The sequence below is a fragment of the Peromyscus eremicus genome, chromosome 1 (assembly GCF_949786415.1).
Source record: "Peromyscus eremicus chromosome 1, PerEre_H2_v1, whole genome shotgun sequence".
NCBI classification, from domain to species: domain Eukaryota; kingdom Metazoa; phylum Chordata; class Mammalia; order Rodentia; family Cricetidae; genus Peromyscus; species Peromyscus eremicus.
The window spans coordinates 76649216-76792164 of NC_081416.1; the positions used below are offsets into that span (position 1 = coordinate 76649216).

At 46.1% G+C, this 142949-nt stretch overlaps 2 protein-coding genes across 7 annotated transcripts in view; both read left to right on the forward strand.

Moving 5' to 3' along the window:
- The first annotated feature begins 6782 nt into the window (after window positions 1-6782).
- Xpo6 (exportin 6) lies at window positions 6783-113920 on the forward strand. 2 transcript variants are annotated; one of them, XM_059267208.1, is made up of 24 exons: window positions 6783-7224; window positions 39791-39881; window positions 43037-43149; window positions 43934-44131; window positions 53418-53577; window positions 56564-56641; window positions 59595-60048; window positions 63893-64019; window positions 72557-72666; window positions 82764-82872; window positions 84026-84118; window positions 85616-85685; window positions 89866-90025; window positions 91814-91906; window positions 96688-96832; window positions 98773-98919; window positions 99591-99780; window positions 104792-104947; window positions 105864-105978; window positions 106107-106278; window positions 107528-107689; window positions 110115-110213; window positions 110364-110594; window positions 113237-113920. In XM_059267208.1, exons 1-24 carry the CDS (start codon window positions 7222-7224, stop codon window positions 113336-113338), a joined length of 3378 nt encoding a protein of 1125 aa, XP_059123191.1. In that variant the 5' UTR covers window positions 6783-7221; the 3' UTR covers window positions 113339-113920. The 2 variants fall into 2 exon arrangements, with proteins under 2 accessions (XP_059123191.1, XP_059123189.1); XM_059267206.1 differs by lacking the exon at window positions 6783-7224 and adding an exon at window positions 7421-7439.
- A 21769-nt stretch (window positions 113921-135689) lies between these two features.
- Gsg1l (GSG1 like) overlaps window positions 135690-142949 on the forward strand; it is a 170811-nt gene continuing 163551 nt past the window's right edge. For all 5 annotated transcript variants that reach the window (XM_059251114.1, XM_059251120.1, XM_059251135.1 and 2 more), the window contains exon 1: window positions 135690-136014. In XM_059251114.1, coding sequence (XP_059107097.1) covers window positions 135690-136014 — 325 coding nt within the window. The remainder of the gene's footprint in view (window positions 136015-142949) is intronic.

Here is a 142949-nt window from a genome sequence, read left to right on the forward strand (position 1 = left end):
AAATAAGCTCAAATTTTTATCTATATACAAAAATCCATACCAATGTAAAATATTTAAGACTAGTTGTTGTCTTTTTTGGTTTAAAGTAGATTCAAGAATCTACTCTTTTATCTTATCATTTTTATATCTCCCTTTTTACTTTTCAAAATGAGATCCCTGAATCTGATCTCCTTTGTTCAGCTTTTTTCCCCTGACCATTACCAATAACAACTTGTAACCAACCCCCCTAAACAATGACAAATATCCATAACCCATTGAATGACCAAAAGCTATCCACCCCACCTCTTGGGAATGCGGGCATCATGTTCTCTAGACTACTTCCTGTTGTCTAGGTTGCAATGGCATCTCTAGGGGACCCTGATAAAATTGAAATAATGGTCAAGTCCTGGGAGAGCTAGCTGTATTATTTATTGCCTATCTCTGTGTAATGGGAAAGAGTAGGACTTATCTGAAGTCCTGGCTTATAGTGCATGAGGCTGGACCATCTCAGGTCCTCAAATTGTCCTGAGCAGTTTGTAATCCAAAGCTGATCTTTGGGTGATGTTTGTCAGCTTAGTGGAAATACCACAATCCAGGCAGAATTTTTGTGGGGCCCCATCATCCTTTTGGAGATTTCAAAGGTCACTGTTAGAAATGGTCATGGTTCACTGCAGAAAACTTAAACATTTTAAATTTCATATGCAGCAGATCTCAGAGAGGTTAAAGGACCATAATTTGTTAAGTACATCCAGAGCACAAAAAACTTAATCCCTAGTTACCTGATAAAGACTCAAACCCAAAATCATGTACAGGAAGCTAGATTAAGCCTTTTTTTTAGAATTAGTACTCTATATGATCATTAATTTAAGCAAGTTTAAATACATGTACATATATTAATCTTATAAATTTTGAGATAATATTTAAGATTTATTTATTTATTTATTATGTATACAGTGTTCTGCCTACACACCAGAAGACGGTACCAGATCTCATTACAGATGGTTGTAAGTAACCATGTGGTTGCTGGGAATTGAACTCAGGACCTCTGGAAGAACAGCCAGTGCTCTTAACCTCTGAGCTGTCTCTCCAGCCCGCAATAATAATTATACCTTAAGAAAAGTTTTAAAGAGTCAAAATAGAACCAAAGGATTATAAGATTAGTGGCAATAGAATAGTTCCTTAATTTTGGTTTTCTTCTGTCCCATATCAGGTGGCTCTTCTGACATGAGACAGAGATTTTGGATTTTACTTTAACAAGCATTGGGTTTACAGAAGGAGAGAGCCACACTCCAACTCCAAAGCCAGCTTTAATATTTAATTGAACTGGGACTACAAAAATTAAGGGACTATTCTATTGTCACTAATCTCATAATCCCTTGGATTTATTTTGACTCTTTAAATCTTTTCTTAAGGTATAAATAGTATCTCAAAATTTATAAGATTAATATATGTACATATATTTAAACTTGCTGTTGAGATATAAATGGTCAAATAAAGTACCCACTAACTCTAGATTTAGGCTTCTTCTAGCTTCCTGTATGTGACTTCAGGCTTGAGTCTGAAGCAGGTAATTAGGAATTAAGTCTATGTATCCTGGCTGTACTTAGTAGATTATAGTCCTTTAACCTCTTCGAGATCTGTTGCATATGGCATTTAAAATGTTTAAATTTCTTCAGTGAACCATGAACATTCCCAACAGCAACTTTTGAAGTCTTCAAAAAGATGATGGGGCCCCACAAGGACATCCACCTGTATTGTGGTAATGCCACCAAGCTGACAAATACCATCCAAAGATCAGCTTTGGACTACAACTACTCTGGACAATTTCAAGGCAGTTAGCTAAGATGGTCCAGCCTCACAGATTACTCTAGCTAGGACTTCAGATAAGCCTTGCATTATCCCATCACACTGAGACTGGACAATAGCTCCCTCTACCAGGACTTGACCTTTATCTTAATTTTCTCAGGGTCCCCTGAATATGCCATTGCCCCCAAACAACCAGAAGTAATTTTAAGAACACAACACCCACATTCCCAAGAGGTGGGGTGAATGTTTTTTGGTTGATAGATGAGTTATGGATGTTTAGCATCATTTAAGGGGTTCTATTACAAGTTGTTATTGATCATGGTCAAGGAGGAAACTAAACAATGGAAGTTATATTCAAGAATCTCTTTCTGAAAAAAAAAAGGGAGGGATATAGGAATGATAGAATAAACAGGCAGCTTATTAAATCTACCTTAAACTAAAAAGTACCTATTAATCTCAAATATTTTGCATTGGTATTGATTTTTGTATTTTTATACAAATTTAAGTTTTTTTTGTTAGAACATACTCTATATGTTTCTGTTATGGAATATTTAAGATGTGTTACATTTGTTTATGCTGTGGAATATTTGTTCAGTGATGCTAAGATATGTTGCATTCTTTTATGTTGCATTTATTTAACTCTGTAAAGCTGTGTTACTTTGCCTAAAACACCTGGTTGGTCTAATAAAGAGCTGGATGCCCAATAGCTAGGCAGGAGAGAGAAATAGGCAGGGTTGCCAGGCAGCGAAAATAAATAGGAGGAGAAATCTAGGCTCAAGAGAACAAGAAGAGGGAGGATCGAGAAGAGAAGAAGGAGAGGAGGACGCCACGGGCCAATCACCCAGCCACCCAGCCATACAGCCAGCCAAGGAGAAGGAAGGAAAGAAAGATACATAGAATAAAGAAAGGTAAAATGCTCAGAAGCAAAATGTAGTTAAAGGGAAATGGGATAATTTAAGTTAGAAAAGCTGGCTAGAAACAAGCCAAGCTAAGACCAGGCATTCATAAGTAAGAATTAAGTCTCTGTGTATTTATTTGGGAGCTGGGCGGCAGGTGCCCAAAGAGCAAAGAGTGAAAACAAAACAAAAAACAATTACATGTTTCTACTCTTGTTTAAGATATTTTTGTATGTTGATACAAATTTAAGGTTATTTTGTAATTTGGTCTGATTTGGATTGCTGTGTCGCCAGAGAGGCTTGTCGGGGTGCAAAAACTTTTCACCTAACTTCTGTAGTAGGCCCCAAGAGACCATTTTAAACATCAAATGAGAGTCCTGTAACCCTAAAACTCCATCCCACCAATCTCAAACTAAAGGGTTTAGGAGGGTGCATCATGACAGGGTCTCAATTTGGCCCAAGCTGGCCTCAAATTCATATCAGTCCTTCAGCCTTTCAAATGCCAAGTCTCAAAGGCATGAGCCATCATTCCTACTTCAAAGTTTTTTAACTGTATGAGAAATCATGCCAATTTCTCAAGTAGACCAGTTTCTCTCTCTTTCTCTCTTCTCTTTTACATTTATTTTACAAATAAATAAATGTAAGGGTACAGTAAAGAAACTACCAAAATGGCTGTTTCATTATGGGAAAGTTTTTTTTTTTTTTTTTTTTTTCTGAGACAGGGTTCCTCTGTGTAGCTTTGGAGGCTGTCCTGGATCTCGCTCTGTAGACCAGGCTGGCCTCGAACTCACAGAGATCCCACCTGGCTCTGCCTCCTGAGTGCTGGGATTAAAGGCGTGTGCCACCACCGCCCAGCTGTTTTTTTTTTTGTTTGTTTGTTTGTTTGTTTGTTTTTGTTTTTGTTTTTTTAGAGACAGGGTTTCTCTGTGTAGCTTTGCGACTTTCCTGGAACTCACTTGGTAGCCCAGGCTGGCCTCGAACTCACAGAGATCCGCCTGGCTCTGACTCCCGAGTGCTGGGATTAAAGGCGTGCGCCACCACCGCCCGGCCCAGCTGTTTGTTTTTTAAACAAGGTTTCAAGCCCGGCAGTGGTGGCATATGCCTTTAATCCTAGCACTCAGGAGGCAGAGCCAGGTGGATCTCTGTGAGTTCGAGGCCAGCCTGGTCTACAGAACGAGTTCCAGGACAGGCTCCAAAAAAAAAGGGGGGGGGGAGGAGTTTCTTTGTGTTGCCTTGGCTGTCTTGTAACTAGCTCTGTAGAGCAGGCTGGCCTTGAACTCACAAGGATCTGCCTACCTCTGCCTCCTGAGTGCTGAGATTAATGGTGTGCACCACCATTGCACAGTGTTTTTTATTGTGAATAAGAGAGAAAATATCTAGAGGCAACTGGAAGAATCTAGAGCAGAGAGAAAAAGAAGTAGATTGAACATGGATGGCCAGGGCTATCTTCAAGAGAAGCAAGAGAGTGGGGCAGGGTCATGGGTGGGGGATGGAAAAATCATGTGGGTTATAGGAGGATGAGTAGCTGGGGGTGGGAAGCAGCCCATGATTGGAGCAGGCCTGGGAGTTCTAGGTAGAGGAGGAGGTGAGAAGGGCCAGGATGCTAGTGTGGGGTCTTTGAAGTGAATAACTAACATGTGCTTGTGAATAGGGACTATAGGAGCCTGGAGGCTAGCGTGTGTATATGCTGATAATGTGCCGCAGGTGTAAGTCAGTGGAGAGCCGTAGGTCCTTTCAGCTTGAGGTAAGGGAAATGACTCCTTTTGGGGGACGGGAACCTGTTTCACAAGTCCTGAGGCATGATGCCTTTATTTACCCACCAGAAATCCCGCTATAGTCCAGCTGGGGCTCATTTCTGGATACATGGATTGTCTGAGACCTAATGTGTATGTGTGTGCACATACGTGTGTCTGTGTGCAAGCACATCTTGATGCTAGTATGGTCAAAAGACAATTTGTGGGAATCTATTCTTTCCTTTCACAGTTGGGTTCTGTTTTAGTCATTGTTTTATTGCTGTGAAGAGACACCATGCATTGGAGGATTGCTTACAGTTTCAGAGGGTCAGTCCACTATTATCATAGCAGAAAGCATGGCAGCGTGCGGTGCTGGAACAGTAGCTGTCTTAAGAGTGTCTGTGGCTGTGAAGAGACACAAAGACCATGGCAACTCTTATAAGGAAAACATTTAATCGGGGTGGCTTGCTTATGGTTTTCAGTTCAGTCCATTATCATCACGCAGGGAACACAGCAGTGTGCAGGCAGACATGGTGCTGGCTACATCTTGATCAGAAGGCAAGTGGACTGTCTGTCAAGGTGAAGCTTGAGCAAGAGACCTCAAAGCCAACCCCCACAGCGACATGCTTTCTCCAACAAGGCCATACCTACTTCAACAAAGCCACCTCTCCAAATAGTACCACCCCCTTTGGGATTATGGGGGGCCAATTACATTCAAACTATCACAATAGGTAAGAGCTACATCCTGATCCACAGAGAGACTGAGAGACTGGGTCTGGCATGGGCTTTTGAAACCTTAAGACCCACCCCCAGTGACACACTTCTTCCAACAAGGACACGCCTCCTAATCATTCTTAACCTTCTCAAATAGTGCCACTTTCTGATGACTAAGCATTCAAATAGATGAGCCTCTGGGGGCCGTTCTTGTTTTCTTTTTCTTTTTCTTCTCAAGACAGGGCTTCTCCATGTAGTCTTGGCTCTCCTGGAACTTACTCTGTAGATCCGGTTGGCCTTGACTCACAGAGATCCACCTGCCTCTGCCTCCTGAGTGCCGAGTGCTGGGAATAAATGTGTGTGCTACCACCACCACTATGAGGGCCATTTTATTCAAACCATCACAGGTTCTGAGGTCTGAATTTAGATTGGGTTGTCAGTCATAGTAGCAAGTGCCTTCACAGGTTGAGCTATGTCACTGGTCCCTTGCTCCCATGCCCCTTAAAATACTAATTTACATGTATGTTTGTGTACCTATGTATGTGTATGCCGTGTGTGTGGGTGTAGGTCTCTCTAGAGTCCAGAAGATGGTTGTTGAATCCCTTGGTGTTGGAGTTACAGGTAGTTGTGAACTGACCAGTGTGAGTTCTGGGAATCCAACTGAACTTTTCTGGAAGAGTCGTACATATCAACTGCTGAGCCCCCTCTGCCTTTTGACTCAGGGTCTCATGTAGTCCAGGCTGATTTTGAATTCATTATGTAGCCAAGGATGGATGACTTTGAACTCTGGATTCTGCTGCCTCCATCCTGCTCCCTCCTCACTCCTTCCCGGGGTTATAGGCTAGTTGCCACAGCTGGCTCAGACCAGTTTTGCTTCTTTTAAATCTTCTAGGACTACATTTACTTGAATGATAATGAAATTCCCTCTTCTTGATCTTCACACACACAAAAGTACACTGTTGTTACCCAGTTGTTTTTCTTTGGTTCTGCCCCAACTTTATAAGTACCTTCCCCACAGTCCAGTGATTTGCTCTGCTTTCTCTAGGCCCCTTTTCATCGATCTAAGACCACTTTTGCTACTCTGCTCGTTTGGAACATTTGTTCTGTGTTTTGTTCTATTAAGTATTGCCTGACTCTAGAATTGAGAATGAAGCCAATTAAGACCGGAACATTGTTTCAATTCGTCCTGTGACACTTCCTGGTCTTAGCACCCAGAGCAGTGGACTGAATGAATAAAAGCCCCAGGAGATACACAGTCCAGCGCCGCCGAACTTCTGGTCCGGTGCCAGGGTCCGGAAAGGCGCTCAAAAAAGATTTGCGGAATGAATGAGCGACAGAAACGAAAGGGAAACCACTCCTTTACCAAAATGGCCGCGTGTCCCTTTACCAACGCGGCGGTCCGCGGCCGCTAGGGCGGGGACGAGGTGGGCGGGGCCAGCGAACCGTCAGGTGCGGCCCCGCCCTCCTCTGCCCTCGCTGGATTCCGGATTGGTCCGGTTCCAGCGCCGCAGCAGGCCGCGGGCTGAGGCCGCCTGGTGCTCGCCACTTCCGGCGGCGCTGGGCTGTTGGCTGGGGGTGGCCGCGCGGGGCGAGCGGCGGCTGCGGGCGGCGCGCAGGGATGCGGAGTGGGGCCGCCGCGAGGGCAGAGGTGGAGAGGACTGCGCGGGCCCGCGGGCCTCTCTCCTGAGCCGGCCGCGCAGCCCAGGCCCGGGCAGCCCCCGCCCCTTCAGCCCCGGCCGGGCCCGTCGCCGCCTCGGGCCGCGGAGGCCGGGGAGTCCCTGCCTGGGCCCGCAACCTCCCTCTTGGGGGTCGGGCCCAGGCGGGGGGCCCCCGCACAGCTGCCTCCCTTCCTCATTTCCTGCTTTTGCGTTTGCCTGGGGTGGGCCGAGGTCTAGATGAATAGCTTCGGGGGTCCTCGATGAGGCCGCTGTGCTCCTTTTAAAGGTGCCGGCGGGGCCCGGGTGGGGAACGGGTTGTCTTTGCATGGGCGGGGGACTCCCCGAGCCTGCCGGGACCATGACCTGAACTGTGCGAGCGGGACGCGTGAGATCCAAAGAGCCAGCTCACCTGAGCCACCTCCCCCTCCGGCCAGCATGGTGAGTGGGGTCAGGGACCCGGTTGGAGGGGTGGTAGTGGGGTCTCGGGGCAGCTGAGCTATCGCTTCTTGGGGCGGGGAGAGGCGCGTGCGAGCCTGGCCGGTGACACATGCGTGCAGGGTGTGCAACCGGCTGTACGCTCCCATCCCCCCCCCCCCCCCCGCACCCAATGGATGTCTTGGAGTCTAGGAGGGAGGACCTTGGCAGCGCCGTGGGTACAGCCCCCTGCCTCGCTGGTTGCTGTGCTCCTAGTACAGCAAGTCGTGATTAACAGTATCATTTATTTATGATGGCTTACTGTGTGCCATTTCCTTTGCTAAGTGATTGGCATATGTTTAGTTGTTACACCACTCCCCCGGAAATGGGGAGACTGAGGCAGGGAGCAGTTAATTACTCTGCCCAAGGTCAAGCGACTCCTTTGGGACAGTGGCACGATTTGAACATAAGCAGTCTGTTATTATAGAACTGGGTGGATTTTTGGAGAACATTCCGCCCATCTGTAGGTCTGCATTTGGAGAAACCTAGAGTGGGCCTTGCAGAGGTTGCTGAAACACATGATGGCAGAGTCAGCAGTGGGATCTTTGGACCTCTTGGCCGCTGTTCTTTCTGCTTTATATTCTGGCCCTTTTCCCTGGAAAACTATGCATCCTTTCAGATCCAGCTCAAAAACCTTTGAAGGAGATAGCCCCCCCTCTTCCAGGCCCTTTAGCCCCTCGGTACTGCCTTGGGTTTGTGTACTCACAGTAGCTTGTTGAGCACTTGTCTTTTGCCATTGTAGTGTTTCTGAGCCTTATCTGCCCATCACAGCAGGCAGGGTGAAGTTAGTTGTCTGATTCTTTATCTGCCTCTGTTTGGCATCTAGTCCATGACAGTAGTTGATTGCCCCACCTGGGTTTGAGCATCTCCAGGGATAGCACCCTCCAACTGCCTGGCGAGTTAGTGATGTATTGGGCCATGTAGTCATTGGCACAGTTTTTTAATGCACATATTAGACTAGATTGTCTTGAGGGCTGAGTGGGTAGTGTGTAAGGTCCTGGTTATGGAAAGAGGATCCACTTTGTCCTGGGTTTACAAGCAAGCTGGGTAAACTGTACCATTAAAGCTGAGTGGCATGGTGTAATTTGTACTGTGGGTACTATATATGGTGTATATGTTTATATATGGTGTATACTATAAAAGGTGGCAGATCTGTTGAGCTCTGAGTTCATCTGTACAATGCAGAGATGTTCTTTAAATATGTTCTCTAGCCGGGCGGTGGTGGCACACGCCTTTAATCCCAGCACTGGGGAGGCAGAGGCAGGTGGATCTCTGTGAGTTCAAGGCCAGCCTGAGCTACAGAGTGAGTTTCAGGACATGCTTCAAAGGTACACAGAGAAACCCTGTCTCAAAAACAAAAAACAAACAAACAAAAAATGTTCTATAGAAATAATTTTCACATTCCTTCAATAATTTTATAAAATGTTTGAATTCAACCCCCCTCCCTTAAAGACAGAGTCTTACTATGTAGCTGTGGCTGTCTTGGAACTCACTACATAGACCAGGCTAGAACTCATAGACCAGGCTAGAACTCACAGGGATCCATCTGCCCTTGTCTCCTAGGTGCTGGGATTAAAGATGTGGGCCACTGTACTCAGCTAAAATGTTTGAGGTTTTTTTAAATTTGTTTAATAATTTCATGTGCATTGGTCTAAGGGTGTCAGATCCCCTGGAACTGGAGTTACAGACAGTTGTGAGCTGCCATGTGAGGCTGGGAATTGAACTCAGGTCCTCTGGAAGAACAGCCAGTGCTCCTCACCACTGAGCCATCTCTCCAGCCCCAAATGTTTGAATTTTTAGATTGTGACAAAATACACTTAACCACTTAAACTAATTTACAGTTCACTGGCATTATGTACATTTATATTATGTAGCTGTCATGGTCTACATCTCCAGAAAATTTCCATCTTCCCAAACGGAAACATTGTACCCTGAAATACTAGCCTCTGCTCCCTCCTTTAGTGGCTCTTCTTCCCTGCACTCCCAACCACCATTTCCCGTTCTGTTTCTGTCCTAAAGTATATTCTCTTTTTTATGACTAGCTTATTTCATTTAGTGGAGTGTCTTGAAGGTTCATCAATATTGTAGGGTATGCAGAATTTCCTCCAGTCTGTGTGTGAGCGCACATATTTTACCTGCCCATTCTTCCCTCAGTGGATACCTGATTTGCTTCTGCTACTGTATGAATATGAGTATACAAATCTTTTTAAAATTTATTTTTGTTTAATGTTCATTGGTGTTTTGCCTGCATGTATGTCTGTGTGAGGATGTCAGAAGCCCTGGAACTGGAGTTACAGACAAGTGTGAGCGGCCATGTTGATGTTGGGAATTGAACCCTGGTCCTTTAGAAGAGTAGCCAGTGCTCTTAACCATTGAGCCATCTCTCCAACTCTGAGTGTACTAATCTTTTGGTTAGTTTAAATAGCCTTTATATGCTACACCCTAGACTGACTATCTAACAAAGTTAGATAGACAGTGTCCTGCCCTCAGGGAACTTAGCATGTTGCTGGGACAGAATTTTGTATACAGTAGATCTAGCAAGTCGACCTTGTGCTCAGATTTCTTCATCTAATCGGCAGTTAGTAAGGCATTAAGAGCATGATTACCTTTGAATAAATAATTGTGAAGCTGTTGATTTTTTTTGTATGTAGATCTCAGTTTGTTTGTTTGTTTATTTATTTATTTATTTATTTAGATCTCAGTTTAAACATGTAGGAAGTAGCCACTATGGGTGTGAGACCAGTGGATCTACTGTCATGACCCTAATGGTTCATTTGCAATTGTTCCAGAGGAGGAAGGTCAAGGGATTGGGTGGTGTGGTCTTTGCTAAGTCAAGAAGCCATTGCCTGGTTTGTGTCAGGCAGGACAAGGTCTTTTATTGGGAATCACAGCCCTTTATTTCAGTAATTCCTTTTCTCTTCGTTTATACCAGCTTACAGTGTCACTCTGTGGAGGTTGAAGGGTGGTTGTGTAGCAGGCAGGCCTTTGAATCCACTGTGTTGCCCAGGTTGGCCCTGAACTCCTGTCTCTTGACTGAGCCTTCTGTGGTGATTATAGGTGTGTTCTAGTAGGCCTGGCTACATTTTGACTTTTAAGATTGTTGATCTAAATCTATGTGTTTTAAATGTCTCTTTTAAAATGAGTAAAATGGCATAGCTGGTAAAAATTGCATCTCTGGCCAGGCATGGTAGTGCATACCTGTAATCCTAGTATTTTGGTGGCTCAACAGGAGGATTGTCAAGAGTTTGAGACCATCTTGGACTGAGGAGTGAGTTCCAGGTCGACCTGGGCTCTTTAGGAAAGCCTGCTTCACCACCCCCCCCCCCCCCCCAGATGCCAGCTGATTTTATGTAGTGCTTTTACTCGTCCAGCACTGGTTAACTACACTGACCCTGCCAGGTTGTCACCAGCAGAGGGAAGGCAAACAGATCTCGGGGAGCTGTTAGCAAGGGGTGGAACTTTGCGTGAAGGCCTCTACATTTTGTTGCACACTGTGCCACATCATGGGAGGGTAATTGGGAGTGTCACCCACCCTTGCTTTGTTGCATTCTGAGATTGGCAGTGGTGGGACAGGGAACAACTGAACTAAAAACAAACAAGACTGTCACTGTAGCAGGAGGGATCTTGAGCTGCAGGTTTACTGCCAGGTAAAAAGATTCACGGTTACAGAGCAGAGTTTCTAAACGGCTAGTTGTATTAGCTCCCTGTTGCTAGAGTTTTCCTGCCTGGCTCACAGTCAGGACAAATCTCTCTCACCTGCTAGTCCTTCAGCCACTCAGACCTGACCAAGTAAACACAAAGACTTATATTGGTTACAAACTGTATGGCTGTGGCAGGCTTCTTGCTAACTGTTCCTACAGCTCAAATTAATCCATCTCTATAAATCTATACCTTGCCACATGGCTCGTGGCTTACCGGCATCTTCACACGCTGTTTCTCATCCTGGCAGCTGGCAGTGTCTCTCTGACTCAGCCTTCCACTTCCCAGAATTCTTCTCCTTGTCCCGCCTATACTTCCTGCCTAGCCAATGGCCAATCAGTGATTTATTTACTGACCAATCAGCAACACACTTGACATACAGACCATCCCACAGCAGCTCCCTTTAAAAAAAAATTAACATTTATGCGTGTGGATGTTTTGTCTGCATGTTTATGTGGGTATGTAGTACATGTATGTGTGCCTGGTGCCAGCAGAGGTCAGAAGAGGGCATCAGATCCCCTGGAATGGAGTTACAGACTGCTGTGAGCTGCCATGTGGGTGCTCGGAACTAAACCCAGGTCCTCTTCAAGAGCAGGCACTTAAGTGCTAAGACTGAGTCAGCTCCTTGAGCTCTGTTTTAAATGGCTGCGCCATTTTTGGTTGACTTCTGAAGTTTTATTTATTTATTTTTATTTTCTTTCGGTGCTGAGAGTTGAACTTTAAGCCTTACATATGCTAGGAAAGCACTCTACCTTAATTCTGCAGTTCTTAAGAGATGTAACATGTTAGCGGTTCCTACTAACTTTTTCAGAAAACTAGTTAGTAGGAACCACTACTGCTCCTTATGTATCCCTAGTACTTGCTGTGTCTATGTAGACTAGTGATCTTGAACTTGTAGTGATCCTCCTGTCTCCTGAGTAGAGACGGGCGTGTGTCACCATCTAGCTGGCATTTTTCCCCCTCCAGTGGCTTAAGATGACTTAGTGTGTAAAAGTGCTTGCCCCAAAAGCCTGATGACCCAAGTCCAGTTCCTGGAACCCACAGAGGAAGGGAAGAACCAACTCCTGAATGTTGATCTCCACTTGTGTGCCATGAGAGCATTTTCCCACACTTCTCTCCCCCCCCCCCCCCCCCCCCCCCCCCCCCGCCCCCCACTGGAGTGGGTTTAGGAAGGTTGCTCCGTTGGAAGAGTACTTGCTGCGCAAACACGATGCACTGACCTTATTCCCAGAACCCACTTAAAAAAGCAGTTGTAATCCCAGAGTCGGTGATGCCCAGATGGGCAGATCCTGGGCCTGCTGGCTAGCCAGCCTAGACTTTTTGGCAAGTTCCAGGGTAATGTTTCAAAAGCAAGGTATCCACTGAGGAATGGCACCTGTACTTGATACGTGCACGCCCCAGTTGTATAGATTAAAGCTTATTTTTCTAATGTGGTCCCTGCAATGAAGACAAAATTAGACCTTTGACACATGGTGTGTTGTAATGTACACCCTGCTGTGGGAGGCACCACGTGACAAGACAGAAAACAGGAAAAGTTCAGTAGTGCTCAGAGGTTCTGTATTTGGCCATACCATTGGTGACAGTCTAGAGAGGCAGTTCAATATCAAGAAGTGACTAGCTAGGCTTCCAGTTCTTCCAGCCATGCCTTGACAACCTTCTTTATTTTATAATTTGTATGTGAGTGTAGGTGTGTGCATGTCATGGGGCAGGTGTGGAGGTCACAGGAAACTTTCAGGAGTCCTTCTCTTCTCCCACCTGATTGAGGGAGGGCCTTTCTTGGTTCTGCTGCTGTGTTGTGTGGTCCTCGATCTTCTGGGTGAGTCTCTTCTCTGCCTCCCGTCTCACTATAGGAGTGCTGGGATTATAGATATGTGCCACCATATCTGGCCTTAGACATGGGTTTGGGGGTTTGAATTCGGGTTGTCAGGCTTATGAGATTGACCTCTTTTCCTCCTGAGCTAGCTATCACTTCAGCCCCACCTCTCTCTTCTCTCTCTCTCTCTCTCTCTCTCTCTCTCTCTCTCTCTCTCTCTCTCCCTCCCTCCCTCCCTCCCTCCCTCCCTCCCTCTCTCCTTCTCTTTCTTTTTTTTTTGAGATAGGTCTCATTATGTAGACCAGGTTAGTTCCAAGATCACAGAGCCTTTGGAGTGCTGGGATTAAAAGCCTGCGATACCACTCGGAGAAGTTCTTGACTTTCCGTTTTTTTCTTTTAAGATTTATTTATTTATTTTACATATATGAGTGCTCTATCTGCATGTATGCCTTTATTCAGGAAGAGGGCATCAGATCCCTCTATAGATGGTTGTGAGCCACCACGTGGTTGCTAGGAATTGAACTCAGGACCTGTGGAAGAGCAACACTGAGCTATCTCTCCAGCCCTTCATTTTCCATTTTATAGAATTCACGGCATCGAAAGGTTAGGCATCTTCCCAATGTCACACTGCAACCAAATGGTAGAACTCTGGGATTCAAACCCTTGCTTGCTGGGGGTATAATTCAGAACATTTGCTTTTAACATGTGTGAAGGCCCCAGTGCCAAAAAGAGAAGAAAACAGAAAGTCTGTTCACACCACTACTGTACTTTCAGGGCAGTGTTCTGCTTGCCTTGGAGGGGAGTGAATTTGGTGAGGAGATGAGACACATTCTGATATAACTGGAGATGGTAATAAGAGTGATAGTAAAAGATTGCTTAGGTGTGCCCAAGGAGCAGCTGACGCAGATTAAGGGAACTGGGAGAAGGGAGGCTTCCTAGAGGGCACGTTTGATCTTAAAGCTAGGGAAGGAAAAGGTCCTCCAGGTAAAAGTGCTTGCGTGTGGTTTCAGGATCTCTGTTGCACACAGGAGAGAACAGTAGGTGTCGTGACTGGAGGGAGAGTGACCACGTGGGTGCTCTGACGTCCTGGGCTCTCAGGACATTACCCACCTGCAGCACAGGAACACCAGTTTTGCCTCTTTCACTTTTTGAGATGTCTGAGCTGTCTAAGCTGTTCTCAAACTCCCAGTCCTCCTGCCTTGGCCTCCCAAATGCTGGCATACTTGGTGTTTGTCCCCATGCTCAGCCTGGCTAGAATATGTCATGTTAAGAAAGCATCAGATAGATTAAGTGGCTCATGTGCTGCCTTGTGTGAAGTAGCTGGAAAGAATGATGCATAGGTCCTTTGCAGCTAGTTGGTGGAGAATTTCTAGAACTACCCTAGAGTAACTGGAGATTCCCCTCAAAGGAAAATAGACCATCAGCTGTGCCTAGATTTCATTGGTGAGGGAACCATAGATAATACTGTCTGTAGGATGTGTCAAAGGCTTGCTTTGGACGTGGAATTCAGAGTGGCCTAGAATGTACTATGTAGACCAGGCTAACCTCAATCTGCCTGCCTCCTGAATGCTGGGATTAAAGGTGTGTGCTACCATGCCCCGTGAGAATTGTCATTTAAAATCTCTTCATTAATCAGTGAAGGGAAAAAACTAAACTTACTTAGGAAGCCTTTAACATGGAGACTGGGAACAATTACAAGCTTGAATCACTTGGTGATTTGGATTTGTAGGCGTGGAGGGTTGAAAAAAAGAGTTGACAGATTGGCCATGTGCTGACAAAATACTTGGTCTGGCTGTGTCTGTAAATAGGTGGGAGGCTGTGATGGAGGTGATTGGCACCTGGCAGTACAAGGTTGAGTTGAAGATTTTTAGATAATTGAAGTTAAGGAGAGCATGCTGGCCTAGGCAGAGGTGAAGAGGGATGTGGAACTGCTTCTCTGCTTTTTTTTACTTCTGCTGCTGATGCTGTAGCTCAGAGCTTCAGGTGCATTAGGCAAACACTCTACCATATAGTGGAGCCATGCTCCTTGTCCTGCCTCTGTTTTAATCTTCCTCTCCCCATTTCTTCATAATTCATATTGTATAACCCATTGCAGACTGGCTTTTAAGTTAGTGTTTTATTGTGTCTAAGATTCTTTTTTGTGTGTATAGCCTTGGTTGTCCTAGAACTAGCTCTGTAGACTAGGCTGGCTTTGAACTCAGAGATTCACCTGCCTCTGGCTCCTGAGTGCTGTGATTAAAGGTGTTTGCCGCCGCCGTCGCCGCCGCCACCACCACCACCACCACCACCACCACCACCACCACCGCTGCCGCCACCACCACCCAACATCCAAGATTCTTGTAGCACCATCATTGTACATGTTTATGGGGTACAGTGTGATATTGTGCTCAGTTAGCATATCTGTTACTTCTAATTGCCATTTCTTTGTAATAAGAACATTCAAAATTTTATCTTGTAGTGATCTGAAATGTACAAAAATAAATTGTTAATCAGTAGGCAGACTTTTGGTCTTCACCTACTTTTTAAGACCACCTATAACCTCATTGTGTTGGGTCCAATGTGAATAGCTTAATGGTACATGTCTGTAGTCCCAACACTGAGGACGCTGAAGCAGAAGTATGGTGAGTTTGAGGCCAGCTTGGGCTACATACTATTCTGTCTTAAAAACAAAAAATGAAAACCACAACGTGTTTTTAGTCTTTATGTTTCTCAACTCCTGGTATCTGCTGTCTCCTTTTCTTGAAATTTTTTCGTGGCTCCCTTGGTGTCTTTACTATTGCCTTCTTCATTTTACTAGGAAACATTTTCAGTTTACGTTTTTGTGTGTGGGTATGTGCACATGAGTGCAGGTGCCCGTGGAGGCCAGAGGCATTGGATCCTCCTGGAGTTGGAGTTTTGGAGATTGTGAGCCCCCCAATATGGGTGTTGAGAATTGGGTCTTCTGAAAGAATGGTGAATGCTCTCAACTGCTGAACCATCTCTCCAGCTCTCCTATTATGTTCTTTTCTGCCTATAGCTTCATTGTGACCTGTGAACTGATAGGAACTAAACCTCTTTGGGCATGGATGTGCACCTTAGCATGCTGTGGTCATCAGTATCTAAACCATATCTGTCATCTTTCCCTAAGGGTAGTGTTCTTTCCCCATGGCCTGGTTCTGCTAATGACCTCATTCATCTACTGTACACTCTTTATGTTGAGTCATATTTAACTTCCTCTTCTGCTGGACCTGTGATGATATCGCCGGTATGTTTGTGTCTTAACCCTGGTCTGCTAGTCTTCTGCTTGCGTCAGTCTCTCAGTCTCTGTTTTTTGGTTTGTTTTTGTTTTTTAAGGTAGGAACCTTGTATCCTGGCTGGATTCAAACTGCCTAAATGCTAGGATTACAGGTTCTCACCACCATACCAGGTTTGTGATGGTTAGCATTAAAAACTGACAGCTTGTCACACTCCAAAGTTTTCTGGAAAGAGAGGGATTGTTTAGGCCAGGCTGGCAAGTGGGTGTGTCTGAGGAGTGATTGACTGGCTGTGTTAATTGATGTGGTGGTGCTATTCCCTGGGTTTGAGTCCTACATTGTATTAGAGCAAGTGAACCTAGCACAAGCATTCATGCAATCATTTTCTCTCTTGACTGTGGCTGTGACTAGCTGCTTCGTGCTTCTGTCTTGATTTCTCTGTGGCAGTGGCCTGTAACCTTGAATTGTAAGCCCAATCCCCTAGATTGCTTTTCGCTGGGTATTTTATCTTAGCCACAGAAATGAAATAGGGTAGGCTGCCCCCTGCTTCCAGGCTCTCCTTCCATCAGCCTGCCACAGCTGCCTCAGAGAGCCCATGTATAAGGTGCCACTTGATGTAATTCAGAGCAGGGGGCAGGGTCCCTTGGTTTTGGAGACCAGCTTTTTATCAGGGAGGGTAGTTGGAAGCACATGCCCTCTGGATTGATTCCCACAGGCATTATGACTTTAGACTTCTCAGTGGAAGAAGATGACTTATTAGATGTAAAAGCGATACCTGGAGTATCTTTTAGACTTCCCAAATCATACCTCAGTCTCTTGTCCCAGCCTCCCCCCTGTCAGTCCCAGAACACTTGGTACACTTTGGCCCTCTCTTCCTTCTTACTCAGACTGCCTGCCGCTGATGACGCTTGTCCTTTCATTATGTTTGCAGTGAGACTGTTCAGAGGCTCTCGGGCTCGGTAGTTTAGTATCTTACCTTACCTTTACCTTGGATTATAGGTGGTTTTTTTGGGGGCTTTTCTTATTTCTCAAATATTATTATGGTCCAGGCTTAATAATCTTCTTCCAGAAGAGAAGCTATGAACGGTGCAAATTATTTTCGGGAAAAGAATCTAAGTACACCGAGCTCTTAGTCCATCTACTTTATTCTTCTGGATAAAATCCTATCTGCACAGCTTCAGTTCTGTTCTCATGCCTAGCTCCTTCTCCCTGATTTCTCTCTACATTTATCTGCTGTCCCCTCTAAGTTCTATCTTAATTCTCTCATCTTATTTTCTGCCCCATCTTGGTCTTTCTCATCTCATTCGTCCCCATCTGGCTCTTCCTCATCTTCCATCTTATTCTTCCAGTTCTCCATCTAGTTCTCCAGTCAAAATCCTCTCTCAGTCTCTGAGGTTTACAGTTATATACCCACGCAATAGCAGTGCTCTAGCCAAAGCAAGGTCACCAGGCTTGAATTCTTATAGTCATAAAGGCAGACAAGAGTTTTCCTCAGGCAGTGACCATCAGGCTTTCTTTTACAACCCAAAAGGGGAGTGGTAAGGGAGGAGGTCAACTAAGAGCTAAAATCTGTTAATATATCAGAAAAGGGAATTTATGTGCTCAAATTACATTCCTAGAGGTGGTTAGGTAAATGTTAGGAGTCTTTAGCGTTAGTATAAATACCACTAGGGCTGTATAGAAAGGAGGGTCTGAGCTTAATTTACCTTAATTCAGGAGATTGTTTGGCCTTGGATGCTTGATAGTTATTTCAGGTAAAATACACTGTTATAAGCATACACAGCATACAAGGAAATCATTGCAGGAATTGGCTAATATATATATAAAAGCTAAAATATCACCAAAACTTCTTAGGCCATGGCTTGACCTTCAGAAAAGTCCTTGACCTTTCCAAGTAGTAGCTTTTGTGATAGTAGCTGAATTCCATTACATTTTCCTGCGGCTTGCAGCACTTATTTACCCTTATTAGGTGATAATTAAAAGGCCCTGTATGGCCTTATTGTAAGTGTCAAACAGTTCAGAAGGCTGAAGCTCAGCCTCCTTGCTTACTCACTCCTCTTTGCTCTGCTGTGCCTAGTAAGATTCAGCATATTTGGATACTTGAGTCAGGAGTGGAAATAAACCCAAGAAGGTCAAGGTGCACCTAAGAGATTAGAAATGAATAGTAGTAGTACTTGAGGTATGTGGTAAGACTGAAATAGAGTGTGACTGTAGTTAGTCCCTTGTCTAGAATCTGGGAGCTTTTGCGCTGGGCAAGTGGGCATGTGCAGGAAGTGAGTGTGGGGAGTTAGGACAGTGCTGTGTGGACCATGTGCTAAAGCCAGCAGAGTGAGGGGACTAGAAGGGTGCTAGTCGAAAGGGAAGGAGACTGGGGTTTAGAGGAAGAGAATAGTGTGTTTCTTAGTTACATCTGGTGCTAACCATTGCTTAGGGGCCCAACTACTACAGACTGCTTCCTCATTGAATCTCTCTGTCTTTGTGCTGTATAACTATTATTGTTGCCATTTTGTAATTGAGGAAGATAAGAACATTGGCTCAGGAAGAGTAAGGTTAATAGCTTGTCTAAAATTACATGGTGATTGACAGAGCCAGGTTTCAGTGCTGCTTCCAACCCTCAAAGCCATGTTGTACACAGATTACTAGATTTCTGTAGTACACAGTTACTTAAATGTAGCCTGTTTGACTAAGGGGGAGGGAAGGGAAGGGGAAAAATGTAGCCTGTTGTAGAAAAAACAGTACATCTTGCCAGCTGAACTTAAAACCTGAGAACATTTTCTCCATGGTGAACAGGATGAGATGGTCAGATCTGCCAATCTCTGGCTATCTCATAATGTGACAAGATTGAGGAAGTCTGGGCACTGAGGACACTATGGTGTACATAATGGATCTTCTTCCCAGCTTAGTAGGCTCATTTTTACAGTTCACAGTGAACAAAAGAACCCTGGTGCAGGGCTCTAGCAGAGGTATCCAAGGGGTGTTTTTATGAGTTGAATGAAGCTGGAACAAAAGATCATTGATTGCTTTGTAATTTGGCTAATCATAGCCCTGGGAAGCTTGATGCTCCTTGTCTTAGTTACTTTTATTGCTGTGAAGAGATACCATGACTGAGGCAACTTTTTTTTTTTTTTTTTTTTTTTGAGACAGGGTTTCTCTGTGTAGTTTTGGTGCCTGTCCTGGATCTCACTGTGTAGACCAGGCTGTGATTAAAGGTGTGCGCCATCGCTGCTCGCAACTTTTAAAAGAAAAGCATTTAGTTGGGTTGTATGATTTCAGAGGGTTAGTCCATGGCATGGTGCTGGAACAGTAGCTGAGAGTTTACATCCTGATCCATAGACACTATTCCAGGGAGAAAGTGAGAGACTTTTGAAACCTTCAAGCCCACCCTCAGTAACACGCCTCCGACAAGCCACACCTTCTAAGTCCTTCTCAAACAGTTCCATAACTGCTGACCAAGTATTCAAACATGTGAGCTGTGGGGGCCATTCTCATTCAAACCACGACTTCCCCCTTTTCTTTCTTCAGTTAAGAGTATCAGCTGGATAGATAACCTTAAAAGTGACCACATGCTCATTAAAACAAAAAGTACAAAGAAGCTAGCAAAAAATGGAGTGTGAGTGTGTGTGTGTGTGTGTGTGTGTGTATGTGTGTATGTGTATGTGTGTGTGTTTGTATGTACATTCGTACGTGCACGTGCAGAGGTAAGAACCCAAAATCAGTACTTGTGTTCAAAATGTGGTGGGTGATAATTTTCTTTGCTTGCTTTTTCTTCCTGGGTAGTGGTGCATGTGTGCCCATGCATTTGGTAGGCAGATGAACAGCCTTGGGCACTGTCTCTCAGCCCCCCCCCCCCCCCAACTTACTGGTCCAGAACTCACCTTGGCTAGGTGGCTGCCTTGCTATCACAGATCCACTTGTCTGCTTCCCCAGCACTGCAATTACAAGTGTGTGCCACCATGCCTAGCTGTGTGTGTGTGTGTGTTGGTTCTGAGGACTGAACTTGTGAGTAAGCTATCTTCCCAACCCCCTTTTTGAGACAGAGCCTTCTGTGTGTAGTTCAGGCTAGCTTTCAGATGAGCCTCCTGCCTTTAGTCTCTCAAATGCCATTATCATAAAAGTAAGCTACCATGCCTAGGTATGTTGGTTTGTTTTTTGAGGGATGGGGAGGGCATCATAATAGTTAAAAAAAATAGTTACCACCACTTAGGTTAAAAACAACTCTTTATTTTGAAACAATTCTGTGCTCACAGGAAGTTGCAAAACTGGTACAAAAAATCCTGTGTCTACTTTGCCAGTTGCCCCAGTGGTGTCCAAACCAGGAAATCAACATTTGATGTATTCCAGTTGTTATTGTGTAACCGTGTATGTGTTCGCTCATGTATTCATTGTATGCATATGTATGTACAGAGTCCAGAGGCTGATGCTGGGTGCCTTCCTTAATTGCTCTCCAACCTTACTTTTTGAATTAGCGCCTCTCATTAAACCTAGAGCTTGGGGTTGGGGATTTAGCTCAGTGGTAGAGCACTTGCCTAGCAAGCGCAAGGCCCTGGGTTTGGTCCTCAGCTCCAGAAAATAAAATAAAATTAAAAAAACAAAACAAAACAAAACAAAACAAAAAAACCTAGAGCTCACAGATTAGGCTAGCCTGGCTGGCCAGCAGATCCCAGGGATCTTGTCTCCACCTCCCACTGCTGAAATTATACATGCACATTGCCATGACTAGTGTAATGGTATGAATGAGAATGGCCTCCATTATAGGCTCATATATTTGAATGTTTGGTTCTCAATTGGTAGACTGTTTAAGAAGGATTAGGAGGTATGTCCTTGTTGGAGGAAGTATGTCAGATAGACTATTTCTAGATTTTAGTGCCTTTTTTTTGAAATAGTCTTACTGTATGGCCGTAGCCTAGAATTCACTATGTAGACCAGACTGCCCTCCAAATCACAGAGATGCCTGCCTGCCTTTGCTTTCTGAGTGCCGAGACAGAAGGTGTGGCCTGTCATGCCCAGCTCTCATGGCCTTTTATAAATGGTGTTAGGATTTGTGTTGACTCAGGTTGTCTGGAGCAACACAAATCACTTAGCTGAGCCAGTGAGTGTGCCTAGAGGAGAGTGGTCTCCAAGCTTCATTCACTAGGCTGGGGAAGAATTACTAATTAGTCAGAGAAAGTTGAAGAGATACTTGATATGTCAGTCTAGGCACTGGACCATGTGACATCTGTAATTGTTTGCTAACGTTGGAAGTGAAGTAGAACAAGCACTGTCTGAACGGAGGAGATCCATTCCAGAAGGCTGCAGAGTCGCGTTCATCTGGCCTGCAGCTGTTGATAATGGAAGGAGAGGAGGGATGAGCAGAGCTTTGAGAATTTTAGTTCCTGCCAACTAGGTGGCACACACCTATGATCCCAGTTTGCAGATGAGGCAGGGAGGTCTGAAGTTCAAGGCCAATTAAGTTCAAAGCCAACTTGGCTAAATTGGGCATGGGAGAGTTGTATCAGAGAAGGCTTTCTAAAGGAGGTGGTGTGTAGCTTGGATTTCAGAACAGATATGGAGTCTCTAGGTAGAGAGTGTGGGACATTTGGGGCAGATGGTGTGGCGGGTACATGTGGAATAGGAAGCTAGAGTGTGTGTTTAGGGATGTTCATATGGACGAATAGAAATGTTGAACAGGGTTTCTGCTAGGCAGCACAGATGTTTGAAGGTGTGACCTGGCAAAACCTGTTAATAACTCAGGAACGGAGCCTTAGCCCTCATGATTACTCAGGAAATTGTTCATCTGAGTTCTGCAGTCTGCTTAGGAAAAAGAACTAAGTGATCCGTCAAGTGTTTGCTTATTTTAGTTTTTTTTTTTTTTATTTTTTACAGATAATTTTAGACTTTAGGATAGTTCCTAAAGTCATTGAGGGTGTCTATATGCTTCTCTACAGAGTTACTGAGAACAGAGTCAGAGCCTTGCAGCAAAGACACCCTGAATGTTGATTTGTGACCCTCTTTAACCCAGTTTCTGCGCCAACTTCATCCTGGTACTGATAGGCAATTGAAGCTGGTGCTGCTTATGATCTTATGGGACTCTGCCACCTCTTGATTTTGCTTAGTAGTTACACTGATTGCAAGTTATTTTGAACTCTCAAATATTTAATAGCTATTTTAGAAAACAAGAAATTACTACACCTGACTGAACTTCTGGTAGCAATGTGTTTGCCTCCTTGTCTTGTTTTCTGTTCACTTTCTAAAGATTTATTTATTTTTATTTTATGTGCGTTGGTGTTTTGCCTACATGTATGTCTATGTGAGGGTGCCAGATTCCCTGGAACTGGAGTTATAGTCATGAGCCACCATATGGGTGTTGGGAATTGAACCCAGGCCTCTGGAAGAGCAGCCAGTGCTCTTCATTGCTGAGTCATCTCTCCAGCCCTCTGTTTACTTTCTAAGTGGTTGCTATTGTACTATAAACTCACTTTCCCACTTTACATTATAGGAGAAGTCGTTAAATGTGCCCCAAGTATTTATGATGACTGTGTAGCATTGCATTGCATGGATTCTTAAGCAGTTGGAGTTTTGCCATAATAAACAATGTATGATTAATGTCTTTGCAAAAAGCTTTTTCTGAATTTTAGAAGTTGCTTTAGGACAGATTCCCAGAAAGACTTAGGGTATGGAGAATTTCCCTTTCTCCCTTCCTCATAAACCTTTTATTTTGGGATACTTTTAGGTTTTGTTTTTGTTTTTTTCTTTCAAGACAGGGTTTCTCTATGTAGCTCTGACTGTCCTGGAACTTGCTTTGTAGACCAGGCTGGCCTCAGACTCACAGAAATCCATCTGCCTCCCAAGTGTTAGGATTAAAGGTATGCACCACCACGCCCGGTTTTAATTTTAAGTTTAATATGAGCATTTTTAAGGCACTTCATCATGTTTTCCAGAAGTGCCAGCTCTCATTATTCATGACATTGATAATTTTAAGAAAGAGCTACTAGCAAAGGTTAGTGGCTTCTTAGTGTTCCTCAGTATTGTGCATATGTAGGAAAAGTTATTTCAGGTTAGTGTTTATTTTTCTGTTTATAGGAGGTAGCCCTCCTTTTTTCTTTGTTTGTTTTGGAGATAGATCTCTCTGTATAGTTCAAGCTAGCTTTCACCTCACAGTCCTACCTGGTCTCAAGCACTGGGTTACAGGTGTACACACCATCATGCCTACCATAAAACTTGACATCCTTTGAAGTGTGCCAAATTCAGTGACATAGGACAAGGAATGCAAGCTCACTAGTAGATCACCTGTCTGGCATGCTTGGAGTTCAGTTCTCAATACCACAAACAACAGCAAAACATGACAATGGATACATTTGGAGCTGTAGAGTTTCAGAGTTTTTCCATCACTCCAGAAGAAGTCGTGTATCCACTTAGTTCTCTGTCTGTCTGTCTGTCTGTCTGTCTGTCTTCTCCAAGCCCCTGGCTTTTGTGCCTATAAATATGCTTTCTGTGGCTGTTTTATATAAATGAAATCATACAATATGTGACCACCCAGTTTCTTTCTCTCTTGGGGCCTCACTTGTGTTGCCTAGGCTGGCCTTGAACTCCTGGGGCATCAGCCTCCCAGCACCTAGGACTGTGTAAGTATCTCTTCTAAACCATATAAAAGATGATTTATAAGATTACATTTGAATCCTACCTCTGTATTATAGTTAGGAAATTGGTAATCTGTCTTTGTCGGCAGTCTGGAATTCTGGAGACTTAATTGAGAAGGCTGCCTCAGGCTGTATCACAGGGAAGAAATAGTTTTTTTTTACTGTTTCTAGTAGAGGACCAATGACTATTGGGCCTGAGGTAAGAAGAAATCTGAGACAGGGACAAAGGTAGCAACAGTGTGCTGCTTTTGAGTGAGATGGCAGTACATGTCATGCTGGGGGTAAGTAGGAACCTTCTAGACATTACCCTTGATTTGAAGTGTGATATGGAGAACGGGCAGGTGTTTCCTTCTGTACCATCAAAAATAGCCAACCTGCTGGGCGGTGGTGGCGCATGCCTTTAATCACAGCACTTGGGAGGCAGAGGCAGGCGGATCTCTGAGGCCAGCCCGTCTACAAAGTGAGTTCCAGGACATCTAGGACTGTTACACAGGGAAATACTGCCTCAAAACAAACAAACAAACAAACAAACAAACAAACAAAAATAGCCAACCTAAAAACAAATGAGTAGCCTCTCTTCAGGTGGTTCCACCAGGGATAGTTAGAGGAGGTAACAGTGGAAGGCTTTTTTCTACAATGCATTTTATTATTTGAATATTTTAAAATATTGAATTTTGGACATACTATTACTGTTCAAAAACATTGAATCTACAATAAGAAACAAGAAAGTCATAGAGCAGATAATTCATACACACAAAAAATGAGTAAGTTTGGGCCAATATTTAACATGTAAGACCTTAGAAAATGGGGGAAGAGTGGTCAGGGATGACAAGGGCAAACAGAGGTGGCCCCTGAGCATCTATTTCTCAGTTTGAAATTTTCATGGGGGTCCCTTAGTGGCATGGAAGGGAGTATTGTATTTTAGGTAAATGGTTCTTGTTCTTTAGGTAGGTTCCTCCCCGCCTCCCAAATGGGAACGAGCCATCATAATTTTGCAATACGCCACTAAAATGGAGTGTTTGATACAATGGAGGGTTTTATTTTTTGAGCCAAATAATGACATGTAGTGAATTCATACATTGTGGAGTCAGTGTCGTCGTCGTCTTCTTCTTTTTTTTTTTTCCCCAGACAGGGTTTCTCTGTGTAGCTTTGCGCCTTTCTTGGAACTCGCTCTGTAGACCAGGCTGGCCTCGAACTCACAGAGATCCTCCTGGCTCTGCCTCCCGAGTGCTGGGATTAAAGGCGTGTGCCGCCACCACCGCCTGGCTCAGTGTATTCTTTTTTTAATTAATTAATTATGTATACAGTATGTATGACTGCATGCCAGAAGAGGGCACCAGATCTCATTACGGATGGTTGTGAGCCACCATGTGGTTGCTGGGAATTGAACTAAGGACCTCTGGAAGAGCAGTCAGTGCTCTTAACCTCTGAGCCATCTCTCCAGCCCTCAGTGTCTTCTTTTGATTAATTCATTAATGGTTTTCTCAGAGCCAGATCCCCTGGGAGGTAAAGGTGGAGAAGGGAGGTGTGAATCAGAAAAGCCAAGGACAGTGTTTTTGTGATGTGTGAAGTTGGGATGCATCCCAGGCATTTCCAAAGTGCTGTTCCTTTATGTGCTAGTGAGTCCACTAATGGGCTGGCTTTAGAATGGCTGTAGTCACCAGAAAAACTAGGAGGATTAGAGGTTGGGAATTTAAAGTCCTCAGCCTTGGGGCTGGGGTTGAAGTTGCCAACAGTGGCCAGTGATATAGGCGTGGAGAGTTTCACCATAGCTAACCCAAGTGGCTGTGTCTGGAGGGTAGCACATGAGGGAAGGGCAACTGAGCTTTGAAGCTCTCTTGAATACTTCATTTGGTACATGTCTTCACTTGTACACTTTGTGAGTTCTATATAATATGCTAAGCCCCTGCAAATTTGTACACACCCTGGTAAAATGTGCTCACGCGCTCGCTCTCTCTCTCTCTCTCTCTCTCTCTCTCTCTCTCTCTCTCTCTCACACACACACACACACACACACACACACACACACACACACACACATATGTTTACAAATAAATATAGATGTCCAGTTCCCAAGTATTTGGCTGTATATTTATTCTCCATAAATTGCCTTCATACTTTTGTGAAAAATTAATTTTAGATTTGTATATAGTAACTATTACCAGCCTATAGTGTCCTATGGAAATGAGTCTGTCCCGACTCTGAGGACTACTAAAGATTGTGACTTTTCTTGGGAAAAACAGAGCTGGTAAACACCACCAGTGTTTGCTGAGTTTTGTGAGCCTCTTTTGGAATATTATTCAAGCTGAAGGAAGAGGTTAGGGGAATCTAGATTTACAGTCGGATAGTCAGAAGTACTGAAAACAACAGCCTGGGTCCCAGTGAGTAGTGTAAGAGGTGCTCTACTGAGATAGCCTGGGTCCCAGGGAGTAGTGTAAGAGGTGCTCTACTGAGATAGCCCTGGGTCCCAGGGAGTAGTGTAAGAGGTGCTCTACTGAGATAGCCCTGGGTCCCAGGGAGTAGTGTAAGAGGTGCTCTACTGAGATAGCCTGGGTCCCAGGGAGTAGTGTAAGAGGTGCTCTACTGAGATAGCCCTGGGTCCCAGGGAGTAGTGTAAGAGGTGCTCTACTGAGATAGCCTGGGTCCCAGGGAGTAGTGTAAGAGGTGCTCTACTGAGATAGCCCTGGGTCTGTGTAGTATGATTCGGGGCTTGTGGGGAAGACTGAAGAGATGGCTCAGCAGAGTTTTTAGCCCCTGCAGCCCATGTGGTGGAAAGTGAGAACTCCATAGGTTGTGCTGTGGCTTGTGCCCATCATCCAGTAGATATATAATTTAAAAATTAAAGACAAACAAAAAAGAAATGTCAAGCAGGTTTTGCTCTCAGAATCATGGACATAGTTCTAAACTCTTCTGTGTCAAACGTGCTGTTATTTATGTACTTGCTCTTGAACGCTGGTGGGTAACTGAAAATGACAGTGGAGGGGCTAGAGGTGGCCCTGTGGGGAGGTGAGAACGGTGAACCTCCACATGACCCTGTGAACCGCCAAGTGAGGTGGAGGAAGGAAACACGTATAGTGCCAATGGTACAGGAGAGTGGTGTTCTGTATTACAGAAGTTAAAGCCTTAAAAAAATACTCTAGCCCAGGCTGGCTTAGAACTCATTATGTGTTTCCAGTTTCTCCTCAGACCTGTCTTAGCCTCCCAGTACTGAAGTTATAGGTGTGCACTTTCATGTCAAGTTTAAAAAGTATAGTTTTCAGGGAGATGGCTCAGTAGGTAAGAGTGTTCTGCTAGCATGAGGACTTGAGTTCAAAACCTCAGCACCCACATAGAAGCTGCTCATGGCTTTGCATGTCTGTAACCCTAGCACCAAAGACAAGTGGATCCCAAGAGATCACCTAGCCAGCCTAACTAACCCAGTGAGCTGGTTCAGTGAGACACCATGACCACGGCAACTCTTATAAGAGAAAGCATTTAATTGGGGTGTGCTTACAGTGTTAGAGGTTTAAGTCAATTATCATCATGGCAGGGAGCATGGTGGCATTCATGGCCCTGGAGCAGTAGCTGAGAGCTACATCCTGATCCGAAGCCTGACTGGGTTGGCATGGGCTTTTGAAACCTTGAAGCCTACCTCCAGTGATACACTTCCTCCAACATGGCTACACCTACTAATCCTTCTAATCCTTTGGAAAAGTTCCACTTCCTGGTGACTAAGCATTCATATATATGAGCCTATAGGGGCCATTCTTATTCAAACCAGCACAGACCCTGTCTCAGGGCAATAAAGAAGAGGACACCAAGCGTCCTGTTCTGCTTTGGCCTCTGCACGTGCACATCTGGTTACATTAACTCACATACTCATGTGCGTGCAGCAACTCCAACACATTACACCTCTCTCCCCCTAGTCCTAGTTTATTGTTTTTTGAAACTAAGTCTCTTACTGATTCTGGAACTCATCTTTTTGGCTAGGCTGGCCAGCCAATGAACTGTCTCCAGCCCCCCTCCCCCCCCATCCCCTCCCAAGTTGGACTTGAGTTATAGACATACTGCGCCTACTTTTTACATGGGTGCTGGGAATCCAAACTCAGGTCCCAGTGTATATGCAGCATGCACTTTGCCAACTAAGCCATTTCCCCAGTCCCCTCAAAGTCATAGTTCTTAATGAACAAAAACCAGTCAGCTGGACACATGGATCCCCTGGCTAGAGTTGCTATGCAAATTTGTCCCTTTGTGCTAATGGTGATCTGTGTGATGGCAGGAACTGTCAGAGCGCCCAGCCAGAGACACTTCCTACTGAGTACAGACCTTCTGCTCATGCAGTACCCTCTTTCTTCTTGTGGAATGTGATGGCATCTAGTCCCTCAGCAGCTGCAACTATGGCGTCATTGTCTTGACTTGAAAGCCTTCATAGATGTGATTGAGCATCAATAAAAAATAAATATTAGGATGGTGCTGGATGTAGTCAGAGGAATAAACCGGTGACAACTTTGGGACGTTGTCTTCATAGAAGCAAGTGAAGAGACTGGGGATGGAGTTCAATGGAGGAGCACTTGCCTGGTGTGTGTAAGGCCCCGGGTTCAAACAGATGAAATAAAATGCAATAAGAACGTGCACATGAAGTTCACATAAAAAATCTTCAGTGAGTGTGCTCTTAACCAACACTTGCACACTGAGGTATACCCCTGATTGTCATTCATACCAGAGTGCTCTGGAGGCCAGCAGGATTTCCTCAGAAGTTAACTAAGCTTGAGTCAGTGGACTGGCTTTAGACTGTCTTTGCGTCTTTCGGTGGAAGCACTGGTGCTCACCAGTCTGCTGGCTTGTGTAGACAGCTGCCTTTCTGTGCCCTTTCATTCTTGCTGTGCTCTACATGTGGCCTTTTGTCCCCCATGTGGGAGGAGCATGGAATATATTCTTCTGGGCCTGCTCCACTTTTGCTCAGGAGTGACTTCTCTTGATGTACTGTGGGTCCACTTCTGCCTAGCTTTGTGCTAGACCTCTTACTGCCCTGTGCTCAGCTGTGCCTTGCATCTTGGCTGAGGTTAGAGCCAGCCCTCTTCTCTAGGCTGGGGGTGGGGTAGTAAAACCAGTTCTGAATGAGGAGGAGGCAGGTGGCTCTGCCAGTGAGAACAGTAGACTTTGACCTGCACTTTGGATCTTGAGATACAAAGCCACTGGGTAGATCTTGGAGAAGAAAGGACGTGATTACACTCCCTATTTCACAGCAGTCTCTTAGACCGTTGGGAGAATTTTGTCAAAATCAAGCAGGTGCTATTTTAGTTGTTACTTAAAGTGTGAGGTCTGGTAATAGTCTGGATGAAGGTGTATATGGGTTTTACAAAAGAGACTTCTGTTAGATAGGATAGTTGGTAACAACAATTGAAATTCTTTGCATGGGAACAATGTTGTTGGTAGTTTTTCTTGATTCCAGAGTTGCAGTGTGCTCTTATTGTGGTGATTTACTAATGTCACATTCATTACCTGATTGCATTCAGTGCAATGCCAGCTCATTTGTCTTCAAACACTTGGAGCAGAACACTTGTGGAGGAGCCATCACCGGATAGGCACTCTGGTGTCCTGTTCCATGTCTTGACTAATAACTAGGTATCTGTGGGCAAACAGCTGCCTGGACTTTATTTCCTTTCTGCCAGTGCAAGGTTGGACTTGCTGTTCACTGGGGATATTTTTTCTGTCTTAAGATTCTTAGTTCTGCTTTAGAATTGCTGGATAGCATCTTTGTGTTAATGTGATAGTAAGTGTCATTGGGATTTAATTGATTAGACATGTAGGTACATATACCTGTCTTCTGGGATATGTATCTGGGAAAGAGAAGCAGAGGGGATGATGAAGAGGATGCATATTGGTGATCCCTTGCTTATTTTGGACAGTTTTCTTACAGAATAACTATTTATCATTCTTTTGTCTGCCTAATTGAAGCCCTCTGGGTGGTATATAAAAAATAAAATTTAAAATAACACTTCTTTAATATTCTATAGCACTCCTCCTTTTTGTCTAAAGAAAAACGAAAGGTTTTAACTTTTTAACATAGTAAAACTATATACAATAAAAAGTTATCAAGTAAGAATTACATTTACAATATTCAGTCCATTTGTATTTAGCAAATTCAGAGAAAATACTCCATTATTTATCTTATCTTAGTGATTCCAAAGTTTTATACTTAATTTACTTCCTATCATAATTAAGGAAAACTATAACTCCTAATTTAGTCTTTAACTCCATCAAAGACCTCAGAAGGATGTAATATTACTTAACAACAGAGACATCTGGTTGCCTAGACAGTCACCCAAATTTCCTATGCAGTTTTGGAGCATCCATCTTTGGCCCTACAGGTCTAGAATATCTGACAGACTTTTCAGTGAAGCAGGAAATTTGAAGGACTGTCCTGCCTTGTCTTGGCAAAATTCAACAGTCTTTTTCCCGTGTCCTGCTGTACAGTTTATACAGCATACTGTCAACAGTCAAGCCAAGAGCAGTTTTTTGCCCAAATGGCTAGCTTTGCCACAATGAAAGCAAACTCCATATGGAGTTTCTTCGATGCCCATCATCCTTTTATGAAGTAAATTGATGTAGTCAGGAGCAGATGTGTCTTGTTGTGAAAAACTTTACTTTATTAAACATCTTAAATGCCATATTCTATATGTCTCTGAAATGTTTGAAAAATCATCTGTCTAAAATATACCTGTTTAACTTTGAAAATATGCCTAATGTGACTACAAGTTTGATTATTATAGATTAACTACTAACCTAATTTTTTAATTATACATTGCATTTTTAAATGAGCTGCATAAGCACAGTACCCCCAAAAAGAGTAGAAACATATATACAGTATAACAAAAATAACTTTAAATTTGTATCACTATACCGAAATCCATGCCAATGCAAAATATCTGATATTAATAGTTATCTTTTTTTTTTTTTTTTGTTTTTTGAGACAGGGTTTCTCTGTGTAGCTTTGCGCCTTTCCTGGGACTCACTTGGTAGTCCAGGCTGGCCTCAAACTCACAGAGATCCGCCTGGCTCTGCCTCCCGAGTGCTGGGATTAAAGGCGTGCGCCACCACCGCCCGGCCTAATAGTTATCTTTTTATCCTATATTCCTGTAGTCTCCTAAATGATAACAAACATCCATAACCCACCAAATAACCAACAACCACCACCACCCTTCTTGGGAATGTGATGTCGTGTTCTTCAGACTGCTTCTTGTTGTCTGTGGACAAAGGCATCTTTAGGGGTTTCTGATAAAATTGAGCCAAGTCCTGTGAAGACCAGCTGTAACCTCTCTTGATATGTATCACCTGTCAAGATTCAGGAGGTCTCTCCCATCAAACCTGACCCTTATCAACCCTGAAGGAATCCACAGCCTCTGATTTCCTGTGGAAATAAAAGCAAAACCTCTTCTCCAAAGCAATGCATTTTTTGAATTCCCTTTTAAAGTTAAGGCATTTCTAAAGTATATAGGCTGCTTTATTTTATTGGTCCCTCTTTCAGTCCCATGTCTCTTAGCAGCTGTCATTTGCTTATCAGCAATCAAAAAATTCAAAGACAACATAATACTATATAGGATCCAGACTCCCTGTGTATTTCCCATCATTATGTGGCTTTTTTTCTTTTATATTACTTTTACTCTCTTTAAACTATTTCTTTTTTTCTGTGACTGTCTATATCCTTTCTCTCCTATGCACATTGTAAAACATACTGGAACCTATTTAGAGGTCCCCGTTCCTGTTCCCGTGTTCCATCCTCCCCCCCTACTTTACTGTATATCTCTATCATTTTCTGACCACATGAGCCTTTAAACTGCTAAGTTGTGTGGCTAGGACCTCTGCCTGCTTCTCAGGTCATGAGAGCCAAGCCTAAAGTTCTCAGGCCTAGTTGGAGGTGCATTTGACCAGAAACTGCATCCATTCCCCCAGCTCTGGAATGCCAGTGCCCTGCACAGTCCCAGGCATTTTTTACTTAGGTTTTTTTTGTTTGTTTGTTTTTGTTTTTGTTTTTCGAGACAGGGTTTCTCTGTGTAGCTTTGCGCCTTTCCTGGAACTCACTTGGTAGCCCAGGCTGGCCTCGAACTCACAGAGATCCGCCTGGCTCTGCCTCCCGAGTGCTGGGATTTTTTTTTGTTTCTACTTAGAGTGAAAAAGGGTGTTTTAAGTGCTCTGCTGTATGGCAGAACTTCTTAAATGAGCCGTGTCCATTTGTTTGTTTATTTTTAAGCTTTCTCAGGCCTTGTGGATGTTTGAGCCTCATGTTGGAATGCCAGAATGTAGTTGTTTCTTTCCTTTTTTTTTTTTTTAACTCTTTTGCTCTTTAGGGGCCTGCCACCCAGCTCCCAAATAAATACACGGCGATTTATTCTTACCTATGAATGCCCGCCTTAGCTTGGCTTGTTTCTAGCCATGTTTTCTTAACAATTATCCTGTCTTCTGTTGCCTCTGGGCTTTTACTTTTCTCTATTCTATATACCTCTCTATCTTTCTTACTCCATCAAAGACAAAAGATGTAAAAAGGGAAACAGGGTCCAGCTTATAGTCTTTGTGAGAAATTTAATGAAGGCTGAGCTGTAAATTCTCTCCCACAGCAAGTCAGGATGGAAGTTCCTGTGAGTATTCAAATCCCATGATGGCTTTCTTCCAGGGGAGCTTTGGGAACTAGAGAGCTTTCAGCTCCTTCCCTTCATCCCTGCAGACATCTCTGCCTTCCTCAGGACCCGAGGATAAGATCCTTGCCTCTGGGCACTGAGCTGCTTATATATAACCACTGCTGTAGGATGGTAATCATCAGACTCAAATTTTTATTCTTAGCTCTACTCTCTCTACCCAAAGGCTACTTCTGATTCTTTCAAGTCAGGAACTTTACATCTCAGGAGTATCAAGCTCATTTGCCAAATAAACAACTTAGTTTCCCAGGCTACCCTAGATTTAATGGCTATGTAGTGCTAGATTTAGATGAACTAGGGTTGAGAAGTCTGCCGTTAGGGGCATTTATTTGGCTATGAAGAACAGATTGGATCAGAGTTGGGAAAGTTGGTATCAAGGTGACCACCTAAAAGAAGTTAATTTTACAGGCAGTAAAATAGAGAATGGCAGAAATTGTGGTGAGGGAAGTCATCATAAAGTGAAAAAGTAGTATGAAACAAATCTACAGGCCCAGTGGAGCCGTAGAAAATATGGAAAAGAGTCAAAGAAAATATCAAATTCTGTGACCTTTCTCTTCCTTTCAAGTTTTCTTTGATGAGGTGATTCTGAGCCTTGGCTGGCTTTGTGGTTCCTTAATAAGTGAGTCAGAAGTACAGGTCTCTGAACTGCTCATCCAGAAGCAGAAATAGACAGCAACAGAAATCCAGGCAGGCAGCTTTGTACATGCTGTCAGCTCTGCAGCAGAGAAGATAGGTTTGTCTCAGATGTGTGCATGGCTCTCCTAGAGGATTCTAAGGCAGCTGTAATTTGTCGTTTTATTTTGCCCAAAGATTTTAAGTGTGTGTGCCTTTTTCAGTTGAGGTGAGCCAGGTGACTAAATGAAGCAGCAGTATGTGACATTACTGTTGTAGCTGTTTTGAACACATAGGCAACAGTGTGTGTACCTCACAATCCAAGGGGCTTACACTGAGGTGCAGGTCTCTCTACACGGCAGTGAGTAATTGTGCTGACAGATGAAAGTGCAATTTAAAACTCAAGGTCTAAACTTGAAGATGCAGTTTGAAAGCTCGAAGTACAGTGTGCAGTCTTTATACACACACACACACACACACAAACACACACACACACACACACACACAAAATATATATACATGTACATACGGACAAGTAATAAATAATAGCTGTCACAGTGTGGAACACTCAAGTCAAGAGTAGAATATTCTTGGAGTTCCAAGGAATCCCTCTTCCCCAAAGTAACCACTGTTTTCTGACTAACAGCACAACTTAGTTTTGTTTGTTTAAAATTTTTTAATATAAAATATTACATTATATTTTTAGTCCCAGCACTTGAGAGGCAGAGGCAGGTGGATCTCTGGGTCCAAGGCCAGCCTGGTCTACTAGAGAGTTCCAGGTCAGCCAAGGCCACACAGAGAAACCCTGCCCGGGGTGAGTGGTGGGTGGGCGTATATGTATATGTATATGTATATGTATATGTATATGTATATGTATATGTATATGTGTATGTGTATGTGTATGTGTGTGTGTGTATATATATATACACACACACACATACACACATAAACATAATGAAAGGGTGTGTTTTGACATCTTTCATTTGTTGTGTTTATGAGTTTTTTTTGCTGTTGCTATAAGATTCATTCATGTTGTATTACAATATTCTCTCATATAAACAAACCACAACTCACTCATTCCATTGGTGATAGAAATTTGAGTTCTTTTGATTTTTTTTTTTTATTCTGTGTAATGGCTCTGTGACTATGTATGTGCATTTTATTTGGTATACATGTACAGATTTCTATTGGTTAAATGCAGTCATAAGACGTACAGCTTTCTCAAATGGTGACACCTGTCTATGTTCCTGCAAGCAGTATCTGCATATCTCAGTTGCTTAGCCAACACATGGTACTGTCTGTTTAATTTTTCTGTGTATGGGTGTTTTGCCTGCGTGCATATCTGTGAACCATGTGCATGTCTGGTGCTTGAAAGGACCAGAAGAAGGTGTTGAATCTCCTGAGACTGGCGTTACAGATGGTTGTGAGCTACCATGTGGGAGCTAGAACTGAACAGCCAGTACTCTTAAATGCTGAGACAACTCTCCAGCTCATGGAGTCTTTCTGACTTAGCTATTCTGGTGGTTGTGTAGCAGCCTCTTCCGTTTTAAATTTGTGTTTCTCTGAGGAGGCGAATACTTACTTCAGTCTTTCTTTTATAAGTAACTTTGTCCAAAGGTTCTTGTCTTTGTTAAGTTACTTTATACTCTCTTTATACTCTGATGTGAGTTCTGTCACTTACCATACAAGTGTCTTCTCTCATCCTGCAGCTTCTGTGCCATCTGATGAGTGGTCTTAGGTTTGTCGTTCTCTTTCTTTGTGTTTAGTGCTTTATGTGTCCCCAGTGGTGGAAACTGTATCCTCAGTCATGTAGGCATTTTCCTGTGGAAGCTTTATTGTTTGACTTTTCACATTTTGTGACTTAAATTTAAGAGTTTTTCTGATTCATCTGGGGTGTGTGTGTGTGTGTGTGTGTGTGTGTGTGTGTGTGTCTCAGTGAGTTTATTTACTTATAATACATCTAAAACTTTTTGATTGATTTATTTATTTTAAATACATTTAATTGTGTGTTTATTCATGTGCACATGTATATATACACCAGAGGACATCTTTTGGGAGTCTGTTCTCCTTCCATCACATGGGTTCCAGGGGTTGAACTCAGATTGGCAGGCTTGGTGGCAAGGGCCTTTACCCACTGTCATCATGAGAGCCCCTCACTTAGTTTTAAATTAGTCTTCAAGACCTGAAACAGAAATCTTTTTTTTTTTTTTTTTTTTTTTTTTTTTTTTTTGGTTTTTCGAGACAGGGTTTCTCTGTGTAGTTTTGGTGCCTGGCCTTGAACTCACAGTGATCCACCTGGCTCTGCCTCCCGAGTGCTGGAATTAAAGGCATTCGCCACCACTGCCCGGCCTGAAACAGAAATCTTAGCATAAGATGGGAAGCTAGCAGATTGATCTTCTGAATCCCGAGATATTGACCTTTACCTGCTCCAACTTAGAGTCCTGGGGGCGTTCCTGTATGTTGAAAGGGTAGTGTTACGTGGTGTGTTACTACTTCCTCGCTGCTCTTCTTAGGTCCTTAACCTGAAGTTTCCGGTGGCCTTCTTGCTGAAGCAGTTGGGGGATCTGCAGTGTCCTTTAACCATTTGCAGGTCTGAACATAGCCTGTTTGTCTTCTACTTCTGTTCTGAATGTTTACTCAGGTGAAGCCTGGGACTCCTTTTTTATCCACTGTAAATGAACACAGTTTGATTTTGGAATCTTGTCTGAGAAGCTGAAAGCTTGTGTAGTTTCAGAGGAGGTCTGACTCCTTTTGTTTTGCAGTGTTCCTGTCTGTTTTTATTTGGTACCTAATAAGCCCAAGTAAAAATCAGAGTAGCCATCCTTGCTAAGGAGATAATTCTTAGTGTATCTAGTGCTTGTACATAGGTCACCTTTTTTGAAACTTGCAGTGTCCTATGAAACATCCCAACATTAGTGTTGGAATTATTGAAGTGATCAGAATGTAAACAGCCTGGTATTTGGGCTTGTGTCTGGTGATGGGCTCGGATGGTTCTAGCACTGTCTCCTGGAGCTGTCGAGTGTCCATGGGTCTTTGCAGTTGCTGGAGCTTCTTGGTTTGCACCTTAGCTTCTTGGGTTGGGGTGGAGTGTACTGGGTAGATTGACTGGCAGGAGATTCTTGGGAGAGGCTGTCAGTGATCATTTAATTTAGACACCAGCATGGCAATGTATGATGCTGTGCTTGGGGGCTTTGGAGTGTGTGACCCAGGAGTTTCTTGAGGCCCCACTTCTCTCCTCTTTTCCTTGAACTCTTATCTTCCCTTTTCATGGTCTCCTTTCTGTGTGGTGATGTACTGTGTATCAAAGAAAGCTTGCCTGAGAAGCAGAGGACAGAGCCAGCCACTAGATTAAACACAGAGGCCAGGCAATGGTGGCACACACCTTTAATCCTAGCACTCGGGAGGCAGGGATCCGTCTCTGTGAGTTCAAAGCCACCCTGGACTACATGAGATTGATTCAGTCTAGGAGAGAAACAACCAGAGAGTGGTAGCACACACCTTTAATCCCGGCACTCGAGATCTCATGCCTTTGCTACCAGTATTTTGGAAGCACACATGCCTTTAATCCCAGCACTAAGAAGGAAGTGAAATGACTGGGCAGAGAAAGGTATATAAGGTGTGAGGAAACAGGAACAAGCGCCTTTCAGCTGAGGACTCAGAGGCTTTCAGCTAGAGGATGTGTGGAGACAGGATCTCGCCTTCCATTCGGACTGAGGACCCGGTAGTGGCGAGAAGTGTCTCTAGTAGCTTGTTTCTTTGTCTCTCTGATCTTTCCACATTTACCCAATATCTGGCTCCTAGTTTTTATTGTAAGACCGTTTAGGATTCGTGCAAGATTACTGTCTCCCTCTCTCCCTCTCTCCCCCCTCTCCCCCTCTCTCCCCATCCCCCTCTCCCTACTTATTTTTTGGGCATTGAGTTACTTTAATACTTTCTAATGTCTTTATTTCCCTAAATTTTCCTACAGCCTGTAAATTTTATTTTTTTGCCATGCTGCGTTTTGTCCCCCTCCCCCCCCCCCCCATGCCTTGTGCCATTATTAGCCTGGCTGTCCTGGAACTCTGTGTAGACCGGGCTGGCCTAAAACCCAGAGATTGGCCTCCTCAGCCTCTCAGCCTCCTGAGTACTGGGATTAAACGTGTGCATCACCATGTCTAGTCCTAGCCCTTTTACTTTTTATTTATTTATTTTTTGTTTTTATTATTATTTTATTTTTTGTATTGTTTGGTTTGAGACAATTGCATATTGGCCAGGCTGGATTCAAAGATGTATTTTTTTTTCATTTTTAATTTATGTGTGTGTGTGTGTGTGTGTGTGTGTTTGTATGTATGTATGTATGTATGTATGTACACAGTGTGTAAAGGTGCCTGAGGAGGTCACAGGTGTCAGATCCCCATGTCACTGTAGCTATGGGTAGTTGTGAGTGACCCAGCGGGGTGGGTGGTGGGGGGGGGTGGTGGTGGTGCTGGGAACTTAACGGGTCCTCTGCAAGAGCAGTATGTGCTTTTAACCATTGAGCCCTCTCTCTAGCCCCGAGTCTGGCTTCAAACTTTGTAGCTGAGGATGACTTTGAATTTTCTTCTGCCTTCATCTTCTGTGGGAGGCCAGCTCCCACCTTTTCAAGGGTTCTTATAAGGAGGAGAGAGGTATAAGAAAATATTACATAGAAAGATAGCGAAGAGGAGAAAGACAGAAACACAGGATAGCTTTGGGAGTACCTGGGTGAATACCCAACAGCCTTTTCCATTTAGTCAAAAGGGCTTTTTATAACAACGCCAAGGGGCAGGGCAAAAGACCTTCCCCTTGCTAGATCAAAGGACACTGTCCAGCCAAGTGTAAACCCTTCCAAACACCTGGTAACCACACCTGTGGTCAAATCATCCCCTTATGCAGCCCTGCTGGGTAAAGCAAGCTCAGATTCTTGGACCCTGAGTAAGTTCTCACTAGGAAACCTCTATGGGTCTCTACAGTTTCCCTGACTGCTGGGACGATAGGCATATGCCACTCTGTGTGTGTGTGTGTGTGTGTGTGTGTGTGTGTGTGTGTGTGTGGTGTTGGATATCAAATCTAGGGATTCATGCATGCTAGGCAAGGACTCTACCAATTGAGGTGTGTCCTCAGCCCTTACTTAATTTTGAGATAAGGTCTCACTAGGTTGCCTTGAATTTCTCATCCTCCTGTCTTAACCTCCTGAGTAGCATGAGTGATAAACTTGTACCAAGGCCTGGTGGTAGTTTTAATTTAAATAGAAATACCTCCCTCTCTCAAATGAAATGACATACCAAATTTGATTAATGAAACATACCAAGACAGTGTCTGTATTGTCTCCAAACTACTGGGATCAAAGATCCTCCTGCCTTAGCTTGTCAAGTAGCTGGATGTATACTGTTCACCTGGCATATTGGTAATTTTTATAGACTGTGTTGGCTTGCAAGCTATACAGTTCAGACAACAGCTTCTCTTTGAGTCACAAGTGCTAATACTATTGGGGAGGAATTCATCACTCAGCAGGCCAGTTCATTTGTCATCTCATAGCCTACTGTGCCAGCAGTATGGGAGGCACAGCCCATGCCTGGCACTGTCTGAACATGGCCAGTGTTGGTGGTGTAGATGGTGCTGTACTTGTAAATGGCTTATTAAGGGAGATGGTTGAAGTCCCTCAGTTTCCACAGGAGTAGAGGATTGGCTGGAGGTCTTCAGACCTTTCGCAGTTAAACACAAAACATGTTAAAATGTGAGCCTGTTGTCTTAAAATGCTCTTGGGAGTAAAGGAGGAGATTTGGGGAAGGGAGGCAAGTAGGAAAGGAATTAAGAACTAACTAAAATAACAGGAGTTTTCAGGTAGATAATGCCAATGATGGTTCAGACATGCTCTGCAGATACTCACCTTTTTGCTCACAGGCTGTATGAAGTGGTTTTTGTTACTATTATTACTTAAAACTTCTTATGAGACTGGGTGTGTAATCAGGGTTGGCCTAGAGCTTGTTATCTTCCTGCCTCATCCTCCTGAGTGCGGAGACCACAGGCATGTGCCCCTGACTACAGCTGTTCTGCTGAATGAAAAGAAAGTGGAGTTGGGAGATCCATGTGCAAGAGGGAACCCATCAGTACTCAGGATCGGTCGGTCGGTCGGTCGGTCGGTCGGTCTCTATCTCTGTCTCTCTCTCTGTGTCTCTCTCACCTTTTTAGACACGTTTTCAGCCAGGGTTAGACTAGGCTGGCCTTGAACTGAAGAGATCCACCTGCCTCTGCCTCCCTACTGCTGGGATTAAAGGTGAGTGCCACCATGGCCTGGCTCAAGGGCCTCACCTTTCACCCCGGGCATCTCTACTCAGTCTGTTCTCTGCTAATCGGTGTAGGTTGAACTTGGAGTGCGTGCCAAGCTTTGTTTTCAGCTGCACATTCATCTTTATTGGCTCCTCATGTGAGATTGAAAGCTGACTGTATGTAGGACTTCTGAAGCATCTTCAGAAACCCCAAGATTCCTCTGTATTAAATTAACATCTGGCTAATTAATCAGGCAAGGGGTGCCCAGATTGTGTATGTAGGGTCTCTAAGCCTCCTAGAATCTGTTTGCTCTGCCTATTTAGGCAGGGCCAGGACTGTTAATTTGCTTTCAGCATCTTTCTACAGTTGTATTTTGAATTGTTTTTCTTCTTCTTAACATAAATAATTAAAATTACCTGGCATGCATTTGTAGTAGATAACTAAAACTGGGTTTTAAGCCAGAAGGAAAATCCTCTTGTTTTTCTGGCTTGGATTGTGCATTTGAAGAATGTTGAACCAAGGTGTTTGGGAGGTAAATTACTCTTGTTGTAGATGGTACCTGGAAGGAACTGGGAAGCAGAAGCGATTTATTGATGTTTTCTCAAATTCTTTTGTCAGGCATCTGAAGAAGCCTCCCTCAGGGCACTGGAAAGTCTGATGACAGAATTTTTCCATGATTGTACAACTAATGAAAGAAAACGTGAGATAGGTAAGTGAAATTTGGGGAAGAAGGAATTGATACCCTTGGCTGGTCAAACCTGCATGTGCCCCTTGAGTTCTGGGCTTTGCTCTGGTGCTACTGGTTGGTGGCAGGTGGGGCCTGCAGACCTAATTGCAAGGACATAGTGATTGGTTTTCTTTCCTTTCGGTCAAGTGGAAAGCCTCTGTTTTGTTTCTAATCTTAGCAGTGTTGTTGTAAGAAGCCCACAACACTTAATTTCAAACAAGAACAACTTAGGAAAGTATCTGAATGAACGCCTGAGACAGTGGTCTTTGAATCCCTTACCTGGTCTACCTTTGGAGCCTTCCAGCCTTTTCTTCCTTTTTGTCTTGGTTGCCTTTCCCATTCTGCAGTTTTCGTGAATAAAGGCTCTGCAACAGAGAGAACATGTAGGTGTAATCACTTGCTGTCTCGGGGCCTCAGCGTGTTTGAGAACCCACGTTTGACTTTTTATGTTCATTAATACAGTTATGTTAATCAAACATACTAGAAAGAAATAATTTATTCAAGTGTCATGTCCTGCCTCAGGGACATGACCCACTGTGCTGCTCAAGCAGTCTGTTCCCCTTTGGATCCTCTCTTAACCTTGGATTTGAGTGAAAGGTGCTTTCTTACTACTCTGTACTCTGTAACCATGCTTGTTGCTTACCTTTCCTTAAGGTTTGTCTTTGGCTCAGAACCCTACAGGCCCATTTCTGTCTCCACTGGCTTGACTCATGTTAGCCAGCTAAACCTCCTGGTCCTGTCTGTCATCCAAAGTCCACTTGGGGTGGAGACTCTTACGGGTGGCTAGGACATCTTGCTATAGCCTGTTTTTTGCTAGCCTCCTTGAAGCATCGTGTCATCTGATAGTTGGTACTCGCGATAGCCTGCACCTTTCTTTTCTGAGAGAGTACATTGTAGGGAAGTAGAATAGACAGAGGACCACTGATGGTTGCTGAGTCTGGGCGATGAGCGGCGTTTGCCTAGAAGACCTGCCCTGCTTGCTACTCTGGTTCTCTATACTGATTATCCTCCTGACCCAGTGTGATCACCTTGTTAGTTTATGGTACTAGTACTTTATATTTATAGTGAAAATACTAGATAAAATTTTTACCAAAAAAGGTATATCTTACTCTATGTTAGTCTCTTATAATCTTCCACTCTGATTTCTTCAAACTCTTGTCGCTGGCTTTGATTTTTCTTTAAATTTTTGATTTGCTCATTAAATGTTGCTCACATTTGCATATTCATGGGTTGAAAGTGGAACCTTGTATAGGATATTCATATCTGAATTGAACTTTTATGCAGACTAGGGTTATAGCTTAGTGGAAGAGCACTTTCCTTGCATGGGCCCTATCCTTAGCAACACAGAGAGTCCATAAAACAACACATATTACAGATGTTCAGTTGAAATGCTGGCTAATTGGAACTGTTCTGTACCAGTTGGTCGGTCTTTTGCTGCTCTTTGTACCTGGTCATTGTGGCTTAATCTGAGTGTGTGACTGGAACTATTGTTTGCTTTTTGTTGTTGTTGTTGTTGTCTTCGTAAAAACTACAGGCTTTGCCAGTTGATGTAAGGGAACAGAAGGAAGCCATGTCTTATTAAGGCCCTTCTACCCACCCGCCTGCCAGACAAGTTACAGTGCTCGAGAGGTTAATAGAGTAGGTAGTGGGGATGCATGAGACCAGCTGTTTTTTAACAGTGGAGGAATGGGAGCAGTATATACAGCAGTGGTTGGCTGTGACCAGGCTTAGGGATCAGCTGGCTTGAGCCCAGCATGTCATTTCCAGCTATAACTCACATTATCTGGTTTGCTTGTGTCTGTGTTACATAACAAAAAAAACTTTTGTTTAATTATCAGGACATGCCATCATCTTTCACAGAATTTTTAAGATTTAAGGAAATTATTTTTATTTTATGTCTGTGAGTTTTGCCTGCACATATGTCTGCGTACTATGTGCATGGAGGAAGTTAGAAGTGGGTATGGGATCCCCTGGAACTGGAGTTGTAGAAAGTTATGAGCTGCTATGTGGGTGCTGGGGATTGAACCTAGGTCTTCTCCAAGAGCAGCCAGTGCTGAACCATTTCTGTAGCCCTTGTTCTGTAGAATGGCTAGAGAGGCTGTCTTGTTGCGCTTAGTTAGGGTTGCAAGGCAGGCAGAGAACTGCAGTGTCTTCATGGCGACCTTGCATAGGCCAGGCTTGCTGGCAGGGTCCATGGCTAGTGCATAGATCAAGGTGGTTAACAAGCAATGTGCCTACAGGTGATGGTGGGTAGCTAGACTAATAGGGGTGGGTAGCTTATTAATTGTGACTTTTGGCTTATGCTGTCAGTGGTCTGAGAGGAGAAGAGCCATTTTTCTTTTTTTTTTCTTTTGGTTTTTTGAGACAGGGTTTCTCTGTAGTTTTGGTGCCTGTCCTTGATCTCGCACCGTAGAGCAGGCTAGCCTCGAACTCACAAAGATCTGCCTGGCTCTGCCTCCTGAGTACTGGGATTAAAGGCGAGCACCGCCGCCCGCCGAGAAGAGCCAGTTTTAATTGACTGGATGTACAGTCAGAGCTGCTCTGGTAACTCTTAGGGTTCTTACTTTTGATTTGTACTTATTTATGTATTTTGTGTCATCATCATCATTATTATTTTGTTTCATGCCTGGTGTCTACGGAGGCCAGAGGAAGTTCCAGTCCCTGAACTGGAGTTATAGACAGTTATAAACCACCACATGGCTTTTGGGAATGTTACTTTTTTCTTCCTGATTCTCTAGCCTTCATGTTGCCTGAGTGCAGGCAGTATGGATGTCACTGAAGAATGCTAGAACATTGTGTGTATAGCTTATGCTTGTAGGGACTAGTTGGCATCATTTACATTTTGGATAGACTTGCTGTCCCACATAGAGCTTATCAAGAGCTTGAGCAGTAGGACTCTGCTCTCAAAAGGTATCTTTAGGAAAGTCAGTGGCCTTGAGATGTGAGGGTACATCTGTTGATGGTACCCCCAGAGTCAAGAGTAAGTACTAACTATATAATCCATTCACCTGGGTTTTGTGCTTGTTTGTTGACACCATTTGCATTATATGGAAAGGTAGGAATGTTTTCAAAATGATGGCAGTCTGGTCTTGTATTAATTTCATGTATTTTTATAGTTGTTTTGTTAATTTTTTCAGAGGAGCTTCTTAATAACTTTGCCCAGCAAGTAGGAGCCTGGAGATTCTGCTTGTATTTTCTGTCCAGCACAAGGAATGACTATGTGATGATGTACAGCTTAACGGTTTTTGAGGTAAGATGTTGGGTCATTTCATATTCCTGAAAACCATAGTGAAATTGTATACTATAGCACTAGGCTTCCCCTTTGGCTCCAAAAAGATTGGGCAGGCGGTTGGCTTTCTGGTACTGTTAGGTCATGTTTGGTGACTTACCTTTTTCTTTTATCATTGGAAAGACAAAGATGACTGTTTTGTAAGGAGAGTGGTTGTTCTGCCGTCATCTTCCAACCCCAGACACAGTCATGCTAACTCCTGTCCCAGTTCTGTCTTCTGTGCATGCTCACAGCAGACTCTTTCCCACTGTCCCTGCTGGGACTGTAGAGTAGCATCTTGATTATGTGCTTCAAGCTAGCTTCAGACTCGCCACCTCCTGCCTCATTCTCCCAGGTGATTGGATTACAGGTGTGTGTTGTCTGGCTTGTTCGCTTATATTGGGACATTACATTGTTACTGTCACTATTTGGTGGCCAGTTGGCCAGTAAGACGTGTTGGAGACAATGATGTAACAGCAAGTTTGTACATACAACTTTATGTCTTTAGTTACTCAGTAGATCTTCCTAGAGATAGGATTGTTGTGTCCTAAGATTTCAGTATTTGTATTTCTCTTTTGTTAAATGTCCTAAACTGTTAGAGGAGTGTGTGTGTGTGTGTGTGTGTGTGTGTGTGTGTGTGTGTTGTTGTTGTTGTTGTTGTTGTTGTGTGTGTGTTGTTGTTGTTGTTGTTGTTGTAGTGAACTATAGAATTAAAAACAAGTTGTTTTGTGTACAGCTCATTAAAGGATATGTATTTGTTTTTCAGAATCTGATCAATAAAATGTGGCTTGGGGTCCCATCTCAGGATAAGATGGAAATTCGTAGCTGCTTGCCCAAACTTCTCTTGGCTCACCATAAAACCTTACCTTACTTTATCCGGAACAAACTCTGCAAAGTTATTGTTGATATTGGACGCCAAGATTGGCCCATGTTCTACCATGACTTTTTCACTAACATTTTACAGGTAAGGATCTGCTCTGGGGAACTATCTTATAGATCGTTTGTTTGTAGAAGTGATTATATCCCTTGTCTTGAGTTTGACAGTTAGTCGTTGGGGCTGCAGTAGTAAATGCTGCAGGCTGGATTAGTGCATTAGCTTCCTTTATGCTCTTGTTCCTTTGTGTAGCGGAGGAGAAGGAAGAAGAATACGCCTAGCTGCTTTGTTAGCTTCTGTGATGTTCTGCTCAGCAAACCTTTGAAAGCCTGGCTCCTGATACCCTGGGTGTTGAGGTGAAAGGAGGGTTCCAGTGGTTTCAGAATTGAGTCAGGAAATAATCACAGGCAGTAACTAGCCATTCTTAGGAGAATTATTGTGCTGCTGAGCTGTGTGTTACACAGACTTGCGAGTTGTGAGGTGAGCGGTAAGGTGTGGGCAAGGGGTGAGTCTCACCGTTCTTTCATAGTTCTTTCATTGGAATTGAAGAAAAGTAGTTTTTATTTTTCTCTTACTTTAGTGTTGTGATTTTTGAGGTCTTGCCAAAACTCATGATGCTCCTGTTCTTAACTTCTTGAGTGCTAGAACTGTATAGTGGGCACTGCCAGATGTGGAGGAACATGAGGCATCCTTTGATGTTGGAATCCTGAGTCTTGTTGGAGTCTGGATCGTAGAGGGGCAAGAAGAGAGGACAGGAGACAGGACAACCGCCATTGGGAGGCTCTGGGTCAAGCTGTGGCCTTATTTGTTGGATGAAGGAGCAGTGCTGGGGTGATGGCCAGGAGGTTTTGGCCGGTGACTGATGCAGGGCTTTTAGAAGGGAGGAGCCCAGATCCTAGGTTAGGACTTTCCAGAGCTATAATTTTCTAACATTTTGTCTGCTATCTCTAAAGTCATTTATTTGGATGCTATAGCAGTGCAGACATTGAGCATCTGGATTGCTTCTCAGATTGCTTCTCAAAGTGCCACAAATTTGGTATATTTGGTTTTGTTTCACACAATGATTCATTACCTAGAGATTTATGGCAGTAGGTGCATCTCTTCAGCAACCTATGTATTGAACATCAGCCTGTGCTAGCCATGCATGTGATGGAGCCATAGCAGTGGACAACTGTCACTCTTCCCCCTTGTCCTTGGGCATGGTCCTAGCCTTGGTTGTTACTGTACCATTTACATACTATACTTATACTAGGCTTGGGGTGCAAGGAGACCTTCAGTGCTTTCAGAATTTAGTTGGGAAGGAGGCTTTGAGCCGAGCAGAGGTCTTACCTGGTGAATTGAGGTGTGAACCACTTGGGAGATGGGTTCAGAAGGCTATGACCTGTGGCTAGATGCCTTCCACCACTGGTAGTCCTGAACCTGTGCATACTGTGTTATTTCTGAACACACATACTTAGGAAAGTAAGTTCAGTTTTTAAATTGGGCACAGCATAAATTACTAATAACAAGTAATAATAAAATAAAATAGTAGCCTGTACCACCTGGACACATTAGACTCTTACCTGGATAGATTGGCACATGCTGACATAAGATTTTACTGTGCTACCCAGAATGGCATGCAATTTAAAGCTTATTGCTACTTTTGGGGGGAGGGTGACGACACAGGGTCTCACTATGTAGCCCTGTCTGTCCTGGAACTCACTTTGAAGAGCAGGTTCGCCTTGAACTCAGAGAGATCTTCCTGCTCTACTTCCCTGGTGCTGAGATTAAAGGCATGTGCCACCACTGCCTGTTCTTAATTCTGGACATTTTTGTTTAATATTTTTTATTTCATGGAATTATGAATGACTGAAACTTGAAGGTGAAACTTGTAGTTAAAGGGAGACTTGTAACATGTACTTGCCCGTATGGAAGCATCAGGAAAAATACTAAAGTAAGCAGAGAAAATACTTGGAGGTGAATTCATTTTTGTGTTAGTGGTGGCCTGTGAGAAGGAAGCAGCTAGGGACTGGAGGCAGAGCGCCACAGTTCTGACAGTGGTAGATGAGGGGAGCTGTTTACTTCCTGGTGGGACTAGTTCTGTTGGTAAAGCACAAAACATTCTTTGTCAGCCTTATAAAGGCTCTTGAATTCATTAAAGGGTTCTATTTGTGAAGTGAAAGGGTTGAAGCCTATAATTTTCAGAATCCTTTCTAGTCACATCACTTTCCACTTGCTACCCATGTGAACTAGTCAGTGACACTTCCTACCCATGTAACTAGTCAGTAGTACTTTTTACCCATTTAACTAGTTAGTGGCACTTGCTACTCACGTGAACTAGTTAGTCTGGCCATGGGTGATGGTGCTCAGTTGTTGGCATTTCTAGTAGTCTGTAGTAAAGCAAGTCTGTCTTTAGGGATTGATAAACAAGACCAAACTGGTTCTAGAATAAATTTCTCTGTCAGTGGTCCTTAGGTAATCCACCTAAAGTTTCTTTTGGCTCAGTTCTCTTCTGATATGTTTGCAGTCAGAACTATAATTGTTAGAGTTGGTGGGGAATTTGCAATTTATGTGGTGGTAGCTTATACCCAGAACTAACTCACAGCCCGGCATTGCTCATACCCTTCTAGGCCACTGGAAAAGGAAGTCATAAGTTGAAATTGACCGTAGTCTGGGCCAGCACACCTTTTTGTAAGATGGTTCTTCAGATTTCTGAAGTCTGTTGAGCCAAACCTTTGGACATATTTCGCCTAAAGCCAGATTACTAAGGGACAAGCCGCACTGGAAAGGGGCTACCTCTTCCCTGATAGGATGTGTAGTGAAAACAGTTGAACCTTTCAGGTTCCCTAGAAACCAGAGGTACTTATCTGCTAAGTCAGGTGCAAAAGCTAAGTTAAATAAAACACAGAAGCTAAACTGTGTTTAGAATTTTAATTATATCTTTAATTAATTGCCTTTCTTGATACAAGAGCAACAAAGATGAAAAATTACACATTTTCTCCAGTTCTTTTGAGTAAAGGATTACTGGGAGGAGCGGAGGTAGGGGGTATGTGGGGGGGGGCAATAGTAAAAGACTACCTTAGTGCCTTAGTTTATCTAGTTGATCCTGTGTCACTCTTACTTACTCTTTGAGACAGAATTCACCACAGAACTGTTAGCCTGGAAGTCACGGAGATCTGCCTGCCTCTGCTTCCCGAGTGCTGGCCTCAAAGGAATGTGCCACCTCACCTGGCTCCTTTTCAGTTCTTAGTTATCTGACACATTCTCATGTTTTAACCTTTATTATATTTTAGCTTAAAAAAACAAAAAACAAAATGCTCAAAACCATTAACAGTAAAATTTACTCTGAAATGGTTCCTCACCAAATTATCAGGTACTAGCTGCAGTTGTGTCTTGGAAACAAACCCAGATGTTTAGCAAGTACAAATTAGAAGTAGTTGCGTTCTGCTATAAACCAGCTAGAGTGGCTGACAGGAAAGAAGAGGCTAGAGAAAGCAGCTGCAGCTATAGAGATAGCTGAGCAGTCTACAGGAAGTGCCCTTTCTGTAGAGGGGAAGGGAAGGTCACACACCCATTCTGTGAGCCTCAGGAAGGAAGAAGTTAAAGTCAGTTCAGCTTTGGTTTGTAACCCAAGCTAGGAAGCTTAGAAAGGTGGGACCTTGGCTTAACTCTGACAGAATGAGGCCCAAGATCAACCCTGGCTACAGATCGGGGAGTCAAGGCAAACAGCGAGGTCCAAATTCTTAAGCCCTCAGAGGTGAGAAATCTCAACAGCAATAGAAAGGGAGCTTAGAAAGCAGACAGGGAGCAAGAGCTCCCCTCTAGAGGAGGGTTTAATCCAGCCTCTTCCGTGCTTGATAGGCTGCTTAGAGACGGCTTAAAGGCACCTGGATGATGGGTTAAGGGGAGAGAACAAGAGTGTCCCTTTCTTCTCTCCAGAGCCTGGTGGACCCAACAGGGAAGGCCAATTAGCATTTTCACTCTATATATTAATGTGGGAGGAGGCTAGGACAATAGTTCAGTCATTCTTACAATGATTTTTAAAAGATTTTTTTTATTTGTGCACACACACACACACACACACACACACACACATACACACATACGCCCTCAGAGGCCCAAAAGAGGGCATTGGATCCCTTGGAGCTAGAGTTACAGGGGGGTTGTGAGCCACCAATATGGGTGCTGGCAATCGAACTCAGGTCCTCCGAAAGAGCATTATGCACTCTATTTAAAACTTATTTATTATTTTTACTGGTGTATATATGCATGTACCTGTGTGAGTCTATATGCACTGTGTGCATGCAGATGCCCTTTGATGTTGTTTTATCCTCTGGAACTAGTGTTACAGGCAGTTAGGTGCCACCTGATATGGGTGCTGGGAACTGAACCAGGTCCTCTGCGTGAGCAGTAAATATTCTTAGGCATGGAGCCATTTCTGAGCAGTAAATACTCTTAGGCATGGAGCCATTTCTCCAGACCTGCAATATATACTCTTAATTGCCACCTCTCTAGCCACTCTTAAGATTTTTTTCAGAATGAGTGGCCATTGGTAGGGTCTGCTCTTTGCTCTCTCTCAGCTGCAGCCTCCTTCTCCTCCTCTGAGCTTTTCATTTCTTCTCTGGAAGTGTGTTCATCCTCTACCAGCTTTCTCATTAGGAATTTGTGGGCCATGTGTAGAAGGAGGTAGGCCCAGGAGTTTCACAGCATCTGTCACTCCCGTTGTGATGTTGAAGTAGGAACAGCAAAAAAGGCAAGAGAGAGGGAGTTCCAGTGTTTACACCAGGGTGTGGGGCAGGAGCCAGAAGGGCAAGGGACCAGCCAGGTGGTGATGAGAACAATGCAGAGATGAGGAAGATGGTATTGTGGGTGGTTTCCATGCTATGTATTAAAGCTTGGCTGACTCTAGCGGGTGATCAGAAAACTGTGATAAGATTCACTGCTCAGACAAAATTGACAAACCAGGAGAGGCTAAGAAGAATGATGGCGGCCAGTTGGTGGATGATCTGTTCCTTAAAATTCAGTTGCTTGACATCAGAGGCAGAGAGCAGGGACCAGTAGAAAGGAACTTGAGTCATCAAGTATTTCTGGTACTGGGTGATGCTCTGGATGGGGTGTCCCTTCCAAACTTTGCTCATGCCTTAGAGCCAGGGTTTGTCCACAAGGGCTGTCATGCCAGCAACAAAGGTAACCAGGTAAAAATGCTTCTGAGTCCTTCTTGAGGAGCCTGGGTCAGTCCTGGATGGAGCAGTGGTGGAATCATCATCATACTGGTGGCTTGAGAGCTCTCTTTGCCAAGATGAAAGCCCTACCTCCACCTGCTTAGGCTGCTTCCACTGGTCAGGAAGAAGTGCCCCAAGGTGGTACTGGGTTGCTCACAGCTAAGCTTCTTCACCATTTAGGAGGGCAACTGATGGTGCAGCCATATACAGCTCAAAGAGGTATCAAATGATGAGAAAGAGCAAGGCGGGTTAGTGTGATATAGAGTCCTGAATCTCAGTCTTCTGGATCGGTACAGGTTAAATTCACATGCAGTGTAACCATTTCCGTCAGATGTAATCGTAAGATTTGGTTTAGCTCCCACCTTCCTTCTTCCTCCTACAGCTAGGGAGCCAACCAGGGCTGAGTCCAAGCACAGCCAGGGAGAGAAAGCAAGAATGATTGCTTTCTGCTTTACTTGTGTTTCTTTGAGACAGGCTCTGACTGTGGCCCTGGTTGGCCTGGAATTCTTTATGCAGACTAGACTGCCCTTAAACCAGTGGTTCTCAACCTTGCTAACATTGCGACCTTTTAATAGTTTTTCATGTTGTGGTGACCCCCAACCATAAAATTATTTTTATTGTTACTTCATAACTGTAATTTTGCTACTGTTATGAATCGAAATGTAAATATTGGTGCTTTCTGATGGCCTTGGGTCATGACCCACAGGTTGAGAACCACTGTCTTAAACTCACAGAAGTCTGCTTATGTGCCTCCTGAGTGCTGGGATCCAAGGCACGAGCCTCTGTGCCCAGCAAAGTAACTTTGTCTTTATTATGCTTCAGGTCCTGTGTGTTTAGTCTCTAGCACTACAAAAAAAAAAAAGTTTTCCTTCTACCTACCTATCTACCTACCTACCTACCTACCATCCATCCATCTCCTCCCTCAGGATGGAACCTAGGATCATGCAATGCTAAATGAACCCTTTATCATTGAACTGGGTTGAGGTTTTTTTTTGTTTGTTTTGTTTTTTGTTTTTTTGTGACAAGGTCTTGCTATGTAGTCCAGGCTGCCCTCAAATTCATGATCTTACTGCTACCTCTACTTGCCGAGTGCTAATATTACAAGCTGTGCCACCATGCCTAGTGATGGCTTTCTTTTTTCACTTGACTTCTTACCTGACCTTTCTTCCTCTGAATAAAGAGAGCAAGGAGATTTCAGATGGATTTTTTCCATGTTGTAGGGTGTCCCGCATCTGTGAGGAGCACAGAGGCATTTCATGAGAAAGGGAAGTGAACATGTGGGCTGGAGAAAGAGGCATGGCAGTCAAGATGCTTACATTACAGAAGAGTAAGGTTCATTCAGTTCCCAGTATCATCAAGTGGCTCACAGTCTCAGGGGAGATGATGGACTCTGCAGGCACTTAGACACTTGTGGTGAATATAAATTCACATAGGTGTACACACACACACACACACACACACACACACACACACACACACACACAAATCTTGAAGGTAAATCTTGCCAAGTAGAGTATTTGGCAGAATATTCTCAAAACTGAAAGGTTAAGTGCTTAGGAGCTGGAGAGCGCTGGCCAGTGGATAAGAGTACTTGTTGCTCTTACAGAGGACCCAGTGTCCATTGATGGCTCACAACCAACTGTAAACTCCAGTTCCAGAGGCTTTGATTCCTTGTTCTGATCTGAGAGGTGGTACTCGGACATAGTCACAGGCAAAACACTAATACACACAAAATTTAACCCCCTCCCTTTAAAAACAGTAAGTTCTTAGTTGAAAATAGAGATAAAAGGGGGGAAGGAGAAAGGAAGGGAAAGTCTCAGAATAGGGTTGAGAACCCAGAAATCTCCACACAGGCTTAAAGAGAGTCTTTTCTACTTTATTATAGCCAAACATTACACTGAGGCAGACATTATTTGAGTGTGTTAGAAATAGTTGAATTTTGTACAAAATAGAGAAAATGTGGAAGTAGGAAGTTTTAGCATTCAGGAGAGCTGGTTTTTATAGGGAGCACCTCCCTCCTTCCTTCCTTCTCCTTTTTTCTCCTTCCTCCTCTTCTCTGATTGGCTCTTGGGTAGCCTCCTAAACTCCTGCCTCTGCCTCTAGATTGCTGGGATTATAGGCAACTGCTGGCTTTCTTGAGCTGCTTCTGAGCATAGTGGGATTGCCCTTGGATTCCCATTACTGAGTTTAATAAAGTATTTGTGTGTGTGAGGGAGGGGAGATAGAATGAGAGCAAAGATGTGTGGGCACACACTCAGTGTTCATGCTCTGTAAAGTTAGGTCAACTTTCAGGAATGGGTCTCTCTCTCCGTAGTGGATTTTAAACTTCAGCTAGATCATCAGTCTTGTGCAGCAAGTGCTCCCTCCCCACCCCCCTCAGAGCCATCTTGTTATTTCCCAGCTTTTTTTCTTACTCTTTTGGGATGGATGGATGGTTCTGTAGTCTGTGATGGGAAGAGTTACTTTCCAGGGAAAGGGTGGTGTGCCTTGGGTTGGTTAAAATGAAGAGTATTTGGTTTGTCTTAATGCAATTCCTAAGTGTCCTCTTTTCTAAAGCTTAGAAACTTTGTGTATCGTAAGTAAAACAGCCAGGGAAGAGCTGAATTGAAAGTGATACATGCTTGAAGAAAAGGGTGAGGTACTTTGGAAATTGTTTGCTATTTAATTGTGACAAGTAGTGTAGGTCTTTGTAAAGGTAACCGCTCACTTGTAGGATACTCTTGAATTCTGTGAAAACAAGTAGGATGCTCTAAGTAGCATCAGGCTGTTGAAAGTGTATCTCATCTCCTGCTGGAAGACAGTATCACAGGGGATAGGAATAGTTACTAAATTTATTACATGGGTATTTGAGAAACTCTTACTGTAGCCAAGCATACCTGTATTCCCAGCATCTGAGAGGCTGAAGCAGGAGGATGACCACAAGTTCTAGGACAGCCTGGGCTTGTCTAGAGAGACCTGTCCCCAAAACTCAATGACTATGATAGTTGTTTAATGTCATGGATGTGTGTTGCTTTGCTACATGTTTCTTTTCTTTTCCTTTTTAATTAAAACCTTTGAGACCACTATGTAGTCCAGGCTGCCCTTAAACTCTTTTTAAAAAACTATATTTATCTTTTCTGGCAAGGGGATGGAGGATAACATGTATGTGAAGGTCAGAGGAAACCTTAAATGAGTCAGTTCTCTGTTTCCACCAGGTGGGTTCCAGGGATCAAACTTAGGTAGCACCTTTGCCTGCAGAGTCACCTTGCTGTCTCTTGCCTTAAACCCTTGATTTGTTTGCCTTCGTCTCCTATGACTGCTGGGATTTCAAGTGTGTGATGCCACACCTAGCCTTACCTCATGGTTAATTTTAAACTTTCTTGAAACATGCTAAGGTCAGAAATGTAAGATTTAGAACTATAAAGTTCATTTAACTTGAATATTGAAAAGATACCACAAATTGATCTATGCCATCATTATCACAGGTATGAAAATATTTGTATCCCTAACATGCATATCATCATGGTGTCCTTGACAGTGAGATACTAGAAAAAGTGCATTGTTGGATGACTATCATAGAGCACACTTGCACACAACTGCATGGTAGACAGAGCCTGATCTATACCTAGGCTGTATGGTGTAGCCTGTTGTTCCTTGGCTACAGACTTGTACCACATATTACCGCACTGAATACTATAGGCAGTTGTGACACTGTGTTAAGCTTTTATATGTCTTAACTGTATCTAAATGTGGAGAAACCACAGCAAACCTACCAGATGGTAGGAATTTTTCAGGTCTAGTATAATCTTAAAAGACCACCAGGGTAGATGTGGTCTGTCCATGACAGAATTGTCTGTCATTCAGTATGAGTATCTCTGTATCTCTTGGTTATTATGCAAATAACTAAACCTTGGTTGGGAATTTGAACTTGTGTAAAGATTGTCCTGTGGATATAGGAGAGGATTGCTTCCAGCTGCTTTTTAAGTTCCTGCTGGTAGAATTTGGCCCTAATATGAGAATAAAATTTGAATCGTTAGTAAAGCAAAGCTTCATGAATGATCCTCTAAACTATTTGTCAGAAGTGTTGCTTGAGGTAGTCTGTCCATATGAAGTTCAGCACCTCACAGTTGAATTTTACTAATCCTCCTTGTAGCTCATTAGTTCTATGTTGCTTAGAATTTGCTTTTTCTTGTCAGTTGATCCAGTCCCCTGTGACAACCCCCCTTGGGCTGATCATGTTGAAGACAACTTCAGAAGAGCTAGCTTGTCCCCGTGAGGACCTCAGTGTGGCTCGGAAGGAGGAGTTGCGGAAGCTGCTGCTGGACCAGGTGCAGACAGTGCTTGGGCTCTTGACAGGTGAGTGAGTGCCTTGGTGGTGAGTGGAGATGGGTTGGCTGCTGGTGTGCAGAGCCGAGGCCTTTTAGGTATTGTTGACTGAGTGTGAGTGTGGGAAGAACTTAGTGCTGGTTTCCTAGCCTCAGGTCCACAGACTGGTGCATGGTAAGAACTCACAGGAGATTTGTAACTTAATTTTTTATAGTCTTTTCTTAATTGGTCCTCACTATGTGATTAATGAGGTAAGGGTATATATATATGCATGCCAGGTCGTAGGAATGTGATTCACATGCTGATAGTGTAATTTAAGTAGGTAGGTAGCAAGCTCTTTATTTTAAGTAATTTGAATTTAAGATTGGGAGAGGTAGGAGTAGCAAGATAAAAAAAATTTCCTCTGTAGAGAAGTGAGACAAGTTGTGGTGTTGGCCCTTGTGCCCTAGGTTGTAGTTTTATGTGGCATTTCATCCAAGCTGTCTGATCAGAGTCTCATGGCAATGTGTGAGGGGAAAGAGAGAGGCAGGAAGGTGGCAAGAACATCCCTGGAGACTGATGCCTTGCTGGTGGAGCTTACATAACAAGGTTTGTAGACTGCTGGCCACTAGGCCCTTGAGGTGCCCAGAAGTCGCTGCTGCTTGAATCTGTAATGGGAAGGTGCTATTTCATCTTGTCTTTTCTATTTGGATATCCAAGATTTGTTTTCCTCCTTCTGTATGTTTGTTTTAGTGGTTGGCATCTGGTGGGTACTTTAAAATAGACTGAAAGAATGATGAATGATGGTGAACTTGGGTGCACTTGCTTCCCCAGCCCCATCCTTCCCTGGATCCCAGATGGAAACTCAAACCTCAGAATGTATTCATTCAAAACAAACTTACTGTTATCAACTGGGTATTAAGTTTATAGTCGGGACTATGTCTTATGCACCTGCCCTGCATTCTATGCCTAAACCATCCGAGAACAGATCTCAGTCAGACATGTGCACCCGTTCACTTTAAACTGTGCCAGTTCAGAGGCTTAAGGGCTTTTGAAAGCCTCGCAGCCATTGCCCTTATTCCAGAACATTTTTTGTTACCTCAGAAAGCAACCCTGAGTCCACAAAAGGTCACTGTTCTCTCCTCCAGTCCCTGGCAATCACTCATCTACCTTTTGTCCATAGGGATTTGTCTGTTTTGAGCCTTTCGTAAAGTGTTATAGTCATATCATATCATATCATATCATATCATATCATATCATATCATATCATATCATATCATATCATATGACCTTTTATGTGTGGCTTTCTTCACTTAACAGGTTCTCTAGGTTTATCCGTGCTATAACAATAAATATTTGGAGGGGGGCAGTTTTTTTGTTTGTTTGCTTTTAGATAGGATCTCACTATGTAGCTCTGTCTGGCATAGAATTCACTGTATAGACCAGGCTAGCTTCAAACTCAAAGAGATCTATCCACCTTTGTCTCCCAAGTGCTGGGATTAAAGGCATGAGCCATCATACCTGGCCTTTGGGAGTATTTTTATGAGCTTCTGTGGTGATGTTGTGTGCCAGGCTCTGTCAGAATACACAAAGGATCAAAACAAGTCTGTCTTCTGGGAATTTGCACCCTAGTGGAAGAGGCAAGTAAACAGTTAAAAAGTGATGTTTTAAGAGTTGATCAATGTATTGTGTGGAGGTAAAACCAAGGATTAGGAAGACTACCTGAGACATAGGACAGCTGAGTGGAAATGGGAGGAACAGACAGGTAGCAGTCAGTGGAAAGGGAAGGCTGAGATTTAGAGGAGGAGGAGGAGAGCAGAGTGGAGGTGAGGAGGGAGGATGGTGTGTATTGAAGACATAGCAGATAGATGGACCAGTATTGGGAAGACTGGATCAGGGGAGGCTGGGAAGGGAGTGTATAAAGGCCAGGTACCAAGTCTTGTGGGCTGTCCTGCTTACCTGGTAAGGAATGTATGGGGATCATTGGTAGAATTGTAGGGTAAAGAGCTGAGTTTTAGGGTATGCAAGTGGTATGACCCAGGAAGTATTTGGTTGTACTGATCTGTGATTGGATTCCTTACCTGCTTTCTGAATGCCTCCCATATAACAGTAGAGCTCATGTGTAGAGTCAAAAGGAGTTTTGGGCTGGGAGACATTTGGTTGAAGCAAGCCACAACACAGTTTCCCTAGCATAGAGAGTGAAATAGGAGAAGAATGTCAGAGGATAAGAATGGGAACTAGAGGAAAGATAAAAGATGTAAATGATGGATGGGCAGAAGGTAGCTGTAATGAACCAGAGGAAAGCTGAGAAAGAATGACACCACATGCCAGAGAAGGGCTTGGGTAGTGTTCTAGAACCCTGGGATGTCCAGGGAGGATTAGTAACCCTTAGTAGATGTAGCAATCATGTAGCTTTGACAAAGAACAAGGTTGGAGGAAACAGTAGGGAGAAGCCACACAGCAAGATCCAGACGAAGCAGTGGAAATCCTGCACTTAGGACAGAAGTCTGCAAAATACAGCTGGGGACATGACTTCGTAGTTAAAGCACTTGCTGTACAAGCAAGAGCACTAGAGTTCCCATCTCCAGAACCCACACAAGTGCTGTGGAGGTGTGGTGCCCCTCCTGTAATTTCAGCCTCAGCATCCAGAGCAAGCTGGCTAGTGTACTAGGAAAGAGGCCCTCCCTTGAAAGAATAAGGTGGAAGAGCAATTGAGGAAGATTGTCAGCATCAACCCTGGGCCTTCACATGCACATGTGAACACGCACACTGTATCCATACATGTGTGAAAAGAGATAGGTAGAAGTGGAAGAGAGGAGCCATGGCTCTTAGCTGCAGGTAGATACAGAAGGAAGGATATGCGAATACTGATACTGGATCAGGGATAACAGGAGGTTTTTGTTTTGTGTTTTCAGGTAGATACAGAAGGAAGGGATATGCGAATACTGATACTGGATCAGGGATAACAGGAGGTTTTTGTTTTGTGTTTTATATGTTGGACTTATTATCTCTCAAATTGGTTCTCTTTTCTTGGTAGGTATCTTGGAAACTGTCTGGGACAAACACAGTGTTACTGCTGCCACCCCACCACCATCCCCGACCTCAGGAGAAAGTGGTATGGTCTGCTGCCCACTATGGTATACCTGGCTAAATGAATTAGGTTCTCACCTGGGAATAGCAATAGCTAATCTACCTAGGGTACAGATGTTTGTTCTTCTTAATTTGTCTTGGCCTTTCTGCCCATGTTTTCTGAGGAGCTGCCTTTGTACTGTTTTCTCCTGAGTACTTGGACTTTCTGATACAATACTTTGAACAGCACATTTTGCTTCTTTTTTTGTCTGTTATGAAGACAGCACCTTTGATCTTGTGCCATCCATCTCTGTTCTGCCAATTTATTATTAAAACTTTTTACACTTATTTTTGTTGTGCACACTGCACATAGAGGACAACTTTCAAAAGATGGGGATCAAACTCAGCTTGTCAGGCTTGGCACAAGCACCTGCTGAGCATTTTGACCTGCCCCTGCCAGTTCATAATTGCTGTCCTTTCTGCTTTGGGGCAGCTTTGTTGTTTTCAGGTTCCCTGGCTGTTTTGTTTGTACTGAGTTTGTTATAAGCTAGGGGCTTGAGAGGTCTGCTTTGTTCTACAGAGCTGCAACCTGTTGACTGGGGCAAAAGTCATGTTGCCAGGGCAAACTGGGGACAGGACCAGTGTGCAGCACTTAGTGCTGAATTTACATTGTTCATGTAAAGAATTGAGGATGTGAGAGTAAGTCAATGAAGTCTTTAAACACTGTGTAAGTGCTTCTGCTTATACCAGATGGCCAGAGAAGCTTTCCAGGTAGAGCACAGCCTGGAGCTAGTACACACCTTCCTCTCCTGTAAAAGCTGATATGATTATGAGAAATAGTCTTATATTTCCCCACACTGTTGAGGAAGTGGGCTGTTGAAATCAACCCTCTAAGCCCCAGGCTGTTCATGCAACATTGATATGGACTTAGGATTCTTGCAGAAGTCCTGTTGAACTGAAAACCACCCCATGGATTTGGGTTGAGGGCTGCTCACAGAACACTACTTGTTCAATCTGCTTATTGTACTCAGATTGAAAAACATCCATTATTTTTCACACTGCTTAGAAATGGAATTCTAGAGCATATTTCAAGCCTGCAATAATGTGTGAACTTTGTGCTTATTGACAAAGCTGTCTTCACGTATGTATTTCTGGTGGCTCAGCAGGTATACATTTTACAGTATTTGAATGATTAAACAATTTTGCAGATGTAAAGAGAACTGAGGTTTTGTAGCAATACTTGAATTTAAACGTTTAAGCCATCAGTCCAGTAATGAACTTGTGCAGTCTATAGCACTGAGACACCTTGGTGTGTGTGTGTGTGTGTGTGTGTGTGTGTGTGTGTGTGTGTGTGTGTGTGTGTATGGTCTTGTCCACTGGTGCATGGGTACCATACTGCACATGTGGAGGTCAGAGGACAAAGTTTTCAAGAGTCGATTTTTACTTCCATCTTGCTCAAGACAGGGTCTCTTGTTTCTGTGTCTGTGCTGTGTATTCCAGTCCAGCTGGCCCCTGAGCTTCTGGGTGTTTTCTCCGATCTCTGACTCTGTTCTTGCCATATGAGTGCTGGAATTAGAGCTGTGTACACTGCCTCTGGCTTTCTCTGTGGGCTCTGAGGGTTACATGAGGTGGTTACAGTTCCATGGCCAGTGCTTTTGCTCACTAAACTATTGCCCTAACCACCACCACCACCACCACCACCTTCCCATCTTCTTCTTTTTTGTAAATGGTTACTTATTCTCTCTGTCTCTGTCTTTGTGTCTCTGTATGTCTCTCTCTGTCTCATTAGCCAGAGGACAGTTTTGTTGGTTCTGTCCTTCCACCGTGTGGATTGAACTTAGATTGTCAGACTTGGCAGAAAGGACAGTTAACTTTCTAAGCCATTGCATGCCCACTTCATTTTGTGTGTGTTTATTTTTTTCTTTAATCCCCTTTCAAACCTATTCTCCCATCCCCTCTTTCCTATAACAGACAGAAATGTATATAATGTATGGCTTTTTGTGAAAAGTGATTGATACCGATGTATTTCACTGTGTAAATAAGGTGGTAGCATTGTGTTCTGATGCTGACCTTTCATTCAACACTCGTCTTTTTGCTTTCTCTCCTGCGTGTGACCTGTGCCTTTAGACACAGGCCTCTGCTTGCTTGCTGCATGGGGCATATGTCCTCAGTGTCTTGCTGGTCTGACTTCACCGAGGAGCCTAGATTGCCTCCAGCTGCCCCTATACAAGAGCCTCTATCTGTCTGCCATAGATCTGTGTGAGGGTTGCTTTGGAATATGCTAGAAGAGAACAGTCATTTGATAGAAGGAGTGGTAACAGGATTCCGGAATGCAGTTTCTGTGGCAGAGCTATGTGAACGTTCTTGTTGCTTCTCTTGCTCTGTATGATATTTGCCAACAGTCCTGTTTTGCCATTGTTAGGTTGCATTTCTAATGACTGAGCCTGACATATCTTCATAGGCCAGTTGACCTTTTGCATTTGTTTAGAAAATCATTTCTTCATAACCACCACCTGTTTGTATATCTGGATGTTACTAGTGGTGGGCAACAGTTCTTTTTCACATTTGAATTTTTAGCGTTAGTTATTGTGGCTATCTTCTTAGAGTCCGCTATCTTCCTGGTTATAATCCTTTTCATCAGTGAAAAACTATTATTTGGTAATGTGTTGCTAAACTCAGCAGTATTTTTTGTCAAGGTTTGTGTTTTGATTGTTTCAATAAATCTTTCCTTTGACCGTGGTCAGATTCTAGTGTTTTGTTGTTTTTCTTATGAAGCTTTGTCTTTGGTTTAAGTCTGTAACTCACTTGGACAATTTTTTTAAAATATATATTTTACATTTGGTGTTCAGTATTATCTGTAATTGGTATTGAATATAAGCATATTGATTTTAGGTTTTGCTTTTATAGTGACTAAATTGTTTTGAGGAAAGGAGAATTCTTTGCAGTGTTTTCAAGAGGTTTGGTACTGGGTATTGTAAAAGCATGTTTTGAATTTCCAGGTGATTTACTGAGTAACCTGTTGCAGAGTCCTAGTTCAGCCAAACTGCTGCCCCAGCCCATCCCCGTGCTGGATGTGGAGAGTGAGTATGTCTGTTCCCTGGCCTTGGAATGCCTGGCCCACCTCTTCAGTTGGATTCCTCTGTCTGCCAGCATCACCCCATCCCTCCTCACCACTATCTTCCACTTTGCTCGATTTGGCTGTGATACCCGGGCCAGAAAGATGGCATCAGTGAATGGCAGCAGCCAGAACTGTGTTTTGGGTCAGGAGCGTGGCCGACTTGGGGTCTTGGCCATGTCCTGCATCAATGAACTCATGTCCAAGAACTGTGTGCCTATGGAATTTGAGGAATACTTATTACGAATGTTCCAGCAAACCTTCTACCTCCTGCAAAAAATCACCAAGGATAACAATGCCCACACGGTGAAGAGCAGGCTAGAGGAGCTCGATGAGAGGTAATGAGAACAGGCGGGAGTCGTGCCCCGAGAAGGGCCTGGCTGCTTGTCACACCATGTCATATGGTGTCTGTAACCCCCTTTGGTTTCAGAATATGGGGCTACTGATAAAGATAGAAAGGTAGGTGTTCCAGAATGTTCAGGCTGAACTAGAGGGCTTGGGTGGTTAAGGGAAATGAATTGAGCGTGAAAAGTGCTGGTGTATTGTGTAGGCCTGTTGTCTCTTTCCCCCATCCATCCACCTCCTGTCCTCCTGTCCATGTCCATGCTCTGTCCCTCTTCCTCACTGTCTGCCTACAGGTCTCATGTGTGCAGGAAGTGAGAGTTCGGCTCCTTCATAGTCGAGAACAGAAGCAGGCTGCAGAGGTACAGGGTTATATCACCCTTCTCACTTGGTACTGCTTGTTGGTTTTCACTGGTGGACTTTTCCTGAGTGCACATCTTGCAGAGTATAGGAACGCTGTTAGTATTGTGAGTGTCACATAAATGATAGCTGTTGATCCAAGATAGGAGACATGTTCAGGTAGGTATGGTTCAGTGGCACATACTTGCATTGCTTGGCTACTGCCCTCTTGACCTACAATTCCCCAGGCCTATTTTTCTTGAGTACAAATAAGATGACCTCAGTGAAGAAGGCTGAGTCCCCTCCACCCCAGTAGTGCTAGGGTGGGGCCTAGGACCTTGTGCCTGCCAGACAAGTCATCCTGCCACTGGCCACAGCCTCAGCTCAGCATCTTACTTCTTTGCTAAACATGGACTACTACTGCTATATAAAGGTAAAGGGCAACTGGCAGCATGTAGTCCTAATAATCAAGTGGGCTGTTGAAGCTTCAAAGCAGATGCAGTATATTACATTAGTAAATAGTTATTAGAGACTTCCTTGTGTAAAGGCTGTTAACATTTTAGTCGTTTCCAACGTAATTGTTAGTAAGTGATAACAGAGTTTAAACTCTTTGCTTTGTTTAGAGGAAGTGTGGTAGGCTATAAAGTCAGCTGCCCCAAGTCAGGATAGTTCTTCTAAAGTGGGGAGCTTTAAGTTTGTCTGGTTAAAAATTGAATGAAGGTTAGTTTGGTTTGGTTCATTGTAAATAAACTTTGTGTGACATTTGCCTTTTATAGTCACAAAGTACTCATAATCCAACAGGATCTTTTCTTAATAAAGTTTTTTTTTTTGTTACATTTATTTATTTTGTGGTTGGGTGGGGGCACATGCTCTGTTATGTGTAGAGGTCAGAACTGCTGGAATTGGTTTTCTTTCCTACCGTGTGAGTCCCTGGGATCAAACTTGGATCTTCAGGTTTGGCAGTAGGTGCCTTTACCTGAGCCATCTCTCTGCCTCCAGTAGCATTTGCCCCTCATTACTTAGTAGTGCCTTCCTATAGGAATTTAAATGCCTCACAATTCACACAGTTTCATATCCTTTCTAGCATTGATAAAGAAAGGCCACCTTGTCTTCATATGTTAATAAAAGTGTATATAACTGCCTATATCAACTGTGTTGTTTTGACTTGTCCTGGATCCGAAGTGAAAGCTGAGAGGTGCCTGGAAGCAGAAAGGTGACAGAAGCGTGTGTGCTTGCTGCCTAGCTCCTGACCCTGACTAATTATAAACCATGTAGTGCGTGTCAGTTGTTTAGGGGCTGCTTACCCAGGTCCTTGGCTTCTCTTCCCTCACTCCTTTTCTAACTTTGACTGTTCGTTAGCTTCTGGACCAGGCAGACGGGCAAGGGAAGATGAGGTGCAGGCACACCTCTAGGGTCAGCTGTGCGACAAGCCTTGTTCTCGTTTGGGTCCCCTCCTTCCTCGTTGGACAGGCTCTCAGTACTCTGGTTGCCTGGACTTTGCTGTGTAGCTCAGCCTGGCATTGAACTTGTGGCACCCCTCTCCCAGCTTTGCTGGGTTTCTAGGGTAACAGCATGAGTCCCCATACCTAGCTTGCATTTTTCAGTTTGGGTTGAATATTAAAATAGACTTGAGACTTCTTTTATGGGTAACAAGTGTATCTTCCTTAAGGCTACTACCTCTGAAGATCCATGTATAACCATGGAGCAGTACATATGCTGAGTAAGAAATGAGGACTTGCTGTCCCCAAGGAGTCCCTGGAGATGGCAGAAAGAAGGTGCTTTGTACTTTGCTTTCTCAGAACAACCAGTTTTAATCCTGGGCCTGTGGCTCATGTTTGTAACCCCCAACACTGGGGAGGAAGAGGAAGGAGAGTCAGGCATGAGGATCACCGAAAAGTTGAGGCCAGCCTGGTCTACATAGTAAGTTCCAGGACACCTAGAGCTGCATAGCAGGACCCTGTCTCCAAAAAACAAAACAAAACAAAAACAACCCCAATGGATTAATTTTAATGTCTTACTGTATTAGTCAACCATCTAGAGGCCAGGCAGGTGTGTAGCTAGAGTTTTCCTGCCTTGCCCACAGTCAGGACAAATCTTTGTCACCCGCCAGTCCCACATGCGCTCAGACCCAACCAAGTAAACACAGAGACTTATATTGCTTACAAACTGTATGGCCGTGGCAGGCTTCTTGCTAACTGTTCTTATATCTTAAATTAATCCATTTCCATAAATCTATACCTTGCCACGTGGCTTACCGGCATCTTCACATGCTGCTTGTCCTGGTGGAGGCTGGCAGTGTCTCTCTGACTCAGCCTTCCACTTCCCAGCTTTATTCTCCTTGTCCCGCCTATACTTCCTGCCTGGCCACTGGCCAATCAGTGATTTATTTATTGACCAATCAGCAACACACTTGACATACAGACCATCCCACAGCACAGGCATTGGCCTCACTGAGGGAGCAGGTCTCAGGAACAGCAGAAGACACTGGAGTTTGAGCCAGTGTGGTTCTTCTGAAGGGTGCTTGTCTTTTTCCTTTTTATGATTTCATGTAGTTTTGTTTCTGGCAGTTAATGATTTCAGTGTTGTTTTAGACATTACTTAATATTCAGCCAAAGCCTAGTATGTCTAGCTACTTTTGTTAGTCTCTGAAATGGGATTTAGGAAGGTATGTCCATCTTGATTTCTATTCACTTTCTGGTATTGAGGGGCTTAAAATGCCGGTTTCTAAAATGTGAAAGTGATAATGTACTGTGTGTTTAAGAACAGAAACCTCTTACCCTTGTAACTAACTGACTCACTCTGCTGTGAAGTGGCTTGGGGATTATGGGCCAACTACTACACAGTGCACAGAAAGGGTGCACTGAGAGTGAGTGGTAGCGCCCTCTACTGGGAGCTGGCTGAATGACCTTGGTGGGTCACTACCTTCTGGAGCCTCATCTATAGAGGCTTGTCTAGCTCCTACAGTCTTCCTCCCTTATATTTGAAAGTCGATTTTAGAGTGGAGTAGATGTGCAGTCCTTCATTAGTGCTGGCTGTCAGGGGGGAGGACAGAAATTGGACTGTGACCTAGACGTTGTCCCCTCTGGATAGACTTCGTCTCTGTCTCTGCCTAGTGCATTTCAACTTAATATCAGCCCTAGCCAAGACCTGCCTTTCTAAATTTGCCAGACGTGAAGACACCGTCACCTCCCCAGCACCTGTTAGCAGCAGCCTTTTTCCTTTAGTTGGGTGCTAACACCAGTGCGTTGGCACACAGGTGAACTTGAGTTTGTAGCAGCAGGGCGGACAGAGTCTGAGGAGGAAAGCTGCTTTTCTGCTGTGTTTCGGGTGATAGTGGAATGAAGGGTTGCCTGTGTCATGGGTAACTAGTGCAGGCCTTTGTGTTTTAACTGGAAATGTGTGCTTGTAGAGTTCTGAACTGAGAGCGCTTGATTAAATTTTCTTCTAAGAAACTGGCGGCTAGGTTTCTTATGTCATCTTTTGTCTTCTTGTCTCGTGCAGCTACATTGAGAAGTTTACCGACTTTCTGCGGCTCTTTGTGAGTGTTCACCTGAGAAGAATCGAGTCCTACTCTCAGTTCCCTATGGTAGAGTTCCTGACCCTTCTGTTCAAGTACACATTTCATCAGGTAAAGCACCCAAACTGGCCTTCCTTTCCTTCTTAAGAACCACCTCCCCCACCCAAACATTTAGAGTAGTCTTTACTACAGGAAGATGAATGTGTTCAGTCTTTCTAAGAACCCAGTGTTGTAGCTCTTGCTGTGTTTGCATAGAATCTCCATTATAGAGAAAGAGACTGAGGCACGGAGAACAAGGTGCTCAGGGACATACAGTCTGTGTGGAGCCAGGATTGGAGTCTACAGTCCCGTCTTTACCGCTGCTATGCTAGACGAGTGGGGTAGAGGAACAGCCTGAGGTTAGGGCTTTAAGAAATATGACTTCCCTTTTTTTTTGAGATTATAATATAATTACATCATTTCCTCCTTCCTTTTCTTTCCTCTAAACCCTCCTCTGTACCTTTCCTTGTTCTCTTTCAAATTCTAGATACCCCTCCCCCCATTAATTGTTGTGGTTGTGGTTGTGGGGTGCGTGCGTGCGTGCATGTGTTCCTAAATACAAAAAGGGCTTTCTTTCTGTTGCACAGCTGCTATTAAAGCTCTCCAGAAGACTACACAGCAAAGCACTCATTGGTTAAGTTTGGGTGATATCCAATTTTGTCCCCATTTAACAGAGGTTCTTTGAGTTCCTTTTGGATTTTAGGAGCTAGATGCATAACTACATAGCCCAGAATGACCTTGTATCTTTGGTAATCCTCCTGCCTCAGGCCCCTGAGGACTGTCTTTACTGAATTTGTATCCCAGTTACCTACTGCTATGTAAACACACACAGGGTTCTAAAAGGCTTTGTTAAGGTATGGTTTTACATCCATGGAATCTCCTCACTGTAATTGAAGAGTTCAGTGAATTGAGTATTGTGTGGCCATCACTGCAGTCTCCTTTTGCCTGTTATAACATTTATAAACTCTCCTTTTGCCTGTTTGTGTGTTTTTACAATAGACATGGCATATGTCTTAGTTACTGTTCTATAGCTGTGAGGAGACACCATGACCAAGACAATTTTTAAAAAAGGTTGATCCATGATGTCAGGGGCAGGTGGGTAGGCATGGTGCTGGAGTAGCTGAGAGCTCGTATATGATTCACAAGTTGTAGGCAGAGAGAGAGAGAGAGAGAGAGAGAGAGAGAGAGAGAGAGAGGGAGAGAGAGAGAGAGAGAAAGGTGGGCCTGGTGTGGGCTTTGAAACCTTGAAGCCCACCTTCAGTGACATACCTTCTCCAACAAGGCCACACCTTCTAATTCTTCCTAAACAGTCCACCAACTAGGAAACAAACATTCAAATATCTAAGCCTATGGGGCCATTCTCATTTAAAGCTCCACAGCACACATACAAAAAAGCACATTAAGCATACATGTACAAGTTGATGAGTTGTTCCCAAATGGATACAGCTGCTGGAGCTGCTGCCCACGTTAAGAAGTGGTATGTACTAGCATCCAGAAGTCCTGCACGTGTTCTTCCGCCCTTCTCCTATATTAGCCCAGGCTTGCTCTCAGCACTGCAGGCTAATTTTGCCTTGTTCCAGAGTTTCTCTAAAGGAAAGCAGATAATGTCCATTTATTTGGTCTGGCTTTTTTGCTTGACATTGTGCTTGAGGTGTGTATGTTGTGTGCAGTGGTTTGTTCCTATTCATTGTATTCTAGTAAATGAAAATCCATCTTGCTGATTTGGCTCTTTCTGGTTTTGGGGAACCAAGAATCATGAATCAAACAGTCTTTTCTGTTTTGTTTTGTTAGTAGATAGGGTCTCATGTAGCTTTTGGCTGGCCTTAAACTTGCTATGGATCTAAGGATGACCTTGAGCTCTTGACCTTCTGCCCCCACCTTCCAAGTGCTGGTATTACAGTTGTGTACTACCATCTCATCTCCATCTTTCTTTTTTTTTTTTGAGACAGGGTTTCTCTGTATAGCTTTGTGCCTGTCCTGGAACTCACTTGGTAGCCCAGGCTGGCCTCAAACTTACAGAGATCTGCCTGGCTCTGCCTCCCGAGTGCTGGGATTAAAGGCGTGTGCCACCACTGCCCGGCCCTTTTCTTTCTTTCTTTCTTTCTTTCTTTCTTTCTTTCTTTCTTTCTTTCTTTCTTTCTTTCTTTCTTTCTTTCTTTTTTTTTTTTTTTAATAAGATTTTTCTACATAGCTCAGAATGGCCTTGAATTTGTGGTAATCTTCCTGCCTCACCCTCTCTGGGACTATGATTATAGTTAAGTAATCAGCCTACCTGGCATATTCTTGAACATACTTTTTATTGTAATCGGGTAGCTGTTTCTGTTAGTATATCCCTGGGAATGAAGGCATCTGATATGAAAAGTTGACTTTTAAAAAAATTAGCTTTCCAGTTTAATGGGGCTAAAAGATGGAAGGGTCTAGGCTGGAGTGCTGTATATGTATGAAAAGCAAATGTTTGATCTGATAAAAGCCTTTCCCAGGGAGAGTCAGGGTGTGTAAAGACTGGAATACCTAGAGGCAGCAGTGAGGTGACCCATTGCTGGGAGCAGACAATGGATCAGGAGGCCATAGAGGAGGGCCCAAGCTGAAGATTAGTCGGGGTGGAGGGGCCAGTGCATGCAGAGCAAGAAGGAAAACATGCTGAGTGCACCAGACCCGATGGGAAGAGCACAGAAAAGCTGATGAGGAGATCGGAGGAGAAGAGCAGCTGCATGGTGGGAAAGTTTGGAGGCCCTTGAAAGAAGGGTGGATCAGGTGTCAGTCAGAGACTGTAGGGTGAGTGGAGCAGAAAGAAGGGATAAAGAGCCAGTGCTGAGGTTGGAAAATAAGGCTTATATGGGAAAAAGGAACAGGAACGTCTTAAACTCACTTGGACCCAGTTCTGTGTGTAAGCTGTGGTGACTTCTGTTCAGTCTGTACCCTGACACAACCCTGATATTGGTGGAAGTATTAAGGCAACTCCACATAGTTGAAAGGGAGGTTTATTTTTTGGGGTAACTTACAAGTAAAGGGATAGGTTACAGGGTCTGGGAGAGGTGAAGTGCGGTCCAGCGGTGTTCTCTGGAGAACTCTGCTCGGTCTACCTCCAGGGTCCAGGATCCAGGAACCAAGTGAGCCAGTACATCCGGATCTCAGATCTTAAGGGCTCCTGTCTTGGCCCCGCCTCGAAGGTGTGACAGTTACCAGAAGCCTTAAATGGGGGTAGTACTTCCAGGTCAAAGCTGGAACAGCTACCCACTACAACAACCCTTTTTTATTTCTTTCAATTTCCCCACCTCAGAAGATGGACTACAGTGGGGATAATTCAGGGCCATCCCCAGTGTGTATCTTTTAGTAGACTTGTATGTGTTTTCCACTGAACTGAAGGTGATAGTTCCATATATTTATACGTCCTTTACAATTGGGAAAAGAGTCAGAAAAGTGGTCAAGAAGCAAGCAAGCCTCCTCCCTCCCTTACCTGTCCTCTAGCTTGCTTCGTTCTCCAGGCCTCCCATATGAGAACCTTCCTTCTAGATGCAAGCTGACCCACTGTGGGAGAGTGAGCTTGAGGTATGGGCTGTGCTGAACACCAAGCTGAGGGATCGGAGTTGGCAAATGCTCTGGGCTGGCTTACTGCAGGAGAAGTAGAGCAGAACATTAACTTTTCGTGAGAGACGTGAACAAATGTCTATTCACCCCAGATGGAGCACCAGAAACAGACCAAATTATGATTCCACCAAAGTCAGTTTGGTGAACCTATGGATTTACTGAGCTTGATTACAGTTTTATGGGCAGTAGGTTATTTACAGGAGCATGAGTAACCCCTCAGACAACTACATCACTGTAAACTCCCACCCCATCATGGATAGTGACCACACGGAAGCTGCATCATAGGGTTCCCTTTCAGTTAGCATTTTACTTCCTGTATACTCTAGCATGTTCTGAGATCATTTACAGCTGTGTAGGGGTGGGGCGTGGGAGGGGGAGTAAAGGCTAGACTCCCAGGTAAGGGTCCTGTGACCTTTTTTTCCTCTAGCTGCTTGGAAATGTCCATAGCTCCATTGCTATAGACCTGGCTGTCACTATATTGTCCTGCTCATTAGTAGCCATGGCTACTGTTCTAGTTAGCTTTCTGCTGCTGTGATAAACACCGTGACTACAGCGTGGAGAGGAAAGGAGACATAGGAAAGAATAGGTTATAGATTCATTGAAGGAAGCCAAGGTGGGAACTCAAGACAGGAGTCTGAAGCAGAAACTACAGAGAAACACTGCTATTGCCTTTCTCAGCTACCTTTCTTACCTAGCCCAGCCTTACCTGCTGCCTAGGGGTGGCATTGCTCACCGAGACCTGTCTTCCTGCATCAATCAGTAATTAAGAAAATGCCTCGAAGGCATAGCCACAGGCCAGCTGATCTGAGCAAGTCTTCATTTGAGGTTCCCCTTTTCCCAGGTGACTAGGTTTGTGTCAGGTTGACTGCTGAAGCTAACTGACAACTTCTGGCTGTGCTGGCCAGTTTTTTTTTTTTTTTTTTTTTTTTTTTTTTTTTTTTTTTTTTTTTTTTTTTTTTTAAATCAATTTGACACAGTCTCCATAAGATCAGTCTGTAGTATGCCAGCCTGTGGGGTATTTTCTTGGGTTGGTGATTGATATGGTAGGACCTAGCCTATTGTGGGTAGTCTTACCTGCTTAGGTGGTCTTGGGTGTATAAGAAAATGAACTGAGCTAGCCAGGAGGAGCAAGCCAGTAAGCAACCTTCCTCCATGGCCTTTGCTACAGTCAGTTCCTGCCCTGACTTCCCTCAATGATGGAGGAGGGTAATCTAAGAACTATAAGCTGAAATATACCTTTTCCTCTCCAAGTTGCTTTGGTCATAGTGTTTTATTATAGCAATAGAAACCTAACTATGGCACAGGCCAAATTAATCTCTACTCCAAGATAGTATCATGGTGTCAGAAGGAGGAGAATACCATACAGCCATGATGTGCTCAAGATGGCATCATGGTGTCAGAAGGAGGAGAGTACCATACAGCACACGATGTATTTGAGATGGCATCATGGTGTCAGAAGGAGGAGAATACCGTACAGCACACGATGTACTTGAGATGAGGGCAGAGTGTGGTTGGGGATTTAAGAAAACCAATGAAGGACCTCAGGGGTCCAGTTCTGGGCTAGCAGTGTGCTCTTATTCCATCACAGCCTCCTATTTGTGAAGGGCGAAGGTTTCTCACTTAGACTCTGGCAAGGAGTACACTCAGTAGCTTTGTCTTTTCTCAGAGTCATGGTCGTTCTGGTACTATACAACATTTTGAAGGAGCAGTCAGAATCTTGTGTTTTCTTTCTTCGGGTACTTCTCCTCTTCTCTCCCTTCCTGCGTCCCTCTTTGACTGGGCTCTGCCGCAGTCCTGTGGCTGCTTCTTCCCAGACACTCGCCTCCTCTGTGACTCTCCTTGGCTGCTGTACCTCTTGGGGTAACTGTGAGCCCGAGATTTCTGCCTTCTAGCCCTCCTCTCTCTGTCTTCTCACCAGGTCCCTCGTGGCCTTGCTTGTTTCCTTTTACTCTTTCCCCACAGCAATGTCCGGAGTGCCACAGTGCAGGGAAAGGGCTCTGGACTGGAAGTTCTTATTCTGTCCCTTGGTTGTCCTGTCATCTCGGGCAGGCAACTTCACTTTTGAGCCGTGGTTTTCTAAACTAGAAAATGTGAGAAACAAAATGTTCACTTTCCAAGGTTGCTATAAAGATCAGTGACAGTGAAGAATCACCACTCTAAACCACTAGGAAGGCACGACTGGTGTCATCAGTTGTAGCACCCTGTGAGTGATTAGTTCTCCTTAGAAACAGAAAAGTAGATCTGAATACAGTTACTTTAAATAAATGGATCAGGAAGGGTTATGAAAAGTGGAGTGATTCCAAAAGTCAGGTCAGTCTGTCTGTCCTCTTTGTTTCCATGGCTGATGTCAAAGGCCAGTACAGGCAGCATATGGGCAATGCACAGACCTCTTAGAGTAGGTTTATCAGGTGCAGGAGTGATGAGTGGTGTTTCCAGCTGTGCTGGGGTAGAAGCCCTCTTGTTTCTAGCCCTAGCTGTGTTTCTGCACATTCATGAGTATAGTATGTATATAGGTGCAATGCCATAAATTGGCCTTTTTTGTTTGTTTTTGTTTGTAGTAGCTTTTAAAAAAACATTTCCATGTACATCTGATCAGTCATTCTTTTGAGGGGACCGGTGGGAATTCTCCAATTATAAAAGGCAGAGAGATGACTGACTTGAGGAAGCTCAGCAAGCCATGCTGTGACAAGACTGCAGGTCTACAGGCAGCCTCAATGGCCAGTCTGCCAACTCTCTGTTACTTCCCTGTAGTCTGATAGTTGGTTTACCTCGTGGTTCTCTGGGATGGTTTTATGGCAGACAATCCAGGGTGGTGTTAGGGTTTTAATGGGTGTCCCTTTAGCTTTCTTTTAGTTGTGAGGTTGGATGGATTCTGCATGATTTTTATTGTCCTGTTTCTTTGTGGTCCTGGGACTGGAACCCAGAGTCATAAATAGGTTGGATACATGCTCTGCTGAGCTACACCCCTAATTTTTTAATATGTTACTTTTGTTTTTTAAAGACAAGACCTCACTGTGAGTCCCTACTGACCTTGAACTCTTGGTAATTCTCCTGCCTCAGACTCAAATACTGGGATTCCAGGAAAGAGCAAACTTACCCTGAGGCTTACTGGATTTTTTAATTATAATTTTCCTGCCTGAGATTTTAGTTTGGTTACCTCCTTCCTGTGTCCTTCTTTATTATTCATTAGTTATTCCTTGAAAACATGTCATTGGAAACTGGATTTCCTTGTGAATCAGAAATAGAAGGAAACTTATCTTAGTTAGTGTTCTGTTGGTGTGATAAACACATGACCAAAAGCACTGTGGGGGAGAGGGTTTATTTGGCTTACCTGTCCCCATCACAGTCCATCACTGAGGGAAGTCGGGCCAGAAACTCAGCAGGGGCAGAAGCAGGAACCATAGAGGAAAGCTGCTTACTGGAGGTAGCACTGCCCATAGTGACCTGGGCTCTTCTACATCAGTCATTAAGAAAATGCCCCACAAGATATGCTCACAAACCCCGTCTGCTGGAGGCATTTTCTTAGTTGAGTTTCTCTCTTCCCAGTGTGTGTCAAGTTGACAAAAATTAACTTAATCTGATAGAAAAACTAATGTATTCTTTCCTTTAAAAAAATTAAAAATTTATTCATATATTTATTGTGTGTGTGTATATAATGTTAGTGTTTATGTGACTGTGTGCAGTCACATGGTACAACATGCATGTGAAGACAGGACAACTTTTGAAAATTGGTTCTCTTTCCATCGTGGGATCTGAGGATGAAACTCAGGTCTGGGTGCACAGCCATCACTTTTACTTTGAGCCAGCTCCAGCTCTGTTTTTTCTTTTCTTTCTTTTTTGGGTTCCAAGGATGGAACCCAGGGTCTTACACATGCTAGAATAGGCATGAATGTCATCCCTAACCCTTTCTTTTTCTTTTGTTTTGTGATGTGTTTTCTTTCTTGAGAAAGGATCGTGTATCTCAGGCTGTCCTTGAACTTGCTATGTATTGGAGGCTGACCTTGAGTTCCTTCCTGGCTCTAGGATTATAGGAGTGTGTCATCATGCCTGATTTAGGGTGTGCTAGGATCAAATCCAGGGACTTGTATATGGAGGGAAAGTATCTTGCACTATACCCCACTCCAGTCCAAGTCCTGTTTTCATTTTCCGTTTTGTTACAGGGTCTGTCTGGTTAAGTTGCCTTGGCTGACCTCAAACTTACTTTTTGGCCCAGTAAGGTTTGAACTTGAGATCCTTCTTCCTTAGCCTTCTGATCAGCTGGGATTAGAGTGACTGTAGAAGGAAAAACTACCGAACTTCCTTCTCACAAATATGGTGCATGGTGAGGTGGTCAGCTAGCAGAATCGAAGGAAAGAAAACCATGGCTCCTAGATTTTGCATGAATAGACTCTCAAGGTTTTTAAGAAGTTTGCCAAGGACGACTGGCCAGGTACCAAGAAACTTGCTGTTTCTGTCAGCTCCTGGTTTGAGATTGTTATTGGCCTGTTTGATACCTGAGTTTTGCAAATGCCATACTACCCTGGAGTGATACCTAACAGCTCCTTTTCAGTCTTCTATGTAGAAAGACCTGCCATTGTTGTTTTCCTTATAGTCAGATGTGTGGACTGTTACCTTTGAAGGTACTCTGGCTTCCATTTGCTTTTGTGAGTTTGTAGTAGAGAAGACACAGCTGTGTCCTGCTTCTGTTGATGACCTTGAACATCTCCTCTAGAGTGCAAGCTTCTTTCTCAAAAGTCGATGCATAGTAGGCAGTGTGTGGGAGCCTCTCCACACAGGCTCAGATGGGGTTCCTTGGCACATTCTGTAATCCCTGAGCAGTTCTCTCACATGGTGTCCCATGGTGCCCTTGTCTGGTGAGATTTAATAGGGTCCACTGGTCAAGACTGACTCAACCTCCTTAGTGGAGGTCATGAAGAAGGGACTGTATGTAGGCCTTTGGTTTTGCGGTTCTGGTGTATGTGTTTCTAAGCACAACAGTTGCATTAAGTAATTTCATTGTCTGGATTTCTTTTGTATCATAGCCTACTCATGAAGGTTACTTCTCTTGTTTGGATATCTGGACACTGTTTTTGGACTATCTGACAAGTAAAATTAAAAGTCGTCTGGGAGACAAGGAAGCAGTTCTCAACAGGTAAACTCCAAAACCCTGCTAAACAGAGGTAGCCACTGTTGCCGCTTATTCTTATGCCCTGAGGGACAGCCATGCTGCTGTGCCTCCTCAGGAGACTGAGGCAAGGAGGCTGCCCAGGCAGTAATGCCGCCTGAGCATTTTCTTTTTTAAAAAGTAACATTCATTGAAAATTTTTTAGGTATGATAATGCTTTTGTGGTTGTTCTTTAAGGCCCTAGTTTTAGAGATACAACAAGTATTTATTGGATGAAGTGATATTACACCTGGGATTTCCTTAAAACAACCCACTGGAAGTATAGAGTGCTTGGAACATAGGATGCAGGGCTGACCTCACAGCTGATAAGTGACGTGAAGGAGTTCAAGGTTCATTATGTCCTTAAACTTTGAGATGTATCAAAGTTTCTTCTCTCTTTCTCTCTCTCTCTCTCTCTCTCTCTCTCTCTCTCTCTCTCTCTCTCTCTCTCTCGTTTTGCAAAACAGGGTTTCTCTGTGTAGCCCTAACTGTCCTGGAACTTACTCTGTAGACCAGGCTGGCCTTGAACTCAGAGATCTGCCTGCCTCTGCCTCCCAAATGCTGAGGTTAAAGGTGTGCACCACTGCATGGTGTGTCAAAGTTTCTTAAATTAGTAAGTTGTCCTGAAACAAATAGCTAGGAAAAGAGCTGGCCCTGACAGAGCACACTGGTAGTCCTAGCACTTAAGGAGGCTGAGGCAGAAGGGGCACTAGTTAGAAATCCTCTACGTCAGAGATAAGTACCTGATAACAACTTTCTCCTTACCAGGACAAAATACCCGACTGTAGAAGGAAAGACGTGGTGGTTTGAATGTGAAATGGCCTCCATAGGCTCATATATTTGAATGTTTGGTTCCCAATTGGTGGACTGTTTAAGAAGGATTAGGGGGTGTGGCCCTGTTAGAGAAGGTGTGTCACTGGTGGTGAGTTTTGAGGTTTCAGAAGCCCATGTTAGGCCCAATGATCACGTGAGCTCTCAGACTCTGCTCCAACACTGTGCCTATCTGTCTGCTGGATATTCCTGCCACGATGGTCATGAACTATAAAACCCCACTTTAATAATGCTTTCTTTTAAAAGTTGGCTTGGTCATCGTGTCTCCTCATAGCAGTAGAACAGTATCAAAAACAAAAGGTTTATTCTGACTCAATGTGTGAAGAAAAAGGCCATCCTGGTGTGTGTGTGTGTGTGTGTGTGTGTGTGTGTGTGTGTGTGTGTGTGTGTGTGTAGGGGTGAAGGGGGTGGGCACATGCTTGCTCACGGGTCAGGGCAGTTAACTAGTCACTTTATATCCAGAGACAGGAAGCAGAGAGAGATTGAGAGATAGAGATAGAGATAGAGATAGAGATAGAGATAGAGAGAGAGAGAGAGAGAGAGAGAGCGAGAGCGAGAGCGAGCGCTAGTGCTCATCTCTTTTTCTTTATTCATTCTGGAACTCTGTCTATGGCAATTAGGGTGGGTCTTCCCACCTCTATTAGCCCAGTTGAGAAACTCCTTCACAGTCATGTACAGAGGTTTGTCTCTTAGGTGAGTCTAGATCCTGTCAAGGTGACAGCATTAAAACCACAGTCACTTAACAACAACAACTCTTCCTCCTCCTCCTCCTTTGGTTTTTTGAGACAGGTCTCACTATACATCTCTGACTGGCCTTAACTTATAGAGATCTGCCTGCTCTTGCCTCCCAGTCCTGGGAGTTATGGTATGTGCCACCATGCCCACCCTTTATTATGGTTTTTTCATTTGTTTGTTTGCTTTGAGACAGGGTCTCACTATGTAGCCCTGGCTGTCCTGAAACTCACTATGTAGAACAGGCTGGCCTTGAACTCACAGAGGTCTGCCTGCCTTTGCTTCCTGAGTGCTGGGATTAAAGGTCTCCTCTACGACTGCCAACTCTTAATTATAGTTTTTAAATAAAGAAAATGGAAAGTGTTTTTCTTGCTTTATAGACAGAAAGAAAGCATTTTTCTGTCCAGTGTAATGCTTATGCCATGGGCCAGAGAAAGGAAGAGGGAAGCTCGTGAGTTCAGCATGCTATCCAATAGTGACAGGATCCACCCACAGCAAAGGTTAAATGGCAGCTTTTCTTAACAGTATAAGCCATAGTGTTTTATATATTCTCCTGTGCGCTGTGTTCTACCACATGGAACAGGTAGGCCCAAAGACGACAACTTCTCTTTGTTCTCCATGGTAAAAGTAGACTCTTGTGCCAACCTGGTTCTTCATGTTAGTGTATTCACTAGTCCATGACAGGCACTTGCAGACGGGCATCAGCTCCACTGAAGCAGGTGCTCTACTGCTTACTTGGGAGAGGCTGCAGGCGGTGTCTGGTTTGGCTTTAGCTTCTGTGTGGGCACAGTACAGATGAGAGCAGTCTCTGTGGGTCACCAGGACATGGTCTCTGGAGCAGCCCTGGCTCTGAAAGCTCATCCTGTAGTTTGTAATTGGTTGTGTTTAGGGAAATTCGCTTTGGCAGATTTTATTTCTTTGTTGATGGTGACAGTTTTTGAGTTGTTAAGAAGTAACATATAGAGTGTGTGATATACGTAAGTGGTTAGGAAACGGTGCTAGTGTAGCTGTGCGGGTCAGCTGTCACTGCAGTAAAACACCTGATTAAAAACTGCTGGATGGAGGAAAGGTTTACACTGACTGGTGATTCAGAGGTTTCCGCCTATGGTCTGTAGCTAGAGTTTTCCTGCCTGGCCCACAGTCAGGACAAATCTCTCTCACCTGCCAGTCCCACAGCCGCTCAGACCCAACCAAGTAAACACAGAGACTTATATTGCTTACAAACTGTATGGCCGTGGCAGGCTTCTTGCTAACTGTTCTTATATCTTAAATTAATCCATTTCTATAAATCTATACCTTACCACGTGGCTTGTGGCTTACCGGCATCTTCACATGCTGCTTGTCATGGCAGCGGCTGGCAGTGTCTCCTCCCTCATTCCTGTTCTCTCAATTCTCCTCTCTGTTAGTCCTGCCTATACTTCCTGCCTGGCCACTGGCCGATCAGTGTTTTATTTATTGACCAGTCAGAGCACATACAGACCATCCCACAGCAATGGTCACTCGGTTCTTTTGTTTCTGGGCCATGGTGAGGCAGAGTATAGTGGTGGGAAGTATGGGTAGAGCAAGGCTGATCAGATCAGAGTGGCCAGGGAAGGGGTGGGCCAAGAAATGGTTGAGGGAAGAAGAGGCCAGTGACAAGCTGTACTCTTCCAGGTCATGCCCCAAACCATCACCTCTCAAGACCCCACCCCTGAACAGTATATCATCCATGTATGGGTCAGGGCAGAATATTTCAAACCATAATAGTGGTAGAGGTAATGAACACCCTTTCCCAGAGTTTCCTAGAGAATGCTACATGGAAGGAGGTGGGATCTTTTTTTCTGGGTAGAGAGATTGTACTAGATCTCTAGAACTCTTTTCACTGCTAAGGTTTTGTGGATTTTTAAATTTTAACGGAATACTGACACTGGAAGTTTAAACATTTGTTCTTTTGTTTGCAAACATCTCACCTTCAATGCAGTTATGGGTGGAGGGCGTGTCCATGCAGTAGAGACCTTATTACACAGTAGTAGGTCTGGTGAGGTTACTGACTTTGACAATTGTGTTTTTGAATGAGATTCTTCAAAGAAAAGCCATTTTATCAGAATGTCTTTCTTACAGGCCAAACAGGCAAGTCCTGGTTCTGGGCTTACACCCCACTCTCCTCTGTTTAGTGGTGGATACTCTTTTATATCTTGCAGTTCAGTTGAGGATGACCTGGAAAAGTGATTAGTGTGAAAATGCTCTTTAAAGCCCAGTGGAAACAGGAGGTGTGGAGAATGTGACTCTGAGGAGATTGCTAGCATTAGAACTATAGGCTGTTGGGACACTGCTATAGAGAGTTTAATTGCCTCCTCTTCTGCTTCAAGGATTCCTTTTGGTCAGGTGCTAGGCCATCACATTTCTTCCTACACAAGGGATGTCTTGCAGGAGGGTTAGGATATTGGAAGTCATGCTTCTAAAACAGAGACACATAATGGTCACAGTGATGATGATGAAAAGGAATAATGTAAATGCTGCTGCCACTTGGCTGTGACCACAGACAGCTAAAGGCCTTTTATCCACCTTCCTGCGTGGCAGCCTGCCATCTGGTAACACATGCTTAGAAATTCTGCAGGCTCTTTTAAATGCATTGATAGTTTTATTTTTCCTAAATGAAACTTTATTTTTCATGACTTATTTTTTTAAAGATCTATTTTTATTTATGTGTGTGTTTAGTATGTGCATGTGTGTGTGGGTGCGCCAGAAGATGTCAGATTTCCTGGGACTGGACTTACATGCAGTTGTGAGCCACCTGGGAGCTGGACTCACTCACTCTGCAAGAGCAGTGAGTGCTCTTAACAGCCGAGCCTTTTCTTCACTTGACTTACATATTTTTTGACATTTATTTTGTATTTTGTGTGTGTGTGTGTGTGTGTGTGTGTGTGTGTGTGTGTGTGTGTGTGTGTGTATGCGTATAAGAGAGAGAGAGAGAGAGAGAGAGAGCGAGCAGTACACCATGTGTGTGCAGTTACCCATAGCAGCTAGAAAAGGGTGTCAGCTCCCCAAACCGGAGTTACAAGGAGTTTTAAACCACTGCCTGTGGGGCTAGGAACAAACTCAGCTGCTCTAGAAGAGCAGAACCATTCCTAACTTCTGAGCCATCTCCCCAGCCTCGTGATTTGTTTTTTAATATGTCTATATACATGCACAAAGCAGAAAAATGAAATCCTCAAAGCTGGTCTGATTTATGTTAAATAGAAACTACCCCAGGACCTGTTTTTCTTGCATCATACTCTAGTGGTTGAGGGAGTGAACTAGAAAGAATAGCACCAACATATTTGTACAATTGGGGTGTACAAAGAAAGAACATTGAACTTTGGCTTATGTCATCCCTTTTATTATACATCTCTACAAGTATGTTGAGTGTAAAGCTTTTAAGTTAAGGACTTGAAGGTTTGGAAGTCACTGTTCTGTCTAGTATATCAGAGATGAGCTGTTTACTGAAGAACATTGGCACTACTAATTACCATACTTACTTTAACTGTGAGCATGCAAATGTGATCAAATGTTTGTCATCTGATAACACAGGCATGCTTTTGGAATTACATTTGTGGCTTAAGCCGGAACTTCAAAATTGACTGACCTATGGGAAGTAGTCAGAAATTGTTTTCTTGGTGTCTCAAATGGGAAACGTAGGTGTGGTTAAGTCACAAAGGCCGCACTCATTTCCTGTCCCTTGTGGTTTTAGAGTTTTGCATCATTTGTTACAACCAAGTGGCACTGCAGGTTACAGACTTGGAAGCACAAATGTACTCAGATTTATTTGTAGCTCTAGGAGCTTGAACACTGGAGCATGGTGGAAAATGCATATTCCTTGCTCAATGAGAATGTTCAATGAGAGCTGGTGGGACTTCAGGACATGGGCCCAGTGTGAAGATAAATGTCTGCATCATGCTCTGCCTAGCAGAATTGTGGATGGAGTTGATTGTCCTGCTCATCAGTTAGGATCGTAGCACAGAGAGCCTGGATCTCAGGGTCTATTTGCACCTTTGTGCTGAGTGTGGTTGTATCTTCACACTGTGGAGGAGGCCTGCTGAGCCAGCATGTGGGGCCTTGGCTGGCAGTTGGTGCCCCTGAGAAAGTGCTCGCTGCCAGTTCTCCCGTGTCTCTTGGGGCTCATCCAGGGGCCAGGCCCTTGTGTAGAAACAGGTTTTACAGGAAGAGGAAGAAGTCAGTGTGTGAAGCAACCTAAGTTATTGTATCATGTCCTGTGAACCCCTTTGTCACAAGAATCCTGGCAAATGCTGGCTACAGAGCAGCACAGGAATTTGAGTGTCATTACATTAGACTGTAAAAGAATGTGGATTGTTCTGCTTACTGAGGAAGTGTTGCTGTCGTACATGACATTGTATGCAGTTAATAAAAAGATAGAGATCAGAGTTTCAGTAGCTATTTAGCCCCTACAAGGAGATATTTATGCCCAGACTGCACCATCTGGAATTTTCTATTAGTTGTTTATTTTCTGTGCTTATATTCTCATTTTGCTTATTTGTATTTATTGGGCACCTACTTTCTAGCTGCTTTAATTTGGCTAGTTTTATCTAACTGAGTTTGTGTCTAGTAGGGTTTTTTCTTCGTTTATACACATACATGTTCTTTTAAAGGTTTTTATTTTGTGTGTATTAGTGTTGGCCTGTTTGTATGTGCACCACATACATGTCTGGTGTCCAAGGAGGCCAGAAGAGCATCATATCCTCTGGAACTGAAGTTACAGACAGTTGTTAGTTACCATATGGATGTTGGTAACTGAACCTAGGTCCTATACAAGAGCAGCAAGGCCTCTTAACTGCTGAGCCATCTCCCCAGCCCAATATATGTACATTTAATGTTATAAACTCCCCCCTAAGCACTATTTCAGCTTTATCAGAGTTTAATATATACACCATACCACTTAATTTAAATGATTGTCGAATTTTGCTTTAAATCTCTTTGTTTAATCTCCAGATATTTGGAGATTTTCTATATATCCTTGTTAGTGTTTTCCAGTTCAATTTTGTTATCTGGATATAGTTGTATGATTTTCAGTTCTTTTAAATTTCTTAAGGGGATGAAGAGATGACTTGGCAGTTAAGTGTACTGACTGCTCTTTCGGAGGACCTGAGTTTGATTCCCAGCACTCATGGTGGCTCACAACTATCTGTAACTTTGGTTCTGGGGGATCTGAATGCTTTGGCCTCCTCAGGTATCAGTTATGCACCTGGTAGACTGTTCTTAGGAGGACAGCAGTGCTGCTGGGTTAAGATCTTAGCTCACCCTTTCCTGCTCCTTTATAGACTGTCCTCACACACAGTTACCTTGTCTTCCTCGTGGGAAAGGCAGCAGGAGGGAGTCTACAGACACCACATGTAGAGCTAAGGCAGTGAGAATGAGAAGTGGAGAGGCTGGGCCGAAACTGCTTTCCTAGAAACCCTACTGCCTTAGGGTTTCTCTTGCTGATAAAACACGAGGACCAAAACCTTGGAGGAAAAGGTTTATTTCAGCTTACAGTTCCTCATCGCAGCCCATTACTGAGGGAAGTCAGGGCAGGAGCTGATGCACACATGGAGAAATGCTGCTTACTGCCTTGCTCTTACGACTTGCTTAGCCTGCTTTCTTAAACACCCCATGACCACCCGTAGTGAGCTGGACTCTTCTACATCGGTCACTAATTAAGAAAATGCTCATAGGCTTTCCTTACAGGCCCATCTGGTAGGGACGTTTTCTAAGTTAAGATTCTCTCTCCCCAATGACTCTAGCCTGTCAAGTTGACATAAAAATGAGCTAGTACACCTGAGTCAGCAATTTCCTTTACTGTCTTTGTGTCTACTGGAAAATGTAATGTTTTAGCTGTCCTCAGTGCCAGTGTTCACTTACTTGGGGCTGGGATGGTGGTGGTAAATTGGTATAGAGCAGCTGGGGGGGTTTCTGTGCTATCCACACACACCTCTCATGCCAGCCACACACTTTGGGAGGTCGGTTACTTGTGTGTTTTTAGCACAGTTCCTGATGGGGTTTATTTAGCAGTGGCAAAATCTATCTATGCCCTAGTCTGAAAGGGATATTCTTTCTGTGAGAGTATTTTAATCTGACATAGCAATTTATAACAAAATGCCTACAACTTTATCGATTATGTCACAGCAAATGGGAGGTAAAGAGCCCCAGGTCTGGGTATTGATTATCTACCTAGGACATCCACTCAAACGTGATATATTTTTTTTTTTTTTTAACCACACATGTCAATTTTATTAGTAATTTCCCCAGCTAGTATTCTTTCCTGTGCCATACTCAATTGCTATTCTATTCTAGGCCTGGTGTTTACTATATTGTTAAATCACTTGAAAACAATGGTTCAGTCTTGTGGAGAAGGGGCAATGTCTGCCTATAGGTAGGAAATGAGCTGTTGTACCCACATAACTGAAATGTGATAGCCCAGGAGGATTGTTAGAAGTCTGTAGACTGTCTCTGCAGAGACTTACTTGTCTTGTGGCTGGCAATGCTTAGACTGTGATAGCCCAGGAGGATTGTTAGAGGTCTATAGACTGTCTCTACAGAGATTTCATCTTGTGGCTGGCAATGCTTAGACTAGATGGACTACAGTTGACCTTGGTTTAATTCTTTCAAGTTTGGCTCTCTTGGATTGGGTAGCAAACTGGTTAGGGTACTACCAGGAAAACAGAAACCACAAGTATTTTAACCTAGACTCCAGTGTAGACAGTTGGTTAAATAGGTGTTAGAAGGGTAGGAAACAGTGAGGGAGGCAGCACAGTTGATAACTACAGGAAGCAGCTCCATCACTAAGCCAGGGTCAGGGGAAGGAGGTCAGTAGGTTAAGTAAGTTTCATGTAGCTGGTTAAGGCTCAGGTCTTTAAAGAGTAGGCCACACCTCTTATCCCAGGAGCTCTGAGGAGGCCCAGGAAGCTGGCATTCAAGCATTCCTTCAGGAGCTCTTGACCCTCTGAGTATGCGTATGAGATAGGTGCTGGGAATGTAGAATGAAATTGGAAGGGGTGAGTAATGAAGTTGGGGTAGGGGCATGGGATAGCTGTTGCTGGTCAGCATTGTCAGAGAGCAAGCCCACGGGAAGGCTGAAGCCCTTCCCCCTTCTTTCTACCTTGCAGTCTTCCTCTAGCATCTCAGTGGTACAGCCTAGGAGGCTCAGGAGACTTGGGCTTTATGGAGCCTCCACCTGCTCACATGCTGGCAAGTAGGAACTGAGTCTTAACTGGTCCTAGAAGCTTTTCAGGAAAGGATTCATTTAGGCGCATAATCTTTTCTTGAAAATAATCATTTTTTTCTCCCCACATGATACCAAGTATTGTATAATAACTTGGTATCTTCTGTGCTCGGTTATTATTGTGGAAAGTAGCCAGATGTGGGGCTTAAGGTATTTCTTTAATAAATTACCTTTAGATACAAACCAGAGGGTCAGGATTTCCCCTTTAGTTTCTAAGTGGTCTTTTTAAAATTTATTTATTTATTATGTATACAGTGCTCTGTCTGCACATATCCCTGCAGGCCAGAAGAGGGCACCAGATCTCATTACAGATGGTTGTGAGCCACCATGTGGTTGCTTGGGAATTGAACTCAGGACCTTTGGAAGAACAAGCAGTGCTCTTAACCTCTGAGCCATCTCTCCAGCCCCTCTAAGTGGTCTTAAAGTGAATTGAAGGTTGAGTTTTGGGTTTGACTTAAAGCCACTAGTAGTCTGACATCTGTAGAGAGAACATGAGGCTTGAGTTAGGGAGTCTTGACTTCACAATAGCCTGCTTGTTGATCTTGAGCAATTTAGTTGTAGTTTTCTCACACTTTACTTCTCGTAGCTATTAAAAGTGTTAATCTGGAGGTGGTGGCGCACACCTTTAATCCCAGCACTCAGATGCAGAGGCAGGTGGATCTCTTGAGTTCAAGGCCAGCCTGGCCTTCAGGACTATTCAGGGAAACCCTGTCTAGATAAACAACGAAAGGGTGTTATTTGTTGATGTTTACATACAGTGCGTCTAGTCCCCAAGGAATGATAAAAACCTGAAACATATGTAGTGAAATAAAAGATAAGGGACTTAAAATGCTGCTCTAGAGGATATATATTTGACAGAAAAAAAATGACAGAAATCAGACTTACTTTATTGATAATTACATTAGCTATAATGGATTAGACTTTGTTGTTAAAAAGCAGAGATGGGCAGAATGGATTTGAAAATCCATGATCCAATTACCAAGAAACTCACTTTAGATTCAAGTGAGATAGGTTGGAAGTCAAAGAATGGAAATTGATATTCCATGCAAGCAATAACCACAAGAACTAGTAACCACCTTAACTATAGAAGAGAGTGCATCACAAAGAAGTGTGATGTGGATAGTACAGTACCTCTTCTCTCATATACACCTGTGCCAACTCAGAAACAAAGCACCAGGCTTTAAGTGTGTTCAAGGTGAGTACTGCTCCTACAGTCCAGGAGGCCTGGTCCAAAGCTGAAGCTGAAAGTATGCTTTCACTTGCTGTTGACTCTTTCTCTCCTCCCTAGGTACGAAGATGCCCTGGTCCTCTTGCTCACAGAGGTGTTGAATCGAATCCAGTTCAGATACAACCAGGCCCAGCTGGAGGAGCTGGATGATGAAACTCTGGATGATGATGTAAGAGACATTTCTCTCCTGCTGGTTTCTGAAAAACTGTTTTACAGGCATTTTACCTCTATGGACTAGAAATATAGAGAGACCAGGTGTGCATGAGAATTGCTTTCATGAGTCCTGTACTCTGGACTCTCTATCTACCTAGCTGGATGCCGGTAGGAATAGTTCAAGGACTGTTTAAATGAGAAGGCTGGAATGATAGTCTGTTAGGCATATGCTAGAAGCTGTTAGTTTTAAACTGAACCTTGTGATTATATTGCTGCTAGTCTGCACAACATTAATAAGAAAAATATTCTTATGGGCACAACTCTAGCGTTCCTTTCCTCCTAACTATCAACCACTTGAAAAATTTCTAATGTTAATATCATTCTCAAAATTAGAGTGACTGGTGGCATGATCATGACCTTGAGAGTAGATTTTTTAAATAAGAAAGAAGACACTTTACTTAGAACCAGATGACTTAGATTTGAGTCCCTGCAACTTTGGGTGCAGAGGAGATGTAGTTTTGAGTTTTTCTGAGCCTCGATTCCCTCATCTCCACAATAGAAATGGCCTATTTTGCTGACTTGTGGTGACAGTTACATGAGGCAACACAATATGCAAGGATGAGTTGTGCTACTGACTGAGTGAGGCGGGTTTCCTCACCTATGGTTCTTTTAAGAACCTCTAGCACAACTTGTTAAAATGCATCCTGATTTTGGAGGTTTGACATGGGACCAGAGTTTTGTGTTGCAGACTGGTCCCTGGAGACACTGATGCTGCCTATGAGTCACGCCTTGTATGGTGCTAATTGAGTCAGGTGTGTGTAAAGAAATGACTGCTCCCTATCAATGGGATAATAGAGAAACCACTCAGACTTATCACATATGACTCTGAGCTCTACACTCCTATGATCCCAGGAGGAAAAGTGAATTGTTCTATGTGAATTATTTGCTTTCTGAAGAAGTAACTTGTTAGGAAATGAAATTATATTAAAAAAAGAAAATAACTAACTGGGCCTTTTTCAAAGTTCCACATTTCTAGTTCCACCATTTTCTATTTTCTCTAAATTTAACATCTGAGAATAGACTTAAGGCTAACAGGAGGCTGGTGATAAAGAGGACAGGGATCTATCTGCCTGTCCTGGAGAGCTGATACCTTTGTTTTTTCCCCACAGCAGCAGACAGAGTGGCAGCGGTACTTACGCCAGAGCTTGGAGGTGGTGGCCAAAGTGATGGAACTCCTTCCCACACACGCCTTCTCAACTCTGGTAACTCACATTTGAAGGGGACGTCTAACTGGTTCCTGACCCGTAGAACATGGCTTTTGTACTTACCTGTCTGTCCATCTTTGTCTTCTCCCGTGCTCTGTATCTATACGTGTGTGTGTGTGTGTGTGTGTGTGTGTGTGTGTGTGTGTGTGTGTATTTTCATATGCATATGTTTGTGTGTTTTCTGTCTGTCTGTTACCTATATGTTTGTAGAGGTTAGCCTCACGTGATATTCCTCACACACCATCTACTTTGTTTTTTTTAAGACAGAATCTCTTAGTGGCCTGTAACTCACCAAATAAGCTATGTTGGCAGCCCGCCACAGAGATCCTCTTTTTCTCTGCCTCCCCAGTGGGGAGTATAAGAGCTGTGCCACGATACCCAGCCTTATTTGTGTATTTTTTAATGTGGGTTCCAGGGATTGAACTCAGGTCCTCTTGTGTGTGGTGAAGCAGTCTACCAGCTGAGCTAACGCTCTAGCCTTTGTTTGTTTATTTCTAGACTAATTACCATAAACCAACTTCCACCTGTACTGTTAACATTTTCATGAACTATTTTATGCCCACTTCTGGAAGCACTGTTTCTTCTTAGATGCAGTATGAATTTTAGAAGTATCTTAATGCTTTTATTAGTGTCTTGGAGGCAGCCAGGCCAACAGAAATGTTACTGGCAGAAATTACATTGATAGACTAGCCTGTGTCATTCCTACTGTGCGCAGACTACTCCGTCTCTCTGCCGGCACTTACGTGCTGGGTTCCATCTCCTTAAAGGCAAGCTAAGTTACTGGGGTCTGCTTCAGCACATAGCTGCAAGCCACTACTTGGCATTCTCTCACAGGAAGTGGCAGTTTACTCTGCTACCTGCCTTTCTTAGGCAAGTTTAAGTCTTTTTTTTTTTTTTTTTGAGGCAGGGTTTTCCTGTGTAGCCCTGGCTGTCCTAGAACTCGCTCTGTAGACCAAGCTAGCCTTGAACTCACAGAGATCCACCTGCTTTATATTAAGTCTTATCTTAATGGTGAATATAACAACCTAGGAAAGAAAGGTAGCACTATGAAGTCCTGTTTGCTAAATGAGCAAGGGAAACTGATGCCCTCATCATTGCGTCTGCCTTTTCTCTTTGTCATGCACATTAATAAGACATACTTGATATTTCTTTCAAGATCAGGGATCTTCTCAGACTTGATGGACAACCTAGCTCTTGAAGTTACAGGTCTTGTAGGGTGATGTCCTTGTAGGACTGTAGTAGTCATGCCCCAGAATCCTTTGCTATGGCTTTTAAAGCAGTCAACTTGACCTTGATTTCTTTGTTGTTCTGGTACTAATAGGTTTGATCTGTAGGACTTGGGAGGGTACTGAAAGGGATCTGTGCTTAGTGCCTATAAAGGGAAGTTTGTGATCCTGTCCTTCTCCTCATAGGTACTTAATGCTTTAATGTTAAAAATAGTATCAAAACTTGCATTTATGATTTTTGTTTTAAACTTTGTCTCTTTGTTTTCAGTTCCCAGTTCTTCAGGACAATTTAGAAGTTTATTTGGGATTACAGCAATTTGTAGTTACTTCGGGGTCAGGTAAATTGGTCTTTACTTTCAAATTTAGTTTAGCATTAAAAAAGTTGGACTAATAGTTAATTACTGTCACCTCTGCTGTAATAATGTGATTTGCCTTGTACAGCTTCTCTTCACATCTCTTCAACTTCTAAATTGAAGTTTTTAGACCTTCCTGCTTTACAAAGAAGCTGTGGGGGAAGTAATCAGGGCTAAGACTAAAGTCCTGGAGGGTTTCCTTATATTCCTTCAGACAGCAAGTGCGCTGGAAGGAAAATGGCTGTGGGCTTTCACTAGGGTAGCAGCTCCATTCATTCTGGAGCTCCCCTGTGAGAGGTCTGCAGAAGGCTCTGCCCACAGCTGGATGCAAAGACTTCGCGTCCCTGGCCAGAGGGGCGTGATAATAATGACAGCCTCTCTGTGAGCACTCATTGCATGCCAGGTACCATGTTGTCTACTGTGTCATTCCATTTTCTTCTCCATACTTTGAGATAGAAGTATTGTTACTAGTTATTGTTATTTTACAGAAGAGGATAATGCTCTTCGGAGTCGTTGATTGACCCAGGGCCGCATAGTCGGTTTGTAATAATAGCAAGATGGAATAATGGGGAGTGATGGAAAGATGCCCTAAACTGGCATTCATTTTTCCCAGATGAAAACACCAATAACCTTAAGTTCGTGCATCACTCCACCCTTCCCCTACCCTGCCTCGTTTATCCCACTGTGTGCTGCTCTTCAGCATTTTCCTACATGCTGACCTAGCCTGCAGCCTCTTGTCTGGTCTGGCACTGAGCTACCCAGAAAGCAGCTTCCTCCTGGGTGAACTGGCCATTCATGATGGGGCCTCTTTGTGAGGCTGCCCTGGCCACCCGGGACAGTTTGTTTCTATGACTATTATTACTCATTCATTGGTCCCCAGGAGGGTGATAGGACTTGGCATGCCTCAAGTACAGGCTCTGGCTCTGTAGCCTGGCTGAGAACATCTTATATAAACTTTGAAAAGCCACTTTGCAAAATGAACATGCATGTTTGCACTAATGAAGATCATTTGATACAAAATGCTAGATGGTTCCAGAATTGGTGGTCTCTCTTTGAAGGCCATTGCAATTAGAATTGTACTCTAGGCCCTAAGAATGTTTTTAAAAAGAGCGTATCCTAGCCGGGCGGTGGTGGCGCACGCCTTTAATCCCAGCACTTGGGAGGCAGAGCCAGGTGGATCTCTGTGAGTTCGAGGCCAGCCTGGTCTACAAAGCGAGTTCCAGGAAAGGCGCAAAGCTACACAGAGAAACCCTGTCTCGAAAAACCAAAAAAAAAAAAAAAAAAAAGAGCGTATCCTGCCCTCCTCCATTGACTCATAAGGTTGATTCAGTGTTGTAGTTGACTTGTGTTGGGGTTGGTGGTTTATCACTTTGTAGCCCTGGTAGGCCACACACGTGCTGTGTAGACCAAGCTACCCCAGAACTCACTGAGTGCTGGGTTTAAGGCATGACTCCACCAAGCCTGGCTGTGATTGATGGTTGTCTCTTGGGAAATGTCTGCATGGGTTTCTAATCCTTTTCTGAGATTGCTGATACCCAGCTTCCTAATGTGGAAGGGCAGTCTTAGGTCTCCCTGCCCTCGCTGAAGTCCACTTCATGCCAGTTTCACAGAGCACTTGGCTCTTCTAGGTCATTATCTCATTCTCAGTGCTTACTTTCTGGTGAAACCTCTCAGGCCAAATAAACTCATTTTCTTGCCCATTGTGAAGCATTCCTCCATGCCCTGGTAGCTTGGAAGCCAAGTTTCCAGTGCAAAGGTTCTTTGAAAAGATGAAAATGTTGAATAGTTTGTTCCCTGGTTCCCATGGGTGTTTGCTCCCTCAAGTGACCTCCCTGCTATGTTGTCAGTCTTCTTGGTGGGCTGTGGTGAGGAGCCGGGTACAGTTCCCCTTCATTTGACTTTTTCTGACACTTGAGTGTATTGTGATTGGTAGCTGTGCAGCTCGGGGCGCTGCCCCCCCCCCCCCCCCCCCCTCAGTACACACTCACACCAGGCACTGTTTTGTTAGCATATTTGCTACTGCTGAACTTCCTGCTGATGCTGCTTTGGTAAAAAGCAAGGCAGAGCACATCCGTGTCAGCTGCTGTGTGCCTCACGCCCCTGACAGGTCAGCTTTGCCCTCACTGTTAGCATCTCCTGGGTGTGCACGGAGACCCCGCCTTGGCTGTTCTCCTCAGACCTGTTCTGTATTTGCTTCTGCTGTTCCTCATTGAGATTTTCCCTTAGCTCTGAGTAACCCATCAACTTTCAGTTAGTCACGCAAGCTTTCTTACCGAAGAGATTGTTGCATTTACAGGATATAAAGCTTTAAATTTGTGTTATTTGGTACGTGAAGGTTGTTTTTTGATTTATGTATTCTCTCAGAGTAGAATACCTTAATTGCTCCTATTTATACCTCACCCTTTCACCTCTTGGGCAAGGAAGCTACTTTTTAGACTGCTTCATGGTAGCTTGGTTTAGTGAGGAAAGAGTACTTTAAAAGCTTGTCTAATCCTGTATGTAGTAGCATTTCCGTTGAAAGGTTCTACCTCGCAGACATTCTGTGTTCTTTGCTACTGCGTGTGGCTCCTATGAGAGATCTGGAGTCAGTAATGCGGTAGGCTTTCAGTTGGTTGTGAAGTGACAGGGACGAAGATTGCCGATGACCAAGCCTTGGCCAAATAGGGGAAAGCATGGGTCACTGTACACAGCAGTCCTTCCCCTGTGTGCTGTGTATGCTTCTGTGGTGGGGAGGCAGATTTCCTGGTGGAGTGGGACAGGGCTGGAGGTACTTCCTGCGTCTTTGTTCGCCTTGCAGAGGGCTCAGGAAAGGATCATCTGCAGTTTTGACTGCCACGGATGGAACATGTGTTGAATGGAATTAGACAGAATTAGTTTTATTCAGTCCGAAATGGTCAAATGTCAGCAATTTCATTTTATTCAAACCCACAGTATGAAATATACAGCCTGTCTGGGCTGTTTTCTATTCAAAGTGTCATGCATATGGCTACACAGATGCAGGCATGCTTGACGGGATTCATATTGCACCATCATGCATCACATGATGGTGTTGACAAGGATCCCCAGGGAACAGGGAATGATGGTATTCTCAGGTGACCTGAGTTTAGGAAAAAGGTGCAAACACGCAGCAGACGACCACTTATTCTGACTGGTGGCCATGTTAGCTGTTGGTTTCAAGTCAGTAAGGAGACAACAGATGGCAGGAGAGCAAGCACCAGGGGAGGAGGTTAGGGGATAGGTGGTGAAGGCCTGGAGTGGCTCTGGGAGGACACAGATTTGAAAAGTGCTAAGGGAGTGTGGGATTGCAGGTGCCCTAGCCTAGGCCTTAACCATGACTTCCTACTTGATATCGCCCATGTTTGATAAACACGTTGTCAGACTCTGGTCTTTCTCCAGACTGAGAGTCCTGACTGCCTTCTGGTTCTGTGGGTGTCTGTCAGGAGACTGGTCCACAAGACAAGGCCTGACCAATTGAGGGTATTTTGTCATTCATCTTAGCGTCATACTTGTTAGGTTTGGATATATGTTGAAAAGTAAGAAAGTTTCAGGCCTTAGAAAACTTTAACTCGTTGTGATCCATAATAATCACAGAATTTAACCATGCCCTGTAGGTTGTAGGGTTTTAATGTACTCTGTCCAATAGTGAGTCAGGTGATAGTAGCTCCCCCATTTTTAAGGTTGAAGAGACAAGCTTGGAAGGGTTGATGGTATAGTGAGAAAGTCGTGGGGACTGTCTACTGTACCTGAATCCTGTGCCCGTTTTTCCCTGTTGTGTTGGCCTAAAACCTGGGATGGAATGCAGAGCTCACAGAGAACACTAGCTCTGCCCTGGACATAGGACCATGGTGGGCATGTTATGTACTGGACTCACCCATTTGCATGTCCTTGTGTGTAAGTTGGTAATGTCATAACGGTACCAGTATCAGAAGGAATGAGGACGGGGATATACCAGGCTGTCTGTCATCATTGCCCTGGGTCCCTGGAGCAACATAGATCAAGTTGTAGGTGGAGGCTGTCCCGAGATGTGCTCTTCTGTACTGGGAAGCACCTAAAGGTTTTTATTGTTGGAGCATTATTAGGTTACCCTGTTTGGCTTGTTTGGAATGGTTGTTTATTACACTAAAGCTTGTTCTTCTCTGGAAAACTAAGAGATGTTGTGTTCCAGGACACAGGCTGAACATCACAGCGGAGAATGACTGCCGGCGCTTGCACTGCTCACTGAGAGACTTGAGCTCCCTGCTGCAGGCTGTGGGCCGTTTAGCCGAGTACTTCACTGGGGATGTGTTTGCTGCAAGGTTCAACGACGCTCTCACAGTCGTGGAGAGGTAGGCTGGCTGTGCCATGCAGCCCCTCCTTCAGAGTTCAGCTCTCCTTTTCAGGGTAGGATGGCATGCACCGTTGTGTGTCCTCTTGTCTTTTATACCACGTATAGGTTAATATGGAGCAGATTGCCATTTGATGTACTGAGCTTTAAGGCCCCCATCTGTAAAACAGTGGGAAAGGTTTCTTGTAGTTTACTGGGAGATTTGAATAAGGTACTTAATGTGGTAAATAAAACAGAACAAACAGTAAACACAAGCCAAGCTGTTAGTCATTGGCAACCTTCTATGTAGCTGTAAAAATGGTATTGGACTCAGAAAAATCCAGGCACAATCAAGCTCCGTGTCTTTTCTGATGGGATAAAGGAACATCAAGAAAGCCCTACTGGGACTGAGTAAGAGGGACCTGAGTTTGATCCTCAGAACCAACATTTAAAAACAAAAATAAAACAGAAAAAGCCCAGGCACAGTGACACACACACTTCTAATCCCAGCTCTGGGGAGACAGAGACAGGCAGACTCCTGGGGTCTGTTGGCTGGCCAGCCTCTCCTATGCAGTAGATTCTAGCGAGAGGCTTGCTCTCCACCAAAACAATAGAAGAAGACAGGAAGGAAGAAAGATAAAGGTAGAAGGTGCCTGAGGAATAACAACCAAGGTTGTTGTCCTCCACACTGATATATGATCCACATACATGAACTTACACATGTGCACATACATATTCATGCATGAAAAAGAGAGGGGCAGGGGAGCAGACTCCACTAGACAGCAGCATCCCTTTTCGTGTAGGCCGCAGATGTTAGAGGTATAGGCTGTTGATGGTTTGGGTCCCTGGAGAGAAATGCAGCTGTTTGCTGGGAAACATCTCATTCAGCTGCCCAATCCTCCCCCTAAACATCTTGGACACTGAAGGTGGGTCAGGTGGACGTGTTGGGTTCACAGCTGAGTAGGTGTATGTGAAGCCTGATGCTTTATAGTTCGTGTGCTGGTCTCATCACTGGTAACATACAAGGAACCAACCCTAAGAACTGAGTTACTTGCATACCAAATTTCTTATTTGTTTTGTTTGGGAGAGTGTCCCACTGTGTAGACTGGATGGCCTAGAACTCACTCTGTAGACCAGGCTGGCCTCTAATTCATAGAGATCCACCTGCCTCTGCCTCCTGAGTGCTGGGAATTAAAGGCGTGAACCACGACACCTAGCTTATACCGAATTAAAAAGAAATTTACATCTTGGCTTAAAACGAAAGATAACTAAGGGTTTTAACTCCCTTAACAACAAAGTTAAAATTAATAATCGTGGTAGTATGTAGTAATAAGAAAATTTTACAAGTAGTTTTTCACTCTTTGTTTCAACCTTTCCTCTGTTGTGTGTGCACATGTGAGTATGCCTGTGTGTGTGTGTGTGTGTGTGTGTGTGTGTGTGTGTGTGTGTGTGTGTGTGTGTAGGTTAAAGGACAACTTAGAGGAGTCAGTTCTCGCCTACTGTGTTCCCCTAGATAAAACTCTGGTGACCAGGCCTGGTGGCAAGTGCCTTTTACCTTTAGCCATCTCACCAGCCATTGTTTTTAGACTTTCTGACATATAAGTGGTGATGCTTTAATAAATGTTCTTGTAATTAATCCTTAATGCACAGCTCTGGCTATTTTCTTGGAAAGAACTGGAGATCAGATTTTATTTGTGTGTTTGTTTGTTTATTATCTGAAACCTTGGGGTTTTCTTTGGCAACTTGTCCATTTTGTTTGTTTTGGGCTCTCAAGCTTCATGTCCTTTCTCACCTACTCTTTTGTCAACAGGTTGGTCAAAGTTACTCTGTATGGATCTCAGATAAAACTGTACAACATTGAAACAGCTGTGCCATCAGTGTTGAAACCTGACCTCATTGATGTGTAAGTAGAGTGTGGTGACTGCCTTCTCAAGAAACGTTGACCCTACCTGCAGATGAACTGACTGTAGCGAACAGCAGTGGCTGCCACAGATAGAGGGACACTCTTGAACTCTGACCCTAGAAAGACAGATCAGTAGATGTATGTCTGGGGTGAATATAATTGGTTAAACTAAAGAGACCAAGGATGAAGCTCTGTGGGGTAGGCATTGCAAGAGGCAACAGTGTGGCCGTGAAGTTAGGAACTAGTGAGCACCATGGTGAAGAGGAGACTGAAAGGTACACAGGGATTCACAGAAGCTCCTGAACTGTGTGTCTCTCACCCTGCAGGCAGGTTGTTCACTGATAGAGTTGGTGGATTAAGACAAAAACCAACCATCTCATACAAGATGCTTTTATCGTGGGGGCAGGGTGCTCTTCCCCAGAAACTGAATATCCTCTAATTAACCTCAGTTCTGATGTTGGTTGTAGCATCATGTTGAGGGCTCAGTCCCCAGGAGTGTCCCTTCTGCATCTCCTTTCCAGTGCCAACTGTTGCCCCCAGCTGTGCTTCTTGTGCTTCTGACTGATGGTTGGAAGTTGGGATGCCCACATTTCCTCCGAAAGTTTGATTAGTTTGCTGTAGTGGGTCTCCGAACTTGGCAGGACACATCTAGGTGTGTTATAAGAGATGAGTGCTGGATGAGATGAGCAGAGCAAGGTATTCGAGGGGTTCAGAGCCTCCCTGTCTTTTCTGGGCAGTCCCCTCCAGAAACCTGCATGTGTTCTGTGATTCAGAGGTTCCCCAGCTCACCTGGTCCCCTCAGGGTTAGTATGAAGGCATGAGTGATTGGTTATATCATCGGGGAAATCTTTAGTCCCTTTACCTTCCCCAGAGGCTGGGGTGTGGCAGAGACCCCAACCCACCAAGCATATGGCTGGGTCCCCTGGCAATCTAGGGACTTTCCAGAAATTGTCTTGCTTAACATATGCTTAGTTGTGTTGGAAAGGGTTGTTAAAAGTATCCAAAGACTTTGACTGTTCTGAAGATACCGGAGGAACTGAGGGCAAAAGACCAAATGTTTTCAAACAAAAGTTGTCCTTATTGGGGGGACATTGTAAGGACTGTGGGAGCTCTGTAAGCCAGCAGCTAGTCCAAACCAAAATAGATGTTCTAAAGCAAGTGGAGCACAGAAGGGCTTTCAAACATCTTCCTCCAGATTTTAAGTTTGGTAGGATGGCACAGGGCCCAGATGTCTGTCTATTAAATAAGAATGTCAGGTTACTTTGACGCTTGACTCAAGACACTCAGATAAAGTATGACATTGGGGGAAGTGCATGAGAGAATGACCTGGAAGGGATGGAATTTGGGGACTGTAAATAAGACCTTATCTCTGTTGCACTGCCCAAGAGGCTTGCTGTGGACTAAAGCAGAGGCTGGTAAATCCTGACCCATGGCACACATACATACACACACCTCTTCCACCTGTAAAGTAGTGGTAAGAAGACCAAGCTGCAACAGTTGAGAGACCTTTTTCCCTACCCTAGATTAGGTAACAGTTAATGCAATAGAACAAGCGTTCAGGCGTAAGCAGAAGAGTCTGACTTACACATAGAAACTTAAAAGAAGGTGTAGAGTGGGCCGGGGCAAAGCCAATAGAAACGTAGTGCTTAGCACCCAGTTACTTGAGAGTACCTTTTGTGTAAAGAATAAGGCAGAGGAAACTCATGCTTTTTCAAACTTCCCTCTGGGGAACTTGGCTATCAACTCTGGTTTTGCATTTTACAGACAGATAAACTTCTTTGTTTCAGCTTGGAGATAGAAAGTCTTTTAGCTGAGTCTGTTGGGGCCTAGGGCAGGAGTTGAGTACAGACCAGTGCCCACCTGCAGTTTCAGCATGTTTCATTGGAATACAATAGCCATACCCATTCATTTACATAGTATTTATGCCACTTTCCACACCACAGCCACAGCTGACTAGGAGTGTGTGGGTGCAAGGCCTAAAATACACTTTGTTTTTTAATAGAAAATGTGCAGCCGGGTGGCAGTGGTGCACGCCTTTAATCCCAGCTTTTGGGAGATAGAGGCAGGTGGATCTCTGTGAGTTTGAAGCCAGCCTGATCTACAGAGCTGAGTTTCAGGACAGCCCCAGTTACAGAGAAACCCTGTCTCAAGAAAAACAAAACCAAAAAGAGCTGTTCTCTTCAGCTGCAAATTAAATCAATGGGGGGAAGAGAGTTATTTACTAGGATTTTCTATTTAAAACATGTTACTTTCTTCTTTGAGAACTAGAGAAAGCTGTGCACCAGCTCCCAAGCAAGATGCCAGTTGGCCCACTATCAGGATACCTTGCACAGGGTGTTTGTAGGCTTGAGAGCCACCCCCCTTCTGCCTCCAGGAGCTCTGAGGGGTGTGTGTGTGTGTGTGTGTGTGTGTGTGTGTGTGTGTGTGTGTATGTGTGTGTGTGTGTGTGTGCGCGCACTATGATAATTGGCATGCTCAGACTCTAATCACTGACCTTGCTCACTCGCTGTTCTTCTTAGTTTTGGTACCTAGACCTTCTGTAAAAGATGGACTGCTCAGTAGATTCTGAGTATGAAAAATAAACTAGCTGCCTATTAAGAATTTCTAGTTTTTCCTACTTTGTGCTACTTAGTTCCTTTCTTTCTTAACAACTATTTGAAAAGTTACAGATTTTGAAAAATCTGTAGATATGGTTTAAAAGGGGAAAGGAAAAAAACCCACAGAATAAAATACTCTAATTAGCCTGGAGTCATGAATTGGTTTGGCCATCTTTGCCTTTGTTTTTTAGGATTTCTTTCTGTGTCTTTGTACACTTAGGTACTTTTTGTTGTTGTCGTTGAGTGAGTTGAAAATAAACTTTAGATAGCATGTTACTTCACCTGTAAATCCTTTTAGGTATCTGTCTCCTAAGGAACAAGGCCATTCTCTAGAACTGTATTACCTTTGTCAGCACTTACAAAGTTATAAGCTAATATTTAGTGTACACACACACACACACACACACACACACACACACACACACACACACCCCGCAATGCACTAAAGGTTTAATCATGATTCAACTTCAAATCTGTCTCCCATAATCTAGAATAGCCCCTAGTTAAATAAGAAAGGAAGAGACAGACAGACATTTTGGAGCCCCAGACCTTGAGTTTACTGTTTAAAGAATATCCTACAGACCAGAGTTGGCAAATTTTTCTTCACTGTTTAAGCTTTTATTACGTGTTTGCACCAAGGTAGCTGCATCCTGTGATGTCTTTCCTCTTGTGTCATGTCAGTAGGCACGTGGGGCATTGTTGATGCTGTTTGAATGTGAAGTGATGTCTGTCTACACCCTCGCTATGTCCACAGGCAGGTTCTAGAAGCTGTGGCACTTAATGCTGCTCCTCACACTTATGCCTTGCTGTCTAACAATGTAATTTCTCCACTAAAAGGAACCAGAACTCCTTTGAGAAAATGTATTGTTTTGGGACAGGATGATGCTGGGGAGTGTTGTAGAATCAGTAAATAAGGAAGTGGTTCCTGAATGTGTCTGGAATATGCAAGAACACACAGGAGCTGGCTTGAAGGGAGTGTTCCTAGTTAGACTTGATCAGCAATTAAAAATGACAGTGATTATACTATTTGGAGTAAAAATAATCCATTTGGCCATACTTTTTTTTTTTTTTTTTTTTAAAGAATCATCTGTTTAACAGTGACCAAGAAAGGGTCTTAATGGTGCCCACACCATGGGGAACTATGAATGTAGGTCATATCAGAATATCCACTCAGGTTGCTTAGTGGTGACTGCAGAAAAGGAGAAGTTGTATATAGCTGTGTGGTCAGTGTTTTGAACTAAACTGCTGCCTTGCCTCTGTTGTTTATCATCTTACTGAGTTGTGAGCTTTTAGGATTTTCTATGTTCTGACTGACCTGGAACTAGCTATACAGACCATGCTGTCCTTGAACTCAGAAATAAGCCTGCTGCTTCCTTCAAGAGCTAGGATTAAAGATATGCATCACTGTGCCGGACATGTTTTGGGGTTTTTGTTTGGTCGCTTTTAGTTGTGTTTTTAAACAGGGTTTCACTTTGTGATTCAGGCTGATTTGGAACCTAGAGTGTTTATTCTCACCCCAGCCTTGAGTGCAGGGGTCACAACTAAAAGTGTATTTTGCTAATGTGTGATCCAGTGCAGCCTTTGCAGAAGTCCAGGCAGAACACTCTGAACACTCCAGGCAGATGGATTCTGTGAGGGAGACTTTCTGGAATCTTCTGTCAGAGCTGTATCATACCCATTACTCACCTAGACTGTAGTCTGCAGCTAAGACTGTAAAGTTTTTACTATTTTTTTGTTTTTGCTTTTGCTTTTTTTTTTTTCAAGACAGGGTTTCTCTGTGTAGTTTTGCTGCCTGTCCTGGATCTTGTTCTGTAGACCAGGCTGGCCTCAAACTCACAAAGATCTGCCTGACTCTGCCTCCCGAGTGCTGGGATTAAAGGTGTGCGCCACCACCACCCAGTTAATTTTTACTATTTTTTAAGTTAGCATGTCTCCTTTTACGTTTGTCATCTTCTTAAATAAACTTGAGTGTCACAGAAAGATTAAGATCCGGTAGGTATTTAGGAACTGCCCTGTGTATTCTCAACAGTGGTGATCATATACAGGTGGTTGATTTCTACACTGTCACCATGTCCTGGAATGTCCTGCACAGTGGATGGGGTGCTTGTCTTCTTCCCTACGGAAACAACTTCATGCCACTGTGTTCACGTGGCCCTCAGATCACTGATTCTTTCCTTTCTGCAGGCATGCCCAGTCACTTGCAGCTCTCCAGGCCTACTCCCATTGGTTGGCACAGTATTGCAGTGAAGCCCATCGACAGAACACACAGCAGTTTGTGACACTCATCTCTACCACCATGGATGCGATCACACCTCTCATCAGCACCAAGGTCTTGAGACAGAAAATACTGTACCTGTTTGTCCTTTCCTTAGTCCTGTTTACCATAAAACCAAAACAATGTCCAGACTTTGGGTGATAACATCTGTATTTCATGTTCCTTAAAAATTTTGTTCTATTACATTTATTTATTTGTGTGTGCACAGGCGTGCACAAATGCCACAGCATGCCTGTGGAGATCAGAGAACACTTGATAGAAACTGGTTCTCTTTTTCCACTCTGCTAGGCCCTGGTTTGTGGTGGCAAGGACCTGTCCCCCTGAGCCACCTTGCCAGCCCTTTATGTCCCTTTTCAGTTGCAGTCTACACATGTTCAGGTGTGACTTGGGTTTTGCTTACGGTGAAAGTACCTGCTCCGTTTTGTTAACTAAAAAGTTTTGTTGTTGTTTGATTTCATTCCTTGAAACAACATTGTTCTCTGGATGAACGTGGTCAGGACTGGTGGCAATCCTTCTAGACATGCTTCTGTGTTTTTACAGAGAGTTTGTAGATAGCTAGAGGTACTGCTGTTTATTCCTAGCAGAGAGCAACTTGAGTTTTCATACTGCCCAGTGCTGTTTGCTTATGAGGATGGGTTTTAACTTTCTCATGGACAGAAGGATGCTCCCTTTATGTCTACTCTTCTACAAATGCTAGACGGCCTATAGTGGGGTTCCAGAAGAGAACTTGATAAGGAAAGGTTATAGCTATATAAGATGGACAGAGTCTAGTAAGTCCTTGCCCAAGAAGACTGTTAACTTGCATGAGGTACATTCAGCTTTCAGGTGTTCTTACTGTCTTTGCACATCCAGGCATTCTGTTCTAATGGAGCTATGTTGACTTCCGTAAACCTGCTGTGTGTAATGATAAATTTCTAAAAAGTTTTGATGCTCATAAGGAGTATGTTCCATAATTGACCTAGCTCTTGCTCCACTTTTAGGTTGATTACTTTGCAGGTAAAATTGTGCTGGGAATTTAGCTCAATTAGTAGAGTGCTTGCCCCATGTGAATGGAGCCCTGGGTTCAGGCCCTAGCACTGCTTGAAAATGTGTGGTGGTGGTGGTACATGCCTTTAATCCCAGCATTCAGGAATAGAAGTAGGATCAGAAGTTCAAGGTCATCTTGGCTATATAAGCAAGTTCAAAGCCAGTCTGGGCTACATGAGACCCTGTCTTTAATAAATACTTCTGAAATACATAGATTCAAGAATATGTTTATCCTGTTATGTAATTTCCTTAGAATAAGTAGAGATTATGGTGTTACAGTTTAGAAATATTTTGTGATTCTAGGAAATTACCATGATACCTCCTTCCTAAATTATTCTGCAGACCTTGACTCTTGGTGTGGTGTTTCACCATCCTACTCATTTTTGGCCCTTACTCGGAAGCTTTCTTAGGTGCAGGCATGGCTCATCTGTAGAGTGTGCTTAACACAGTCAAGGCTGAGGCCAGTTTCTAACCACTCCTTTCCAATAGCTTTTCTTTTATGGATTTGAAGCTGCCAGTGATTTGAACCAAGTTTTTTAGGCATGATGAGGTGAAAGAAATAGGAGAGACTAGGAGATTGATAAGATAAAATGCGGGAAGGAAGGGCTGAGTGAGACCTTGGCTTCTTGGGGAGCCAGAGCAGGGAATTGAAGAATACTATGTTTGAAGGGAAGACTTGGACAGCATGCCAGTAAGGACGCCGTGTGGTTTAATGGATGTGTATGAGTTGAGGAGTGACTGGGAAGAAGGAACAAGAAGTGATGGTGATGCAGGGCAGGAGCTATAGATGTGGGATAGAAGACGATAGTCTTGTTGGGAGTCATCAGGGGAAACGTGGCAGACTCCCTCAGTGAATGGTACAGTTTGGCAGTCATTAGCTGCTGCTGCTGCCTCAGGAAAGTTTCTCCAATACCAGTCTCCACAGAAGATACAGTAAGGCAACAACATGTCACATGTCTCTGTTCTAGGTCCAAGACAAGCTGCTGCTGTCTGCATGCCACCTACTGGTCTCAGTAGCCACCACTGTGCGGCCGGTTTTTCTCATCAGCATCCCTGCGGTGCAGAAGGTGTTCAACAGCATCATCGATGCCTCTGCCCAGCGCCTGGCAGACAAGGTAGGACGTTCTCCCTGGGGAATCCCGGAGCTCTGTGGCTGAGACCCGGGGAAGCTGAGGCAAAAGAGGCTGCTTCTGCTTTTACATTCAAGTTGAAAGCCACGGGTAGCACTGACACAACTGACTCACTGTCCCCTACTCACAGCCAGAATCCTGATTGAGATGGGAAAGCTCTTCCCCGTCCATGCACAGAGCCATCATTTGCCTCCAGTGAGATTTCTCTCTCTGTGAGGCTTCGGATGCCAGATGGAGCAGGGTGAATACTAGCTATGCTCATTGAGGCTGACCCTGTATCTTGAGACCCAGACTTGGGGATACCTCTGTGTTTCTTTTTCCTGCCTGGGTGCCTTAAAGTTAGAGGATGGCCAGGCTATAAGAAAGACACCTAGGGGCTGGAAAGATGGCTCAGAGGTTAAGAGCATTGACTGCTCTTTCAGAGGTCCTGAGTTCAATTCCCAGCAACCACATGGTGGCTCACAACCATCTGTAATGAGATCTGGTGCCCTCTTCTGGACTGCTATCATACATGCTGTATACATAATAAATAAATAAATCTTAAAAAAAAAAAAAAAAAGAAAGAAAGACACCTAGGACCTGAGGCAGAGTCGATCTTGACTACCAGCTTTTGCTTGCCCTTTGACCTCTGATGAATGCCTTTGGGTTCCTTCCAGGCACAGGTTTTGGTTTGCCGTGCACTCTCTAACACCTTGCTCCTTCCATGGCCAAATCTTCCTGAGAGTGAGCAGCAGTGGCCCCTGCGCTCCATCAACCATGCCAGCCTCATCTCTGCACTCTCTCGGGACTACCACAGCCTGAAGCCCAGTGCTGCCGCCCCCCAGAGCAAAGTACCGCTGGATGACAGTAAGTAGCTCCTCAGGTGACTTTGTTTGCTTATAGTGCCATGACTACTCTGTAGGAAAACTATCTGTGCATCTGTGGACATATTTCCTCCTGTTAGCTTACTGTTGGACACCTCAAGAAGACATCTGTGGACGACACTGCCAGTGGTGCTGTCCATCCACAAGCCTGAGACTGACTGAACCCATTTCAGATACCTGTGTGTCTGAACAGAGCAGGTCCCCTCTTGTCAGGAGAGTGTGCTTCAGAACTGTCTGCTGAGTAGCTTTAAGCTTTTCCAAATAGAAACATTTCAGAGGGTTTGGAAGAACATGTGTCTTCACAAGTAATACTGAGGTGTGATTATTTACATCAACGAGGAAAAAAATGAAACAATTCTAGTTCATGTAAAAAGGATCTAATTTTCTTTGAAAATAACAAATATCAAAATATTTTAAAAATAAAATACATTTACAGTAAGAATAATGAAACATGGGCTGGGCGTTGATGGCGCATGCCTTTAATCTCAGCGCTCTGGAGGCAGAGGCAGGCATATCTCTGTGAGTTCGAGGCCAGCCTGGGCTAGAGAGTGAGTTCCAGGAAAGGTGCAAAGCTATACAGAGAAACACTATTAGATGGTGTTGCTTATAGAATGATGTCAGCAGGGATGCTTTGTGAAATATTGCAAATGGTACTAAAGAGTATTCTTTTTGTTAGTTTGCTTGAGATAGGTCTTATTGTTTACCCCAGGCTGACTTGGAATTCAGATAGTCCATGCTGAGCTAGAACTTAGGATCTTCTGGCTCTGCCTCCCGAGCGAGCACTGTTAATACAGATGTGCTTCACAGTAACCTGCTTTAACCACCATTTTTCTTTCTTTTTTTGAGACTGCTTTTCTAGATCTCACCACATAGACTAGGTTAGCTGACCAGTGAGCACCAAGTGCTGGCCTGTCTCGAGACCTCATCACTGGGGCATGTGTGTGCCTCCATGCTCAGCTTTTAACTGTGGGTTCTGGGGATAGAACTCAGGGTCTCATGCTTATGTAGCAATGGCACATACCCCCTGCTCTCTAAGTGCTCTCTTTAAAAGAATTGTGGCTTTTTCCTTTAAACCATTTTGTGTGTGTGATGTGTGAGTGTGGTGTGTGTGCTCAAGTGTACACTTGTAGAGACAGGAGGCATTGAGCGCCCTCTGTTACTATGTCTTGCTCCTTTAAGTCAAGGTCTGAACCGGAGCTCACATGTTTTCAGACAGACTAGAGGCCAGTAAGCCCCAGTGGTCCCGTCCCTGACCCTTCAGTGCAGGGTCACCGCTGCGTGTGCACCCATGCCCAGCAAGTTATGTAGCTGTGGGGATCCAAGCTCTCGTACTCACTGGGCCATCTTTCCAGCCCCCCAAAGATTGTTTTTATAACTTGAATATTAACATACTCTATATTAAAAATTGAAATAGAACAACTTAAAGAAGAAAAAGGGAACTCCTACGTCTCAGCTGTGTCCGTGTCACGGAAAACAGTTGTTTTAGCTTTATGCTTGTATCCATGTTTTTACTGTGTAGAATTCTTAAGTGACACAACACACATAGATGGAGTAGCTGGTGTCTTGGGAATGTGCTGTATATGAGGCTCTTGCCTTAGTTTTATATCTGGTATCAAACCTGCCTTTTCCAGTGTCAGTTTCTGAAGTCTGGTGCTTGTTTTATCCTGAAGCATTACTCAGAAAGAAAGTAGTTTTTAAATTCTCATTTTAGCTTCATGATGGAGAGGACATCTGTTAACCCGACTTTATCTGATGTAGTGGCTTGCCAAAGGAAGAAGTTAAGCCTTGGTCCTGCTGAATGTTGAGCACACATCATGCTCAGGACTGGAAGGACTGAAGGCCACAGACTGGTGAATTTCACTCCAGTGTGAGCTCTCAGTAGGAGGGCAGGTGGGGAGGGTTGGCACACGTTCCTGGCCAGAACAAGCTGTATGGCCAGGACTTAACCTCAGAGCAGATAAGGGGGTGTGAGGCTGTTAGCTGGTATGGTTTCTGGCATAAGCACTGGCCTTAAAACCTGGTGTATGTGGTTTCTTTGGCTTCCTCTTCTCTGGAGCCTTCAAGCATATTCCGTTGCCTTCATTCTTAAAGTGAGATTAATGTTTAGAAAAGGGTTCCCTTTCCTTGCTCAACTTTATATTTTGAAAACTTTAAATTTTCAGAGTAGTTGAAATAAGAATCATGCTCTGAGTTTGCAGTCAGCTTGGTCTACATAGTGAGTTGCAGGTCAATCCGGGCTCCATAGCGAGACCCTATATAAAGAACCAAAGCCCAACAAGAACCCAGGAGTAAGAACTGTGTATAGTATTAGACACTCCAGGGAAGGAAAGAGAAGAGCAGTTGCGTACCTCTCTCCTTGCTTCACAGTTGCTCGCTTTGACACATGGTGTTTTCTTCCTCCAATGTACTTCTAATAAAAACCCAGATGTTTATACATATACATAGTTATTTAGACATTTTATAGATACATATAAAACAGGGTGTTGACATTGTCTTAGAACCAAAGACTGTTTCCACTGGCCAGCAGTGGGACAAAACATGCAACATTTTTGCCACATTAACAAGTTTTCCCAGTGTTACCAAAATGTCTGGTTTTTCTAAAAGCTCAGGTGCACTGTATTCGGCTGTTGTTTCTCTTTACCCACTTCAGTTCAGAAATGCACCTGCCTTTGTCACTCAGGACCTTGGCATTTCTTAAGAGTCAAGACTTGGGTTTTTGATAGACTTTTCCTTAATTTTGTTGTACCTGATTATCCCCACCAAATTAGATAGAGTGGTGTGTGCTTCTTATCACATCACTTCTCTTTGTCATGTGATTTTCAGGCAGTGTCTGGGAAAGCTGCGTCCACCGAGGCCCCTGAGAAGGTGGTGCAGTTAGAAGTCTGAATGGCTGGAGCTAGGGCCCTGCACCACTTTTTCTCATTGTCTCTTGCTTTTTGAAAATAAATTCTTTAATGGTTTGGGGTTGTCGTATTTATTATTACTATTATATTATTTGAAGTAGAGACTCTGTATGACTCAGACTGTCCTGGAACTCTTGATAGTCCTGCCTCTGCCTCCAATGTGCTGAGTATACAGACATGTCCCATCTGCCTGGCTTTCATGGTTTATAATGTACTATTTGTGGGAAGGCCACAGTCATACACTTACAGGGCTTTCAGTTTCTTCTATATTTTGGTATATAAACGTTGATCCTTTTTAAAATTTCCTTGACAGGCCAGTTTCTTGTCTCTTGACTCCCCAATACCCTGTCCTTCATTTCTGGTACCTTGTCTGTCTTAGTTAGGTTTTTATTGCTGTGAAGAGACACCATGACCATGGCAACTCTTATAAAGGAAACATTTAATTGTGGTGGTTCGCTTCCATTTCAGAGGTTCAGTCCATCATGATGGGGAACATGGTGGCATGCAAGCAGGCGTGGTGCTGGAGAGATAGCTGAGAGGTCTACATCTTGCAGGCAATAGGAAGTTGACTGACTGTCACACTGAGTGAAGCGTAAGAAAAAGACCTCAAAGCCCACCCCCACAGTGACACACTTCTAACAGAAGGTGTGGCTCAGAATAAAGGTGTGTCATCCAGCCTCCTCCAACAAAACCACACTTCCTCCAACAAGGTCACACATAATGAGCTTACGGGGGCCAAATATACATGTAAACTACCACACTGTCTTCCAACTGTGGTACCTCCTTCGTGGGTTCCTAGCCCTATCAAAATCCCTGAGTTTGCAGTAGTTTGTGGTGACTTCTTATCAGTAGTGTGAGTGTCTTTCGATTGTTTTCTTACATCACTGTCTCCAGTCTTCAGTGATCAGCCTGTTGTGAGTCATTGGCTTCCATTCTCAGTCCCACGAGGGGGTATTTCTGGCCATGTTTCAGATGAGGAAAGCAGAGCTCAGCAGCTAGTTAAACCAGAGGAACAGAACCAACTCCACACACTTCCTAAGCATGTCTTCTATCTCCCATACCCTCCTCTGACTGAAGCTTTAACACCACCCTTCCCACCCACCCCTAGCAGCCAGTGGGCTTTGTGAGGCCCAGAACAGCCCAGAGTATACTAGTTTGATGGTGGCTCTCCAAGTCTCAGTCTGGACCAGTCTATGGAGTTCATCAAGGTTGAGCCTGCTAGGCCTGGGCTGAGTCAGTCTCCATTCATGCAAGAGAACGGTGACAGCTTTCTCTTCTTAGACTTTGTATGCCAGGTGCCCTGCCAAAACCTTGCCTCAGACCCTCACAACAACCCCACAAAGATGGGTCTTTGGGGCCTGACTAGAATCCTACCCAGGGTATAAGCTGGCTACTGACCTTCTCTCTGCTGCAGTCAGGCAGGCCTCTCACTTTGAATGTTGGCTGGTTATTGCCACCAGTTTCCCTGTGCTGTGAAGAATCACAGTGTGAACTCATATGTCAGTATATTGTTAGAGTTAAATATATTGCCAGTAATATGCAATGATCATCCATATTATCAGACTACAGACCATTTGTCCCACCAGTCATCTCATCAGTGTTTATTTGGACAATAATCTTTTGTGGAGGGAGTGGGCATGGGTCTCTTGGAGCTTAGGCTGGCTTCAGACTTCTACTCCTGCCTCCTGAGTGCTGGAATTATAGGTAAGTGCCAGCATACCCAGTTTTTACGTGATGCTGAGTGTTGAACTCAGGGCCTTGTGCATGTTAGGTAAGAACTTTATCAATTGAGCTATACTCCCAGCCTATTTGATTTGTTGCTAATGGGTAAAGCTGGAAAAGGCATAAGCCCAAGTGTTCAGACAGGCAGACAACTGGAGTCTTGGAGGTAAAAAAGGAAGACGAGAGACATGGTGCTTATGGGGTCATATAATGAAATAGGGGTAATCTCTACTGGTTAGCAAGACTTCCTTCTGTGTGAATGTCTTCCTGGTGTTCCCTCTGCAAGGTTCTTCCATCCCTTGTGTATGTTCTTTCTAATTGTGCTGTGTCTCAGACAACACGTAACTGCAGCTTCATCTTGACTTGCAGCCAAAGTGATTATTCACCAGACACTTAGTGTCTTGGAAGACATTGTGGAGAATATCTCTGGGGAATCCACCAAGTCTCGACAGATCTGTTACCAGTCACTGCAGGAATCTGTTCAGGTCTCCCTGGCCCTCTTTCCAGCTTTTATCCATCAATCAGGTAAGAATTGGCTCAGGGGCCTGCCTCATGGATGGATGGTGTTCACAAGGGCCAGAATACCCACTTACAGCTGTAGAACATGCCAGGTCAGAGCAAGCCCCTGGCCTTTGCTCAGTGAAGGGAAGCATATAGACAAAGGCAAAGGTGTGCTGTCATTGGAGAGTCTGGAAAGGTGAGCAGAGCTGATGTGGTTTTCTTCAGCTGTTGTCAGTGTCACTATCACTGACCAATACTGCTCTGTCACTCTGAGTGTACCTGTCTGGCTCTGCTGAGAGCATTTACAGTGGACTTGTCAGTGTTAGACAGCATGGGCTTTGTAGCTTAGATGCAATGACAGCATCTTGTAAACACATTAGTGTGGTAAGAACCAAAATGTCCCATGCAAGACGAGATCTGGATATGATGAGATCTAGATATGAAACCACACTAACCAGAATCAATAAATTCATTTAGTAGCCCAGGGCAGTGTGACCTGAGTGCTACATCATTATCTACTTTTAGCCACTTAACCTTGACCTACTACAGGGATGATTGGTCTTAGAGAGAAATGCCAAGGCATTCAGGTGTTGACCCAGTTGGATAATTTCTTGGACGTGAGCACAAAGTGGTTCATCTTCAGTGAGAGTGCTGACCATGCTGGATGCAGAGCAATACGCTGGGCTTCAAGATGAGACAACTCCATTTCCTGCTGTGAGCAATCAAGCAGCCATCCCTAGGAGCTGAGCTGTGTTCTCAGCAGGCTCTTAATCATTTTCCACTTTCTGTCATTGGCTCTGATGGTATTGGGGACATTTCTTCAGTGGGGCGCATTAGAGAGAGATGCAGTGCAGAGTGTATGGAAAATTGATGAGGCCACGGCTGCGTTGGTCCCTGTGCGCACGCATGGTGTTGACCATTGGCTTTGTCCTTCGTTCAGATGTGACTGATGAGATGCTGAGCTTCTTCCTCACCTTGTTTCGAGGCCTTAGAGTACAGATGGGTGTGCCTTTCACAGAGCAGATCATACAGACTTTCCTCAACATGTTTACCAGGTAACCATACACCTGCTGCCCAGGCCTTTCAGATCCCAGGAGCAAGCCTGGCTGCAAAATGCATTGCTTGTCCTCTGGTTCCAGAAGAATCAGTTGTTGAGTTATCTGTGGCTTTCTCTTGCCTGCAGAGAACAGTTGGCTGAGAGCATCCTCCATGAAGGCAGCACTGGCTGCCGGGTGGTGGAAAAGTTCCTGAAGATCCTGCAGGTGGTGGTGCAGGAGCCTGGCCAGGTGTTCAAGCCCTTCCTCCCCAGCATTATTGCGCTGTGCATGGAGCAGGTGTACCCCATCATTGCTGAGGTAGGTGGGGCCAGGGAGGTCTCTGTGCTGCCTCCTTACCAGGAGGGAGGGAGGGAGGGAAAGCACCTTGTGTTTAGATCTCATTTGTGAGTTCTTTCAGTACTCTTACAAGTAATTTTTGAGGTCCCTCCTCCCTCCAAGAAAAGAACACATTGTGCATACACATACATTAAAAAAAAAAGAATACTTAATAAAAAGAATAAATGTCTCTGGATACTTAGGACTTTTAAATGCTCGTAACTCACAGCTGGAGAGATGGCTCACCATTAGTGCACACTGCTCTTCCAGAGGACCTTTCTTTCTCTCCCTCTCCTGTAAATAGTCTTTTGCTAAAAGCAAGTTCTTGGTGACAACTCAGGTAGAACTTTTCGTGGTCTGGGGAAGTGACAGACACTAACTACATAGCAAGAACCAAAGGAAATACAGATGCCGCTTGAATGTTACTGCAATGGTTAGGGAAATAGGAGCTGATCTTGTAGCTGTCCCCACAACCAAAGTCTAGGGCACTGGGTCCTAAACAGACATGGCTGTATAGCTGACAGTCAGAATTCTACGGCAGTGTTGGCAATAATGTGGCTTGTGTGCTCACTGGTCACTTGGACATTTGGGTTTGAGTTAGGAAATCATGCTTCAATGAGTGACCCCTACTCTCTCAGAATCCTGATGCTGGCTACAGGAAAAGGAGCCGCACCCAGGCAGCAATTAGTGCAGCCTGTTGCCTCCACGGGGAGGCCTTTAGATTTCTCGGATTCCTAAGTGCTCTTCAGACTTGCCTCTCTTGGGTAGCAGTGCTGCTTTTAGGGCATCTTGCTTTTGTTAGTCTCTCAGGTTGCTTAAAGCTAGCATGCTAGCCATGCTATCCGTTTCCATCCTGGGAGAGGGGTCAACCCAACCTGGAAGATTAAAAACAATCCAACTGGCTAGTTCCTGAATAGAAAAGTCACATTTTCATTGTCTTTGCCCTTGTGTCCCTTCTTCCTAGTGTTTAAAGCTGAGTGATTCATTAGAAAGAGCCTCCTGGCACTCACCTGAATGTTGTCTCATGTGTCTCTTGAAGCACTCCTGGGTGAACTGCCCCCTCCAAGGACTCAGGGCCTTCTGCATGGGAAGTGGCAGAAGTGTGGGTAGAACGTTGAATACTAGCTAGCTACTATCTGGTGCCTCTTAGACTTCTGTGGTGGCCTACACTGGCCAAGAGGCCCCCAAGCTGCATGAAAGGAAGTGTAGTGCCATGTGGCTGTCTCTACAGCGCCCGTCACCTGACGTGAAGGCTGAGCTGTTTGAGCTCCTCTTTCGAACGCTCCATCACAACTGGCGGTACTTCTTCAAGTCTACTGTCCTGGCTAGCGTGCAGAGGGGCATTGCTGAGGAGCAGATGGAGAATGAACCCCAGTTCAGTGCCATCATGCAGGTAAGGTGGAGGGCTTGCCTGTGAAGCTGCAATGGGTCCTAAGAGCAAGTGGGCCTTGTTCTGGGTGCTGCCTGCATCCTTGGCCCATGTCCCTTGGGTTTTTCTCAAGTATGTGGCCCACTTCTTCCATCGTGGCCCTGCAGCAAGTGTGAGGCTGACACTGAACTCTGCCCCTGTTAGTTTCTTGGGGCTTCAATATCTTCATCTGTAAAGTGGGGTCAGTACTGCTAGTTTCGCAAACTAACTGTGTGATAAACAAGACAGTGTACACCAAGGACGCAACACCAGTGGTTATGTGCTCCATGTCCATTCCCTTCATTTAAGAGCAGTGTAAGCAGGAATCTGTTGGGCGTGGTGACATGTGTAGTTCCAGCCCTTGGAACACTTGAAGGCTGAGCCAGGGTGACAAGCTCTACCTGGTTCTTGCTTACAGGATACTTGGTGAGCCAGGAGTCTCTGGAGAGCCCAGCAGTCTGCATTTGGAAAGGGCACTCTGGCTCCAACCATGCTGCCCTGTCAGGGCTTCGGCTTAATGTATTCTAGTGTTTGCTCCCCTAAGCTTTGTGTATGTAGACTTCTTTGACTGAGGACTGGTCTCTCACTTGGAGCTTATAAAAGTTACTTTGAAAGAGTCTCATAGTTTGGCAGTTTCTTATAATGTTATATATAGCTGAGCATATGATCTAGCAGTTGACAGCATGTGTTCGCACCACCTGTACACAGATGCTTGTGTCTGTTTTCATGATTGCTCTAGACCCAAAACAGTCCAAATATTCACTAGCTGTGAATGGGTAAACCCAGTGGCAAAGAAGTAAAGACATACTACTACAGTGGAGATGAACTTACACTCTGCTAGGTGAAAGAAGCCAGAAGAAAGGCTCTGCCCAGCCCCTGACCCGTCCGTCAGAGGGATGGAGAATCAGCAGTGGTTGCCAACACAGGAAGAGGATTGAATAAAGCTAGTGTGAGGAGACATTGCAGGCCAAAGGAAATGTCTTACACCTTAATGGTGATGGTGCTCTGTTGATTCAAGTCCTACAGTGCCAGAGAGTTTCACTCCAGCTTCAGAGAGCTTGATGTTTAGGAGTAGATCCCACTGCTGCAGCAGTGATGACAAGATTCCTTGCACAGCCGTGCAGCCCTGGGATGGAGTAGCCACTTCCTGTAGCCTGCCAGCCTCCCTTATCCCTGTGATCCCTTGGTACCGGAGTGGGGAGTTTTGTGTCGGGGATGTGCTTCAGTTTGCTCCTCAACTAGTAGAGCTCTCCCTCCTAGACATCCTGAGGCAGTTTACAGATGTGCTGGTGCTCAGCCCCAACGTGTGCAGTGATTGAGAGAGAACCTCTGAGGACTTGTGGGCGCTAAGGAGCACGAGATTCCCTGTAGAGGATTGCTTGGGCGGGCGGGCGGGCGGGCAGGAAGGCAGGCAGGCAGGCAGGAAGGCAGGAAGGCAGGAAGGCAGGCAGGCAGGCAGGCAGGCAGGAAGGCAGGCAGGAAGGCAGGAAGGCAGGAAGGCAGGAAGGCAGGAAGGCAGGCAGGCAGGCAGGCAGGAAGGCAGGAAGGCAGGAAGGCAGGAAGGCAGGCAGGCAGGAAGGCAGGCAGGCAGGAAGGCAGGAAGGCAGGAAGGCAGGAAGGCAGGCAGGCAGGCAGGCAGGCAGGCAGGCAGGAAGGCAGGCAGGCAGGCAGGAAGGCAGGAAGGCAGGCAGGCAGGAAGGCAGGCAGGCAGGCAGGAAGGCAGGAAGGCAGGAAGGCAGGCAGGCAGGAAGGCAGGCAGGCAGGCAGGCAGGCAGGCAGGCAGGCAGGAAGGCAGGCAGGCAGGAAGGCAGGAAGGCAGGCAGGCAGGAAGGCAGGCAGGCAGGAAGGCAGGCAGGCAGGCAGGCAGGCAGGCAGGCAGGCAGGCTGTGCTGTCTGCTCAGTTGCTCAAGGATTTGACTAGTGTGGGTGTCTTGCTTCAAAGATGTGCTCTTGAAGAGATTCTAGAGCAGTGGTTCTCAATCTTCCTAACACTGTGACTCTCTAATACAGTCCTTATATTGTGGTGACCCCCCAACCATAAAATTATTTTCATTGCTACTTCATAACTGTAATTTTGCTACTGTTATGAATTGTAATGTAGATATCTAATATGCAATCCTGTGGGGGTCAAGACCCCCACACAGGTTGAGAACCACTGTTGTAGCATTTTCTTTTAGAAGGTATAAATGAGACCAGACTAAGAATTGAGGCCCATGAGAAGGCACAGGTGCCAAGACACCAGGGTTACGTTGCAGAGGTCTGCCCTACTGGGCAGAGCTGAGACTGCTGCCTCCCCTAGCCATCCAGTGAGGAGCTGCGTAGTGTTGGTTCTGACATAGATAGAGGCCCTGGAGGATTGGGTTTCAGGGAACGTAAATGCTGTTTATTAAATAGTAGTCTTACTCCCCAGGCTTTTGGACAGTCCTTTCTTCAGCCTGACATCCACCTGTTCAAACAAAATCTCTTCTACTTGGAGACTCTGAACACCAAGCAGAAATTATACCACAAAGTAAGTGCCCTTCTCTCCTGGAAGTATTCCTCCTCATCTGAGAGTTCTGGGCCGAGTCTGCCTGGGGAGTATTTGGGGAACACACTAAGCCTAGGGTAACCCCAGTCTCAGTGAGCCTCCTGGCCCATGCTCCTGCTCCTCTGCTTGCAGAAGATCTTCCGGACCACTATGCTGTTCCAGTTTGTGAATGTGCTGCTCCAGGTCCTGGTTCATAAGTCTCATGACCTTCTACAAGAGGAGATTGGCATTGCTATTTACAACATGGCTTCTGTCGACTTTGATGGCTTCTTTGCAGCCTTCCTTCCAGAGTTCCTGACCAGCTGTGATGGTGTGGATGCCAATCAGAAAAATGTGCTGGGACGAAATTTCAAGATGGATCGGGTGAGGAGAAAAGGCCAAGCTATAAGCGAACACATGTGTGGGTTCTTGAGCCTGTTGTCTGATTAGTGAGGGGCCCATCTAGGTCTTGGCATGGTTGTACCCTCTGGTAGGTTATCATCAATACCTGGGTAACTTGATGCTGGGGTTGGGTGTAGAGGGCACACTCTTTCTCTGGGACTTGGCTCCTGTAACTCACATGTTCATTGTCTCAGCCACAGAAGTCACAGGACCCAGCAGGCAACACATTATCTTAACTTTTTTGTCCACATCTCCCACCCCCTCAACACACATCTCTGCCTCCTATGGGGCTTGCACTCTTGGTGGTCTAGAAGACACCATACTGTCCCTCTGCCCTGACTTTCAGGCAGGCTAAAAAGATTGGTACAGCTTTGGGCCCCCAGAGATGGCCCTGTTGCTTGGCTGCCCTGGACTCTTCCTGTCTCTCTTCACAACCCAGCACTGGTGCAGCTCAGACTCCTCAAAGGACCCTCATAATGTTCACCCTCTGTGCTACTGAGACCCCTAGGGGAAGTCACTTGGGGGTGATGTGGCAGCTGGGGTGCTGATGACTCTGGAGCCATTGCTGCTCTAGGCTGTCAAGCTCTGTATCGCCCCCTTTCTGCATCATGTGGCCATAGCCCTCCCTGATCTTTGCGTGGTAGACCATCTTTGGAACTTTGCAGAATAAAGTTCTTTGCAGCCATACATACCGGGCTCAGGTTTCTGGCCATTCTGCCCCCTCTTTTTTTTTTTTTTTTTTTTTTTTTTTTTTTTGGTTTTTTTCGAGACAGGGTTTCTCTGTGTAGTTTTGCGCCTTTCCTGGAACTCACTTGGTAGTCCAGGCTGGCCTCGAACTCACAGAGATCCACCTGGCTCTGCCTCCCGAGTGCTGGGATTAAAGGCGTGCGCCACCACCGCCCGGCATCTGCCCCCTCTTTTGTCATGTACCCTAGGGAAGCTTTCTTGGACTCACAGCTTTGCTTTTTTGTATCTTAGAATTGTCCTTTTTGGGGGGATCTGTCTTTTTTTCTCTTTCAGCCACTTGAGTAGTTTTTCCTTAGTTTTCTCTTGACCAACTCCTAATATCTCATGGTTGCTTTGCAGTGGCATCAGTATTAGTTAATGCAGTGGGTTCCAAATCTAGTTGCTCAGTAGACTCCTGGCATGCATATGGAAAAGGGATAGTTGGCTCCACTGAGGGAGTTTCTTTGGTGTTTAGGAGCTGCTGATTGAAAAGATGCCACTTGGTCGGTTTTTGGCTTGGTTTGGTTTGGGTATTCTGAGATGAGGTCACTGTGTAGCCTTTGCTGGACTTGATTTGTGATCCCCCTTCCTCTGCCTCTTCCATGCAAGTGCCATCCAACCCTTCCCTCTCTGCACAGGGTCTTTCTTTGGTCTGAAACTTACTATATAGACCAGGCTGGCCTCAAACTCATAGAGATCCTCCTGCCTCTGCCTCCTGAGTGCTGGAGTTAAAGGTGAACACTATCAGGCCCTGTGCCCTGTGCTGTTCTTCAGGATGAAATGAGTCACACTTTCCATGTTGTCATCTGCTCAGTCACCTGCTGCCAGGCACAGTCCCTGCTTCCACGAAACCTTTTGTTGAAGACAGGCTGCATAGTGTGTTTTGTTTTGTTTTGTTGAGCATGCTGTTCCTGGCACTTCCTGCTCTTCCATTCACCTTCTGAAGAGCAACTTAACTATTAGCTTCATTTTGTAGAAGATGGCCTAGACTTAGTAGTTACTGAACTTGGAAGTAGTAGAGATGTGGAACAGGATCTTAGCTGAGTGTGTGGTTGAGAGTAGGCAGCATGATTGATCTAAGAGCTCTTTTAGAAAGCTCAGCAGAGGCACTGACCAAGCCAGCTCAGGCAAGACAGGCGGGGTCTTTGGTGATGGGGACAGGTGTGAGCTGAGTTCCATCACGGAAGAAAGTGAGAGAGGTAGAACTATCAGCTACCTGATGTGACTGAGTTTTATGGGGATCGCCTTGGTAGCTAAGGCAGGGTGCCAGTACTATCTGTGACAGCATTGTGTCTATTGTTGACACTCTTCACATTGGGACCTGCACAGCAGACCCCCAGTTACACCACACTAAGCAATGTGGGAAGCAGTGAACATGATAATGCTCAGGGTTCAAGCTGTGAGGGACTCCCGATTTCAGCATCTGGGTGCCTTCCCAATTGCTGTTGCTCCCAGCAGGACAGCTCTGGGGCCAGGCAGTGTGTGTTCTTCAGCTCAGATGTCATTTAACTTGTAGGGACTAGTGGAACTCATGCAGGAAGGACTCTGTGATGTGGGTCATCAAGACTGGCCTAGGGGAATGAGAGGGCAGAGGAGCAGCCAGGCTGGTGCTGTGGCTCTTCCCTCCCTCCCTCCCTGTCTAACTTGCAGGACCCTGCATTGCAGGCTGTGGTACAGGTCTGAGTTGCTTACAGCAGAGCCTGGCCTGTGGAGCCCTGAAGAAGGATTTTTGCATGTGCCCTCCACCTTGCCTGGGACTTGGAATCTTATTAAATGTTTGCATAGAACCAAAAGCACAGGTGTGGGGACAGCTGATGAGTTTGGTGGGTGGGTAGCCTAGACTATTAGGGTCGGGTGGACCTTCAAGAGCCAGGCCTCAGCTTTGCCCTGCCTTTCAGGACCTGCCCTCGTTCACCCAGAATGTGCACAGGCTGGTAAATGACCTACGTTACTACCGACTCTGCAACGACAGCCTACCCCCTGGCACTGTGAAGCTCTAGGAGTGCCTGCTTGCCTTCCTGGCTGCTCACTGCCCCAGGGACGTGCCTGCTGCCACCGCCACCAACACCACCTGCACCTGTGCCACGGAAGTCTGTGACAAGCCTTGGCCACTCTCTGGATGGTCATGCCCTGAGCAAGTGGCCTGCCTTTGCCCTCTCCTGCTGCCACCAACACAGCAGGCCTTGGGGTCCATTTGACACTGGTAGAGTTTCCAGGCATTTGGAGCAAACAGAGGGTCATGTGGCCGGATGCCAGGAAGGCACCCAGAGGTCCCACAGCATGGTCCATGCAGATCATGTGTCTGTCTATCAGTCCCGAGTCCGAATCGCCAAGGACCGCTTACAACAGTGCCACCTTCTCACCATTCCACTTCCCCACCCTCCTGGCCGGCCAGCCCAGGAGAAATTCGACAGCAGAACTATTTCTGTCGAGCCTCCTGCCCTCCGATTGCCTTGAAGTCTCTGTTCTTTGTCAGAGATTCGTGAAGACTCGCATTTTTTTTGTTCTTGTTTTCTCATCATTCCATTGTGATACTAAGAAGCTTAATGGATAAATAAAATGCTTAAGTTGTTGGTATAGAAGTATTAGTTATGGAGCATCTTTCCACCTGAGCTCCTTAAGGCCAGTATCCAGTTGGTCACCATGGAACCAACAGTGGACCTCTGTGTGGTGCTGAGGCCCATGTTGTCTTGGGAGAACAGTGAGAGGGGGCCCAACTGCTATGGACTTCGGGATAACATCTTCCTCAAACTACCCAAAGAAGCATGCACAAGGCTTGGGGAGCTGTTCTCCATGACAGTGACCCTGTGGTAGAGGCAGGCATGCATCCTGAGCCTGTCTTGCTGCCAAACCCATAACCCTTTCTTCCGGCCCTGCACCTCCAGGTGGTAAGCCCAAGCTCTGGCTCCTTCCTTCCAGAGAGTCGATCCCCTCTGGAGATACCCAGTCAGAGTTATCCCTCAGGGAACAGGCTTCACCTGAGGTGCTGAGAGGGCAAGGTCTGTATGGGTCAGTGTAGAAAGAGACAGCTGTGAGCCCTGGTGGGAGGAGACTAGTTTCTGGTGTGTCTGGGAGTTTGGGACCTTGCCCTGACATCCGTATGTGGAAACCCCTGGTCCTAAGATCAAAAAAATTTCCGTTCCTCTGGCATGAGTCAGTGGCTGGATCAGCTTAAAATACACAGCTGCCCGGGAAGATTTACTTATGAGTGTAAGGTCAGAGTTCCTGAGAAATTGGGGCAGTGGTGATTTTATAAACTGTGCTATTTTATGAATTGCTTTTTATACACTAATGTAGTATGATCATTCTTCATCAAAATTCTACAAAACATGCTTGTCACAGTAGGTGGTGCTTTATCACAGGGATTGCCATTGCTACAATTTTTTTTATAAAAATACTGAGTGTGTATGATGTGTGTGCGTGCATATGTACCATGGTGCATATGTGGAGAGAGATCAGGACAGCTCTGGGGGGTCCTTCTTCTCTCCTGTCATCCGTGGGGTCCTTCTCTCCTGTCATCTGGGGGGTCCTTCTCTCCTGTCATCCGTGGGGTCCTTCCTTCTCTCCTGTCATCTGTGGGGTCCTTTCTTCTCTCCTGTCATCTGGGGGGTCCTTCCTTCTCTCCTGACATCTGGGGGGGTCCTTCCTTCTCTCCTGTCATCTGGGGGGGTCCTTCTCTCCTGTCATCCGTGGGGTCCTTCTCTCCTGACATCTGGGGGGGTCCTTTCTTCTCTCCTGACATCTGGGGGGTCCTTCCTTCTCTCCTGTCATCCGTGGGGTCCTTCTTCTCTCCTGTCATCTGTGGGGTCCTTCTTCTCTCCTGTCATCCGTGGGGTCCTTCTTCTCTCCTGTCATCCGTGGGGTCCTTTCTTCTCTCCTGTCATCCGTGGGGTCCTTTCTTCTCTCCTGTCATCCGTGGGGTCCTTCTCTCCTGTCATCTGGGGGATCTTGGGGTTGGCGCTCAGGTCATCAGTCTTGCAGCCTTTACCTGCTCAGCCACCTTCACGGGCCGTCTGAAGTTTTTATTTCTGGTGGCCCCACTGTCTCTGTAACATACACCACGGTGCTTGTGCTGGTTCTTGATGGTTGTCAACTTGATTATAAAGGGAGAAGTGCCCAGGAAATTTTTAAAACACACTGGATTGTCTTAGAGGATGACCCTCTCAGTATAGTGGTACCAGGCCCTAGGCTGGGTCCCCTGATGTGGTTAGAGGAAGGAGGAGGAGACAGTTAGTTCAACCATTCTCCTCTTTCGGCTTCCTGTCACTATGAGGTGAGCAGCTCTGCTGTGCATACCTGAAGCCATACTATTCTGCCTCACACAGGCCCAGAGCCCCAAAGGAAGCAGGCCAGGAGCAGGAAACTTTGAGGCCCCGAGGTCTTTTTTGGTTGTTTTTCTTGGTTGTTTTCCAGAACTCTGTGAAGTGTACCTGGTGTGTTTCCTTCAGTTAAGTTCTGACAGAATTACTGGGACAAACCCTTTGAGGCTCACAGTTGCTATGGCAGGACCAGCTTCCTGTTGGAAGGATAGAAGGTAGACTTTAGAGTTGTGGGTGTCTACATAGAAGGCTCCTGGGCCTCTGCAAACCGGACATGTGGGTCTTGGCGACTCGGAACTCCTCCTGAGATCCTCTATCCAGCTGAACACTTCTTCTGGTGTCATCTGTGTCATGCATGTCTGTGAGGCAGCTGACATGTATAGGACTCTGTGATGTGGGTCATCCAAGACTGGCCTAGGGGAAGGAGAGGGCAGAGGAGCAGCCAGGCTGGTGCTGTGACATGTATAGGACTCTGTGATGTGGGTCATCAAAGACTGGCCTAGGGGAAGGAGAGGGCAGAGGAGCAGCCAGGCTGGTGCTGTGACTCTTCCCTCCCTCCCTCCCTGTCTAACCTGCAGGACCCTGCATTGCAGGCTGTGGTACAGGTCTGAGTTGCTTACAGCAGAGCCTGGCCTGTGGAGCCCTGAAGAAGGATTTTTGCATGTACCCTCCACCTTGCCTGGGACTTGGAATCTTATTAAATGTTTGCATAGAACCAAAAGCACAGGTGTGGGGACAGCTGATGAGTTTGGTGGGTGGGTAGCCTAGACTATTAGGGTCGGGTGGACCTTCAAGAGCCAGGCCTCAGCTTTGCCCTGCCTTTCAGGACCTGTGTGTAGGGACAGGAGCAGAAGCATCTAGTTGGCTCTTGGGACTTTCACAGAACTCTGATAGATGACTACTAGTTTATTGATGCTTTTCAAAGGCTTCTGTGAGCCAGGTGCTAGGCTGCATGAGAAGGCTCTAGAGGTCAGTGAGGTATAAGCAATATTGCCCAGGAACTCACAGACCAATGAGGAGACAGCTAACAGATTGCTCAAGGATTGTAATAGTGGTGGGAAGGGATGAGGATGGAGCAGATGTATTAAGGACCAGGGCATGACTCATCACAGATATGATCTAAGTGGGTCCACAGAGTGGAACGGACGGACCTCAGAGAGGTTGGAGAGGCAGAGGGGTGACAGCATCTTTAGGCTGAAAAGCAGGATAAAGCTGGGTGAAGATAATATGGTGAGCCAAGAAGCTTTGGTGGGGTCATGAATGAGTCTTGTTATCCCCTATCCCAATTAGGGAGTGATTAAAAAAAAGACATTCTCAGTAGTAATTCTAGGACAGTGTTGGAAGACACAAGGACATGTCTGTCTGGTCATGGGAGACGAAATCCTAGCTGGCCCCGTGTCATCCAAAATAGACAGTGAGTCCCTTTTTGCTGCTAGAGCGTCGGGGCAGACAGAGGTGGGCTGTGCAGTGTACTGTGCATTCAGCATGTTGGTGAGTGTGCTCTGGCCACTGGGTCTCATCTGACAGTGTCAGTGCTGCTCTGCCCTCTCTGAACCCTCCTTGGTGCTCTTCACTCCTCTCTGTCCCCCAGCACTGTGTCCTCTGGGTCATTGGTGGTATTCTCACTAAGAGGAGATGGCGTGGGGGGTGGCCCGTGTTCCAAGCCCTCTGCATGGTGCTTGGCCTGGAGCTAGGGCCTCAAACTGTTGAGTGGGCGAAGACTCACCTAAATAGAGCCTTCCCCACAGGAAGCAGCAGAGGGGCCTTCTGACTAATCCTCAGCAGCCGCCTCACCGTTCCCAGCTCCTCAGGGAGGGCGCTCAAGTGCGGCTCTTCACTGAAGGAGCTCCTGCTCAAGGGCTCTTCCTGTCTTCCTGCCTCTCAGCGCTTAGAACTGCCTTTAAAAGGCTTGTTAATTAATTGGCTGGGCCCCTTGGAATTGGGGAGGGTCTGTTGATGGGCCTAGGAAAGCTAGCTCCAGAATCAGGTGTGGGCCCCCATGGGAGGGTGGTTCAAGTGGAGTGGGAGCTATAAAGTCAGTGATTTCAATGATATGGGCAGACGTTTTGGAAATGGGTAGATTTTTTTTTAAAAAATAAGCCTTGTTTCTTTTTCTCCTGTCTTCAGTATGGAAATACGTGTTTGCAGATGAAGGGGGACAGAGGTGAGTCACAGGTCTTTGGCTTTGATCTGGAACTCGGTGATCTTCCTGCCTCAGCCTCCCCCGAGTCCTGGGGTTACAGTTGTATGCCACCATGCCTGCTCCCAGTGGCCCTTGACACAAATACACACATCACCAAGCCTTCTATTCTGGTCTCAAAGGAAAAGGAAAGAAATGAATCTTCTTACTACCCTCCCACAGGTGTTCTTCCAGCTGGAGGACAGCCACTGGGGGTCCAGTCTCTGACCCCATTGTCGTCTACAGCTCTCCTGTCCTCTGGCAGAGACCAGAGCTGGATACTGTTGTCATCCTTGGAGCTTGGAGTGGTATAGCTCCCATGTTGTAAGGCTGCCAGCCCACACCGTCTCCCCTGCTTGAATCGTGTGCACACACTATGATGGGGTTGATTTCTGAACTCTGAGAGTGAGTCATGGTGACCTTGCTCCCATCTTCTGAAGGACAGAAGTGATTCAACATGTGTTCAGCATCTGTCTCCCATAGGCTTCTGTTATGGATTCCCCAAAGGCTCCACACCCTTACCCAGGGGTCTGCCTTTTGGAGATGCTTGCCTCCTGGGAGCCCCTGCCTACAGAGCAGAGTGCTTACAGAGGAGGAAACAGAAGCTTAGGAAGGGGAGTGATGTGCCCAAGGCCACACAGGCAGTCACTAGCTAAGCTTGAGTCATTCTGGACCCTCATTCTGAGTGCTATGCCAGCACGCACTGGCCTGTTTTCTCAGCCTCCCAGTTAAGGGCCTGAGATGTTCATCTGCTCTCGCCTGTTATTCACAGATGTCAACCTTGATTGAGGAAGCTGGGCTGTGCTGGGATGGGACTACACGCCCTGCCCTTTCCTTGTCCGGCTGGAGTGCCACTGGCTGATGCTTATGCAGGGCTCCCCTGCTAACACTGCAGGAGTTCCAGGGCTGGGCCTGGCTGAAGGAAAAATAGGAAGCAGGGAGCCCCTTTGGGCTCCAGTTTGGCCATATCCCCTCAAGTCATGGAGCCAGTGTGCACAAGGTGCCCCTGGCTTCCTAGTGCACGGCAGGGCTTCCAGTTAGCTGCTGCTGCTTTCTTTGCTGACTCAGAGAGTGATTTGTAACTGACCCAGGCAGACTTGTAAGGAGAGGACTTGGCACAGTATGGGGTCCCTAGGCCTCTTCTGCAGTTGAGTTGAACTTCCCTTTTGAAGTTAGCTGTGGGCATCCGACCTTGCATTTCCTCTCTCAACCAATGACATGGGTCGTAAAGTCAGCACTCACTCGCTACCCTCCATTTCCGGAGACTCTGGCCAGTACTAGATCAAGAACTAGGTATGGGCAGGGACAACAAATGACCCCTGGCCTCAGGAAGGAGTGATCACAGTAAGTATTCTACCATTGAGCCACATCCCCAACGCAAGCCTGGTAAGTAAGATATGGTGGGCAGCCACATATGTGGCATGTGCTCACTAATGGTCACATGAAGATGTCTGGGTTCCCCCAAAAGTCCACAGCTAGAGCACTGTTCGAGTAAGGTGGGTCCCAGCACAAGGAGCAGGCTTCCTGGGACCATATCTTGTCTTCTCTCTCCAAGTTCCGGGCCCCTCTCTCTGGAGATACTGAGGCACTTGGAAGCTTGGGGACACACACTGGTCTGGTTATAAGTCAGCCTCCAGCAGATGTGAGTTCAAGTGTAGACTCAGTTGTTTTCCAGGCCCTCAGCTCTAGGAAATGGTGCCAGTGCCCCAATCCATCTCAAAGCCATTCCAAGTAGGAATGATAGCCAGGATATTCCAAATGATGCTCCATCCAGCTGTGGCCACTGTGTAAGCACAATCCCAGTCTTGGTGACCTCAGGCAAGTCACTTAGGCCCAGTTATCACATGTAAATTGGAATCAGGACAGTTCCTCTGAATGAGGTGGGAAGTGTATTCACTGGCTGCCATCATTGCTCAGTAAATTGGTCCTGTAAACCACAGCTGGTTTTGCTATAAGCTCAGGGTGTATAACTCACAGCCAGGGCTCTAGCTCTGGTCACCCTGCATCAGTCAAGGTGACCACGGGATTCAGGAGACTTGATCTTTTTTGTTGTTGTCCTAATGTGGTGGTAGTGGTGGTTTGCTTTCTCCAGTTAGGGTCGATATATCCTAAAGTATCTTCAAACTTCAAGGACGACCTTGAATTTAGTGATCCTCCAGTGTCCACCTCCCAAGTGCTGGGATTACAGGTATGTACCAGCATGCCTGGTCTGTTCAGTGCTGAGGATGGAATCCAGCACTTAGTGTGAGGCAAGCTCTTTACTAGCCCCAGCTGATTGTTGGCCTGAGTGAGGTGGCTGCCCCCAAGGCAGGTGTTAAGAGAAGCCTGCTCCAGGCTGGACCCATAGGCTTATCTCTTGCCCACCAGACTTGGCACTTGGGAGAAGATGCTTTCCTGTTCTGAAAAAGTAGCTCAGGTATGCATGTCCTCACAGCCAGTGCAGCTGTCCTGATGGCTAGGCTTCAAAGGAGCCATGGTCACCATGGCTGTGGGGTGAGTGGATGTGGCAACTGGCCTTAGTGGCACAGGGCCAGGCGGGAGGCAAGGAAACAGCATTGAGTGCCTACTAGTGGCTGCACTAGGGCGTAAACTGGAAGCAGCCTCATGGAGTTGAGGTGCAGATCAGTGGGTGAGTATGTGCTTGGCCCTGGGTTTGACCTCCAGCATCACAGAGACAATAACATAAAGCACAGTTATGGACTTGCAGTTCCCACCTGGGGAGGTCTACAGGACTGCCATTCATCTTCCCGTCATGCCATCCTTCACAGGAGACTGGACAAGAGTATGTGGCTGTTGATAGTGCAGCACATTGGTGCCCAGAGCTGGCTGATTCGCAAGCGCGCGCGCACGCGCGCGCACACACACACACACACACACACACACACACACACACACACACACACACCATCTCCATGCTGTGAGAAATGGCTTGAAATGGAGATGCAGTATGCATGTCACCAGCCTCTGAGGACACTGCCTGGGCTGATCTCAGGACAAGACATCAGGAGGTTGGTCCTTTAGCCTTGCAAACAAGATGTTGAGTTCCCCTTCCATGGCAGCTACCTTTCCATCATATGTGATGTGAACAGCTCAAGGCCCAGTCCTTCATCACTTGGTTCATTGTGACTTGAAAATGTGATGGCAACAGGAATATCTCTTTGACCTCTACCAACTGGAAGCAAGAGAGGAAGTGGCAGGGCCATGTCCACCCAGGGACCTCCCCTGGTGTCTTGCTTCCTCCAGCTCTGCTCAACCTTCTACGTTTTCAGAAATATGATAGTGCTATGTGAGGACCAAGTACTCCAATTATGAGCATGTCGGAGGGCATGTAATAGGGCCCTTTGAATTGGTCCTTGTGTATACGACTTCAGAAGAAGGACTGGAGAGATGGCTTAGCAGTTATGAACACTGGCTACTCTTCCAGAGGACCCAGGTTTGATTCCTAGCACCTATGTGGTGGCTCACAACTGTCTGTAACTGTAGTTCAGGGCATCTGACTCCCTCTTCTGGCCTCCACAAGCACTAGGCACACATATGATATAGACAGATATGCAGGCAAAACACCCATACATGTCAAGAATAAAAGGACTTCAGAAGAGATGCAACAGCTCCCTAACCAGTGGGAGCTAGAGTGCAGCTACCCCGTCCTCTCCTGCTCCCCTAAGAGCCCCCCCCCCACTGTCCCCTTGATGTAGGGCCTTTCCTGGCCACCAGTGGGCCACCTCTATGCTCATCTTTTGGGTCTCAGCTCAGGGGTATGCAGACAGCTCCTGTACTTGAGCCTGCACAGCTTTGAGTGAAGAGGTAACAGATATGTGTACAGAAGAGCTGGGACCAGGTGGGCCCTGTGCTCAGATAGAAGAGACTGTGGCGTTAACAAATCTTGGTAGGGATTCTCTGTACTGGGGCAGTCTTGAGTTGCGGAATCCCGGAGGAGGAAAGTGCCTATGAAGAATCTGTTGTGGGTACTTTTCTGCACACAGTCGGTGTTCCATACTTGCATCAGGGGAAGGCCTTCCCATTCCCATGGGTTTGAGGCACTGGGATCCTAGACATGATGTGTTCTTGTGTTGCTACACACATGCCCTCAGGGCTTCGCCTGCTCGCCACCCCACTGCCTTCTTTCTCCATCTCTCTCTGCCTGCCTTCCCAGCGCTTGTCAGCTCCTCCTTATTCTCAGGGGAGAGTGTGTTCGTAGGCATTTGTTGAAGTGAGCCCAGAGATAATCAACTTAAAAGAGGACAGGTTTATTTTGGCTCACAGTTTCAGTTTTCAAAGCCTGGTCACTCAGCCCCATTGCCTTCATTTGTGGCAGCATAGACTCTTGTAGCAGAAGCATGCGATGGCAGTTGTTTTACCTCATGTTGGCTGGGAAGCACAAAATAGGAAGAGGCTGAGGTCCCAATGTCCCCTCCAGGACATTTGCCTAATGACCTGATTTCCTCTGCTAGATACCACTCTCCCCTGGTTCCACAGGCTAGGGACCAAGTCTTAATGCCTTTGGAAAACACTTAATATCCAAAAGGAACTCTTCTAGATAGGAAAATCCTGTAGAGTTGAATTGAATGCTAGCTCCCTCCCCCAAATAGGTCTTCCCAGAACCGGTGTTGGATATTGTCTAAGAGGAATCTGGAGATGAGGTCATCCTGGATCATGCAGTTTGCCTCCAATCCAATGACAAGTGTCCAGGGCTGGGGCTGTAGCTCGGTTGGTAGAGCACTTGCATGGCTTGCACGAAGACCTGGAATGAACCATTAGCAAACCCAACTCGAGAATTCAAAGACTCCCAGGCTGAGCCCTTATGGGAAGCAGAGGTTTCAGCTGAGGTCAGGGCTGAGTAGTCACCGGGGGGGCCAATCCCAGGTCTTCAGTGCTGGTTAGTGTGTGTGCCAGAGCAATAGAGGGGGTATTAGTGCAGTAGGTAATAGTGGCTGTGGCCACTTCCTGCAGGAACTGGATATGTGAAATTGTAGGCTCAATGGGAATACATCCTGAGCTAAGGAGCTGTGGTGTAAGGGGACTCAGGAGCACAGTGGGCTGAATTTACATGGAGGGTGGTGGTGGTAAACTCCAAGAACATGGGACTTGGTCAGGATTAGAAGTGAGCAGAGTCTATCTGGAGTAAGACAGTAGGGTGTGGTGGGGACTGTGGTGCAGACAAAAACCAATCACAGCATTCATTCACCAGCTGTCTCACGTGGCCCCGTCTGCTCCGACCCAGCCCCACCAGGCCATGTGGTAGACCTGGCTGGACTGTCAGCAGTTGTGGTCTGAAGTCACAGGGGCAGGAAGGTGGCAAATCTGGAGGGACACACAGCTAGATGGGACCTTCTTCTTGGCTGATAACCAGCTGGATGGGGACACTCCTGTATTTGACACAAACACTATCACAGGGACTGGGCTGAGCAGGCAGAACAGCTCTGTAAATCTCATTGCCTTTCCTGTTAGAGTTTAGCCAGCCCTCTGCTGAGGGATTTGCTCTTAATGAATCTGCCTTGTTTTTCTGGTGCGGACAAACCCTTTGCCTTCATAAAACTTTCATGACTCAATTTAGCATTGGGGGAATGGAATTTCAACCCCCAGGCCCTGGTGCAGAAATTGCCTCTAGTCCCAAGAACTCACCCTGGCTCTGACAGTCATCCCCAGCACAGGGACTCCCCTGGTGGTCTGCAGGGAATTGGCAGGAGCCTTGCTCTTCAACGCCCCTGGCTCTGCCTTACTGAAGTAAGGTGAGGGCTTCCCTGGAGAATGGAGGCACCTGTGCATCAGCCAGCAACACCTACCTGCCTGAGTACCGCTGGTCCTGGAGACCCGCTAAGCCACCAGAGGACTAAAGCCCATGGTTGAGCGCAGGTGAGAGGAGGGGAAAGACCCCAGCCCACCTGTAGACTCATGACAAATAATTTTTGCAAAGTTTCTTACTCGGCTCTCATAATAGGCCTCTTCTCTCAGCATTGGCCATGACATTGAGGGGCAACTGATCCCATACACAGTTCAGGAGCGGTGTCCTCATTACTTTCTTTTCTGTTGCTGTGAGGAGACACCAGGACCAGGCAACATGTAAAAGAAAGCATTGACTAGGGGGTTTGCTTACGGTTTCAGAGGGTGAGTCTGGGCCTGCAAGGAGGCGTGGTGCTGGAGCAGTAGATGGGAGCTTAGATCCTGGTCCACAGGCCCAGAGAGTGAGACTGGGCCTGGCAAGGGCTACAGGCCTACCTCCAGTGACCCACCTCCAACGAGGCCACACCTCCTAGTTCTTCCTAAGGGGCCCACTAACTGGGATCCAAACATTCAAATATATGAACCTATGAGGGCCATTCTCATTCAAACCACCACATGTAAGATTTTTACCAGTGGGGGGCAGTCAGCTTTGGGAACCATTTTCTAGGACTTCTGAGAAAGAGAAATTTACCAACCATCTGGGAGGTGTGGGAGGAGAATGTGATGTCCGGAATGGAGGCAGCTGTCTTAGCACACCAAGACCTCTTCGTAGAAACAGAGGACGAAAGGATAGAAACCAACATTGAAGAAAGCAAGCTGGAGGGCTGGGGAGTGTCCAGTCCTTGATACATGTGAGCTTCTAGATCAACAGTGTCGAGAAACTGCCACTGAGCTGGCTAAAGCCAGCACTAAATGGCACTCCTCCTCCAAGGTGGGGCACAACTACACACAGGGGCGCATTTAGGTTTTGGGTTTTGTGCCTGGACCTCTAGACAGAGTCCACGAGAGTATCACTTCTGGGGAAAACCAGGTAAATTAGTTACCCAACAGGTGTAGATTTTATACATGAATTTTGGGATATCTGTCCATCAGTTGGGACAGGTCTGTAGTGTGTCATTTATTTCCACTGTCCAGGGTGGCCTCTGTTCTGAGACACCTCATGGTTCCTGCTTCCTGTGGTTACAACCCAGAACCACACAGTGTTCAGGGCCAGCCCATGTGGGCAGGGCTGCCATAGATGTAGGAAATAAGTCAGTGGAGGAAAAGGAAAACACCCAGTTCAGCCTGAGAACAGTGAGAGCAGACTTTTAATGGTCTGAGAGGTTGATGTCCTCAGACCCTGTGGCTCGGTGTCCAGGGTACAGGAGAACACACCTGGCAAAGTCTGAGAATCACGTTTTTTCTAGTCAAGAATAGGGAGGTGGGAGGGCCTGGTTTCATCAGGTCCAGAACCTGCAGGGCAGGAGGTAAGTAAGGCTGCTGGGTTTTCAGACCTCCCAGCCTCAGGGCATGTGGTGGGGTAAGCTGTTTTCTGGAACTCCATGGGTGGCAGGTTTCTGGAAGCCTTGGACTTGTTTTATGGCTCTGGTTTTAGAGTCGGGGGTCCTTTGGAAATGAGTGTGTGACATTTGGGGCTGGTACAGGCAGACCCTTCACCCTGCTTGCTCTAAGATGACAAGGCGACAAGTCTGTGAGTTGCCTCATGTGGATCTGGAAACCGAACTCGGGTCCTCTGCAAGAGCTGGACACTCTCAGCAGCTGAGCCATATCTCCACCCTTGGACTAATTCCCCAGGGAGTGGAGCAGAAATCCCAGGTGGTTATAATGCCAGCTGCTCCCTCCTCTGGGTCTCTCTCACTCCAGCTTATCCCCTGCACACCTACTCACTCTTCTTCCTTACATGGCCCTCACCAGAAGCCAAGTAGATGCCAGCTCCTCCAGAGCTTTGAACCAAAATAAACCTTTTTGTTGGTTTGTTTGGTTTGGTTTTGGTTTTTCAAGACAGGGTTTCTCTGTGTAGCTTTGGAGCCTCTCCTGGAACTCACCCTGTAGACCAGACTGGCCTCTAACTCAGAGACCCGCCTGCCTCTGCCTCCCAAGTGCTGGGATTAAAGGCGTGTGCCATCATCTCCTGGTCAAAATAAACCTCTTTACTTTATAAATTATCTGCCTCTGGTGTTGGTTACAGCAAGAGAACATAGACAAATACAGGTATGTTGGGTCTCTGCTGGGGAGAGGCCTCCTCTTCACCTCCTCCTGTTTTCCTGGCCCCTGCTCTGCTGATTCCTGAAGCCACTGGAGAAGGACATGCCAAGCCTGGGTAGTGGCGAGGGAGCTCAGGGCTGGACACTGAGGGAAATAACCAGGACACAGGTGCCCCATAACCAGGACACGGGTGCCTCCATCAGCCTTTGTGCCCAAAACACCCTGTGACGTGGCCTCCAGTCCCCTGAAGCCACACTCTTTTCTTCTGTCAACCCTGGGGGGTCATTAGCCAGTTCTCCCTGACTGGCTGGGTAAGCCCTCACAGCTCATCAGGGCTTCCTAGGGTTAGCAGACAGCCCAGTGTCCCCAAGTAGCATTTATACCTCATCTGACTGTCCAAGCATGGCCCACAGCCAAGGAAGTGGACCTGGTCACCACAGATGTAGAAAGTAAGTTCGATGGCAAAAACCACAGTGCCACATTGGCTAAGAGCTGAGGCAGTGACACTGTCTGCCGAGAGTATAAAACTTACCCTGAGGCTTGGTCCCTGGGGGGGGGGGGGGAAGATGGGGCGTGGCCATGGGACCAGGTAGAAACTGCTCGTGAATGGAAGGGTGCTTCCCTCGTGGGAGTGGGTGAGCTGGCCCACTTTTCTCTCTATTGCTCACTTATTTTTTCTTTGACAAGCTTTCCTACAGCCCGGTCCAGGCTGGCTTAAACTTACTTTGTAGGTGAGGCTAACCTTGAACTTCTGATCCACTTGCCTCTCCCTCAGCAGTTCTCAACCTGTGGGTCACAACCCCTTTGGCAAACCTTTATCTCCAAAAATATTTACACTACGATTCATAACAGCAGCAACATGACAGTTATGAAGTAGCAATGAAATAACTCTATGGTTGGGGGGAGTCACCACAACACGAGGAACTGTGTTAAAGGGCTGCAGCATCAGGAAGGTTGCGAGCCGCTGGCTTACCTCCTTCGTGATGGGGTTACAGGCATGGCCCCCGACTCCTGGTTTCATGCAGTGCTGAGGACTGAAGCCAGGACCTCGTGCAGACTAGGCGAGGAGGCGACTGACTGAGCCTCAACCCCAGGCAGTTCCTGCCTGCTCTCACGCTCTAGTTTTGCAGCCACATGTGCTATGGGATGCTGTCTGCACAGACAAGGCCAGTGGCAGGTGGGACTGGGTAGTGGTTTAAAAGAAAAAAGGGAGTGGCCTTGTGGGAGTAGGTGTGGTCTTGTTGGAGGAAGTGTGTCACTGTGGAGACAGGCTTTGCGGTCTCATACATGCTCAAGCCACATCCAGTGAGACAGACCACTTCCTGTTGCCTGTGAGTCAGGATGTCGGAAGTCTCAGCACCTCCTCCAGCACCATGCCTGCCTGCATGCCACCACACTCCCAGCCACCCTGCTCCCTGAGATAACGATAATGGACTGAACCTCTAAAACTGCAAGCCGCCGCCTCAATGAAATGTTTTCCTTCTAAGAGTTGCCATGGTCATGGTGTCTCTTCACAGCAACAGAAACCCCAAGACAGGCCGCTCCACCCAGCACTCCATGGCCCTCAGAGCTCTTTTCATTATAAATCCCCCAGTGTCGGGGTTTCTGCTACAGCAATAGAAAACAGACTGTGACACTGTCCTTGCCTCCTTTGATGTCATCCCTCTCAACCCTCCAGGGAAGCAGCAGGACCAGGGCAAACAAAAAGGACACAAAAGCCATAAAATAGCTATTATGATTCTCCAAAGCCATGAGAACAGGCTCTTCTTTCTCTCAGGACCAAGGTCCCTATGTCCCCAGACACACTGTCATGTAGTTAGGGAAGGCCTTATGAAGACATACCACCCAGCTGTCATTCAAACCAGAACATTCCTCAGTCTTAGTACAACCACGTTGATTGGCAGCCCAGGCCCACCTGCCTTCTGTTCCAACCCCGCCCAGCCCCTACCTGAGTCAGCCTGCCCTCCAGGGTACTGGTCTGCAAGTTGAGTTTTTTCTTCGCTAATTCTATGGTTCTGGGGATCAAACCCGGTGTCTCACACATGCTGGAAAAGTGCTCTTCACACAGCCACAGCCACAGCTCTGGGCTTTTTTCTTGGTAATGTCCTTAACCCAGGAGGAGGTGGTGTCCCTTACCTGGCTTGGTGTCCTGCTCCTCCTGTCGAAGTTGAGCAGGAAGGTTGATTCTTATTCCCGTGGGTGCTGCCATCACAGGAGGACCCCAAGGCAGTTGTCTGCTCTCAGCTGTCCCCTCTTCAATGTGTGGGTGCAGGTGCATAAAACTGATCAATGAGAAAATCACACTGTTTGTCCTGGAGATCTGAAGGACCGAAGAGCCACTCCTGGCTAATAGTGAGGGAATCATCACGCTTTGTCCCTCCTCCAGGAGGCGCCCACCCTCACCTTCTGGGGTTAGACACAACTAAATCAGCTAGCCTGTGCGGTGAGCTTTGCACAAGAGTTCTCCATCTTTCTGTCAAGCCAGCTTCTCAGAGTCCTCTTCCTTGCCTCAGCCTTGTCCCTTGATGTGACTGGCCTGTTCTGCATTGAGCAGCCGATGTGGGTCCCCTCAACACTGTCCCTATGTGTCAGGACTTCTCTTGTTTTAATGAAGCCCTCTTCTAAATTCATGGCTCTTCTTTTCTGATCAAAAAGTCCCAATACTCAGAATGAGGTTGACTGCTCCTACAGCTCCTGGGGAGGTTCCAGAAGGATATGTGATGGTTAATACTGTTTGTCAACCTGACAGGATCTAGGACAACCTAGGAGATAAACTTCTGAGCATGTCCACAAGGGAGTTTCTAGATGGGGTTAACCAAGGTGGAAAGACGTCCCCACCCCCTGCCAAGCTGTAGGAAGTACCCTATGGACTGGGATTCCAGACTGAATAAAAAAGAGCTAGCTGTGTGTGGACAAGAACAAGCTGGCTGTGCCTGCCACCCATCATCCCTGTAGGTACAGTGTGACCAGCTGCCTCATGTTCCTGCCACCATCACGGGACTTCACCACAGCGATTAGTGTAAAACCCTTAGTTGTTTTTGCCATGACAACCAGAAAAGCAATTAATGCCGATCGCTACCACATCAAGGCTTCCTAGGCTACTGAGATAGGAGTGGCACAGCATCCAGGGCTGAAGCCTGATTCTGCGGTTGACCTTGAACTCCCTTCTCACTGTCTTCTCTATGAAATGGAAATACGGAAGCCACTGCCCTACAGAATTGTTAGGATTCACATAGTTGAAGGCAAGAACCGACGCTCGATCAAAAGTGGTCCTCTGAACTCTGTAGGCACACTGTGGCACATGCACACACATGGTAAATAAATGTAGTAATAACAGTGCATATCCAGTTGAAGTGCTGTTAGTACCAAGTCCAGAATGATTACTTGAAAGTCAAGAAGTCACTGGGAGGAAATGAACATTTAAAATCTGTTGCTGCGGTTTTGCGAATTTTTTGCTTTCGAATATGCTTTCTAGAGTGTTCACAGCATGTAACATGTAGATGCTACTCCCATGTTGTTGATCTTCCTGACTTGATGAACTCCCGGTCCCAAGCCCTAGGAGTTTTTAGTTTTGGAAATGGATGGGTGCTGAGGGGACTTGACTCAGTTTGGATCAGCAAGGCTGGCAGTTCTGCTCTTGACCCCTAGGAGGCAGCAGAGGGAAGCAAACAAGCACCTTGGGGGAAAAATGCCTGGAAACCAGCTCAGGAAGAAAGGGCTGTCCTAGAGGCAGAGCAAACGTCTTTCACACCAGTGGCCCTGGGTGTCCCTTCTAATGACTAGGGTTAAGACAAAAACAAAACAAAACAAAACAAACAAACAAACAAACCAGCTAGAAGGACTGAGGAAATGGGGAGCTGAGCCAGCCACCCCAAAGCTTATTTTAAGAGGTGATGTTTTTAGCTTGAATGCTTATCTCATCTGAAGACGCAGAGGTCAGCTATGGAAGGCCAGAGGAACCTCAGGTGGTCCTGGACTCTGACCCTTGCTCTGCTTCTTGAGCCTCAGTCTCCCAGTTGAGACCGGAGCGTGCTAGGGACTTGAGAATTTCATAAAACTGCAAGTGCAGTCTTTGGGCTGATGTGCCTGACACACAGTTGGTGCCGAGTCAATGTTTGTCACAGAGTGGACCCTTCCGCTCCTGCCCCTGATGTCCAAGCCGACGCCAGTCTGCCGGGTGCTCGGCTTGCTGAGCGCCCTTGCTGCTGCTGTTTGGAGTGTGTGCACTGTGGGCTCCAGACTCTTCTCTAAGCGTGGCTGAGTTCCGAGTTCGAGGTTCCCTCTCCTCACACAGAGCTGGCTTCAATACTTGGCATGAACCAGAATGTGAGCCTCCTGTCACATCTCCCAGAAGTGTCACCTGCATCCACTCACCCTGCCTTCTGTCAGGGCAGGAAACAGCCACAGGCATGTCATGCTTCTGCTCCAGAGCCGTTGCTGGAGTAAAGCATCCGCCCTGTCCAGGCCCTGAGATAGTAGCTCTCCCAACGCCAGCCATATCCTTGGGTGTGCTCCATGCTTCCTTCTGTCAAAGGCTTTGTGCAGATGGTGGATGGAACCACCGAGAAGCCTCAGTTTCCCCATTTGTAAGACAGACAACATGAACCCCTTGAGAGTTGAGACTGATGGTATGGGGAGGCAATGAAGAAGAGTGCACACTGTCCTCTTTCCCATGCCTATTACAGATGAGAAACTGAGGCAGGCAGGGAGGGAGGGGGTCCAGGAAGTGGTCCAGATGTACAGCCCAGATGTGATGGAGGCAGGATTGCCATCCAGAGTTGTTTGCCTGCAGTGGGAACATCTGTTGCCTTGTCCCAGGTTTACTGTCCCTCGCCAGCGAGGCCCCACACGCCCTCTTGTCTATCCTCTCTTCTGACCTACCTCTGTCACATCTGGAACAATGGGATTCTTAGCCATCGCCTTGTTTATTACTGTCCTCCCCTGGAACTGAAGCCCTATAAAGGCGCAGCCCCAGGATGTCTTTTTATTGTCTTTGCTATTGTGTTTTATATTTTGAGACAGCGTCTCACTGTGTAGCCCAGAGTGATCTTGAACTAATGACCAACCTGACTTACTCCCCCGGGTACCAGGATGCCAGGCATGTGCCACTAGGCCTAGCTTCCGTCCTGTCTTGTTCATGGATACCCTAGTATAGTGCAAGGACTGAGAGAAACTTCCAGAAGAGGCAGAAGGGCTCTCTGTGGGGGTGTTAGAGAGCAAACTGAGGGGCTGCTGGTGGAGCACTGACCTTGAGTGTGTAGGCCTGGATTTTATACTGGGCACCACGAACAACACCACAACAAAGCAGGAGTTTCCGCCCATCACTGTCTAATGAGGCCAGTTCCTTTCTCTCTGGAGACTCTACCCTCTGGGAGGGAAGGCTTTAACTGCACAGAGCTCCAGGCTCCTCCCTCCTCTAGAAACCCTGCCCACATGGCATGGCCAGCCTTACGACTTGAGCAGGGGATGGAGTGGGCTTCGTCTTAGACACTATGAGATTGTCTAAAAACCTCCCCAGTAATTGGCAACTGCCTAATCACTTGCTATAATTAGGAGAGCCTGGAGGCTCAGAGGCTCTGTTCTGAAGACTCAGGAATCAGGAATCAGGAAGACATAGGGCTGGCAGCAGCTGAACTCCAAGGAAGAATGGAAATCCAAGTCCCCTGGGAACACGTCCCTTCAAAGCATGTTCATAGTTCCTGAAAAGTACCACTTTCATTATTAACAGAGACCAGTTTTTTCCTGGTAAATTTTGTTTTATGTAAAACAAATGTACAATTCCCAACTTCACAGCCTGTGAGTTTTCAGTCCTCAAAGCCCCCTTGCAACCTCTCCCGGCCACTGTTCCCTTCCCAGGGGTGAGCATATTGATATTGAACATGGTAGATGGGGCTGGCAAGACAGCTCAAATGGTAAAGTGTTTGCCACACAAGCATGAGGACCTAAGATCAATCCCCGGCACCCATTTAAAAACCCAGGTGTGGCGGTACCTACTTATAATCCCAGGGCTCAGGAGGCAGAGACAGGCAGATCCCTGGGGATGGATTGTCAGCCAGCCTAGCCTAAGCCCCAAGCCTCAGGTCCTAGTGAGAGACCCTGTTTCAAAAACCTGAGGAATGACACTGGAGGTTGATCTTTAGACCCTGACAAACATATGCACACATGCACACATGCATACATGTACACACACAAACACAGAGAGACAATTGTCTGGGTCTTTGTTCTGGATTCTCACATTCAAAGGCACCTGTAGCCTGGCAGGTTCCCTGAGTGCTGGGTCCCACGGTTGCTTGGGCCTTTCTACAGAGGTCTCGCTAATGCTGTCAGGCACATTTGCAGGCCCAATGTTGGCAGGTAATTTCATCTTGCATGAGAAGCCGAAGCCTGTATTTTTTTAATGGCGAGTCTTAGATTCTTGAGTGTGGCCAATGAAGAAACCTTGGCACACTGTGGTGCCAACTTCATCCAAGCCAAACCAAACATGTTTCTGGCCTGATTTGGACTGCAGGCTGCCAGTCTGGGGGATCTGGAGGGCCCCGGGCCCATCGGAAACAGGTCTGAAGATAAACATCATCATTTAGAGTAAGTCACTAACACTGGGGGGTTAGAGAGAGACAACCAATTGCCAGCAGGAGCGGAGGTTGACAGCACCACGAAGGACACACACAGGATGAGACAGCAAGGCTGTTGCAGGCAGCGGGAACAGCTTGATGAATGTGCAGTCAGGGACCACAAAGGAGCTTGGTGTTGTCATGGCAGTGGAGATGTGAGCAGAAGCCAGTGGTGTTTGAACCTGTCCTTCAGGGCAAGCCAAGGTGAGATAAGGCTGGTCCCTCAGGCAGCAGGTGCAGAAGTGGGCTGGGGACAGGAGGCTTTCGGCAGACCTTGGCTATGGCACTAGGCTGAACCCCCCGCACCAACCCCTGTCTGTGGCCAAGGTCACTGCAGCTATGATTGTTACCTTTTCCTCTTTGAGGAGCAGAGTTTCACTATGTAGCCTAGGCTGCCCTGGAATTCATAATCCTCCTGCCTCAGCCTCTGGGGTTACAGGGTATGCCACCTTGCCTGGCTGCAGCTCTGCCATTATATGGTATGAAAATGTCCATTGTATCCAAGGGGCTTGCTTATGCACGGAGAGGCATTTCAGTAAGATAGACCAGACCTGAGAGGTAACTCCTCCTGCGGGTCTCACCTACCCTCCCTCTGGTGGAAGACTCAGCAAGCACCAATCAGTTCTAACTTGAGATTTCCCTACGAGCCCCTGTCAAACATCCTTACATCCTGTGCTCTACCCTGCTGGGATTGAACAAATCATGTTGAGTCTACTTTTCAAACCATCCCGAACGGAACTGGTTGCAGCTTCGTGGTACAGCATTTGCCTAGCAGACATGACCCGGGCTTCCATCCCAAGCGTTACCAAAACCAACCAAACAGAAATAAACCCAGGGCTTCCTTGGCCTTTGATCACTTACGTACCCCCAGCTGACCTCCCTGCCCCCACCTTTGTTCACTTTGCAGCCGGAGTGGTCTTCTCCTGACGGTTAGATTTGGTCCAGACCCTCTGCAGGACTCCACATGACTCAGTGAATGGCCACATAGACCTCTGTGATCTCTCCCCGTCTCCTGTTCCCTTTCTGATCTTTGTTCAGGCTGTGCTCCCTCCCCCCATCCCAGGGCCATGGAGACTCCTGCCTTGGCTTCTGCACTGGTCATCCATTCCCCTGCTAGGAGCTTCCTTCCCCTGGCAGAGAGCCTGGCGCTTCCTTCACTTCCTTCCAGGCTTTGCTCCAATGCCACCTTCCTATGAGACCTTCCTCCAAGCTCCACCCACATCGACCTCCTCGCCCTGCTCTTCACCCCTGTGCAGTCTGCACTGGTCTTGTTAATGTCACTCATGTCTCTCTTCTTCCCTGAGCTGAGCATACAGAGGCTGCTCAGCCAGTGAGAGGTTGGGTGCCTTAGACAGGATGTCACAACGGTTTGTGCTTCCTCTAGGGGTCACTTGAGAGAGTAGTCCCTGATACTTTTTCCTCTGGGCTCCCCTTGCTTTGAACCCTCCAGGACAGGGTTCCCAGCTTGAAAGGAACATGTCCTGCCACATGAACACTAACTGAATCTCAAGGCCAAAGAAATGTCATATCAGTGTATGTCCCAAGCCAGGATTTAAATGTGGATAGGCTCAGATTCACACTGGATGCCTGTTGAGGGCAGCGGAGTCCTTGTGGCTCTTCATCCACATTAACAAATACTGAAATGCACCATTGCAACCCACAAGTTCTCCCTCTTAAAATACTTGGAAACTCCTTGCTTGGTGCCAGGAAGGGGCTCTGAGAAATGAGTGCCCCGCTCCCCTGGCCAGTCTCATACCAGTTCCTACCAGAGATGTTGCCCACAATGCTTTTAGTCTCTCCTGCTCCCAGGCAGAGTGGCAGCAGCTGGCAGTGAGTGGGGTTCACCCACAGGAGTAAGGCAATTCGTAATCCGTTAACCTTGAATTCTGCAAAGCCTGCCACTCGGCAAGCTGGGGGTGGCTGGAGTCATTCTCGACTTGGGCAGAATTCAAATTAGCTCCTGCAATCAATGTGCAATTAATGGTTGCACGCCCTGGGCATCTAGGCACTGTGCCCCATGCAGTGGGAAGAGTGAAGGGTGTAGCTTATCATCTTGAAGCAGAGGTGGAGATGGGGGTGCTCATAGATGAGCAATCCTAGTTTGCGAAAGCGATGCTAAAAAGGTCTGAGTTTCACCAACTCCTTGGCCCAGATATTACTAACCATGCCAGCGTTTACTGAGTGCCTACTGTGTGCCAGATGCCCTTCCCACCCTGGCTCTGGAGGATGTTCTTCCCTTTTTATATAGATACATTTTATATATTTCCTTTTTCTTTTAGATACAGAAATTGAGGGTCAGAGAGAGCAAATGTCTTGCTCAAAGTCACACAGCTGATCGAAGTCCTAGACTTACCTGACTTCAAAATCGGGAAGCTAGTCCAACCCTGTCCAGCCAGCTTTAAGCATTCAGCATTCACAGGACCTTCAGGGCACCCTTTCCTGGTGACCACAACTTGCCATCCTTTTTGTGGTCTCTTGGGTCATGCTGTTTGTTCTGGATCTCTGGTGTGGACCGCCTGGGTGGGGAAGGCCTGTTTCTCACATCCTACCTACACTTGGCCCCTTCTGCAGGTTGCCTGCCGCTCTGCAAGCTTTCTGTCCTCCTGGGTGGTAACAGCGAGCCTGTGGATGGGGATTGGTTTCAGACATCAAAGGTGACCAGGTACAAGCCTTTCAAAGGCTGTGGCCCTGCATCCCCAGACTCTCCTAAACTCTGGGTGGGTCTTTCAGCCTTTGCAGAGAAGCAAAGGAGCACAGCCTGAATGTCCTGCCCTCCGTGTCCCTGTGGGGACCCACAGGCGCTGCCTTGTCACTCAGCTGGTGGGGCTATGGGTCTGGGTGAGAGGTCTTCCTTCTCCCGCCTTGAGTTTTGCGCCACATTCCCGTGGGCTGCTGTGGGAGCGCCTTGCTTGCCTGGGATCTCTCACTTGTCCCTCTCCACTCCTGCGCGGCTCTGTCCCCCGCCCGCGCCCAGCGTGGCGCGCCCCCTCTCAGAGCGCGGGCGGGCGCTGAACAGTGTCGCCGACCGCCTGCAGGTGTCTCCCCACGGAGGGGTGCGCGTCCCTGCGCCGTGGCCGCTGCCAGGCGCCAGCGGCTGCTCGCCGAGGCGCACTCGCGCTCCGGGCTCCGGACGCGCTGGTCCGCTCCACTCCGCAGCCCCGACCGCCCTGCGTCCCCGTCGTCCCGCGTCTCCGCCGGGGGCCATGGGCCCGCGCCGCGAGCGCCATCGCCGACCGCAGGCACCCGAACCCCGGGGCGGCCGCTGACGCGGGCGCCGCTGCCAACTTCGCACGGAGCTGCGGGCGGCGCGGGAGGCATGAAGACGAGCCGCCGCGGCCGAGCGCTCCTGGCCGTGGCCTTGAACCTGCTGGCGCTGCTCTTCGCCACTACCGCCTTCCTCACCACGCACTGGTGCCAGGGCACGCAGCGGGTGCCCAAGCCGGGCTGCGGCCAGGGCGGCGGCGCCAACTGCCCCAACTCGGGTGCCAACGCCACGGTCAACAGCACGGCTGCCCCCGCCGCTGCCGCGGCTAGCCCGGCCGGCGCGCCCTACAGCTGGGAGGCGGGCGACGAGCGCTTCCAGCTGCGCCGCTTCCACACCGGCATCTGGTACTCGTGTGAGGAGCAGCTCGGTGGCCCCGGTGAGTGCTGGCGCGGGGCTCCCCCGGGACGCGCGCCCGCAGGTCCCGGGCCGGGAGGTGGCGCGTTCGGGTCCTCCGCGCGCACCCTGGCTGCGGGTCCTAGGGCGCGCGGTCCCTCCCGGGCCTGAAGTAATTTCCCCGAGCGCCCCCTTCCTCGCTCCATCCGCCCCGTCGCGGCCCTGGAGGTGACAGTGGGGGCCGGGGACCTTTACTGTGAGCGACCCCTCCCACCGCAGATCCACGGAGCCAGGAACCCAAGGGTTCTGCTACTCCTATCTCCAAGCCGCGCTGAACCTCTACGACACGACACGGCTGGGGAAAACAGAGAGTAGGGGGAGCCTGATGGGCACCCCTATTGCCACAGGCCAGGGAGTCCTCGGTATCCTGGAGCTCTCCTGGGAGTGGATGCCGTGCCGAGGGAAGGGAGGCAGGCGGGAAAACAGGGAACAGCTCTGGGCACTGGGGCTTAGGAATCCAGGAAGTCTTGGTTCAACACAAGGCTCCTTCAGAACTGGGCAGGGGGCTGGCTGTTCAGAAAGTATACCGAACCTCTTTGTCCCCCACACCCAAGCATCCAGGACTGAAGTGAATACCCCCAATACCGGCAGCAAGGCTGGAGTGCTCAGGGGACCTCTGCCTGTCAGGGGACTGTGCATATGGTGGGTGGTACTGGCCGTGGACTATTCCACAGCTCGTCTGCAGTAAGCTACTGTTCTGGCAGGACCCCTTTGGAAGCACTGTCTCCGCTTTTGCTTAGTCTTACCTTCATCACACTCAGCATAGCCTGAAATTTCCCGGACCTGTCTTTAGTTACTAGCATATTGTCCCCATTCCCCTTAAGATGTCACTCTTGTTAGGACTTTGCTGTGTCGCGCTTATCCCTCCCCCCCCCCCCCCCCCGCCTCCATTTCTGGGTATTGCCAATAAATATTTGCAGTGTGATATTCAAAGTAGAAATGTTGGGTAGGATCTCAGGCTGACGGGGCTGGAGGAGTCCTGTGCTGCCTTCTGGGCCTTGGGGAAGGTGGGGGTGGGCAACTGAACTTTCCTGTGACTTTGTCTGAGCATGCTGGCTATTTGCCAAAGACACAAGATATTTTGAACAGGACTTGAGGTTTTAATTTGGCGTGTGATTTTTTTTTTTAAAGAAAGAGAAATTAAAAATTAACCTGAAAGCCTCTTAGTTAAAACTTCCTGCTTCCACAAGCCCAGTCCTCCCACACGGCAGCCATGGAGCACCACAGACGTCTTGCACCCTTCAAGGCTCAGGTCTCCGTAGACCTTCACACATGACAGCCCAAAGAATGAGAAGGGAATGGCCATGGATCCTCCTCCAACCGCAGGCAGCTGCTCCTGAGACCTGGGAGGCCCTGCCCTAGGGACAGGCCACCTTGCAATGTTTGGATGGGCCTTGTCCCTGGCAGCCTGAGCCACCCAGTCCCAGCCTCTGTAGTGTATCTGGATGGTCTGCCGGCTCTCCCCAAAGCTCTGTCGCTCGTTCCTTGCTCCAGGCTCGATGTCCAAGCTTCACTGCTGGGCTTTAAAAATTATGAACAGAAACGTATTTAAAGCGATGTTAGTCCCTGTGCGTTTTGAGCACCAGGCCCTGCTAAAGTCGTCACCTGTGGAATGTAGTTACATCCTCTGGGCCAGGCAGCCAATTGTGGAAGGCCCGTTTTTTTTGAGAAGAAGTTCAGGGGGGGTTTGATGAGGGAGCTTGAATTGTCTTTTTGGTGGCTGGAGATGTGATGGATTTGGAGAAGGGGAGCTGTGCATTTGGGGACCTGAGACGGGGGCACTTATGGCCAGCATGGGACCTTCACCCCCAACCTCCGTTAGTCAAAATGCCCCTGGGTGCCCTGCTGGGAGGATAAAAACCAACCACCTCTCTCCCTTGGTTTCTGTTGGTTTCCTCCCAGAAAATCAGAATTGTTTTCCCCTGAGCTTGGCAAATAGTTGCTGGTGAGAAATTTGGGAGGTTGGAGACCATTCAGATGGGTCTCCCCGCTGCTGCTGCTGCTGCACACAGCCCCCAGATCTTGCCTTCATCACTGAGCTCCAAAGGGTGTCAGGAAGTACCTGGCCTCAAAGTTTGGTTGCCATGACAACCTGTCTTCTGGGTTCTGTGATGATTTTATTTTTTTTTTCCTCCAAGAGGGAAAAACATCCCACCAAGGCCCAAGCAAATCCTGCCCTGTTCTCTCTTGCTGATGCTGCAGCCAGGAAAGGCCTGGCTCCCCACCATGCAGCTGGGTGCACTCTGGTGGGGCTCCAGCTTGGGGATCCACACTGGCTCACTGGATGCTCAGCAGCCCCCCCCCCCCCCCCGCCCCCCGGCTCCCCAGCACTGCTGCTCTTGTCTCTCTCCTTCTGGGCACCTGTGTGGGGACATCTCCTAAGGCCCTCTTTCCCACAGATGGACACTACAGCCTATCCTGAACAGACAACACAGTCAACAGCCCCTGCACAAAGAGCCCTCTTCTCCTCCCTCCAAGAGAAGGCATGGGCGTCCTTGTGTGCAGTCAGAGGAGAGCGGCCCTGAACAGAGTCTCCAGTCCCTTGCTGCAAATTAGATTTCTTACTGGATCTGATATTTAGAAGAGTTGGGAGGACCGTGGAGGTGGGGCAATGTCCAGGCGTGGAACTTACGTTGACTGTTGCTTATGTGACGTGTGGGACTCTGCCCTGTGTGCATGTGACCCAAGGATAGGAGTGTCTCAGGAAACTCAAGGTCATGGCACCAGGGTCCTGCAAGGCTGACTGAGGGGCACTGGGGAGAGGAAAAGGGGTTCACCCTGGGTGGGTAGAAGGTGTGGTCTAAGAGTGATACGGGAGCTTGCAGGCAACCCCAAAGTGGAAGCAGAGACCCTGCACCTGTCGATTTATAGTCCGACTCTAGACTCACTCTGCCCTGTGTGGGATGGTGGATGGATGCATCTTCCTCTTGCTACTGTGTGACTTTGGCTACTGAGTCTTCCCTTGCTGCCCTGCAGATGGGGAAGGGAACAGTCCACTCCACCCCAGGTACCAGGGTTCAGGGACAGCATGGGGGACTGAACAGTTCATGTACCAGCCTTGCATCTGCTTCTCTGGCCTGAGCCACTGAACACCATGACCTGAGCTCATGGACACGACCCATCCCTCAGGTCCTTCCCACAGTCCCTGGTGCCCAGGTTCACCAAGCCCTGGACTACTACACTGCATCTCAGAATGCTGTTCTTGTAGCCCCTGGGTCTACACTTAACTGGAGTGCTTTTCTCCCGCATCCACCCAAGACCATTTTCCAGGATTTCAGTCTGCTCAGGCACTCCCAACCACCTGATGAAAATGGACCCTACCTTTTGTTTCCTGCATACGCTTTTTTTTCTAGTTCTGACCATCAGCCTTAAGTCCACATTAGTCAGTAGCTCTTGTTCACTCTGTGCCTTGTGAACTCAGGGGTTGATGCCTAGAGTTTTTTTTAAAGATTTTTTTTAAAATTTTTATTTTAGGTATATGCGTGTTTTGTCTGCATAGATGTCTCTGCACCACATGGGTGCCTGGTGCCTGTGGAGGCCAGAAGAGGGTGTCAGGTCCCCTGGAACTGGAGTGACAGATGGTTGTGAGCCTCCATGTAGGTGCTGAGAATTGAACCCAGGTCCTTGGGAAGAGCAATTGGTGCTCTTAGCCACTGAGTCATCTCTCCAGCCCCTGAGGTTGATTCTTTTTTTTTTTTTTTTTTTTTTTTTTTTTGGTTTTTCGAGATGGGGTTTCTCTGTGTAGCTTTGCGCCTTTCCTGGAACTCACTTGGTAGCCCAGTTTGGCCTTGAACTCACAGAGATCCACCTGGCTCTGCCTCCCGAGTGCTGGGATTAAAGGCGTGTGCCACCACCGCCCGGCCTGAGGTTGATTCTTATGTGTTTTCTGTCACCTCACATGTTGCTTGGGATGGAATCACACAGCAGATGTTCAACAGAACTTGTGCAATGTGTATTAGTCGATGTCACTGGCTCTTGGGATCAGTTCTTTCAGGCCCAAGTTGCTTCTTGCAGGGGTGACCCACACTTTCCAGTGCAGGGGCTACCACACACTCCCTGGAGGAGGTATGAGTCAGGACCTTTGTGATGCTCCTTCTGAGAGGTTGCTAGTGCCCAAGAATGAGTGGGTGTCATGCTAGACAGGCTTTTTGCTGGGAGTGTGTGAGGAGTAGATTTGGGCTTTGAAAGGCACCGTAGCCCTCAACAAGTGTTACCTCCTCTTATCCCCATAGTAACAAGGGCTATGGTCACTCCTTCTCCAACTGAGGCACTAAGAGGCACAGTGACTTGCCCAAAGCCACCTATCTACAAGTGGCCAAGCTGGGATGTGAACCCAAGCAGAAAGTCCAGTGCGTCCCTCCTCCCCCATTATATGCCTTGAAGCCCCACCTCCCCTTCAGTCAGCCTCCCCAGGCTCCTCCAGCCAGTCTCACTGGGGAGAGCACCACACTGGGAGTCACAAGCCCTGGGCTTGAGCCTAGACTCTGCGGCCAGCTTGCTGAGTGGCGTTGGAAGTCACACCCTTTCCTTGTGTCTCTTGCCTTTCCTTTGCTTGGGTATGAAAAGAACATTTGGCCTTGGCTTCTGCTGCGTGACGCAGGGCCAGAGCACTCTTCTCAAGGCTCCAGGCTTCAGAATCAGTCTTGGTTCTAGTCCCTTCCTCCCCTCTTACCTGCTGTGTGGCCTTAGGTGGGGGTTTGTTTTCTCTGAGCCTCAGTTTCCTTGGCTAGGGCAGGAGGACGGCCCTTGGACTCATGATAGAATCACTGGATTTAGCCAGGGATTTGGGTAAACATCCTTTCTGTGGTCCAACCTGGCGCTAGAAGCCATAGGCCAGCAGTAAGGGGCATGTCCAACTTTGGTATCTTGTGGTGTCTTAGCAAGCTGCCAGCATCTGGAAATGGAAGCAGTTCACAGAACCACCGGGTCTCGGGGGCAGAGCTGCGTTCACTGGGCCAGGGTCCTACTGGGGTGTCTACAGTTCACCCCACCGACCCCTCTACCACGCTACAGATGGACACGACAGTTTGAGAGCTCAGGCCCCAACCCTAACGTCCCACAGAACTTCCCATCTCATCTCATGTCAGAACCTCCGGAAGCCTGCCCACTCTTCTGTGGCCAGCTCAGCCTGACCCCGTCCTGTAATACTGAGTCTCTCCTGGGTCTAACTGTACCTGGCTTCTGCCCTGGGAACTATTCAGCCAACAGCCGAACGGGTTCTGTTAAATCCAACTGGGTTGCCTCCAATACCTTCCATCTCACTGGAAGCTTAGCCAGATAATCCAGTGCTTGTGAGGTTCTCGGGGACCCTCCCCAGGACCTTTCTAGCTTCCTTTCTGGGCTCTTTGCCTTAACTACACCAGCCTCCTTACTAGTTCTCCAACAGACCTAGACACTCCTACCACAGGGCCCTTGCACTCGCTGAACCTAGTGTCTGGGAATGCCCCCAGCCACACTTCTTTTCTTGCTGTGGCACCTTGCTTTTCTGGAGCATTCTGTTGAGTCAGTGACCTCCTGTTCATCTCTGTCTCTCTCTATTCCCCACTGCTCTAAAAGCTGTTTGTCTGTGACATTTAGGTTTCATTTCTCTTTTCTCTGACTTCCCCTTCTGCTGGGATGCCACCTCCATGGGGACACAGATTTGGATTGCTGCCACTCAGCAAGGGCCAGTGGGATCCGGTTGAAGGTGTTGGGGACCAAGTATCATCTCAGGACCCTGTGTGTGGTGAGAGGCCAGACTGCTTTGTGCTGTTGTCCCATGGACTTACCTTTCCCCTTTCCTCTCTTGATAACTCCATTCCTGAGAAGTCTAGGGGACCCCGAGCAGCCAAAGGGGCTGGTATTGCTGTTTACTAAATTTGAGGGTGCTGTGCCTCAGGCCTCCATGATGCCTATGGGACATGGTGGGGAATCATACCGATTGCTAGGTGACAGGGACAGATGTGAGGGAGGACACCACTGCTGTTCTTAGGGGAGTCCCAGACCTAGGTTCAAGATTTCTCTCCTGCCTGAGTAGTAGCATTGGTGTCCTTGTATGACCAGCCCCAGACCCCCCTGCAGCCCACACACTCTCTTGATCCAACCCTGCTTCTTTGGTCCCACCTCTGCTCACTGATGACCTGAAGGTCCCAGGTGCCACTAACTTTTCCCAGGCTCAGGGTCTTTGCTTGGGCAAGTCCCTCAGCTGGCATTCCCTCCTCTGTTCACTGCCTTGGAGGTCTCACCCCCAACCTCACCAACCACTGCCTCCTTCAGCCTCTTCTCACTTCAATGAAAGACACTTTCACAGTTTGTGTCGCTTTTTGATTGTTTGTTCATTGACACATTGTCTCACTGTGTAGCCCTGGCTGGTCTGGAACTTGCTATGTAGACCAGGTTGACCTCCAATTCAAAAGGATCCACCTGTCTCTGCTGGGCCAAAGATGTGTGCCATCATGCCCAGCTGCAAGTTGACGTTTTGTATCTCTGGTCACAAAGTGCTCAAATGAGCACCTGCAGAGTAGAGACCAGACCCCACTGTCCTAAGGTCTGGGGCCCTCTGGACGTCGGAGCGGGGGTCCTGTGGGTAGGAGCTGGCCATCCCTTGGGCAGGTTCTCAGGTCCCAGGATGGGACAGCCTGGGTGGGGTCGCTGGTGGAGGCAGGTTCAGCCCTAAGTAGAGCTTTTCATAAATCCCTCCTGGTTGTCAGGGGAAGCCGGGGTTGTGCTGCTCCTCTGGGAAGCAGGAACAACAGTGAGGACTTTTGTGTCACTTCCTTCCTGTGCTTCTCCACTGCCTTCTGTCTGCCACAGTGGGAGGCCAGGATCTGTCTAGGAACAGTTTGCATAGTCCAGAGATTAATACAGCCCTGCTGCCTTTCCGTTACAGATGGTGGCAAGGTAGTCCAGATGTGGAGGTGGGCTGCTTCCACTGTCCAG

What these genes read in the sequence shown, in the direction of transcription:
- Xpo6 (XM_059267208.1), top strand. An exon ending in TCAAGTACACATTTCATCAG is followed by an intron (nt 64,020 to 72,556) that starts GTAAAGCACCCA and finishes TTTGTATCATAG; the next exon opens with CCTACTCATGAAGGTTACTT. An exon ending in AAGGAAGCAGTTCTCAACAG is followed by an intron (nt 72,667 to 82,763) that starts GTAAACTCCAAA and finishes TCTCCTCCCTAG; the next exon opens with GTACGAAGATGCCCTGGTCC.